Source organism: Tauraco erythrolophus, chromosome 1 (genome assembly GCF_009769465.1).
Source record: "Tauraco erythrolophus isolate bTauEry1 chromosome 1, bTauEry1.pri, whole genome shotgun sequence".
Lineage (NCBI taxonomy): Eukaryota > Metazoa > Chordata > Aves > Musophagiformes > Musophagidae > Tauraco > Tauraco erythrolophus.
The window spans coordinates 22,875,673-23,019,851 of NC_141465.1; positions in this window are offsets into that span (position 1 = coordinate 22,875,673).

The following is a 144,179-nucleotide window of genomic DNA, read 5'->3' on the forward strand; positions in this document are numbered from 1 at the left end:
TTAAAGCTTTTTAAAACCTCAGATTTTCTTCACAGCATATGTGGCCTGGCCTCTTAGGCTTAAGCCAAGTAACACAGAAAGAATATATAAAAGATTTGCGTATTCTGGGAAACATGATTTCCTCATCCTGCACATGAAACAGAAGTCCATCTCAAAAGAAGAACAAAGCTTTTTGTTCAATTTATGCAGAAGTAATCCAATTGCTACCTACAGCTTCCACTTAGCTCCAGCAAATGGGTTAAATATAAATGAATTCAGCATTTTTGATTAGATATATTTATTAAAGTCTTCACATACTAGAATTAATAGGGTTTATTACATTCATATCCTTTTCTGAACTTCTAGATTCAGTTTCAATCATTGCAAGCCTGTGTAAGCGGTTTGATACAAATAAAGTGGATGAATACATAAAGTCAGCTTTATTTCAGTCTCTACAACTACATCATGAGGGGCTTGCTTTAATTGTATTTTAACTGGACAGGAACTATATCCTAAACTATTTTTCTGTTTGCAATAGCTTTTGAGGCTGAGGGCACTGATGTTTCTTAGAACAAATTTGACAAATTCAATTTTTCTCCCAAGTTCTTGAAAGGGCCAAAGCAATCATAATATTAAGCAACTTGCCAAGTTCACCAGAAGTCATTTTCACCTGGTTTTACAGCTTGAATAAGACCTGATTGAGCAAAGCAATCTAGTTCAGGGGAAAAAAAAAGGTCTTTTGTTCACAGGTCATGTGCCTATTTGACTCTGCTAGGAAATTATTTACTGTATTTACCCAACTGAGAAGCTGAGGCATAGTCTTTGTCGCTGCTTCAGCTGACACAGGTTTCTCCCTATGCCATAAGATAACTTCATCTATTTCAGTAAGAATGCATCTCCTTGTGTTGTGTCAAGTGTATTAGGCAGACTTCTTAGGCAGGTTTAAAACTTTCTAAAATCCCCTCATTTACTAGGAAATGACTTTATATGCTTCTTTATACATCACAACCTGCACTTACAGTTTCTCTCTTTGTTTGCATCCCATTCCCTATATACTATTTGTGGGTACGTTCTCAATAAATACAAAAGTACAAATGGAGCAAGTCTGTCTAACTACCCACAATTATGATAAATTAAAGTTAGATAAGAGGAAATTGAAGTATTTAGCCCTAGAATTAGCTAGGTATATTACTAACATTGATAAAACCAACTGCAAAAAGTACATAACAAAAGTGCACTTCTGGGTAAAACTCTTTCAACTGTGCTTGTGCTGGCACTCTGCATGCTGCTCCTGGAGCTGGTGTGAAACTATCCACAGGTGGAAAATGGTCACTCCAATAAAATTAGTTAATGCAACAACTCTGCTGTAGAGTACGTAGTAGTACATCTATCACAGCTGAATATTTTCTTTTTTTCCTTTTTACTAATTTTAGGAAACCAGGAATGAAAACCAAAAGATGCTGATCTTAAAATAATCCCCTTTTCAAGGAAACAGTTAATTCCCCAAAGGCGAACACGAAAATATTTTCAGTTAATATTTACATGCAGAAACACATACACACACTACATATGAAGAAAATGCATTACGCAGTAATTTTGAGGATAATTGCAGTAATCTCAGGGACGCAATAGGGATACTGAGTTAAAACCATTTCAGAAATCTCTAGAATGCAAAAACACATACAAAATAAATACTCTGAGACAAGAAGGGGAAAGATATAACATGCTCGCAATGAGTAATGATAAAGATAATTAGCTATTAAACAAGAAAGACGTTGGATGAATTTTATGCCTCATTATACAAGACGGACAGCAAGAGAAGGAAAAGTAGATGCAATTTTAAGTGTTATTTTCCTTACGCTCACAAATATCCAAATAGAAAATATAAGAAACCCATTAACACATATGAAGCTCACACTTCAGGCATGCCAGACAGGATGTAGCAGTAGATTATACACTGTCCAAAATAAAAAAATAATTTAAGAACTGTACTTTCTCTTGGCTATTCTCTTGACTGGCCTCTTTTCCTAGCTACCTTACACAAAACACTTAATACAACCTCAATTTCTCCTTTACCAAATGGGGATAACGATTACCACTCCTCAAGAAGAGATGAGATAAATATGAGCTGAGCTACCACTCGAGCTGGGAAGAGAATTGAACCTGTGAAGGCCTTAAAGGAACCAAAAACTGTCTGCAAACAGGTCCAAGGCTTCTTACAGCTTCAGCTGAAAGCAACGGACAGAGTGAAACAGACTGAGGTGTCACGGGGCCAAGGTGCTCTTTACTTTGACAAACTTTAATTATACAATGATAAGAAATATCTAGAAGTATTTAAGAAATCCTGTTTGCAAAAAAGTCACTGACAATGGTGGCTTCAAGTCTTTGATAGTTTTTTTTAGACTCTTAACATATGTACCTCACTCATTAAAAGAGCCTTCAACTACATAAATCATAATGGAAGGGAAAAAAATAAATAAATCACCAATTATAATTTAGCTTGGCAAACAATCTAGTGATTGCTATTGTTCCCATTATCTGGGAAGGCTCTGATGTTAGAGCACTTGCCAGAAAATGAGTGTTGTTCCAGAGAGGTTGCATCTGAAGTCTGTCAAAAAATCAAACAACATGCACAGCAGGTCTGAAACATTCCTCTCATAAAGGATGCCTTTGACCTCTGCATGAGCCAGTATCTCTTGAGGAAGGGAAGTTGTTCGACTAAGTCAAACTAAGCTTAAGAGAAACAATGGGTAGCACAGGGATGGGAAAGATATGGAATTGTTAGAATTGATCCACAAACACCTTTAGAGAGGGTACTCAAGCCCTCATTAGGGATATTTGCTCCCCAGGCTTCAAAGAGGCATCTGTCACAGCTGCCACTGCTCCTGTGTGCAGTTGCAATGAGGCTGGAACCTGAACACAGACAAAAATAAAAGTTATAAGGGGGAAAAGGGAAGGAAAAGGTTCCCTCGTGATTAAGCGAACAAAGCCTGAAAATTTAAGTTGTATAGCTGGAGAAAGGAGGAGGAAGGGGATTGACATTATGATAATATTCAGTGACAGAAAACCTGGCTCTTCAACATTCTTAGACAAAGAAACTCAGTTATTGTATAACAAAACATTTTAGTTTTCAAAGTAAAATTTATATGATACACATCAGATAAATACAAAGAAAATGGTGTGAAGACATAAGGGACAAGTGACCACAGACTGGCAAGAAACCTAAGGAGGGACAAAAGAAGCCTCCCCCACGTCACTTCCATAAATAATGCTTGCCATGGAAAACTAAAAAGTAGACTGTAAGTAAAAGCTGTATTTTTAACAGTGGGTTTAACATTCTTCTGGGCCAAAAATTCTCTTAGAAATAAGAAAAACAAAAAGCCTCTCTCTGGCCTGTTTGATTACAAAAATTTTTTACATACTGATAAAATGCCAATATTATGTGTCAGTACAAAATGCTACTTCATAAACAGTGGACTACAAAATATCTTTTACATGTTGGAAGACTGATAAACACTTGAAAAATCTTTGAAGGTGCAATTTTGAGACCAGCTACTGATCTTCGTATATATTCTTGAGCATAAATGACTACACAAACAAATGGGGGAAGAATGTGAATACTTTTGTATTTTTTTTTCCTTCCTGCAACAACAAGAACAAAATATGTATATCAAAACTAGTGTTATGTAGTACTCAGCAGTTTCTCCTTTAAAGAAAGGCCAAAAAGATCTAGTCAGTAACAGCAGCTGAGCTTGTGGTAAGAAAGCTCTTGATAGGAATAATAAGTAAAAACATCTCAGTGTACAGCATTTTAGTCTAGAGCTGAGTGAGTGAAAAACCCCAATCATATCAGCTTCAGATTATATTTAGTGTGTTCCAGGTAAAATATCCATATAGTAATCCAAATATGGTCTACAGCACATATATATAATTCAACATTGATGTCTGCAAAGTTGCCACTGTAACTCCCTCATGAGCGTCACATCTCTTGGCACTTGGTGTGACTGCACGGGCATCGGATGTGCATGTGCGGAGAAGCTCTGAGAAGTGGCATGCAGAGGAAGAGGAGCTGCAACAATTCCCTTTGTGCTCACTGCACTGCCTGCCTGCCTCCTGTGTCCTTCCTGCTGGTTTCGGAGCTGTTTCTCCAAACCTCAACTCCAGATTTGACAGACATGTCAGGGTACAAGAGACCAGTCGAAGGACGACTACTCAAGGTTAAAGTCGAAGGGGTTAAGGAGCAAATTCCCACAAAATGGTATGGTCTTAGAAAAAGTTAGTTGATAAATACCTCTCAAGTTACTATATATACACATCTATTATTCTTCAAAAAATGGTAGTGAGAGAGGAGTCCAAGTGAAAATAGCAGCAACTGAATGGTATAAAAGCTATTCTGATTTGACAAAGAATAATCAGATCAACATTTAGGATGATTTTGGATGAGGATATCACACACTGTTTCCAACGGTAGCACATTCAAGGCACTGGGATTTGGAATGGTATAACAAAATAGGAAAAATGAAAAGGAAAATGATCATTTTTCAGTGCTAACTGCTTTCATTGCTTCCCTTGTGTAAGTGACTTAAGATATCTTTACACAGTTTAGCAATAAAACCATTGAGCTCGTTTGTATCTTGTCCGAAAACATGCAGTTTCACACACAAAATTACTTCCAGCCTGAATGCATAAGACTACTTTCCACTTGATCCCAGTAATGATGTTTTCCTCATCTGTAACTATTGCCTAGTAAAAGTTCATGTCTGCTTTCATGCTCTGCTAAGCCCTGAGTCCTTGTTTACTCTCATGACTGCTATTTTTTGCATGCTAGATTTTTGCCTTATATAAGATAATGACTGACATTTGCAGACAAAGTTGGGAGGGCAGTAGTTTAGGTTTGGCAATACTAGATTGAATAGGTGCACAGCCACAATGGCATTTGCTTGTAAGAGAGAGAAGACTGCTGCTGCATTTCCCTGTTGCTCGGTTTTACCAGTAAGACAAATAAATTATTTTTCTGGCCAGAGCAAAAGTCATCACTCAAAGGTGAAAAGATCTTTCGTGTAGTATCAAATACAACATCAGTTGAACAACACTGAAGGATGCATCACCCCTCAGAGACGAATGAAAGAATGAAATGACTGCACTAGTTGCACAGAGTAATGAAAGAGTTGCAGTGTCATTCCTATTGCTCATGCTAAATTTCCCAATTGTACTGGGCCACTGTTGCTCCAGTGTGTTAATAACACAATAGATTCAGACCTCAGTTTTTTTTGCTCAGTTTCTTGATTTAGATACAGATCCACATCTTATGACTAATGCCTACCTGCTTATGAATTTTATCTGAAATCTTACAAAGGAATTCTTCATAAAAGGTGTTATTGCAATAAATCTTGTTATCCAAATAAAATACTCCAAATGCTCCTGATAAAAAAAAAAAAAAACACACTTTTCTGGAGGTTACACACTCTACAGCATGATGCTGTCATTCCCTTAGCTGGTATCATCATAATTTTCAAATCTATAAGAAGGAAGGAGAGATAAAAGAGTTGATGTCCAAGGAAAGATGGTGGCCTGAGGCACTCACTGCCCTTCTGTTTAGGACTGGATAAGAAATATTTGTGAAAATAATTTACATTCTTCGCAAAAAGATCCTTGGATCAAAAGAACCTTACTCAAAATAGGCCACATTCTTTTATTTAAAAATTATTTAAGTAAAGAAAACCACATAAACCACCAAACCACAAAAAAAAAAAAAAAAAAAAATCACAAAAAAAGTGCAAGACTACCTCCCACAGAAGCCATGGGTTTATGTTTTTCATTCATCTCTTTTCATGGATTGTAACCTACCGAATGTAGGTGATACTTCCAGAAACCAACAGTGAAGAAAAATGAATCAGCCACTACGAAAAGGAGGCCAGAATCTGCCCAGAATCAAGGATTCTAGAAAACCTTGCATACAGGAGAAAATAAATAACTAAAGAGGGACAGATTCCTGGTGGACTCAAATTAAACAAAGCCTGTGTTTAAAACCCTTCCAGGAGATGGCCAATATAAACACCCCCTGCCTGAACCCAGCATACCTAGGATGGAACTTGTAAGTCCAAACGCACAACATCTGGCTTATCGAGCGAAAAGGGCTCAACTTCAGCACTAACTATCCCTTCCAAACCGCATACTGAGTCTGCCTAAAACTCTGGGAATGCAATTATTTTGTATAAGTCATTCCCACAGCTGGACATGAAACCATCTTTGAAATGATAACATTAAATGTTATTTATATCTATTCACATAACTTCAGAAAGAAATTGCCTGCACTAGTAAAAAGATGGTCTGCAAAGAAACAAAACTCAGCAAGCAACAGCCAACAGAGTTGTTGTTGTTAAGAGTAAGTTTTGTCAAAGACAATCCCTTTTCCTTTTATGACACAATAACGTGCTTTCTTTGGGGAAGAAGCAGTAAATACCATATACCTTGAGTTTAATAAAGCAGTATCTTACATGCCCATCTCAGAAACATGCTACAGAACTTGGTCTAGATGAAACCACTATGAAATAGTTACACAACATAACAAGTTTACAGTAAATGGGAACAAGACCAGCTTTCTGCTAAAGATCTACTCAAGTGATTAATTCTCAAGGTTTCACTTTAAATTAGCAAGAAATACTATCAAGCTGGGCTTCATCAGAGTCTATCCCAATCTTGTAGTGTTTGATATTTCACAGAAGATCACAATGTCAGAAGGGAAAACTGGCTTTAAATTCACATCAGGCTGCAAAGGGTTAATAAGCTCTTTGAAAAATGGGCTTAAAATTCAAGAGGATGTTTATGCTGCTTTTAAGATTAATAGAAGACAATATAAGAAGCAAAAGAGTTAAACTGAAGTGTGCTAAATTTAAGGTAGGAAAAACATTTAAGGTAGGAAAACCTTTCTAGTTGGAAGAACAGTTAAAACACTGGAATAAATTTCCCAGACAAGTTTTTAAGAATGGATTTGACAAACAGTTACGACTGTTTTGGGACAAGGAAAGGACTAGCAACCTCCTTTCTCTTGAGGTCCTATTTTCTATGTATTCTAAATATAAAAACCTAAATATTATTTCAAAATAGTCTTTCAATTATAGTGATATAAATGGTCTAAGGACAAGAAATGGAAATGCTTTCTACATCATGATACATTTGAGCTTAATTCAGATAAAAAGGAAAGAACTATGCAACTGTATTTTATTCCATTGTTTCTGAGCAGAAAACCCAATTCTTCTGAAAGTAATCTGCAAGGGTACATGGTTACTAACACAAACATATGTCATCTGCTCATAATAGCGATTTTTACTGAAGTTTCTTTGCCTATTATGCCAAGAATCATTTGATTTGCAGATTGTATAAACAACAATAAACTTGGACTGAAGTCTCTTGCACATCCTGCATTTGATTGTCAAACAATTTACTTCTCTGACAAGATGTTTATGGAGTTCAGTGCAGAGAGAAATTAAATTCTACTTGCAGATATTACATAGCATCTACTATTACCTGGAAACAAGATCTTTAAAACGTTGTCAAAAAAGGTTTCTGGGCTGAAAGTTCAGTACTTGATTCACATATCATAATCAATGCATTTCTTTGTTTTTAATGTATTCATCATTCAACCCACTTATCAGCACACATTACAGTTGTTAGCATTATATTACTCCTGCTAGGAAATGTGTATTTACTTTGTCTAGGATTGCTATGAATCAACATAGACTTAAAGCAATTCATGGAATTCTTTAGAAAAAATCCCTTTCACCAAAAATTCACAGGCAGAGGAACCAGTGAATATCCAACTCCATTTCAAGCGACAAAAGTGATAAAAAGTTTTCTGGTTTTCTCCAGCCTGCAAACAGACCACAGAACTCTGATGTAGAGACTTTGAGGCAAGATGTGGACATTTAAAAACCAGTGCTTGGGTTCCAAGTATCCGATCTGTAGTACTGATAGTACAAATGCAGAGTTTAAATCACATTACGTGCTCTAGGTTTTAAGCTGGCTTCTAATGAATACAGAAAAAGATCTAACGCATCTCACACCTGCTTGCTGTGAAGATCTCACATATTTCTCTAAACTGTCTATTACTGCCTTCTGTCAAACCCAGGGTACTAGAGGAAGTGGGCAGCAGAGCTGGCCTAGAGCGATGCTCCCAGCGCCGGCATGTGGCTGGCAGCGACGCAGCATCCGCTGGCTCTGCCCTTGGCTGGAGTTCCTGTGCAGAAGCACAGGTCCAGGAGGAGGCAATGACTGTAAATGATGAATAAACCCACAACAGTAAAAGGAAAGTTACTTAAGCCAAAAATCCTTCATCTTGGAAGTCTAAATGAAACCACCAATATTTAATAATGCAAGTTTAAACCACTAGCCTGTGGGTTTGTTTTTTTTAAAAAAAATTTTGGTTTATTTTCTTAACCTCTCTCTGCTTCAATTAAACATATGCTATCTGTAAAAGAAAGGTAAAAAAAACTAATTAGCTCACAGCACGTTTATAGAACACGATTACAACTCAAAAGGTTGACTGAAAACACATAGTAAAACCATGAAAATTATCTTCTTAGTGAACATTTAGTTTCTTAATCCTCCCCCAGTGACAAGCAGAGCTGACTTCTGACAGAAATATTTACTCCCAAACTCTGTTGCTATCTTCACCAATTTATTTGATATTTCCAAAGGACCATCCCATTTGGGTGCAGGTTGATGTCCTATACCTGTGGTCATTTCAACACCCCTTTCATATAGCCTTACAGGAAAAAAAGAAAATCTAAAGAGAGTGGAACACATTTCAAAGAAATAAACTAATGAATCTTGTTCCTTTTTCAGCATCGTGAGTACTGTAACTCAAGAGAATTGTGACAGGAGAAATCAATAATTCATCAACAGCTGAAAGTGGCACATAGTAAAAAGGGCATGTGTACATAAAAGTGGAAATTTGTGGGCTTGTAAAGTCTGAAAGGTAGATGGTTGGACTGCAGATAAAATTACTTCAGAAACAGCAGCTGAAACAGTTGCTTTTTGGTATGTGCTCTGTCACAAAGACCTTACATTCTGATTAATTTATTACTTTTCTTCCCACCCACAAATAAAACATTCAGCACCTAGATTGCTATGGATATTCAGGTCCTTTAAAGAAAGATTTATATGTGATAATTAAGGTTGATCTTGAGAGAATTGAAAATGTACAAAATAAGAGTTTGTGAAGCTTTGTGTTGTTAGAAACTAAGACTTCACAGTGAACAGAAGAGAAATTATTTTTGTATTCAGGGAGACATGACTCTAGACAAATTCACACTCCTAAAAATTCAACAAGATATTTCACAATCATCCATATGGTCTTTGTGCTAATGTCACTTCACAAGCTGGCTTATAGATCTCTTAAGATTATTAAAATGTGTTACTAAACTCCTGCAATTGTGAAGACAAAAAGATCAGTTACTGAACTTGGTGCACTATGAAGGCACATCATTTTAATTCCTTTACCCTAACTTTCTGATTCTCAACTTTGTCACGTAACTTAAGCAAGGAAAAGATACTACCTTACAAAATTTTGAAAAAATAAGCTGTGCCACATGGGAAGAGCTTTATGTGGCCTCCTTCAATAAGGAAACCAACCTTTTAAATGTTCACTGAACCGAGAAGTGACAGGAATAAGAGGAGCTGAATCAAAACCAATAGAAAAAGTGATAAAAATAGGAAAGTTAGAGAGCGCTTTCAACTGGAGAATGAAATGGAGGTTATGGAACGGCCATTCCAGTGATCTAAAACATCAGGAGGAAAATCACAAACTGGCCACAGTCCTAACGGTATCTGTGAATTTATACACTCTGAAACAACAGCATCAGTGCTCCCATCACAGGAATCCCATCTCACGGATGAGAGGCCAAGCGCGCGGGCAAGCACAGCCCTAGGGATTAATGCGGCATCCTGCAAGGTTCAAGGTGATGTGATACTTCTCTACCACTTACCTTGCAGTACGTAGCTGCTGCAAGTCACAACACACACCAACATACAGACTTTCTGTGTTGTTTAGTCCTTGCAAATATCACAAGTTTCTAATAAATTCACTGTATATTTCCTAGCTGATTAGTGCACTGAGCTATTTTAGATGGTAACCGAGCAGAGAAAAACAAAAGAAGGGTGTAGCATAAGTGATGTTACTTCTGAATTCAACTTAGAAATGCTGCTTTTAAATGGAATAAGATTTTGAGTTCCTTAACAAAATTTATTGATAAATTGCTCCAAAGCAACACTCAGATGGTGAGTCTGCCATGCATCACAGTAAAGTACCATTCATTTGCACATTCTGGGTTTCTCCAGCTTGGGGCTGTGTTTTAAGCACCAGCTTCTTGAACCATGACTAATATTAACTAATTAATACAGGATACAAGTATTCTGTATGTTCTGTAAAATAATTTTTTTTTGTACTATACAATGATCCTCACAATTGTGATGCCAATCAATCTGAAAAGACCAAAGCAAGCACAGGTCCACACAATAGCATTCAGTCTCCTAAGAGGATGTGTGGAAACGTGCAGCCATAGGGAGGACAGAAGCAGGAGGAAGGAAGAGGCAGCAAAACAGTACAGATGTCGAGCATAAGCATCCTGAAGAATATTTCCATCATCAACTCAGCCAGGTTTGTACTTTCACTGGAACAGTAACTCAGTGATCATAATCCAGAGGGGCCTATGAAGACTAGGAGAAAGCACTCTTAGCTAGCAGAAAGTAAAACTGCAGCTACATTACATATGCTCTAGTTAGAGTCTTTCCTTGTTTTCTGGGATATACATTCATTCTCCCTGTTAGCATCAGGGAATCCAGGCTCTTCTCAGTGGCATCCAATGATAGGACAAGGGGAAATGGATATAAGCTGGAACATAGGAGGTTCTGCTTAAACATGAGGAAGAACTTCTTCCCAGTAAGGGTAACAGAACACTGGAACAGGCTGCCCAGAGAGGTTGTGGAGGCTCCTTCTCTGGAGATGTTCAAAACCCGCCTGGATGCGTTCTTGTGTGATCTGATCCAGGTGGTCCTGCTCAGGCAGGGGGATTGGACTAGATGATCCTTTGAGGTCCCTTCCAATCCCTAAAATTCTGTGATTCTGTGATCACCAAGTATTGTCTCAGTGATATTTTACAGTATAATACTGTACTATATTGATAGTCCGGTTTCATGACGCTTACATCTCAAGCGACAGGTGAAGGATGAGAGATGTAGCTAAAAATACAGTCATACTACTATCCACCATTTTATAGTTTACAAAAACCTTATTTCTACTTGCTCATAAAGAAATCAACAACACAACAAAATCAAGACAATGCAAGTAAGACAGAAAGAATTTAAGAGGGAGATGAGAATGTTTCAAAAGATTTTAGACACAAGTGTTGTACAGATGTTTAGTAAATGAAACCACGAAGCCTAATCAAACAAACATTTTCAGGCACTTTATAGTCATGGGAAGAAAGTGGAAAGAGATGGGAATTCTAGCTTTGATCATGAAGCTAATATCAAGGAAACAGCTATTTTAAGTTTCACTGGATATTTGGGAAGTTCTCTTTAATAGATGTACCACCACCCTTCACTGCCTCCACCCTTTGTGCAAAGGCAGGCTTTGGTGTATTCAGAGAGCAGAGATCAGGCGGCATAAGACTCTGGGTCTCAAGACTAAGTGCTTAGTTGACTTTCATTTGAATAGTATCCTAAAAGTAAGTCTGAAAGTATGACAAACCTTCCAAAAACCCTACAGAATATCACTCATATTCATCTCCTTCCCTCCTCCTCTCCCTCCTGCTCCAAACAAACAAACAAAAAATTCAAACAGAAAAGAAAAAAAACCCACCTGTTTCACTTTATCCTCTTTCATCTTAGTTAAAATGTATACACAAAATGATCAGCTGCAGCATTGACAGCATCATCCAATCACTGCTCTTCACAAGTTTTGCTTTTAGCATCACAGAGTATTTATGTTTAATTTCTTTACATAATTTTCATCACTTACATCTGATTTTCTTTTTCATGACTGACAACCCAGAATTTTTATTGGAAATAAGTGACAGAGATTACAAGAAAAAGTTTCAAAAGCTCCTGTACATAACCTTGATCAGAAGGATTCTACTTTTGCAAAGACTTGTTCGCATGCATTTCATGTTAAGGATAAAGGTAGTAGTACTAGGTTATACCATGCATTTATGTCTTTTGTTCATTTGCTTTTAAACTTACTGATCAACATGTGATACAGATCACTGGAAGAGTAGATTCACACCCTATCTCTTTCCTCTATCTTTACCTTTTTGAGCACCCTAGCCATTCCAGTTTAATTGGAGGCCCTATCCTTCATATGGCTTCCAGGACGCAGCCATCATATTTGTAAGAAAGACAGAAAAAAATCCACGGAGGAAATCAGATGGATATTATGAATGAATATGTGACACTTGAGTACTGTCTCTGTATTAGGATTCAACATCCAAGCTAGAGGTGAAAACCTTAAACGAGCAACTCCAGAACCCTTTCAGGCCTTTAACTGCATCACACAACATACAACAGCTCTTCCTGGTATTTCAATCATATCTAAAAATTCTTCAAGATTGTATTTTTAAAGAAATCTATCTATACCTGTATACACACTGTCCCAGACCTTCTTCTTTATGATATAAGTATCTAAGGCAGGCTGAGGAAAGCTTCACAGAGGCCAAAAGGAAAGAACACTTTACTGAGATCCTCCAAGCCTTGGCTGCAGTAGTAACTTGAACTTTTGTCATGCACTGTCCCAGAAGAGTGATCTGTCTCTGCTATTTGAGTAGTCACTCTCCCTGCAGAGCAGCAGATCCACCTCCCAACTCAACCACCCGAGAGTTGTGTTCAAACTTCGGAGGATTCTAGGACAGTTTTCCATGGCTTCCATGTCCACCTATATATATATAGCACAGTAAATTGGCAAAGGTGGTAACACAGCAAGCTTGTAAGTGACAGTTTCCATCATTCATCAGAAATAGAATTTCAGAAACTTAAAAAAAAAATAATTTAAATGCCCCTTGAACATAAGTTAAGGCTAAAGACAGAACTTCAGATTTACAAATAATATTAAACTTGATTTTTTCAGAGTGGTTTCTGAACCTTAAGCTTTAAAGGCAGCATAGCTATAGAAAACACAGTTTTGGATCAAAGTTAAAAATACACCACATATCAGACTTTGAGACTAAATAAATCTCCAAATAATAATACTTTTCTGATACAGTAAAACTAATGTTTCCTCATAAAATCATGGAGGTTTTGGCTTATTTCTCCTCATCTCCAACCCAAATGAACTTATTTTAAATATCTTCCACAGTGATGTATATTCATGTCAGTTACTGACAAGAACTATGAAATACAATTCACCATTCAAAACAGATTAAAATCTTGTTTAGCATCTCCTAATTTTCAGTCTACAGAGAATAAGATGATGTGCAAGCTTAACAAAGTATAAGATTGACTCATGGCCTAATGCCACATCAGTAGGGCTATTATCCCATCCAATTATTTGCAAGATTAGAGGTCTAAAAAAAAGCAGCATATGTGAGTCCTCAGGTGATGAATGTCAAGGTACCATAGGTAGGGACATTAAACAAAGTGTTCCTTCGCCAGCCTAGGGTGACCAGAAGTCCAACAGTCCCAGCATCACTGTGGGAAACCAAAGCTCATGACTAGGAGTTTTTAAATGGTTACAAAGAGGACTGTCATCATATATTTCAGAACCTTTTCCTTTCAAAAGCCTTACATAGAGAGGCAAATTTATACACACAAGTGTTTCACTTTCATTGAATCAACATTTGTCAGTTTGTAAGCATTTGTTCTGAAGGCTTCTAACCAGCCTTAATTGATCAAAACCAGTATATTACAAGGAAAGTGAGATGTAATGTGGAATATTACATTCTTTTGCATAACATGTATGATCTTAAGTGCATATTTACATAGTATTTGTGTTAAGTTTTGAGTTGACTTTCTAAATCTGAGTTGACTTGCAAGACATTGTTAGTTATCACATCTGAGCAAACTGAAGTAACAATGAAGTTCTTGAGCTAAACATCTAAACCATCTCTAAAATACTGGAGTATTGCACTTCCATTCCCACAAAATTTTTGATATAAAATGATGCTTTTAGTTTGAAAATATATTTTTTTGAAATCAAGAGACTGCTCACACACTTCATCTAAGAATGCACATAAATTGATGCTCAGTTGGAGCCCCACAACACAATTGAAGACACTTGCACTCTACAACAACAAGAAACTCCTGTCCTTTCCTCACAGAGATCCTAAGCAGGCCTGCAATGCCAGGTGTATCATTCACCATCATAAAAGTGGGAAAAAAAATATTCATTTTGTTAACACAATTAGTTGTGGATTATAGGGAGCTAAGCAGTATATAAGTCATTTGTGCATTCAGAAGCAGTCATGCAAAAATGCCTTTTGCTATTTCCCAATAAGTAACAGGCATTTTCAAACTATCTTCTAAAAAGGTTGCACGAGATCTTTATTCTACTGATGCTATCAAGTGCAAAATCTGAGTTTCCTTTCACTTAAGATGCAATGACATTCATTTTTATTTCCTTACTCATGATGCTCAGAAAGGCAATCCTACATATGAACAAATGATATTCAAATTACTTTTTTTGCTAAAGAATACAGGCTGGAAAGTTCTACAGCAAAATTACACTTGCTCATAAAGGAGAGAACAAGTAATGGGGATTGATTTAAATATTTATAAGTTTTTGAGATTTTTTTCAATTTAGAGCAAATCCAAATTTAGTTCTGGCTTAGGAAATCTTCTATGCATATAAGTCATAACTATGCAGGTGATCAGTGAGAGAATCTGGAATGGAAAGGTGAGCAAGAGTTCACACATCAGGTTTTTGCACACTACGCAGAAATAATTTCAGAATAATATCTCTGACTTGAAGTTGTCTGCATCCCTTCTCTAACACTTTTCTTCTTAATGCTACACATGTGCAGACTTGAGATTGAAATCAGCTCTGGGACTCTAAATTGCTACTTAAAATGCTGGAAAATACTGAAAAATACTGCTTAAGCCTAAAGCGATATTTTAGTTTTCCTTCTCTAATCACCTTCTCTGGCTTCTTAGTACACATAAGTTGCTTTTTTTACTCTGATAGTTTGCAAGAATATTAACAAGAGGACAGGAATGTATGGCAGAAGCTTTTTGTAAGACTAGAAGAAATAAATTATCTTAACTTACATAGTTCGAGGAACACACGGTTGAAATGCAGCCCATATGCATGGTGATTATTTATAGGCATACAAATTATATTCAAAAAAGAGCCAGATGGCTTTAGCAACACATCTGCTGTCTTCAAGGCAGAACTTCTGAAGCAAACTTGGGACATTAACTCCTATTATAGAGCAGTCAAGAACCAGTAGGACTACATTTGCTTTGTAGTTTATAAGAGTTCTATCTTCCTACACAGAAGTTGAATTTAATCTGAAGTCAGCATCACAGACAGGCTGCAATATTTCGCGTTTTAACAGGGTTATCATGCTGTTACTAACTAAAGGCTAGGAAGGTAGGTCACCACCAAGGCAAAAACCAAAGAAAGCCAAACCTCACACGTGCTCAGGTAAGTAATGGTTACATAAATCTTTGTGCCAGCTAGCAGTTCTGCTTATTTTGCACTAATTTTCAGCAAAGTCACAATCCCTGAAAATCATTAAAAATCGCAAAGATTCACAATACATACTATTTTATATTTTTCCTTAGGACAAGGTTCTCATTTAGCAGATAATATTGAGAGGTGATTGAAAGATGTCTTAGACATTGATATCAGAGCTGAGTGAGATGTTTCACTAAATATCGGTTTATATTACTGGGGGCGAGCGGAGAGGAAGTCAGACATCTATTAACTACATGCAAAACGTGCATTTGAAAATGAGAAGAAAAACTGAGAAAGAGCATTGGGAGAATTGCTTGTTCTGCCGTGGTTTCTAATTTCTGTCTGGACAGGCATAAGTTGTCATAAGTGCTTGAGTTTGCTGTCCAGCCGCTTCACCAACTGCCTCCTGTATCACTGCGTGCTACTCTGAGTAGCACTATTGCTCATTTTTATTTATATTCAGGTTTTCAGAAACTTCTCCAGGAACAGTCTCCCCCTTTCTCCCTTCCTTATCCTTCTTGTTATAAAAAGCAGCTTTAAAACAAACAAGCAGAAAATAATAAAAAAAAAGCTGAATTTGCCTTTTCTGCAAGGATGGATTCACTCTTTAAAGTGCAGTTTTGCCCAATTTAAGATGGCATTTTTGGATCCCCTCTATTTTTCTGACAGAGAAAAGCTGGAAGGCTTGTTCTACCACCCCATGTAGAAGCCTCATGGCTGGCAGTCTCAAGCCTGTGTCTTGCTAGAAGGAGGAGGACCCACCCCTCTGATATTCCCAGCTGGAAGTTATATAGCAGATGAACGCAGCAGCAGTTGTGCAACACCTGTCAGCATGTGTTAGGTGAGATTCAACTGCATCTGCACCTCTCTCCTGGGACAGGTAACTACAGCAGGACCCTGTTTTGTTAGCCTCTTGACCAGCATACGCTCTGGGTGGTCCCACATCAGCAGGGCTGGACTACAGAGCAGAACCATGCTGGTGCTTTGCACAGGGCATGCCAAACTCCGGAAAGCAGTTTTTCAGGTAAACTCTTGTAATGGCATTTCCCACATCTCTTTTACAACTTGAAAAACAGTCAGGAGTAATTGCAGTTAAACAAGACTCAAAAGATTGTCTCAAAGACATCCCTAAACCTACCATATTTGAAGCAGAATAATCTCCATTTTTGCAAATTTAACTCTTACGAGAAATAAGTGCACTGCAAACGAAATTCTAATTTCAATTAAATTTAGTTAAAGCATGTACAGATACTTTTCCAAGTTTAAAAGATGTCCTAAAATCTGATAATAATATAGATCAACGCATTCTCTTACCTCCGTAGGTAAGGTACTACTGCTGATATTTATGAATACTTTATTCCCTAAATTTTTAGGAAAGCTTTTTGTATTATATCAAAAGAAAACATTACCTTTCTTTCCTTATATATATATATCCTTTAAGTTTGTTAGGCTACTTAATTACGTCAAGGCTCCCAATCATCCCAAATAAGTTAATAAGGACTTGCTATGAAAGGGAGTGAATTTGACCCCTTTGAAATGCTAATTGAATTCCTCATCTGCAAAACCAATATTTGTATTGTACAGCCCAATGATGGAGAAAAAAAAAATCCATAAGCCTGATGAAATGATAAAATGCATTTGTTTAACTAAGTCATTAAAATTAAACAGTGCTTAGTCTAGGTTCTTATTTCAATTCACATGAGATAAGAAAAAAACAAAACAAAACAAACGCTAGAGATCACAGGTCCCTACAAAAATTCCACAGCAATGCCCTTTCAGTTTAACGAAATCAGTCCCAAACTTAGGTGTTCCACTCCTATATGCTTAATATTCTCAATAGTGATATTGCCAGTATGGCTTGGACTATTCCAAGTGAGTTACCCTGGAAGAACTTTGCTCTTTAAATAGTATTTTCTATCAGCCTTTAACATTAAAATGCTTTATCGTGCACACACAAAGTAAGTTGTGATTCTTCCTGCTGCTGCTGGGGAGGAGAATGACATTTTTGTATCATGGATAATAGCGCTTTGAAAGTAAACGGAAGTTTCAGAACTGCTGAGGTTTCCATATACCGTTATGTCATAGAATCATAGAATCATAGAATGGTTAGGGCTGGAAGGGACCTTCAAAGGTCATCTAGTCCAACCCCCCTGCAAGGAACAGGGATATCTCCAACTAGATCAGGTTGCTCAGGGCCTCGTCCAACCTGGCCTTGAACGTCTCCAGGGATGGAGCATCCACCACCTCTCTGGGCAACCTGTTCCAGTGTTCTACAACTCTCATGGTAAAAAATTTTTTCCTAATATCCAACCTGAATCTACCTCCCTCTATTTTAAAACCATTACCCCTTGTCCTATCACAACAGGCCCTCCTGAACAGCCTCTCCCCATCTTTCCTGTAGGCCCCCTTGAGGTACTGGAAGACCGCTATAAGGTCACCCCGGAGCCTCCTCTTCTCCAGGCTGAACAGCCCCAACTCTTTCAGCCTGTCCTCATAGGAAAGGTGCTCCAGCCCTCTTATCATCTTCGTGGCCCTCCTCTGGACCCTCTCCAACTGGTCCATGTCCTTCTTATGTTGGGGGCTCCAGAACTGGACGCAGTACTCCAGGTGAGGTCTCACGAGGGCAGAGTAGAGGGGGAGAATCACCTCTCTCGACCTACTGGCCACGCTCCTCTTGATGCAGCCCAGGACGCGGTTGGCCTTCTGGGCCGCAAGAGCACATTGCCGGCTCATATTGAGCTTCTCGTCCACCAGTACTCCCAAGTCCTTCTCCTCAGGGCTGCTCTCGATCCATTCTCTGCCCAGTCTGTATTTGTGCCTGGGATTGCCACGACCCAGATGTAGGACCTTGCATTTGGCCTGGTTGAACTTCATGAGGTTGGTACGGGCCCACCTCTCCAGCCTGTCGAGGTCCCTCTGGATGGCATCCCTCCCTTCCAGCGTGTCGACGGCACCACACAGCTTGGTGTCATCGGCGAACTTGCTGAGGGTGCACTCCATGCCACTGTCCATGTCACCGACAAAGATGTTGAAGAGGGCCGGGCCCAACACGGACCCCTGAGGGACGCCACTCGTGACCGGTCTCCACTTGGACATCGAGCCGTTGACCACTACTCTCTGAGTGCAGCCATTGAGCCAATTCCTTATCCACCGAGTGGTCCATCCATCAAACCCATGCCTCTCTAGTTTAGAGAGAAGAATGTCGTGCGGGACAGTGTCAAAAGCTTTGCACAAGTCCAGGTAGATGATATCCATTGGTCGACCCTTGTCCACCGATGCTGTCACCCCATCATAAAAGGTCACCAAGTTGGTCAGGCACGATCTGCCTTTGGTGAAGCCATGTTGGCTGTCACCCACCACCTCCTTGCTCTCCATGTGCCTTAGCATGGTTCCCAGGAGAATCTGCTCCATGACCTTGCCAGGCACAGAGGTGAGGCTGACCGGCCTGTAGTTGCCCGGGTCCTCCTTGTTCCCCTTTTTAAAAATGGGGGTTATGTTCCCTCTCTTCCAGTCATCGGGGACCTCGCCAGACCGCCACGACTTCTCAAATACAATAGCCAGTGGCTTGGCAACTTCATCCGCCAGTTCCTTCAGGACCCGCAGATGGATCTCATCAGGTCCCATGGACTTGTGCACCTTCAAGTTCCTCAGATGTTCCCGAACCTGCTCTTCAAGTACAGTGGGCGGTGGTTCATCCTCACAGTCCCTGCTAGTTCTTTCCACAGCTTGGGCAGTAAGACAAGAGGCTTTATCAGTGAAAACTGAGGCGAAAAAGTCATTGAGTCAAGCCTCTTTCTCTACGGACTGGAGTAAGGGCACCACTCTGCTGTTACTGGCTGTCTGCTACAGCTTCAGCTGCATGACTGTAATTGGGGAAGGGATTAACTTTGGTTAAACATTTGACTGCATTTCCTATGGGAGACTATGGAAACATGCCAGAAAGAGTGATTCTTTGGAGTAACACTTGTGCTAATCTCTAGACCTGCCTCCATCAACTGCATGTACCAACCCTCCTCAGTCCTCCGGGAGAGAAGTTTCCATGGGGATGCTTCTCTTTTAACGTGTAAGACAGTCGTGATGGCGTTGGCTTCTCCCACTGCTCATAAAAGCAAAGATGAGAATACTGGGATTAGTTTGTCTTAAATCAATGAAAGCACATGCCAGAATTGCAGCTTTATAAGCCATTAGCAGGAGTTAGCAGTGCATACTCTATGCTTCTTAATATAACCAGTATCATAAATCACGTGCGCTCAGTCATTCCTTAACTTCCACACAACTCTATGTGGAAGAAGAAAAACTGGCATTGAAGCGCGTTCATCCTCAATGAACGTTTTCCCTTTGAAACTGCCTGCTGGAGGCAAACTTTTCCTGGTTAGAGTAAACCACTGTTCTGTGCAATTTAGGTGGCAATATACAAACTGATTGCTGTTTTACGTGCCTACAGTAAACTCCCAACGAAGCAGTTAAAAAAGTAAAAGCAATACGCTTATTAACACAACAACTACAAAAAAGGGTTATTTCCTCAGAAAATTACCAAGTGTTGTATTTGGATGACACAATACATATTTGGGGAAGAAATGAAGATCATTTGGATACTTACTAGGTTTCCTGTTCAAGAAATGCCTAATAAATCATGTGAGGGATTATTTTCCTGTGAAAATATTATATTAAATAGAACTCAGTGGAAAATCTTGCTGTTAAAGCCATCTGTTTCACTCCCTCATGCTCTCAAAAAACGTACATGCATGTGCATGCATGAAAAGAAGAGAATGGATTAGATACAGATAAGTATTCTGAACTAGAGGATTGATTGCGTTTAAATTAATTTTAGATGCAGTGAGATGGTGTCAGCCAGGACCAGATCTTCGCAAGTCTCACAGCGAACAGCACCGTGTGCTGAAGAATATAACTGCATTTTCCTCTTGACCTTTGGCTGAGGTTAGTAAACTCCTGAACAACCATTTAAATCCCTTAAAAGATTTTTGACTGATGTAAATTCTAAATACACAGGCAAATCTTGTTGTGAAGTGATTGATTATCACTACCAAACAAGGATATAGACCAGCAAAATACATACTTCAGGGTCTCTACATTAATTTTAAAGTGATTCTAAAAGTAATTGCAGAAGGCCATATTTAAGACTACTTTAAAACTAATAAGGTCTTAAACAGATGGGGAAGAATGATATATAGAGTCACCTATATGCATGCAAAGCATTCAAATACAGATTAGCAGAGACACATCTGCAGCCATGATTATGAAAAGATTAAATTATGGGATTTTTTACACATAAATGTTAATTCACTACCTAGCAATAGGTATAGAACCACATCATATTATGGGGTTTTCTTTTGAACACAAATGTATCTATTCCCTGGACAAATCAATTATATAATCATTTAATTAATAGGGTGGAAGACTAGAAATGGGGAGGGGAGAATGTTCCTGTCCAATTGTTATGATATCTGAAATTTTTTAGCACAAAGCTGTCTTGAAGTAAGAAGTAACACTGATGTTTTACTAATTAAATTATCTTGAAATCTTGTGCATCAGTCTGAGTATAGAAGAATGAATAGATGTATGTAAATAATCACATTAAAATTAAAATCCATGACAAACTCAGGATATTTCCATTTCAAATAGAGAGTCTAACCAACAGTCCTTGCTGACAAGACCCATGGAAAAAAGGAGTCTCCTCTTGTTTTAGAACAGGTGTTTGCTGAGAGCTTCTAAGCTTCAGAAATTACTCCAGGTCAGAGGAAGGTTCTCAACTCAATGTGCTCGGTTGACTCAAGTCTACAGGTGAAGTTTAGGTGTTACAAGTGTACTTATTCTCAAAGTGCTCAAAGAATTAGAATGAACCCCGGCTAGGCAAAACCACAGATATGTAACCCCACTTGACTTGAGGTCAAGTGCAATATTTTGGATGTTGGTGTAATTTGAATAAGATGGGTTACAGATATGAGAGAGTTGGTGGAAAAGCACAGAGAGGGAGGATGAAGCAAAGGCTCTTTGGTTCCCCCAGAGATGACACTGAATGCCCAAGAGAAGTTTCCTACTGCCTGCTGAACATCCACCAGTCTGCTCCTACCCTGTACAAATTGGAAAAATTGTCTTTGTACACATGGATGAATAGAATTTTCATCTATTAGCTCTATAGTGTTTAATTTCCAGAATGGGCTTAATATTTCACACTCTCTTATTACTATATATGTTCTTATCTATTGTCATGAAATTTGCTGTGCGTTTTAAAGATCACAAAATGTAGCATGTTTTTCTCAGAAAGATTTCATTAATAAAAAAATCACCAGGTTAAAACAGATACCACAGATATCACACAACTGTTACTGTCCTGAAATCTAACTTCCAGTTTTCTTTAACCTCTACAATGCTACTCAAGCTTCACAATCATATAAAATCCAATTAAATAATTCCAGAGGGGATAATATTACATGCAAAGAACTCAATCTAGGGTGCAAGAATAATAACACTGAGCATAGTTTGCTAACCCCAAAGATAAAGACCAGTAGTAACTGTTCAGTGCTAATAAACTGCAGTTGAACTCATTTACAATACAGACTTCCACTGAATACAAGGTATCATGCATAATCAGTTTACTGTCCCTTCATAAATATGTAAAGCTGATATAATGTTGTGACAGTTTTATGATTTTTTCAGTTCTCTTTAAAATGAATCCATTTAATAGCAGAAATAAAAATATATACTGATTTTAATAAGTTTTGGAGAAGGTCCAAGGAGAGAGGAAGAAAAAAGTAATGGTGAGGTTCTTGGGGAAGAAATAAAGGAATTAAATGAACTAGGTAAAAAAATCAGCCTCAAATAAAGTCAAAAGTCAGAATTCAGCTGACACTTGAAACTAATAATGAAGCTTAACAAAACTCCTGAATGCACATTGCAACACGTTTTCATACTGGAAGGCTGGTGGAATAGGAAAGTTGAATGACTACAAACTTATAAACACACCCAGTTATTCCTGCTATGAGTCCATAACCTGTGGATTTCCACATAAAGTATTTTATCTGTCCTGTAACACCCAAAACTATAAGATAGACTGACTTAGTTTGCTGTGTCAGTTGTGGAGACAAGTTTAAAGCCTCAGATCTCACTGCCTTCCAGTTTTGAAAGCTAACCATTAATACCACAGCATTGTTATTACTTCCTTCTTTTCTTTACAAAGAATCCAGGATTAACCTCTACAAATGGTTTGATAATCTCCAGCAACAGATCTGAAGCTAATAATTTACAGTGTTTTACCAAAACATTTCTATTAACAAGCAGACCACAAGACATATTTCTCATGTGCAGTTCTCCTCCAGAAGCTTTTAATTCAAAAAAAGTCCTGTGAGAGAAAAGTTATGGAAAAACCAACTGTTTAAGATCTCCTCAGGGCATAGTCACAATTTGACATATGCCAGTCTCCAGGTACTTCAGGATGCCTTCTCCTGAATATATTTTCAAGGAAGAGTATTCATCTTTTCTCTGTCATTGCTTAAATGTAGCTGAACAAACCTGGTAAAATATAACACAGTCCTGATGCACTACTGCTGTTTTCTGAGAAAATGCACTGATGTTATACAGCGTCCTTCATCCTTTAAGGTTTTATGGTGTTCTGGCCCTATCCATCTCAGTTTGTGAGAAGGAGGTTACTGGGTAAAAAAGTAATAACAATAATAATAATAAAAACAACATTCTTTGGAGGTTCCATACCAGCCCAGAAGGCTTTTGAACTTCCGTAATTACACATACGCACAAAAGTCACACACAGAGAAACAGCAGCGCTCTCAGTACATATTTGCAAAACATACTGCATGTCAGCAGGGCCCATCTTCTGAGTATCCTAAAGGGGAGAGAGAGGGAGCGTGTAGACAGAACTCAGGATTGGTCAGCGAAAAATGCAAAGGCTGAACCCTTTGTTCCTCCAGGCTGTTGATGTCCTGTACAACAGGCACAGCAAAGCTCTTCCAAAGCAGAAGTGTTTCCCCCTGCTTGTGTGATAACTGAGGCAAGAGTAGACTGATGAGATTTTCCTAAAGACTTTTTTTTCCCCACAAGCTCCTTGAATTTGTTCATTTAACTAACCAGCTAGTGAATACCAGTTTGAGGAAGATTTTCATTCAAAGATATCAAAGCTGGGCTACTATTCCATATATATTTATTAGTAAACATCAGCCCTTTGTCCATATTTCACCATCATGAAAAGAAAAGGCAATCATCCATCTGCAGCACAACTCCCTTTTGCAAAGGAAAGAGTGTCTCTAGATTTGTAAAGCAGGCAGGCAGCCCAAGCCCTAGAGCTTGGGCTCAGATAATCTTGCTTCCCAGGAAGCTCTGTGAGGGCGAAGGGAAGGGCTTGGGACAGGCTGAGAGGAGGAAGAAAAGGGACCAGTCTACACCAGAACACAGCAAAGCACCAGGGCTTATTTTAAACTGTCTCAGCTGGTTTTCAATAGCTCTTAGCTCCTTAATACTTCTCTATTGCTCTCAAATCACAAGAAATACACTGAATTGAAAATAGATTAAACTATTTCAAGCAAATATTCCCTATTTTTTCCTCTCTAAGACGGACTGAACATCATGTTAGTGTTTCTGGAGGATCTCGAGGAAGAATTACTAACATCACAAAGCATCACTAGAAAGGAACAGAGATCTGTACCTTGAATCCAAAGAGGAAAAAAAATATATCTGTAGTTCCATTGAGGAAAGGAGACTTAACATCTGTATTCCTTTTAAATCAAAGCTGACATTTTCAGTGATTGTACAAAGAACCATCAAATGAGAAAGGGGAAAAAAAGTAATCGTATATCTTGCTCAAGAAAACAAAAGAAAAAAGGAATTATTTTTGTAGTCTCAGTCACTAAGAAAAAACTCATGAACTTATATAATTTAATTGTACACAGCTGAAGTGGTAAATATCACGATAGATTTTTTTCTTATGGGTCATTACCTGTGTGGTTAAGTGATTACAAAAAGAGATATGAAGCCTGCGGTGGTATTTAGCTTTTAAATATCGACTTTCTTTGCCCCTCTAATGCAAAGTGGAAAAAGCTGATGCAGATTAGTTTTTTTGGCTTACACAACAACACAGTTAAAATACCACTTGCAGATCTTTCCCAGACATAGTTCTGCAACATGAGTATCTAATAAATATGTTTTCCTGGAGGATTTATTACCCATTGAGCATCATTTTTTCTCTTGGCTTTGCTAAACTGATTGTAAAACTCTTCTGCAAGAGGAGTGGTAGGTTATTTTGACAGCAAAGGACAAAATATAATGCTGGATACAAAAGACAACACGATAAAAAAAGGAGATATTGCTGATATTGGCAGATCTTTTGCTCTCTACAGTGACTAATTTAGTTCAAGGCTTATTGAAATCAAACTATAGTAATACTCAAACAGCCTTTATTCATCTTTAAAAGACACACATTACTAAAATCAGCATAGCTGCACAAGAGAGAAAGCATAAAAGTTCAAACTAGTAAAATAAATAAATAAGAATAATAATAACAACAACCACCTATTACTTCCTTCCATTCCTTATTTAACAGGCAAACTGACAGCAAGAGGTGAACGCACCTTCCTGAAAAATCACATGCTGCTTTGGGTGAGGAAGTTGCTTATCCTATCTTAAATAGCCAAATACCCTCAACAGTTGTTTCTACAGCAGCTGCTAGGAGTGACTTGTCATTCCCAACACCAGTTTTAGTGGAGACACTGAGCATTTATGCCTTTTGAGACACAATGCTTCCAAGAAGCATTATGAGGGTGTTACCTCATAACGTACATTGCAGCAGCAACTATAACTGAGGGAACATGGTCCTGGTCATGATGCAATAAAGGTTTACAATAAAATGTATTCCTCAGCATGCAGAGGGCCCTAGTGATTTTGCAGGAAAATGTATTTTCATAGAAAACAGTGTCATTTAGCAGAAAAATGTGGTTTTCCAGTGTTAAACCAGAACCTTGAAGTGGTAACACTGAAAAATTAACAAACTCTGCCTATAGATGGTCTACCTTTTTTTTTCTTTTTTTGAGCTACATTTTTGATTTGTTGTTGTTGTGATGCATTCATGAGTTTCTAAATGCTGTGAATCAGTGGGAAACAAACATTTATAGGAGAAAGAAGGCAGAAATCAGCTAAACTGTAACACTCATTGTTTTCCAAAGAGCTAACTTCAATTTTTTAAAATATGTTTTAATTTTGTTTTCAATTCTACATGTTCAGTTCCTCAAAACACTATGTCTAGGAGAGAAATCCTTGCATAGCAATGTAATTAAAAACCAACCAACCAAACAAAAAACCCAAAACAACTTGTCTTCTAAAAGACAATCCTTAACAAAAAGGTTTTTTATCTACTTCTAATGCTCGAGAGAGAACTGTAAAAAGTGTACCACCATACAATTTGCATGAACCCCTCAGCACCGCAAGAATTACTGCTTACAAAAAACTGGAACTTTTCCATTTTTTTTTTCTTTTAGCAGCTACAATCAATTTGTGGAATAAAGGTGAAATCTGATCTCCCATAAGAAATTATACGAGAACATCAAAGTTAGTTTGTGATGAGCATCATCCTCAGTGATTTGTTTGAACAGGCACTTCCAACTGCTGGACAAATGCTAATTCAGTCTTTTTTTTCTGACACAAGAGTGCCTGCTAGATTTGCAGCACTAAAATGAGTCTCCTAGAAACAAGTCCTCCATGACATTCTGTTTCCAGCCTCTTTTTCCAGTGTGATTTGGAAGAGTCTTATGGATATTTTACAGTGCCAATAAAGACTTCCTCTCACACTTGGTATACTCAGTCCAGTGAAAAGCTGTGCTTGTCAACCTAGTTTCTTCTTAAACCATAAGATCTAAGTAGTGTTTCTCTTCTTTAATCTGGTATTTTCTTTTCTTAGATTTTCTTCTGCGTCACTGGCATCCTCTCCTTCATGGAAGTACTTTAGTAATTGATCACAAGTTTTGTTGGGGTGTTTTTGTTTTAGTGTTTTTACTACTTGGTAGATACTTCCTGTTCTTTCGATAGCAGCTATTCTCATACATGATAACATATCTTCTTTTGTTTCAAAATCTTAGAACAGTTTTAATTTATTATAGGCTTTTTTAAACCCTCTATGAGTTGCTAATTATATTGTACCCAGTTGAAACAAAAAGACTGAGTTAAAGCAAAAGCTATTCTCTTGCTGCTGTATCACGTTCCATCATCAAGAGCATATGAAGTGTTTTATGTTCCTTGATCTTGTCAAAGCTCTTGGGTTGAGATAGAAGGTTAAAGGGAGGTGACAAGGTTAAATGATTTGACTAACATCCAAAACAAGGCTGAGGATCATTATGAGCTTGCCTCAGCTTTCTAATAACATATGTAATGAGGGAGAACTGGAAGCTTCCTACACCAACAGCTCATGCAGAAGTGATTTGTTTCTCTATATACCCTTGCCACAATAGGCACCCATATATTTCTTTTAAGAATGTTGTCATGGCCCACTAAATTACCCCTGGGCAGCGCTATCAGTGGTGTTCCACTTTGCCCCTTTATTTCTTTCTGTGACATTACTCTGCACGAGGGTTACTAGAAAGACAGATGAAGTAGGAGTAGATGGGTCTCTAAGGAGTGATCTATAGTAGGTACATAATAGAAAAAGTGAGGATGGTATTGTAACAGGAATTTTTATTTCTTTCTCCTCATTTCCAGAAGAAATTTTAGACATTGGAAATTTATCGTGCCATGGTTATCAGGTTTATTTTTCCTCAGACTCCAACTTCTTTTCAGGGAACTTGACTCCTAACGGCCCTATACTTTTTTCTCCTCCATTTTATTTTCTCTTTCACAATGTCAAATCGAAGTTTTCAGTGGAATAGAGAACTCCTGATGAATTTTCTTGTCATCATATCAGACAATATTTTTATTGAAATCAAAGTCAAACAATGAAGAACATGTCAAAAACTGAGCAAGAACATAGTTTCTGAATGTTGCAGTTTGACTAGCAACAAAACCAGCTGTTCTATCAGCAAGAACGTTGAAGGAACTTCTGTCAGCTTTTAATGTAGGTGTAAAATTTGTCATGTGAAGTTCCTTTTGACCTGATGGATTTAATAGCTCCTCAGAGCCATTATGGTCTATCACCTCTACGAGTACTAAGGGACTCCTAAATCCATGGACAGATAATTTGGCTGCCACAGTTGCACAGTAAATCCACATCCTTAAAACCTTCATTAAGTTTGCACAGTCCATTTCTTAAGTGCAATTAACTGTGCATTTCTTAAGAAAAGTAGTTAATTTGTTTCCATCTTCCATAGACCTCATTACTTTCCGTTGTCCTTGTGGAGATGAGGATAGGTCTCCAGGAACTTGTTTAAAAGCATGTTCAATCATTAAGAATTGGAAATAGTTTGTTTATAACTTTTGCACTCCATCTGTATTACTACTGAGCATCAAACAAAGGAATTTTCCATAGCTGAATACAGATCTTAGCTTAGTATAGCTGATGCATAGCAAGCTTTATGAAATACTGACTTAGTTATTGGACATATCAGTTTGTAGACAGGCTCGTCCCACTGATTTATTAAATCTTGCACTAGATTAATTTGTTTCAACTGTGACAGCATAATCAATCCACTTTATTCACTATTATTGCTCAGACAGTCAGATTAAAATGCATAAAAAACTATTAAAAACTATGGAAATCTGTGCATTTCAATTCATCACACTGTACTATCACCAAAGGTAAGCAGATCATTAAAAAATAAGTATTTTTAAAAGTTATTGAATAATCACTTGAGAAATATTACTAAATTGCTGCTTCAGCAATAAGAATTCTGAAGTAAAGCTACTCTCTCAGTTACTATCCAATAACATCTTTTCAAATGGGTTAAATCTGTACACAACATAAATTTATTATTAAAACAGCAGTAACAAGATATTCACCGCTTTATAACATAAACCAGTGTTTTCAAGAAAACATTATTTGCACAAATACTTTTCATTAAAGTGGTAGAAGCTTACATAACTTGCAATATCTAATAAAATGAACTTAGATACTCTAAATTCTCACTGCTTGGGAAACACTATGCACCTTCCAGAATCAAGTACTTACACAGCATGTACAACTATTTCATGTTGGTTTTGTGGGAGGAAGTTAATTTGACTGCATGAATAAAATAACTTACTTTCTTAATTAGACATTTTAATCAGAGATCCATTAGCTAATCAGAGCTAATCAGTGTTTCATCAAGACTGTAAATAGGCAACTTGGGATAAGATGGTCAGGACTCACAGGCTTGCATGCATAATAGGAAGCTGTGGATATTTTCTTTGAAGGTTTATCATTGAAAAAGGCCCTAAAAGATTCTAATCATTTTGATACACAGAAAAATCAAGAACAAGAGAAGTTATTCCTTCTAACCAGCAGCTCATTACAATAATTTTTGAAATGAGTGTGTGAGAGAGATTTTGGATTCCTTTCATAGTAATGCCTGGCCACCTAAAGTGAGCTCTAGAATTCAAACCAATATAGCGTTGGGAGGTTAATAACCAATATTACATCGGCGTTTATGTTTAATCTGGGATTTTTAAAGTTTCAGCCCTAATGGAATCTCTGCAAATGCCAACAGAGCATTCGCAGTATGCTTTTCAAAGTTCGGCGTCTTTCACTCAAATGGATCCTCAGCTTTCTTAGGGAGACGATTGGTAATATTCTTGAGAAATTAGTGAAATCAAAAGAAAAACTGGGCTAATAATAAAAAAAAAATATATTAGTTTGCTTCGTGGATTGCCAGAGAAATATCTACAACTACTCAAGCATCAAACGGTATCATGATGTCCAACAAACTGCAACTGTACACTTTTGAACATGAGACAACACATCCCTAAGAACACTACTGGAAAGAAGAATTAGTACAATTACTTGTAGTCACATGGTGCTGAAATAATTCTGTGCAGAATTACTCCACATAGTAGCTTTTCTATTTTTCTCAAGGAATACCTTAATAACTGTGGCCTCAGTTGTGGTAATAACTGTGTAGTTGGCTGGCAAACACAGTTCTCTACTCCTCTGATACCTTATGCTATCCAGGAACAGAAAAAAAAAAAGATACCATAAAAATTAGGTGATCAACCATATGTATGAAAAGATACACCATGACTGTTTCATATTCAACTATCACTTACAAACTGGCCTAGTATCAGGATTTCTCAATTTCTTTTTTTTCTTATTGAAATTTAAAAGATCAATTAAAACTTATGCCAGTCCAAATCAAATAGAAAAATCCCTCTACATAAATTTCCAAGAATCCGGAAATTCTTTTGAAGTGAAAGAGGAGACGGAAAGTGAGATTAATCTGCTCCTCAGTGTGGGACAAACTGGGCAAAGTTAAGACTATCCATTTTCCAGCCTATTGGGGATCAAAAAGAAGCCTTGTAATGCAGAAGGAGGAATTTTATTTTTTTCCTCTTCGTAAACATACAGTTGCATTAGAAGAAATGCTGGCATGCAAATACCGAGTTGAGTATTAAAAACTGAAAGAAACCTAGTTGTTTCAGTAAGATGCCATATGGTCTGTGCATTTGTATTGTGTCAAGTTTGAAGAGTATTTCTTTTTTTTTTTTTTTTTTAAGTTCAATGGATGACAAAAATCTAGACCAAGTAGCTCAATAACTGTTGTGCTAAAATCTTTCACAGAAATTCTGTTCATCAGAATAAATTAATGGAAAACAAAAGGAACTGCTACAGAAGTTAAAAGGAACAGTAAATGGTCGTAACAGAAAATCCTCATCAGTTAGACCTCTGACACAACGAAAATGGTCCTGTCACACTCTGGTTTGAAGTTGTCAATGAACACCAAAAGAGCTGAAATTGGTATAGAACAACAGGGCTTATCTTGCTCAGTACTCATCTTGGATGAGCTCATTCTTCTATTCCAGCATTTTGCTCACCCTTGAATTGATGGATATGGGCAACCACTGTGTGACACCGATTCCAAGCAGGTACTGGGCATTTTCATCACTGCTTTTTCGCCAACTACACAGCACAGATATACTAGAAAACCCAAAACAATAAAAAATTTCAAACCCACACCCAAATAAAAAACAGAAACTGTCTATTCTTCACCTCTTGATTCTCAGTAATTCCACCTTTAAAATTAGTATGGTAATCTCTGATAATCTTAAGGCCTTTTAACTGTGGGGTTTTTTTTTTTTTTTTAGGTTTTATTTAATGGTCTTGCCTAGGCTTTACTGAAAGGTAAAAATGCTTTATCATAAAAATGCTTATAAAATTATTTAAAAATGCTTTATCATAAAGCATTTCAACACCACAGCTTTATTTTGTACTGTTCTGGAAGACAGAAAGAATACCAAAAAATAACTCAAACAGTGATGAGGATGGAATGACAGGGAAAATTGAAGTCTGAGTTTAAAGGCTCATTGAATTTTCCTCAGCAAACAACATTAAATGTGGGGTTTTTTGGTGATATGAACAGTTTTTCTAGTAGGAACTACACAGGCTACTATTTCATTTAATCTAACAGAGTCAAAAAGAGCTTTAAGAGGATAAAATGAATCAGATTTGAACTAATGACATAGATAAATCTTAGTAATCACTGGAGCCACCTAGTTTCAGCAGTCTCATTGAGAAAAAACTGCTCACTCTCTTGTCTGAGAATCTTCCTGGACAGCTGGAAAGCATCAAGCTTTATCTGCAAGTTTCAAAAAGTGCACTGCATATTTGTATTTAAAGGACATCAGTGTTGCTGTTAATCAGACTTCGTAGCCTTGCTCTGTGAAGAAATCCCTGAAACCGCTCCTAGTATCCTTCCCTGTCATATGAAATATGTTTACTTTCTTAAAGATAAGGTGGGAAAAGATATAACACAAGGAATGGGGAAAAAAAAGTACCTATTTCTATCTATTCAGACAGACTTTGCTAATTCATCTGGAGAGTGACACAGAAGCAATATAGATTTGATAGGTTTCATAATCAAAACACATGACGCAAAAGCATACAGACAAGTCAAATTAACCACAAAATCCCATGCAAATAAATAAAATTCCTCCTCCAGAACTCCTTTCTAAAGGAGATAGATCAGTGATTTCATATCAAATTCTCTTTTTTCTCCCGGCTCAGGTATCAGCAGTACATCTTTAAATCTTTCAGCTTTCTTAGTAAATGGGGAAATGCAGTAACCAACATAAGAACCCTTTTGATCCTAAAATATGATCAGATATAGACCAGGCTAAGAGGATTTTTAAGATGGACAACATTAAATACTGCATACCTATTATCTATTGTTTTGCCACCTGCTAATGGCCAAGGGAATATATATTTCTCTAATGACTGTGGACCCAGTCAATCTAATCCGTGTACTTATCCTCTCTGTACTTGGCTACTGCATTATAACACATGAGAAGATGAAAGGAGACTTAGAAAGAGCTCGAGTTTGTTACAGCTCATTACTTAGAAGCACGCAGTCTTTCTATCCCATCACCTGGTGACACCGGATGCTATACTGCCTCCCCAATAAGCACTAAATCAATAAAGGCTCACTGGAGCTGGCCTATTCTACCCTAAAGACCATCTCTGACTGACATCCATGCTTCCTAAGATGCAATCCCCAGAAATAAAATATCAATAAATAACCCGAGATCCAGGAACAAGATGCAAAAATTCCTTGGCAGCAGGGACTGCTGCGAGCTCCGCTGGTATTTATGGTTCCAAACCCACAAAAGCCTGGGCATATTCCAGCATCCCTGCTTCAGTAGTACTCTCCTGGGCTCTGGGGGAGTGCCATTATGCAATCAATTTCATGGCTGGAATCTCAATACATATAATTTAAACAAAATAAAATTAAATTGATGGGTCACCAGGTCATTTGGAAAGAACGCTTTTCTGACAATCAGTCCAGTCTGCTCTTTCTTTGCTACTATAATCTCCACCTTATAAAGCAAAGGAGTTAAAGTCATTATCTGTGTTTGCCTTTTATTATGTATGGTCCCAAGTTAACAGTGAATTCTCTTCATAGGTTATCATAATAAAATATTACAGTGGTGTCTGGTTGTGCTGCTACAGTAAAGCGTCTTATCGTTTTCATTCCCAGTCCCTGATTTCACAGTTTTACCAGCTAAAAATAAAAATGAGCTCTAGGTTAGAAGCTAGCGAACCAAACCTGAGCCTAAGAGCAATATTTTATTTTAAGCGGAGCTGATAAAATATGATTTCCCCTTTGCATCTCCAGCCACTGAGTGTATGCATATATAGGTATGTAGATGAGATGGACCTTTTTTCCTCAGGCCCTTTTTGTCATATTATCTTTGGAAGACTGATTTGCTTTTTGAAAACAAACTAGAAGTGAGATTAGTTTAAACTATGATAGCTAGTTTCAAAAGAAAAAATAAACTAAGGCAGACTAAGGAGATATCAAGGAAGTTTTAACAAAAGTATTCTCAATATATTCTATCCAACATATCCATTTATCTGAATTCATGGCCCTTAGACTCCATATAAAAGTTTAGTGATTAAATATTTTTGTATCCAAGTCTTTTGAAGCCCTACTCGAAGACAAAAAAGATTATTTCAAAGAAAAGTTTGAGACTACACAACACTAACAAATTCCTTGTATGTTATAATGCAGCACTTAATGTTCATGTCATTGTTTTCTAAATATCACAACGCACCTTCTTGTGTTCTACACTAGCTTAATCTCATGTATTCCACGATATTTTAGCAGTAATTTTTTTGAAGCTTGCTTCCTTCACCTTTCAAAGAAACGCAACATCAGAGGATGTGTTTCAAGGAAACCATTTTAAGAAAATTCGTTGTGATTAGGTCAAACATCTCTCAGGCACAATGTAATTTAGATTAGAATTTTACATAAAAGAAGCCAAGTAATAGGTATGTGTTTGTAAGAGGTATGTATTTTTATACATCTAGTAAGTAAACATCAGATAACAAACAAGTGCCCTTCACTCTCGGTGAGATACTAATACACGTTTCTCCTGTTGTCGAGCAGTTGTTTCGAACCGTAATGACAAAGTTTAATATTACTTCCAACAAGATTTTAAATTCCCACCTGTAACTAAGGAGATAAGAGTAAATTTTGCTATTTCTCTAACTGATAGTAAAAGATCTAACAGACTGAAGCCCAAATTAAACATATGTTCAAGTAAAGAGAATGGCCTTTCAATCCAGCCCTTTCAGACCCAAGGGCTACCTGAGAGTGAGTTCAGTTCTTGTCTTCCACAGGAGCAGAGATCAATGAAATGGCAAATATACTTGGCAATGCAGCCTAACCACTAATACAGAAGTTAGAGAAATATATAAAGTAGGAAACATTCCAGATAAGCCAATACCATTAACTAGAATCTAAACCCAAATGTCTTTTCCAGCTCACTTTCATTTTTAGGAATAACCAAGACTGCAGTGCTATTGTCTTTGTGCCCGTGCAGTGGAGAGAAAATATTTGGTCTGAATTGAGAACTAATTCATACAAAATAAAGCTGATTGAATAGTGAACACACTCTAAGTTTTCCTAAATTAATTATATCCTCAAAAGACTATAAAAAAACCCCCTAACAACTATTTGCAGAAGGCTAAGTGTTGAGGACTTCTGCAGTGGTCTGTCCAAGCAGACCTGGACAAAGCACTACACATACAATAATCACTAAGAGCAGCAGTGAAATCAGCATCAGCGAAATCAGCATCAGCAGGAACTAAGAGAACAGTTTAAAATACACATTTTTATAACATGTTGTGATCTAACTATTTTAATTATTTAATAAGAATTAAAAGTGGGAAGTTAATAAAATCTATCAGTAGGTGTTCTTATCAATGAGCAGAGCTGTGAAGCCTGCATGATGATCTATCAATAAATCACAAGGGCTGAAATTTTTCATTAAATTGAAAGAAGAAATGTATATATTTCAATCCAAAATACTTGTATACAGTAGGCTAATTTCAAGGGTGAACACAGTTAAGTCTGAAAACATTACAAGTAAGAACTACTTTTCAACAGAAGCCTGTGGTGCAAAGAGAACCAAAAGTAGAAGTCAATCAGTTTTCATAGCAGATAAGAGGTGTTTTCCCAGCCTTCACTGGAGAAGGGAGCTAGATGACTTGAACAAACTGTTTTTATTGGCCCAACTGCATAGCTCCCACACAAAGGAGATTCATTTTGCAATGCATTTTACTGTCACTTACTTGTGTATGCTTACTCATTTGTTGCTCTTATAAAAATTCTTGCAATAGGATATAAGTGATATGAATGTACATATCAAGCTTGTAGATAAGCGAGTTTTAACTCACAGTGGATTCAGTGACCAAATGCATTTCAGAATAAATGCAAGATGCTCATTAAGTTACATATCTTGCTCCATGCAAGAGTGAATGTATCCTTTTTTTCTTGTCATTTGTATCTCACTGTCTCACTATTTTCTCATGGCAAATAACTGTATGTACCATTTTACAAGTGTGACTGCCACCTTACATAGAAAGTTCAAGATTCTTGTTTTTTTTTTTTTTAATAATTTTGTTTATTGTAATCTCAAATAAGAAATAAGCTCAAAGGCACAATTCAAGTGTTCAGAGTGAGGGTATATGAAAACATAGTAAAATAAAGATGCATATGCTTTTAGCCTTCAGACCTTTTGCATTACATTAATAATTCTCCATTACTGAAATATGATTTGAAGAGATGCTAAATGCTTGTGGGGAAATAAGGAAGGCATTTTACTTTGTTCTTGGGGCTCAAATGCACTAATAAACAGTGCACTGAGTCTTCTCAGAAATTATTCCTGGAAATCAGAACAGGAGAGAAATTAACTGAAAACACCCAAGAAACAAAGCTGAAGTTCGTACTATGAGAAAGAACATAAACACTCTTTATTGTTCTCTCACTCTTCTCTACCGTTTTTTTGGGGGGGGGGTTTTAGTATTGTTCATGCTTGTGCCTGCAACTAAGGGTTAACATATATGCCATGAGAGAGCTATATCAAAATATTGCATTAGGATGACATTTCGGATTGCTGTACAGCTCTTCTAAAATGATTAAAGCTAATTCTAAGAAATCAGAGTAATAGCTGCTATTAAAAACCAAACCCAACTCCCGGGCTTCCTGGAAAGTTTGACATGACAGATATCTGCAAGATATTAATAATACAGAATAGAAATTAAGAGATCTTGGACCTGTTCCTGGCTGTGATATACATTATTTGTATTCTCTTGGGAGCGGGTCTAAATTTCTGTGTATTTGGGGCAGACCTACACGGAAAGACACACACTTCTGTGAAAGCATGGGCAAGGCAAATGTCTGACCATCTCACCTTCTAAGGTAGGCATACACTAGTTCCTCACCTGTAAAAATGAGAACAGGCAGTTGCTTCCATGTAATCTGTGAAAGCTTCAAAAACCATATGCTCATGCATACATTCAGGCTCTTGAGTATATGTACTCCTGTGAATATTGTGGCAAGGTTTTCCTTCAAAGAGCTTACTGCTCTAGTCTGGGAAGATAGCCAGATATGGTGTAAATCTGCACAGTTCAGTGCTGAAACACAGCTCGTGAGAGAAGTGGAGGAGCAGCTGCCTGCAACCCTCCTTGCAGATCCACTTTGTCCACAGCTGAAAAATTGTTGATTAGCCTTCACAGATTTCACCAAGAACACAGGAATAAAGCAGGGCAGTTTCCAAAATAACACACGGATGCATGCGTTTTTCTTCTCTGCTGAAACGATTATTGCTTGCAAATTACTTTCATTCTACTTTTTCTTATTTGGAAATATTTATATAGGAGGTAAAGCCCCAGAATACTAATTTTAAGAAAGCCATTCCCTGATAAAATATAACAAAGTTTTGACAAAAGCACTAAAAAGAAATATTAAAAATCTTAATACCACCTGCTGAAATTATTTTCTTTGATTTCCCATAAGCATTGTCCTAAAATTAACATAATTTCAACAGATGCATTGGGATTGGATTAACTCCTCTAAGTCTTCTCTTCCAAGCAGCATCCCATCTTACAATAACCTGATTACTTATTTTCAGTGTGTGATTTTTGTAAACTTCTGAGCCAAGACACAGTTATAATAACAACAGAGAAACGACTTTGCAGATGGATGTTATTGGAATAATGGTTGCAGCACAAGTTTTCCGTTTTCATTATGAATGTGACTTAATTTGGGGAAAAATACTCGTTTTGCCTTCAGAAAAGATAGAAACACCAGTAATTCTTGCACCATTACTGTTACCTGATGGCTGTGAAACTGAACATCAGTTAAATTTTGTTCTAAACTTCACGCAGGAAATTCCTCCATTGTGTATTAGAAAGAGATAATGAATTTTGAGTCATTAACACACACTAACAAACCTTATACCATCTACCTACCCTGTTCCTATGCTGTTTACAAAGAGCACCCGTTCAGCACATCTTTGAAAATCTTTTAGAAGCATATCAGCAAAAAGATGCGTTATCACCCATTCCCTGACGAAGAATCAAACACATACCAAAGGTATGCAAGTTCAACAAATCACTCATCCTTATTAACCAGTCCTTCATGATCTACCATGTCGCATAGTAGTGGAACAGATTAAATCCCTAAATCCTGACTCATTCTTTCCCTGTTATCACTGGTGGGTAGAGAGAATGCAGCCTTTCTGATAGAGTGTAGGTTTTCAATCTAAAATACAAAGTTAGCAGAGATCCAACAGCTGCAAGCTGAAAAATTAGATAAGCTTAGCTTCTAAAACAGTTAAAAATCACAGTAAACAATTTCCTCGGGGCACGACAGCAACTGAAATCCCTAGAGTCATTATCTTCTTGTGGACATACTTGGACTACACAGGAAGTTATCGGCCTGATGAAAAAATTCCTCTGTGAAATTATATAGCCTCTGCATTGCAGGAAGTTGTCAACATTATCAAATTGCTCACTCTGACATGAATAATAAATCTATGATTCCACAAAAACAGTTCAGCTAAGTTGCTTATATTTTTCTGAGTTTTACGAGGAACAGATTTTCTCTTTGTGCTGTGGTGTAAAATTCTCCATTTACAAGTTCTGCTATAACAAAACCAAGAGTTTTCATTATCCTGTTGAAAGTTGTATTGTAAGCAAGGAAATCAGCCAACAGACAGATTGCACAATCTATTTCCTCAGAATGCAAGGAACGTTATCCCTGTTATTGCCATCGTTTTGGGATAAGGATTCTACATAAGCAGCTTGGCGTGTCGAAGGCGGGGCCACCCACAACACTTCCCTTAACGGGGTTTCAGTCTTTCCCATGACAAAGGAATCTGTGGGAATCCAGCATTCCACCCATTTAAAGCAAAACCCATACTGAGTTGGGAGCTGTACGGAACAGGATAATTTTATTTCAGTAATTATTCCCATAAGAACTACTTCCATAAAGTTTGTCAAGAAAGGAAACAGATTGCAAACATGAAAATTAAATCTAACAAATTTCTTTCAGGGATGACAGACAGAGGGATAATCCATCCTATGGTCCCACTACTTTCTTTTTTGAAAAATTGAAGGTAACCATATGAATTTGTAAAGTGTTTGTGATAAGAATTATTCTGCATTTGGAAGTTTCACCAATTTGGAGAAAGAGTGAGAAGAAAATAGACAGTGGGAATGATTTACGTTGCATATCTACTTCCAATCTTATAAAAAAAAAATAATTCCCTCTTCAGGGCCTGATTTTGTGTATATATGCCCTCTGAAAATACAGGATTTACATAGCAGTAAAACAGGTTTTCTGAGATTAAAGGAAGATGAGCAGTTTTCAAATTTCTCCTGAAAATGGAAATCAGGTCTAAAACCCATATTGACAAAGAAATCGGGCATTTCCCATGAACCAAGAATTTTCATTCATAGGTATTACAATTAATAACACAGGTAAGGCAGTAGGAAGGTAGTGATCACACACCAGTATGACTTTATGGGTGGTGGGAGGGCTTAAGAAAGCATCTTTAGCTGTACGGTCTTCTGCACACTTAAATTCACGCACTACCCAAACTGAAATTTTGGGGTGTGGGTTGTTTTTTTTTTTAATTTATTATTTCTACATCCTTTATTTACTTCCTGTAAATCTATTGCCAGCTTCTGACTCTCTTCCAAATTATTTCAGAATGTGGCAATCTCATTCAGAAAGTGATGTTTCATTTCAACAGCTCCACATGTGTGGAAGTTCACACAAGCTTAGTGGATCCAGATTCAAATTCATTATTTCAAAGTGAACACAAAAGGAACACGTATGGTTCATATGGAAAGTGTTTTAGGGTACAGACTTCTCAAAAATTTGGTAAGAGAAGTAACATTTTCTAAAGACTGTTGCAAGATTCTCAGAGTTGCATGACATGATATCCCCTAATCCCTCCTATTAATCATGACTAGCATCCAATACTATTTTTAAAATTATTTTGAAATACAGGTTGCTCCTGGACCATGTTCTCCTCTTCTTCCAACCATAAATTCTCTCTAAAGTCTCATGAATTTGGGATTTTGTTCAGAAAAACAGCAAATGAGCTTTTGCATCGGTCTAATTTTATCAGACCCATAGTGAACTAATTACATCTTTGTTACATACGTAAAAGAAACAGAACTAAATCTGACATTACAAGAAGAAAAAGCATATAGCGTGCTTTTGTCTATACTACATCCTGTATATGAAGAGGTCTTCCTGTTTTAGGCTATAGAGAGTATATTGCCACTAACTAATAACCAAGAGCTCCTGGGGCTGGAATTGTCTGCATTGTTTGTGCTGAATAGAATGGATTTTTTTTGTACATTAACAATCACTTAGTTTTAACTTCTGACAGGCACTTACTTATTAATCTTTGTTAATAGCCTTTATTTATGTTAAATATTTAGTTTTATCTAAGCTGGACTTCCTTTCTAACCTCTGAAGGGTAATCTGGAGTGTCATTAAGATATTAAGTGATGATACTAAATATTTGGCCCTTCTAAAAGACACACATTCATAAACAAAAGGAGCGATATTTATTTAAAAAGTGTTTAACATCAGAAATTGTCTCTGGAAATTATTGGACAAAGTGTTTTGCCACTCTTTAAGGCAAATTGCCCTCCTGTGCTTTAAAACTTCCATCAAAAAAAAAAAAATATTTTGAGGAGAAACATAATTGGTCAAAACCCTCAGGAAAACAAGTGGGGAGTCAAGGGGGCTAGGAAAGTACCATAGTCTCCAAGGTAGTCATCAATATACCTGCATATCATATGTCATCAGTTTGTAGGTTAAAGGAATAAAATGATAAACATTGTCTCAATATATCTGTCATATCACCAATGTTAACTAAGTGTACAAAACAGAAGATATCTTGCAATGTTCAGGAATATGAGGGAAAAAACCAAACATATAAACCAGCGCAAATAACTAATTTTCAGTAGTCACATGAAAGGAAACTATATTCTGTCCAAAGCAACTTATTTATTGTTCATTTTAAAAAAGAATATAAAGTTTTGAAAGAAGGAGTTATTTTGAATTTCAATTTATATCATAATACTTAATTTGAAAAATACCTTAATTAGGCTCTTGTTATTTTAGTACTCATAGTGAGGAGCTTGGTGGAAATAATCTTTATTCCCTGAACAAACTGCTCCACTTTCAAGAAAAAGAGGCACCGCATTCTATTACTGCCCTATTTTTTTGTTACTTAAAAAAGAACAACAAGAAGTAATATCTGTGTTCATCACAGTTTCGAGCTACATTCAGGAAGTGTGAGATGGCCTCTTCGGATCCCTGCATTATTTATTTTGAAGCCAAGAACAAATCACTCATCTAGCCAAGAGCAGATAATAGAGAGCAATAACGTGTTACTAAATATCCATCATGCTTTAGCACTGCTTTTAGTACCTTAGACACTGACACTTGTTGGCCCATCTTCAATATTTTAATCTCAACATGAACATACTAGAAAACGAAAGAAACCAAAATGGGCTCTTCTATTATTATATTGTCACTGAGGACGTTTAATTAACAGCTGGTCATCTTTAGGTGAGGGGCTGTTCTGTCACAGTCCTGTGATGCCAGCTATAGATTTCTCTTTCAGGAGTATGACCAGCTGGTGTTATCAAACCACCTTATATGTAATTTTTGTGATCTGAAGAAGTAATATAACAACCCCCTCAATTTTAACACGGAAGCCATTATTGACTAAAAAATAACTTCTTTTTTTAAGAAACATATCATACAACTCCAGTTAATCCTCAAAACTTCAAGCATGTTCACATTTCTCAAGTCAGTCACTTCTCTATCTCAACATCTGCTTCAAGAAAGGGAAACTGACTCAAGCACTTCTGCCTCCATGCTGTTCTTTAAAGGCTGAAGCAAGTACAGAGAGGTATTTGCAAGACATAACTGTCACCAACAGGGAAAACATGAAGCTCTTCCCAGGACTACTTCAGCCTAGCTTCCTTGAACGGATGTTAGTTGTTGGGGATATCTATTGGAATATTCTTGATATCAAGGAAGCTAATGGTCACAGAGTTCAACTCTGACTTCCTTTACAGCACCTAGTCTTAACAGTAAGACGTCACACACAATACACTCCCTCACACTCAAATGTGTTTGAAATTTAGATAATAGCTGTGTCCAAGGTGTACTAAAAAGTTTGTGAAGTCATGCTCAGGTGAAGTTTCAGCTTCAAACCTGAAATGCTGTTTCTGATGACTTCATCAAAAAGTACTTATATGCAGATCAGTATTTTAAAATTAATTGAGTTCCTATAGGGATTAAGGGCTAGAGTTATTACTTATCTCAAAAACATTTCTAATATCCTTGGTTAGCAATTATTGCACTCTGTAAGATCGTCTAAGTCAGTAGTCTTGTGATAGCAGATGGTGAATTTGAAGAGAGTTTTCAGTTCCTGTATATAATAACTAATGTGTCCCTTATAAAGTGTTATTTCGTACTCATTGAAACTAACATCCAGCAGTTAAACACACATTAGAATTCTGTTCACGTTACTCAGTCAATGCAGTTTTGTTATTTTATGCTAATGCTGCCACAAATTTCCATTAGAAGTCCCAATGCCACACTAACTTATCTTGCGTTTACTTCAAAAAAAGAATACAATTACATCTTTCCAGTTAAAGCATTTTTTTTGGTAAGGCTAGAAGATGCTTAATTACAACAGAAAAGCTGAGAGGCTCAGGCACCTGGAATAAGGAATGCGACTTTTTGAATTAAACATTTCTGTAAAATCTAGCAGCTGATGGTCAATTATCAGTCATGAAGACACACGTCTATCTAAAGTCATTCACAGTTTTAAAAAAGGATTTTTTTTTGGTTAAATAACGGGGAGAAATTTTGAATTGTATCAGATTACATTCTGAGATTGAACCGGATAGACAAATACTTAATAATTTTTTCCCCTTCTCTTCACTACATGTACTACTTTATGTTTATGCAGGCACTCTTACAGGAGTTTTGACTTCAAATTTAAAAAGAAGAAAAAAAAAAGAAAAAATAGCACTCCTCAATGTCTACACAAACAACTACTTAGAAGCTGTATTTATACTGCACAGCCACTCTTCTCAAATACTTTCACCTCTTGTACAGACTAACGTTAAACAAAAGTGTTAACCTGTAATTACCCCTTTATTCGCGGTGTTCCCTAAAACTGCCAAATCTGAAACAGGAAAACTATGCATAATATGAAAAGCATTTTTAGGTTTAACAAATTATATTTTAATATTAGACTTCCAGCCTTCTAGAACATCACAAATAGAAAATGTAATGAAAATGAAAAAAACTTGAAGAAAACTTTCATTATTAGGAGGCAAGGATGATTATTTAATTTCTTTCTGGCCTAGCCCCCTTTGAGAAAGCAAAAAACATAATACCAGCATTGAGCAATAGGTATTGTTATATCACGACAATATGTACTCTATTTGACTTAAGGATCATCAATAATTGAGTTTCTGAAGTACTGAGACCTTCAGCAAGGCTCATTGATTTTTAAATACCCTTATTGCAAAATGGTATGAGGAATCCTATATTAATATTTTTTGCTCTACCTGTTTTGTGACAGGAATCTTCAAGCTACACAGCTCTTAATCTGCAACCTTAAAAAAATTTCACTACATTCTCATAATAGAAATATTAAAGACATGCAGTTATAAATATCCTTAAGATATTTGTCCAAAGTCAGAAAATACAAAGCAAAATTTTGATAGGCTGTATAGGACCCTTAAGACATGACTAACACGCTAATTTGCCACAGCACGGATGTGGCAATTTCTGTTAGCCACCTAACAATATTATTGTATCCCCCTTTGGGGCATCGTGCAGTGGGAAGGCAGCCAGGAGAAGGGTGCTCCTCTTCTCCAGACCCCTCAAGGCTGGGCAGTGCCAGAGAGGGGAGGCAAGGGCACTTGTTCACCTCTCTCTCCCTTCATCCCACTGAAACACTCTGACACTCCTTCCTGATACTGCAGTGCAGGAAATTAATTTTGGCTGGAAAGGATGGAAAGAGAAGGGAGAGGAGAACCATCCTTCTGTGCTGCCATTTCCAAAACCCCAGGAAGAGAGACAGGTTTGTACAAAAGTAAAAACCTTAGCTGTCAAAATAGCTAGCAATGCAGAGCCAGGCTAACATTATCTTTTTGTGCCCTCTACAGCAAAATTAACATAGAAAAGAGGTACAACACCTGAGGAGGTGGGCAACCTGCTTGCTGAAGCCCAGCATTTTGAAATTCATTCCTGGATCTGGGTTTCATTCTCCAATGTCTCAATCAATGATTACTTGGGTTTGGCTGTGTTGAGCCTATAGACTACATCAAACCATCATTGAGGCTAATGTAGAATCAAATATTTGTAAGCCTTCAGCACAACTGATACAATGGCTTCTGCAGGAGGGGTCAATAACTTTCATCAACGTTATTTCTGCAAAATGTTAACGATATGGATGACATTAAGCCAAATTGATCCAAATGAAAACAAACACTTGATATTAATATATGGGCTATATTCAGTCCATGCTTTTGCTATAGCAAACAAAAAGGATCAATTCAATCATTGCCAAATAATAAACTAAGAACAACCGAAAAAAATAAATACATGTAAGACGTCCTTTACCAGCTGTTTTACTTTGGTAAAATAACATGCAGAAAGACTGTATTTATTTTTTTCAAAATTTAAGGAAAAGGTAGGTGACATTCACAGAACACATATAAGAAGACAAATTTTAAAAACCCACAACATAGTAACAAGGGGGTGAAGTTTTCCCTGTCCTGCTTTAGAAGTTTTGTGTATTACTTCCCCTAGCCTGGTTTCAGCATAAACATGATTGTTATCATATGACAACCGTTAAAGGTCCTTAAAAGATTTTGTCTCAATCTTTTTTTTCTAAAATCAACATCTAAGATGTTCTATAGGCATTTTAAGTTTTCAATATTACGGAACATTTTTTTCCATTAGACTCATTCACTCTGCAGTGCTTCGAGGTTGACTGCTTTTGCTCATCACCAAGACTTTCAGAAAGCTTACAAATATTTGAAAATGAATGCGATATGCAGATTGGTGTCTTCTGCACACTTCAAAATCTGAGCTGAGAGGTTTGCAGAGGTTCACAGTGAGAGTGTCTTGGGACCAAAAGTAGGAGTCAAGAGAAACTCCTGGTTTTGCTAAAAACAAACCTTGAGTTACAGTGATGTCTCTTGATTACTTTGCCCATAAAATTATGAAGGTAAACTGACAGATTATCTGCTTAATGTTCAAAACAAACTTCAGCATTTTCAGATAAAAAAGACCATAATGATGATAAAGTATTATCATCAGAAGGCATTATAAAATCATCATTTTTACTGCTGTAACACAAGATCTCAATAATGAAAAACAAAGACCTCATTTTATTATGCTAAAGTAAACATAGCAACAAAGTAAATGACAACTAGCATGCAATAGTACATAATTTATCCACAGTTATTTACACTGGGGTCATTATTGCATTACCCAAGAGTCTGAACAAGCACTCCCTACACACACATGAAATCTACTGTAATTCAGTCCCAATTTTATATTTAAAAATATCAGTTGAGGAGGGAGGGGAAAATGAAATTATTTTTTGAATACATAAATATTCCCAGAAAACGTGCTTTCATATACTACATCGGTTTTGCTAGGTTTATGTCTAGAATTGTGACATTACACATTCAGTATTTTAGCTGCAGAAGAAAGGTTGCAACAACATTACATTAGCATAACCAATCTTAAGTTAACCAAAAAACACAACAACCACCCAACCCCAAAACTGTTTAAAAAAAAGAAAATGGAAGGAAAGCATACCACAGGGAAAGAATATAAAGGAGAAGACATATTACTATGGTCTGAATAATGTCACATTCCATTATTGATTAAAATGATTTTACCATGACATTTCATTCATCAGATTCCATTTCTCATTACACACAAACCCTGAATATTTATCAAGCTTACATGAGGCTTTTCTTCTCATCAAGCTATGCATTTCCTCTCTCTTTTTTAAAGCTAGGTTATATTATGTTGAAGGGCCTATGCTGTCTTTGAACTCTCTCCTTCTCACACTTGACCTTACAACCATCACTTTTTATCTCATTATAATGGATGCTATTAAGTATTTATATCTAACAAGGTGATTTCAATGGTTCATCCTTTTTAAACAATCCTGTGATCATTTTCAGTTAGCAGGAAATAAAGATATTTTATTAGATCAAGATCTATCTGCCACCATTCACTATTAATATTCTTTCTAGTCAGGACATTTAAGACCTTCATCATATACAATTACAATACATTTTTGATGGTTAGGGATTGAATTCTCCAATTCTCAGACATCTAGTATTCACATTAATTTCCAAGAGTGATTTTAGATTTTTACAGAATGCAGGCTCAATACCTTCGTTAAAGAAACAGGTTAAGCCTGGAACGCATTATACTGTTATTATAGATGCCTAGTGAAAGCCAAAGGAAACTGTAGGTATGTAAGAAGTCTGCTCTAGATTAAATAAGTCTTCGTAACCACCCTTTAAAAAATCATCAAGATATACTGCATATTAATGCTTATTATTTCTGGAAAAACGTGAAACTAATTAAAAAAAGAGGTTAGCGTGGCAAAAAGTGGTGACATATAAAAGGCAATTCTGCATTCTGTACAAGTAAACCTTTCCCAAAACCTCATACAGTAAAAGTATGCACAATACAAGTAAAAGCATATGAAACCACATTTCTGATATATTGCAGCTCATGAAAAAGCTTCTATTTCTTTCTTTCTTTTTTTTCTTTTTTTTTTTTTTTTTTTACCAAATTTAATAGGATTAGCAATAATACCATTTCACTTTACGGAGGTTACCTAGAAGACAAAGTACCTCTTACTCTTAATACTAAACACAATGCTGCTTTATCTCCACGTTATTATACACATCACTAGACTTTATCACTACAAACCTGTTGTGTTTGCAGAACTTCATTAAAGCACCTTCACTTCTTTTCCCAAATAGACTGACAAGTTTATGATCCTCTCAATTTTAATACTTAAAACAATTCACAGCTCAGACATATGCCATTCAAACACAATATATTGACTGGAAGAAAATCTCTTGACAAAAAAAATAAAATCATTAAAAAAACACCCAAAGTTTGGTCTGTATTAGCTCAATGATTAACCATTCGAACTTTCAGAAACACAGTTTTCTTTTATGAACAACATTTTCTGCTTCAGAACTTAAAAATACCAAACCACAAAGTTTTTTTTTTAATATTTGTTCAGCTTTGGTAAAGAATAAAACCAAATTGAAATAAGTTTTTCAAAATTTGCATTTTACAAACTTGTGAACCTATACATTTTGCTGTGTCTGAACTTGAGAAATAAACTAACATTTGACCAATATCAGAAACTCTCATCAGAACAACTAATTTTAGAGTTTGGCCTCAGAAAAACAAGACAGTTAATATGTCTTGATCATTTTCCACATAGACAGAACCTTCAGTGCAGCTGGCTGGTTTCTAAGGTTTCGCAATGAAAAATCATAGCTAGAGTATGATGAAGTATAATACAACACAGAGACAGCACAGGACATGTAAGCACATGTAAAAGATATTGCACAAGAATTTGACACTAACAGCTACATTACTTCCACTCCCAAGAACTAAAACAATCAGTTGTAGGAAACTGGCCACAGTAAAGCAGTGGTCGATAAAAGCAATCATGCCAGCTAAATTGCAGCTGAAGTCAGTGGCACAATTATTTTTGTTTTTAAAGCAGCGACATACCAGTGAAAACATTCCACTGAAGATGAAGAGCCAGAGAAGTGTCTATAAAGCAGATCCATCTGGAAGAGCAGCTGAAACAGTGAACGGAATGAATTTCCCACTTTTAGGTGTCTTGCATAATTTCTTAACCCTTGCCCTTAGATTTCAACAGATCTCTTCAGTCTGTGGCTTTCACTATTTATCTAGCAGCCCTAGACAAATACCTTAAAAGAGGGGCCTCAGCTGAGCCTCCTTAGCATTAGACCTTCCTTAGACAAATAAAAACGAGCCATTTTCCCCACATACAGTATCTCTGTTCTGCTTAATCTTCACCTTTCTCTTGGGCTGTCTTTTGGATTTCATCTGTTGATATTGCACTTTCTGTCTTCAAAATAGAAATTATTTGTGTGTTGGTGCATATTTATGAGAAACAGCAATGTGTAAGAACTCAAGCTGTGAGGAAGTCTTTACCCTGAGATCCCTGTGGTCCCTCAAAACTCTTCTCAGCTGTTGCAAACCCACAGGAGACCTATTTGTTTATGGAAGTGTGCCAGGTGTTTCTCTTTCATAAATATTTAATTAATCAATCTTGTGAGGAAAAAAATGCAGCCTGCACAACACTCATGGTAATGAATATGTGTTAGCTGTCTCGATTTTATTCTCCTCCGAATCTGATTAGTTATGTTATTTGTAAAAGAAAGGAAATCTATTGTATTTCTAACAGGGAAACAGAGCACAGTGGTTTTAGGGGAGAAGGTTTTATAAAATAAGACACAGAAAAAAGGGACTAGTCAAAACGATAGCTGTTCTCTCAGCAGAAAGGGGATGTCACAGGACAGTGGATTTGAAAAGTTATTTATTTATTTATTTGTTTGTTTGTTTGTTTGTCATGAGGAAGAGTCAGTTCAAAGGGCTACATTTGCACAAAATCTGCTTCCCTGGGTATCAAGTCACCTCACTGAGTCCTGCAGTTATGGCCAGCCAGCCAGCCCCTACTGAGATCTGAAACCCTTCTCCCTCCTTTCACCCATGACAACCTATGAATCTAATCTCAGTAGGTGTAAGCAGAAGTAAACCTGCACTCACTTGTAAAGAAAAGAAAAGCATATCTGAGGGAATACTGAACACACTGATCTTGCAATTAGATCTAAGTAAGTATAGATTGTCAAAGATTTTAAACTGCTTCACGTTTGCTAGAAGTGCAATTCCAAGCATGCAGTTAGGAACATAAAATCTTGGTGTAGGGAGTGGGAAGACAAAGCAATCATCAGAGCATAACTTCAAGGACTTAAGCTTCAAGCCTATCTCTAGATGGTAAAAATCTTCTTACATAGCAAGAGAGAGCTCACTCTGTCGCATAGCTAACATGGTCAGGGTTTGCCTGAGGTTGTGGAGAATTAAATGGCAGAGCTGAGTAAATGTACTTGAGCTTTAACATTTGTGCGGGATTTAAAACTGAAAAAATCGAAAGGAACTTTAAAGTCTGGCCCCTGTTAAACAATACATCAAAAATAATCCAATATAAAAACACACAGTGACAATTACAAAGCAAAAGAAATCTAAAATGGTCTTGACTTTGTATTTTACAGTCATCTTCAGACTGCTTTCCTTCTGGGTAAAACACAATGGCTTTTGTCTTTAGATACGGTTACCATATGCCAAAAAAAAAAAAGGTACCTAATTTTCCTTTAAGGAAGAGTATGTAGCAGAGCTATGCCATTATTACATTTTGCCTGCATGCTCAGCTATTTCAAGACTGCTCTCCACAACATTTCTTCCTGATCTAAGCCACCTAAACAGGCATCTAATTCCTGTGGAAAACTCAGTCATTGTATAGTCAGAAGGGCAACTGTGCAGAAATACTGTCACATTTAAGTAAACCTCCCAGCACATGTCAGTGCAACACCCAAAGCACAGAGCACAGCAGGTGAAATTTCGCGTGACGTCTATACTGCTAAATGAAAGAGGGCTGGAGTTGAGGTCAAGGTCTGAGCCCCTGATTATCCACATTGGTTATTTACTAGCTTGGTTTGGGTCGCTTAAGGTTTTTCTGTCAGAAATCTTGTTTTATTTAGGAAAGCATTTTAACATTTGGCAGTGTGAATAGGAACCAGCCAGTATGTTCAGCACTGAGACCAGGGATTTGTTCCTTGTCTTCTTATTTAGCCATATACACACAGCTGCATCAGGTTTAAAACACAAAAATGACAGCTGAAACCATACTCCCAAAATCTCACTTTCAGTGGGGCCAGGCTTTCTCTTCTATAAATTGTTACTTGGGAATTAATAAAAAAAAAAAAAAAAAACAAGAAACACCCAAACTAATGTATTCTGGATTTAGAGTTAGCTCCGTTAAAATGAAAGAGAGAAGGTGGAAAAATCAACTTCAGTGACAGAATAAGTACAAACTTTATCCCTCCTGAGCAAATCAAATCGAATCTTAAATCACTAACAAAAATCTTCCCTTTATCACTTTCAGTTTCTCACTATGATTTCAGTTTAAAAGTGCAGCATTCCAACACATGATATATTTGTATATTAGTAATTAAATGAATATACTACATATGCATCCATCATGCTCACTTTGTATATAATATGTCATACCAGGCTTCCTTACTGTCCTCTGCTCCTCTGTTCTTTGAATATCACAAACCAACATTTGAACTTTAAGTCCTTGATCATTACAGGTGTGTTAAGCATGTCTTCCTTAGCTGCCTACTGTGATCTCCTACAAAATGTCTAAGAAGTATAGCTCCATATATGAATTATGATTCAGACAGCTGTGTAAGTGTACAGCTCTAAAGCATATGTGGGAGGTGACATAGCAGTGCAGGGACAGAAGAGGTTCCCAGGTCCATCGAAGCATGTCTCCTGCTGCTGCAGGCCACTTTGGCATCCATTTCCCTTGCTACCCTTCCACATATTTCATTTCTGTGCCTATTTCTGTTTTTTTTTGTCCACTGTCAAACACAGTTCCAGCTAAGATTTAATATTTTATTCAATTATTGTAATGTCTTTCTAGTTTTTAAGTCTTATTATTAAACATGTCATAATAGGAATATTATTTCTGCCTAAAATAATTAAGCCTTCATCATTTGAAAAATATTTTCTTGCAATCCTTGTTGACCTTGATAGGTATTTAATGGTATAGAAACTGGGAGCGGCATGCAAAATCATACTTATGATCACCTAACAAGGCAATATTTTTACACCGATTCCTACAGCTAAGTAAAGGTAATGATGGCAATATCCCTCTAAGCTAAGAAAGTTTTAATTACTGTATTTAGATACAGTAATTTTAGATTAGTAATTTTAGATTTAGATACTGTATTTTACTTATAAGCAGAAGATTCATATAGACGATGGTATACATTACTGAACTATGGCTCATATTATTTTAAGATCCATATTGGGGATCAAATTAGTGCTGTCTGACAAGAATACATTGCAGCTTTGCTGTACACTTTGCAGAAATGGTGCAACACAGTATTAATCTGGCTCATATTTTAGGCTATTTAGCTTGTAAAAACTTGAATCTGAGAACCTCTTGGTTTTGCTTACTCACACACAACTTACATCAATTCAGACTGAGATTTCTCCTCACAGTTCAGTTATATGAGAAAAGAAGAATGAAGCTAATATAAATTAAACCTGACAAGTCATTCTATGTCATTTAAGAGTTCAACACATCCTTACAGTAGTAGAAGTTTCAAAAATTAAGATTTGCCTATCTGTAATAATCTGAGATTCAAGAATGCACTTCTCTTGTAACTTTTACGCAAGCACCATTCCTTTTTTCTGAATTCTTTGTTTTTATACACATTGCATTTTTCCCTTTGTTTTTTTGGCACTTTATAAATTGTAAGTGAAGGCATACATATTCCTTCTCATTTTCTCTCCATTCGGAGCCCATAAACAGCAAATGAGTCAAATGTTCAAACTTGAAAAAACAATGTCAGACATTTAAAATAGGCCTAATTTTGAACAATGAAGTATGAAAATAAATTCACTATTTCATTAATTCCTTTCTGATTTATAAAAAGTTAGAGACAGTTTGATACAAAACTCTGCATTATGTATCATAGATATCTATTAAAAAGACACCTTGGCACTCTAAAGCACTCTCTTCATTAGCTGATTTCAGTGTTTCCTGAAGTGATTTTTTAAAGGACCATCAAATACAAAATGATGGTGGCAGAATAATATGAAGTAGGATGCTTACATTACATAAACTAGTGTTATCTTTAACTTGAAACACCAGACTGTACAAAATACCTTTTCACATAAAAGTTCCTTGCATCTTCATAACACAAATATAAAGGTAAAATGAAAAAATATAAAATTATCTTATTAATTACCTTTACAAGTTTTTTTTCATTTAAGAGTCTATGCTTCACATTTGCACCCACATGCTTTGTGCAAAACATAAACAAATTAAATTCATGGAGATGAACTGTATTATGAAAATTGAAGGAGAAATCATAACTGAGACATTATCTTCAAAAAACATAAAAAAAAAACCCACAAGATGAAAAATGACAATTTGTAGAGCTTTATGGCATTGATACCATCTAAACTGAAGTGCTCTGTGTAGTTTATTATGTTTCCAAGGTTTTGTAAAAGATATTGGTTGAGACATTAGTCAAGAACTGTCTTGGTAACATGAAACTTCCTTATTGTGCATGTATCCATGCTGCAAACCACCATCCTTCACTCTGTTCTTCCCCCTGCATCTCATCCAGAATATATTTGGAAGAGTGTTTAAGCTAAACAAAAAGGCTGACAGGGTTTTTCAATGGCAGACAAAGCAATATTTAGTAATGACTGAGTTCACAGACAAAAAGGGCACCTGTAGTGTTACAAACCTTATTATAAGTTGCCAGTCTTACTAGAAAAGCACGGGCATGTTTATGTTCACATCTGACCATGCTAATTTAAAGAAGTCACACAAGAATGGAAAGGTTATTTGGTGACATAGCGGATCAGTTGCCTTAATTGTTATTCCCTCTTTGACTTTATGCTTCTTGACCTTTTTCATCTATCCCAAGAGGAAACCAATGTGATCTCAAAGAAACATTCAGGCATTGGTATATCTTTACTCTGTAGCTCCACCACACAAGGATTCAGTTACCGTATTTACATGGTTGGGGTTTCTTAAGGGAACTTTTGTTACTGAAAATATCTTCAGCAGAAATTTGTCTAAAGTTAATATTGTTAACTGAAATACAGCCTGGGAATACTATATTAAAATATCAATTTCTTCTGGGAAAGGCCATTTATATCAAGCAACTTAACATAAATGTTCAGAGATAAATATCTGTCCAACATTACTTCAGCAAGAATTATCATCTCAAAGGGTGCAATTGTATTATCTAGCTCCCCAGTGGATGAACTACAAGGTCAGTCTTAGTGAGAAAATTAATCTGCTATTGAAAAATAATACAGCATTTTTTTTATGTAGTGTAATCTAGGCAAGTGAGTTTTTTTTCCATTTTTATCACTTCAGATAAAATTAAGATTTGACAAAGAAAAACATCACCACTACCAGAGATTACAAACAAGAAAAAAATATATGTAAAACAAAAGGACAGATTGGGAGGGAGGAAGATTATGAATAACAGTGATATATACAGCAATAAATCCTAAATCCTGCTTAGGCTTGTGTACCCTACACAAACAAAACAAAACAAAAAGGATTTGTCTTTTTATTATGGTGGGTATATAATGGAGTATATTGCACATCTCTCGTATATCACCTAGTAGCTCACATAGTCAGTGGCATCCCAGCTCCAGGGAGGGATGTAGCACTGTGTCATGAAAGTATCAACAAATCTGCTTTTCATAAGCAGCAGCAAAACAGTGAGACTGGTGATTCAGCGAGTCAGTCTTGGTGGTTCACCCACTTCAGCCAAGAGCTTGAAGTGATAACTTCACCTCCTTGCTTGTCCTGTCATCATTTGCTGGTACATCTTGGTGGAGCTCACTGGGACCTCTCGGTCTCTAGCTGTTACTCTCATAGAAAGGTAGAGACAATTTCATGATGGGTGAAAATGCTGGCAGAACTTGAAGTTGGATGAATGGAGAAGATCAGTTCCCTGGCAGTCATGGTTCATGATGAAATTCACCAATGTGTCACAGAGCAAGTACTCCAAGAAAAAGGTCCTCTCTCAGGCAGGGCACTCTTAATCCCTTTTTCTCCTGGTGACTAAAGAACAAACAATCCCACTATCATCCCTCTTCACTGGGGTCTGTCTTCTGCTCAGAAGCTTTCTTTGAGAACTGCATTTTTTAAGATACATTTTTGATCACACTGATTTTTATGAACACACTGAATTTCAGAACACATATTTCTTAAAAATTTTTCTCCCTCTGTCAAATTTGACTGAAATTCCAAATGTATAGGGCCTGGACACAGAAAGAAAGAGGGACAGCATTCTGATAGACAGGTTGAATAAGACTCTTTCATTGGGAAATAGGCTTAACAGTATTAAGAGAAAGGACAGGGAGGATGACTCTCAGAGTTTGGGACAGATGGGCATCCAGAAGGGGCAATGGTTTTGTGGTGGAAAACTAATGCCAGACACCACTGAGTAGCCGAAACAGATAAAGCCTTGTGTTTGCTGAAATCACAACAGAGAGAAACTGCTCAGGCATCTGTAAGCAGACTATTGTTAGCAATCTGTCGCTAAGGCAGGCTGCTTCTTAGGGTAAATTTTGCAACTTGTGCTGTGCATAATGCTACAATACAATGGGACTCATTTTAAATCTGTTTCCATGATTGTCAATACTGCATATCCTGCAATATAGTGTAAGAGTGACCCAGAAGAGAAAGCAAGAGATTCAGATTGGAAGGAAAGACAAAACCTTGGTTATCAGGATATGTACAGTAATGGACCTTATGTGTGTGGTTCCGATTCATATCAACCCATTGCTTTCTAGCCACCCTAGGCCGAATCTAACAAATAACAAATTTCTCCACAGCGAGGCAGCACAGAAAGAAGTAAAAATCCACAAAACAAAGATATGAACTTGGCTGTAAGAGTTGGGGAACTTACACATCTCCTTTATGTACCACACAACCTCTTTCTCCTCAAGGTAAGGGCTTACTCCTAAATACAGTTTTCATTCACAGAAGACTAGCTCCACTCAGTCTTGAAACAAACACGGATGAAGAAATATGATTTGAAGATTTGAGAGTCTTATCTTCTTCAAACTATTGCCTACGTTCTGTACCTGCAATGGTAAACATTAAGGAAAAGGACATTTCCTATTCTGTTTCTAGTATTAGATGTGATACATTATTCCATGGAAAAAAAATGCAAACTTGATCAGTTGCGCTTATGAACTTGTTTCTGGATGTAAGAAGTGTCCTGATATTGTTCGTGAGCTGAGTTAGACCACTACAAGCAGCAAAGTTTTAGAGTACATTCTATTTGAGAACATAGTTGTTGCAGATGGAATATAACCATACTATAACCATGTGTGTTATTATAACCATATAAATTACTCTAGAGAACATATATACTTCTTGTACAACATTAAAAAAAAAGTACTCAAGAAGTATTCTTCTGTTGTGCAATCCTTAAGAAGTATTAACTGTTTCAGTTACCCTGGTTCTTATTTAGCCTCAGTGATAGAATTATTTATTCCTTTACGTCAAAGGGCAATGTAATACGAGTTATCTTAGAGTATGTCTGTTCGGAGTTACCGTTGACAAAGGTCAGACTGAGGATGGAACTCAAGCTACCTTATTCTTCCTCTGACCATCACAAACTCTACCGAAAAGCCCCATCATACGTGAACAATTTAGTATAGAAGAACACTAATGAACTAAATACTGTAGTCTCTATTGTCACTACTCCTCATAGCTATCAAATAAACAACACTATCTTCTCAAAAGATTGATTTCAGAGTCAATTCTACCTATTTTCAACTGAGATTTTCATTGTAAATGGAACATTTAAAACTTTATTTTTTCAATTAGGAAAAGTTGATTATTTCCAGAGTTGATCAAGTGATCAGTGGTTCACTCTCCTGGCACAGTAGGAACATTAAAACAAGACTATAGTAAGAAAAGTAAAACAATGTAGCTATAGAATGGATATTTTTTGAATGTTTGTGAAAGATTAATGGTGGTTATAAAAAGCAAAGCTTACTGATCTGTTATATGACAGACAGCAGCAAATAAAAAAGCAGATTCAGGACTATTAACATGTATAATTATATTCATTCATTCCTTTTAAAATTGCTTAAAGCTCAGCTGGATTTAATATTTCCTTCAATCAACAACATGCAGGATGTGCTGAAGAATAAATTATGATTAAAATACAGACAATATGAAGCAAAGAGATGTAGACCATTAATTTAATTCATGACATTTTCAACACCACTTTTATGAAAGTCCTGGATTTTATTCAAATGGACTTTATAGAGCTTTTGAAGTAAGCAGTCTTTGAAGTTCCTTCTTTATTTGTTGTTACACTTATCATGAAATGTCAAAGAAAAATGGTTTATTACTATCAGTAGTGCTTTATTACTTATTTTAGGGGGATTATCAAAATGAGAATCTCCATCCAAGGACAGATTTATCAGGTCATAAATTTTGCACATTATTTTGATAATAAAAATTGACATTGTAATTATCCATTTTCCCCAGATACTTTCTCTGGAGGAATAAAAGCTGACAAAAATTCCACCTTTTTATGAAAGTTCGACTCAGCCTACACTAATTTTTCCTGCATGATGAGGCATATCAATTGATAAAAAAAAAAAAAGGCTTGAGATTCATATGTTCATTACCTATAAACTAGTCTCTGTTATTACAGAAGCTTGAATAAATTTACAGAAACATTTTGACTTTAAAAGAATAAGGGGTTTCCATGCTTACTGTCACTATTAAGATGGCTTTGAATTGTTTTCGTAGTATGATATTTAAAAGAGTCAATGAGGTTTGATCACAAGCAACAAAAAAACAAAACGAGGTAACTATCTGTTTAGGCAAAAAAGATCCATTTCTAGAATAGATTAGAAGAGGAAATATTGAAAGGAAAGAAGATACCACTACATCTGAAAGGATATTTTATATCTCACTTGGGCTTTAGTGTCAAAAGACAGACACACAGGATTCTATAATTTTTTGTCCAAGGTTGATATAACATTATTAGGACAGAAAAATAAGGAAGATGTGCATTAATTTTCATGGCATTCTCATTTGGGATTAAAAATTGAATTCTAAATTACATTTTACTAGCTTCTTTATAGCAAAGATATAATAATGATGTAAACATCATCAAATTTTGGGTTTGGCTTTGGACCCATACGTATGTTTTATATGCATGCATAAGCACAGAAGACAGTACATGTGTACTCTAGATGTACTCATATAAAATCATCCAGCTAATACTGCCAGTCCAATATGGTGTAGACTCTCATAGCACTAAAGGGGAGGTGGAGGGGAAGGGGGGAAAGTCCTTAGTAACCTACAAATATGTACCTTTTAAGTGCAATGTCACTTCTGAAAACAAAAAGGTAGTTAATTAAGAATTTTGAACCTTACTCAACCAGGGCACAATCTCTTTTCAAAATCAAGTATGCTGGGGACGACCCCTGAGAGCTCTGTAGTCTTTTGCTGTTCTTGGGTAGGAACTTGAGCAGGAAAGTTTCAGACATGAGAAGTATGTGCAGAGCTTAAAATTTCTTGAAAAAGTAAAGCTTTTAAGATGTGGAAACTCAGAAAGCCTGGCAAAACTTTCTCAATCCTTAGAAAAATTGGTGGGCAACAAGAAAAAATATTGTAGTCTCCCCAGTCTTTGGCAATTCAAGATTTTTGGAAAATAGCTGAAGAATGTAGAGGTAGACTCCCAAATTACATATGGAATATTTATGACTGTTACAGAGCAGATTTCATAAAGGATTGTTTGGTGCCTCATGCTGAGATCAGAATGAGAATGTGATTATGATGAGCAAAGAAACATTTAATTTCAGAATATCTCTCTGTGACACTGGCTGTAAAAACCCCTGAGCCTGAGGGTGCCGGAACTGGTGCTTGCCAGAGACAGGTCCCATCTGAGGACAGAGCTCCTCCAATACTCTCTTTCCAAAAGCTTAGCAAAAGTCATGCTCTCGCAAAGTGATGATGGATGAGTTTATTTTATCTTTTTTTAATTTTAATTTTTAACAATTAAAAAAAAGCATGACTGGTCATGCTTTTTTTTTTTAAAAAAAAGCTTTGGATCCTATGGGCTCAAGGGGTGAATGACAGCATCTGCGGTGCAAGAGGAATACCTGGTTCCTTCTTCAGTCAAAATGGGCTCAGTCCCAGCTCTCATAGAAAATCTGCAGGGATTTAGTGCTTACATCAGTGAGATACTTCATAAATATTTACCATTGGTTTCAGTTATTAAAATAAATACTGCATTGCATAAACCAGATTCAGAAAGTAGATATTCTGTTCTCCTATGCCAAATCAATGTCAGTCATTACGCACAATAGATCAGTGGCCTCTTTTGGCTCTAAATAAAAGAAACATTCTGGAGTTGTTTCTAATTAGGACAGCATAAGTTACACGTACTGCTGAAAGTCAATCCTGCAGATCTACAGAGCATACTGAGAGTGATGACAAAGGTGTAGAACAGTATGCATTACAGCAAAGACAGTCAATAGCGCTTTTTAAAAGGCAAAAAATAAAATCCTGTTGTAGAAAAATATCCTGTCTAGGCTTACCATGGGCTTGCAAATGTCCCGGTGAAATCAACAGAAATATTTCTGCTACAGGGTTCTGCACAGAAAAAAGCAGGTTGCCTTGAATTAGATGTATGAAAAACAAGCACATGGATGTGGTGAGTGAGTGTACATGTATTTGGTGTTGTACAATTCAGATCCTGATTTGGAAGGTTTTGATTTTTGAAGTTTCAGACGGCTCATTATAAAGTCATACCAAAATCTGAACAGAGATTCTCCAAACAAGACAAGATATGCAATTTGGGGCCAAATCAACATCACCCATTATATTTAGCGCTGACCTTCAGACAAACAATTCTGTATCTTTCCACCACTGCCTGAAATTTCACTGGGGACAGGCAGTATGAAGGAATCCAAATATCCTAAATGTAAAGTCACAAAGCACTCAAGAGACTTATAGTTGAAAATTTAGCAAACATATTGTTTGCAAACATTTACTTTTAGCAATATGCAAAAATATTGGGTTTTGGTATATGAATTCTGAAACTAAAAATTGACTTGAAATGTGAGTAAATGGAATTTTAAATCATGTTTGTTATCCACTAAATAATTCATTGTTCCATTTTATACATGCAGCCTTTAATTAACTTACTGACTCAGAGGCATGATACTACTAATCCATTCATTTCCCCAAGCCCATGGAAAAGTACAAAACATGTGTGGGCACAAGCAAAAGACTGGGATATTATTAAGAAGGAATTTTTAATCAGAAAACCTCAGACAGCTGGATCCTCTTCTCCCAGCTATGAAGACCAGATTGAGAAATGATTGATAACACCTGTTAACTACTGGCTTTTTCCTGAAGCTGTTGAGTCATAAGCCTGTACAACTATTTTTTCTGGAACACTAGTCACAACAGCACAAAAAAGGTAAAATAATTCTGAGTAACAGGTTTCTTTTTAATTAGCTGTATGTATCAAACACCCACTTTCTGCTTGACCGGAAAACATACTTAGGAAAATAGCCTTTAATATGAGAAGTAGAACTGGGATGATTTGCTCTAATACAATATTTATCTCTACATAGAAACGTACATCTGAAAAGAATGCACGCTTGTTCCAAATCTGTTGTGTCTTCCATATCTGCAAAAATATCCAACCTCTTCTCTTCTCTTAGACCAGCCTCATCTACTTATTTACTTATGTGCTGGTTTGCATTATAGATGTCTTTGTGCCTTCCTCTTCAGGGAAGGACAGCTTTTTTCACCAATGAGATACAGGACAAAGGGAAAATTGCCAATTTGAAACCTCATTGGCTTCCGATAGCATCAAACTACATGAAAAGGGCACATAAAAATGATACACTAAGTGAACCATTCAGAATAAAAAAAAATGAATCATTGCAATGACATTCCAGTAGCTAATAATTTTGCTTTTCTCCATTTCAGACAGGGTTTTGCTTGAAGATCTCTTTTCACCATTTTACATAGACCTAAATTTCACTTATTCCTATATTGCCTTCTTTCATCGAAGCTAGGCTTTTAATAAAAAATTATCAATAACTGCTTTCTGTGGACATACGCTAGAGGAGTTACAGACAGATGTAATTCCTCCATTTTCCCCCTTGATCCTAGTCTACATAATTAAGTATCAGCCTAGGCAATCCCTTAGGTCCACTCATTATTCCAGTCTATTTAATACCAGCATATCACTCTGGGATAGCTTACTGTGCTCTTATAGGCCTTGAAATGGTTTAGGTTAAAAGATTTACAAGGTAACTGGAGTTGTGACCTCCTTCTTGGGGGAAGAGAAGCGGCATGAAAGGAAGGATAATTCAGAGAAACGTGGCTTAAGTGCAGCACTAGAGCTGTAACCCCTGAAGTTATTTAAGCCTTTGTCTTTTACCAGGTTCCAAATAGTCCCTGCTGGGTGAAATCTCCAGTTGGCCTAAAAGACTTAATCACTTCTGGCTGGATGAGTATTAGCAGTTCATTTGCATAAGTACTTGTCATTATCATTAAGTGTGTTTGCTTTCAGATATATTTAAGTCCACATTAACTCCTTCTTGTCTGACATCAGGATCTCTCAAATTGGCAGTGGCTGCATTGTGTTTCCTCTGAACCAGCCTCCCACCTAAGACAGATTCAGGACAGCTGTGTTCTTTAAATACTCATCAAAGGGAAACAATTCCATCTACCGCACAAAAAAATTAAGACATCATTTCTGTACAAAGTCAAGATGTGGTCACACAGAAATGAAAATACAGACTCTAAAGCATAGTACACTAACAGTAAATGGGATAGAGTAACCTACTTGTCAGAACACCTCCCTAGGTCTCAGAAGACTGTAGTTGTAATCATAGTTCTACATAGTGTTGGCAGCTGCTCTTCAATAAATCAAGATTTAGGTAGCTGCAAGAAGCAAAATTTTAAGTGCTTGCAACTCAATGTAAAGTCAAATCCTAGGGTTAGGTATCCAGACACTGTATACGAGGCACAGGTTTACCAAGAAAACTCAGGAGGCTGTAACATCCTTGTAAAGTTGATTCATTACATGGACATACATTGCCCTGTAATTAACCAGAGCTGAACTGCTGAGCGCTCTCCCTTCTCTCCTTCATTGTGGTTGGCTTCATGCACCCCATCATGGACACTGTGGGGAGGCGACACCTCAGGAAGAAGAATCATAGAGCTACCAGCAGAACCACAGTGCTGCTGTCTAGGGCCAATAATCCCACACTTGCACAAATTTCGAGGAACTCTGTCCTCTTTGATAATCCTGAGCATGGACCTTATCAAGCATCTCCCTCTTTTTGTCCCAGAACATGAATGTTTTGGACTTTCTAAAACAAAGGCAACATTATTTACCTATTGGTTATGGTAAATAACCAGGAGGAAAGACCTGTCTCTAAGGCTTACTTTCTGTCTTCTATACATTTTACATTGGTGAAAACAGAAGTGATCTTGAGAGCTAGAACTGAAATCCAGAACCTCTCATGAACGTGAAATGTCTGTTAAGCTAAAGAATCACTTCCCTTTTACTTGGTCTCCTTCAGGGCATGGGACTCCTGAGCGTCCATTTTTTCTACCTTGTTTTGGAGAGCATCCATCTTGCAAAACTTATTACTCTGACTAGAGAACAATTTCAGAAGCTGGAGACAAAGGTTTTGACTGAAAGAAAAACTAAACCTTGGTCTTCATAGAAAAATAGCATAACAATTAAGCTACTGATACAGAACTTAAGGAACTTAAGGAATACTAACCGTGGCTTTACTTTAAAAATATTTAATCGTAATTTAAAAACAAAATACCTAAAATTGATTGAAAATCAATATTTTACAAGCATTTTCTAAGAAACCATTTCCATCTGACATGTTCCAGAAATGTTCAGAGTTTCAGAGTTTACATATCTAAAGCGTATTTAGATATCAATCTGTGCAGTTTCTGACTTAGATTTGCAGAAACAGACACCAGGTCAGTTCTAAACTTGCCACATAATACTTAACTTATTAACTAAAAAGGACTTTAAAGAAACTTAAAAGTGAGCTACTTAGTAAGATTAGACATCTCTAAACATTTTATGTCAACATCTGAGCAGATTTTTTGGACTGCAATTTTTGCTTCAGATGTCATATGCCCAGCTCACATTTCCGATATAACCATTTTACATTTCCTTGTTCTCCTCTGACAATGAACAGTCATGCAGAGTCTGTTCCTGTAATGTACACAAAGTAATATTTCAGAATATTTCCTCACACTTGTTTAAGTCAATGGTGAAATTATTCATTATTGATTCATGAGAATCTGGGCTACAAAAACCTGCTACAATTCTTAACTCGGGGAGTTTTCCTTTCTGTTGCAGTGACAAACAAAACATGTGGTAACGACAGCCTCAGGCTTCCCTGAGTAAAAGTTAGGCAACAAACACCTTGAAAACCTTTCTTGAATTTTCATAGCATGAGACTTTAGACAAAAAGACTAATATCATCTGTCGTTATATCAAACTAACATATTACATATTCAGGTCACATTAATAATTAATATCCTACATATGGTATAAAATACACATTTTTGCATCTATTATTTTTCTTGAGAATAATATACGTGAACTATATTTTGCACATAGCTTTGTTTATATTTTTGGTAAACTACGTATCAATACATGATTATGCACTGGGAATCGATGATTTTAATAAAAATTAACCACATTCAGGATTCTTAACTCATTGTTTCCTACAGTCTTACACTTAGAACTCTTTTAGGAATGAACAAGAGCAATCATGCCCCTTACTAATGTTTTGTTGGGGTTTTTTTGGTTTGTTTTTTTTTTTTTTTATAATATTCTTTCCTCCCTGCTGCAACAATCATCACAGAAACCAAAGTTGGAGGGCAAAGGAAAACAGACTTGTTTAGAAATCTTAAATGGGTAAAGCAAATAAAATCAATATGATTTGGTAGAAAACGATGAAGTCGAATTTTAATCTTCGGAGGAGTTTTGTCAGTGTCTGAGTTGGGTGTAATAGTGATTGGCAAGTTTTCACATACTTATTTCCAAAATGGAAGAGTAAAGTCCTCACCTCTTGCAATATTTTCCTACAAGCAGAAAGTCTGAATACATCTTCCTGCTTACGTTAATGTGCACTAGGTCATGCATGCTTTCAACAATTCATATTAAATCCAAGTTATCTCTGCATGTACTTGTGATAAGCTTGTAAATCTGTAAACAACATTCATCAGCATATTCACAGCTGAAATTCCTTTTGCACTTTTTCTACTAACCCTCTGTTTCAAGGGTCTTGTAGAAATAATTCCCTGATAACATAGAAATGTCAGTCATATTTACTGAATTTTAATGTCAGACATAGACACCTCACTTTCTGAAAATATCACAAAATAAATTTTTAAACCAAGCAGGATTTAACATTTATAAATCTGAAATGAATGCAGTGAAAAATAACACTGGGCCAGATAAATTGCCTGCACTAACCGCCTTCGGTAACTGAGGCAGCATGAATATTTCTGCCTCCTTCACTGTTCACAACACAGACATACCCCTGAAGAAAAGCCTGTGCAATACTGGCAGAAGAGCCACCGGAAGCATTTCCTACTTAGGGACTGAGAACAGTTTTTCGGTTAAATTTTTGTTTCTTAAGCTCTATCTGATGATGAAAAAGGTACAATAGCATTTCATGTCTGTCATTCTTAAAATAATCTAAACTACTCAAATGCATCAAATATAACTATCCATGTGTGATGTATAAAAGATTTCCTATTAAAATAGGTAATTTTTTATTTTAAAATACAAAAGGAAAATTTTACATTTTTCTACTGTAAATATGAAGAGCATGATCACTGATTACAGTATATCTGAAGGACAGGAATGTTTTGAAGCCATGATTTTCAGAATAGAAGGCAGTGTGTTTTTTTTTTTAATTTAATTTTATTTTATTTTATTTTACAGGTAAGACACCTGGTCACATCACTTGCACATAGCCTTCCATTTGGGAGCCAGACACTTTGTTTGTTGGAGACAAGTCTTGTTCTATTTCCTACAGGTAAGATTTGCAAAAGACAGAGCTAACATTAAAAAATACACATTACCACGCATATATATTTGCCTTGGACACAATGTCACCTCAGCCTACAGTTCACTATACCCAGGTAAACAGTCTAAAACACAAAAGAGAAGACAGTGGAAAGTTACAGTACATTTTTTGCCCAAACCCTATAGTCATTAGGCTAAGTGTCCCGGAAAGGAAAATCCTAAGCTATGAAGTGTATTAATTACCAATAGGTTTCTCCCCAGAATGCTTATGCATTTCAGTCTCTATGCACGTTAAGCACTTCAGGATAATAATTAAAAAAGCTATTTTCTAGACAACTCAAATAAAAATAAAAACAAAGCACCATTAAGTAAATGGCTTTTTTACCTAATGGCAGTTAACTCCAGTCATTAGGTAAACTATATTAATGCACATTACTCCTTATGTCAATAATTTAATATTCCCCAAAATAATTTACACAAACACAGATAAGGATTTAAGAAAATAGAAGGAGGAATTAATCTTATGTTCCCTGAGTCAATAAAGGAGTCCTGTGAAGGCCGTTCCTATTGTTACTTACAAACAGAAGAGAGATGTGCTAGGGTGGTCATGCATGGATTTCCAGAGGGAGAAGGGAGCTTTAGGTCTCCATAATTGGCATCACAAAGTGCTACAAATCATAGTGACAACTGCCAAGTTCATGAATTAGGAGCTGGAATTAAGTTGCCCAAATTTGGACCTTGCTGCCATTAAATATCAAATTTAGACTCCTAAGTACTGATGATATGTGCCATTAGATATCAAGTTTAGATTAATAAATGATAATGACACATGCGGAATAATTAATACCAGTGAAAGACCAGATCTGTAGTAAGAGAACGGACCTTTCCATGCTGTCTACATAAATTCTCAGAATAAATGAAAATTAATACTACGTTTTTGGTTTTCTGACACACAGTATGGTATGATAATAGCTTTTACTTTGTCTTAAGAGAACTGCATGCCAGTTGAGGACAGAGTGATCCTGCAGCTATAACTGTCTTTCTAAGCTAAAGTGAAAGCTGTATTACAATCTATTTTAAAAACTATGATATATTTATCAAGAGAACAATTAAGAGAAATGCTACAATTGCAGCTAGTGCAGAACTGGATAATCTTTAAGAGAAGAGACAAATCTCACACTTCCTGCAAATACCTCTTTCTCCTCTTTAGTATCATTCAGATTGCTCAAGCTTAAACTGAAACTTTGGAAGTTTTTATTAAGGGCTCCATGAGAAAAGGCATGTACTGATCAATAATCTTAGTTTGCAGATTCTGACCTTCTCATTTTGATTCATGCCAAAATGCTGCAAATGGCCACATCAGAAAAACGCTACTACAGACCTGTACTGTTTCTCTCCACTTGAAAACTTTTGCAAAGCTGTGCAATTCCTTCTGTTACTTTAATTAAAAGGCTCTATAAATCATACTAACACTATAAACCTCACTTTGCCAGACTCCTGAGTTTTAACAATTAGGTTTAATTGTTTTTCAGCAATGTCCCCTTTAGTATGTATTAGGTACAAAGAAATGTTCTTAGGCAGCAGGAACTTTTCCATTACAATGGCATTGTTTTTCTCTAATTATATAAGGTCATTTAATAGTCAATGCAAATATAAAGTCATTTCTCCTCTATTTATTTGATGTCTCTGCATTATTTATTAGTATACAATAAAGAATTAAGGTATCATGGTCCAAGCATAACCTAAATGTCTGTTTATTCATACTTTTTCTCGAAAACAACAACTTTCACTTTATCTTCCACCCTTGAACAAGTCCCAAATAAAGTGTCTTGGTAACCTCTCAAGTTCTCCACCCAGTAACTAAGTTTAGGGGTTTTAAAGTAACTGAACATGCTGTGCAGAGTCGATAGAGTGCAACAGACAGCTTTTAGCACAAAAGAGAATGGCACCATATCATAAAAGGTGGTTCTCTCATTCCATTTTACTGGGGGGGAGTGGAAATAACACAATGTTATGCTCTCTTCTAACCTACTTTTGACTTTTCCTGTGGAAGCTGTAAATTAAAGACTTAATTTCTCTGATGCAAAACAGATACTGTGAGGTTTGAATCAGAGGGACTGGAAGAATACATACAGGTGTGTATTAAAATTCAGAGAAACGTCCTTGTCCGGGAGTCTACATCTTCCACTTCCACTTTCTTAGTGCTACATCTTGCATTCAGATCTGAATGTCAGATTTTCCCCAGCACAATGACACTTCAAAGCAGCACTTGTCTCTGCACAAGCAATGTGATGGCAGTATTAAAGGGATGATCCACAATCTGGTGTAAACTAGTGCTCATTAAAAATAAGAGCATTTTCCATAATTTTAAGGTGAAAAGATATCTTTTATCAGGCTTTAAAATTTGCATTAGTTTTACAGGAAGGGAGCATCTGAGCTGTTAAGTAAGATGGTAGCTGTTTGGACATGCATGCTAACATTCTCTGACCCTGCTTCTACTAACACATGTGAGACCATGTGTACGACCGTGTCTCAGGCTCATAGCAATATTGAGAAAATCACCCCACAGAAACTGATAATTGTCACAAGAGGTGATGATATAGAACCTAAAATTTTAGACAAGGTGATTGCTTCCAACAGTAACTGGTCAAAGAAATCACAAGGGGAAATGCAAATCTTCATGTAGATCTGAACAAAGCGCCTCTGGTTCAAGATGAACTTATTGAAGAAATAGTCTGAAATACTCTAGATAACATTATCTTCAAAGAAGCAAGGAAGCAAAAAATCCACTATAATATATTAAAATTCAAAGAAGGGAAGAACATAAGAATAAGGAATCTTGTTAAAAGATAATCGAAAAGTGCCAATTAGTAAGATCCTTGTAAAGGACACAGAGCCTATCTGAAAACATCACATTATAGGTTCAGGGTATGCTGTGTATTAACTATAATGCTCAGTCTTCAAAAAACATCACAAAAAATCAAAACACAAAAGCCAACCAAAGAAAAACTTAGAATAACTAAATACAGTGCATAGTACAAATAAAAAGATATCCTTCTGAATTAAGAGTGTGGAAATCAAAAGCAAGGAAATCAGCGAATCTGTGGTAAGTGGCAAGTTAGACTTAAAATCATGGGCAGAGTAAAAAGATTTTGAGAAATAATTTGTTAAGCTCGTTAAAAATGCCTATAATACCCTGTTCTAACACATTAGGAGGAGGATTCAGGCAAGGGCCTGTAAGGTTGCGAGATGATGGAGAAAAAAGAAATTAAAATCTCTTTGTGATCATCAACACAGAAAAACAGATAAATTTGCCCAATTGCAACCTTCTTCATGTAGGAAAAAGTTGAAGAAATGGTCTCAAACGCAAGTGTTAATGGAAGTGGTTTCAGATCAAACGAACAAAGGTTGTAACTAGTCATATGGATTCAATGGTACTCATCGACCATTTCTAAGGGAACTTTAAAATGGGATTTTAAAACTCCTGTGTGCTGAATTTCATCTATTTTGAAATCACAGACTCACACAGAAGGGATGAGGCAGGAAGGCACCCCTGGAGATCATCTAGTCCAGCCTCCTGCTCAGAGCAGCGTCACCCAGATCGGGTTGCTCAGGGCCATGTCCAGTTGTGTTTTTAATATCTCCAGGATGGAGACTTCACAACTGCTCTGGGCAACCAGTTGCAGTGTTCAACCACCTTCACAGTAAAAAAGTGTTTCCTTATGTTTATGTGGAATTACCTGTATTTCAAGTCATGACCACTGCATCTCGTTCTGTCAAGAAGACCCTCGTTACGTCTTCTTTACTTCCCCCACCAGTTATTTATGCACACGAATCAGACACTCCTGAGGCTTCTCCTGCTGTAGGCTGAATGGTCCCACTCTCTCAACCTCTCCTCATACGACGGATGCTAATATCTGTCCTTTAATCACTTTTGTGGCCCTTCCCTGAACTTCCTTTGAGCATGACAGCTCAGCCAGTTTTCAGTCCACTTCACTGGCCACTTATCTAGTCCACATTTAATTAGTTTGCATATGAAGATGCTACAGGAGACTGCGTCAAAAACCTTGGTAAAGTCAAGATAAACACCCACTTTTCTGCCCTCATCCACTAAGTCAGGTACCTCACTGTAGAAAGCTATCAGGTCTATGAGGCATGATTTCCCCTTGATAAATCCATGTTGGTGGCTCCAAGTTCTTGAGCCTTAAAGAGGATCCTGTGGTCACTAAAGCCAAATCCGTGCTATCAAGATCAGCTGCCCATTAGGGGTAGCTCTAAGCACAAATTCTGCCTGCTTTCCCTTGGGTACACCTGGGCATTGAGGTTCCCCTTCTACCTGGAGTCTCAGAGAAGACCCAGTCTGTCTCCTTCTTATCGCTTCTGGCACTATGCCCTCTTTCCACAGACCCTCTGCTTAGCCTCTGTACTAGCGTCAAGAAGAATGGAGAAGAGACAGCAGAATTTGAGGAGAGCTTCAGCAACGTCTATGGAAGTGCACGTCTTACTTCCATACCAAGGAAATCAATAAAAAGCATTATAAAAGATTAGACTTACTGGATGAAAAGATAAATTTAATATATTAGGGAAGCAATAACCACCAGCTTTTATGGAAGGAAATAAATCTTAAAAAATCAACTAGAATTCTTTGGGGAAAGTAACTGTGGATAGATGACTGTGATGAGGACAATATAGAGCGCATGGATTTCCACGTCACTTTTGACAAAGTCCCCCACTAAAAATTCCTGTAGAAAATAAACTGCAAAAGAGACAAGAGATATGGCCAGGTCATGAATTCATAGAGGTTTAAACACAAGAATCAAAATAGCCAGTATTTACTGTGAGGAGAAGTTAACTACTGGAAGAGCCCTGCAGAGCTCTTACGTAAAGGCATCTTAATGTTCAGCATGTCCATAAATAATCTGGAAAGGAGAGTGGATAGGGAGATGAAAAAATTGGTACTTATTAATGATGAGTTAAACCGAAAATGGACTATCTAAAGTCACAAAATGCTCTCATGATACAGACACCTAGGTAACCAAATGGTAAATGTAATAGAAACATGCAGGAAAACCACCCCAGTTTCTACTTCCCAGAAAACAGGTTTTGAAGATCTTGTGGGTATTTGTCCATACTTATCAGTTTAATGTTCAGCTGTAGTCAGAAGGAGAATATAATATTAGGAAAGAAATAGAGAACAAATAAAGAACAAACAAAAAGGTAATTCTCTTGGACAAATCTCTTTAATATATGAATTTTGAATGCTGCATATTGGTCTGGCAACCCAATTCAAAAAAAAGGACATAGAAGTAATGCAAGAAATAGAAAGAAGGGCCAAATACAAGGATAAAGATGTTACAAAGTTTAAGTCTTTTTAACTTTTAGAGAAAGAGATAACTTCTGGGAAAAGAGCAAGAGATGTCTGGCTGTACTGGCCAAATTTCAAAGAAACTGATAAATGTATATGATGAGTAAATATGAATGATTTTCTGTTCCTTACAATACAACAACTAGGGGTAACAAGTTATCACAGAGCTGTTTGAAAAAAAGAAAGGATGGTACTTTTTCCACCGGACAGATAATTAGGCTGTGGAACCTTTTACCACAGGATGTATGGCAAGTCAGAAAATGTGTTCAAAAGCAGTTAAAGGAATTCACAGAAAAGTTTGTGAATAGTATAAAGCACAAATATGGATACCTCCACTTCAAATACAAACCTCCACTTCAGGAAAGACTGTAACTACCAAAGTCAGAAGGTTATAGCATGGGAAATATTCTGGTTTTATACTCTTTTCCTAAACATCTGCTAATAGCTACACGGAAAACAGAAGGCCAGTCTAACTGAACCTTCAGCTGGAGCCAGTACAGCTGTTCATATATTCTTTAAACTTGGAAATGAACCACTTCCCTAAAGTTTGAAATCCTGTAACATCCCAAAGTCCTCATTAAGATTGTTGATTAGGAATTAGCTTGAAGATTGCAGAGAATAAAGAATAATAACAATTCTGCGGTAACAAGCATACTTTATGTATTTTTAAGAAGAAAACAAAACCTTCAATTAGTAGCAGCAGGGTATGTTAGATGTAAATTGCAATCTTTTTTTTTTCTGAAGAACAAGTGGGAATTTAAAAAGCCAAACAATTGATTAATTATGATCTATACTTCCATTTGAAAACTATGAAACTCTTCTGGAAGTTTTCCATCCATTATTGCATTCCTAATTATCAAAGTAACATGTTATATTTGTTTTATCTACTTTTTACCTTTAAAACAGCATTTTCTCACTGGATTTCAGATAAACACAGCTGGAAACCCTAGATAAATGCATACATTTCTGATGGAGACCAAAGTGTCTCTCAGATGTTCCCTCAAATGTGCTAAAAAAGCTACAAACTGAGTCGCTTCCACAGTAATGGGATTAGAAATAGCCTGCAGGGAAGCATGTGCCAAATGGTGCCAACGAGCAAGGATTATAACAAAAAACTGTGACATTATAAAAATACCTCAGAGTGAGGCTCTGGGTAGTGGAATTGCGACTTGCCAGCTCAAAAGAATGTGCCTCATTAAATTGACGGGAGTATGCCGAAGCAGTGATTTGTGCAGAAACATGATCCTCCTGATAGCTGAGTAGCTAATCTTTTTCAAAAACCTTGTCAGTTGACCATCAAATTCATAAATGTCAATTAGGGCTGAAAGGGAGAAAAAAAAAAAGAGAGATGGTAAGAGGGCATGGTATGGAAGGGAAGGAAGGGAGGGAAAGTTGGGGAGGGATCAAGCTTTAAATGTTGGGTTTTTTAAAAACTTCAGACATAAGGAAAAAAATTGCATTTCAATAAATGGCAAACATTAAGAACAAGCAACCTTTCTAATGGTGTAGTCTATTAGCAAAAACATTTGGAGACAATACATTCAAGTCAGCTCTTAGGTTTCCATGGAATTTCAAAGGAGCTGAAAGCCCCTATCTAACGTGGACTGCAATGAGTGTTGTGGGTGCTCAGCATTTCTAAATCGTTTGTTTTGCACATGAAGCCTGAGAACACTGCTTAGGGCACTAATGCTGAAACTGCCTTACCTACAAAATAGAGCTATGTATGTGTTTGACTCCCTCTTCACACAGGTTTGTATTCTATAAAATGGCATTATTCCTACAACTCAAACCAAACACGTTGTTGAGATTTTAAAATCTGAAAACTGTCTTCAGGCATCAATTACTATCTGGAAAAGTAATTGACACAATCCTCACCTGTCGAAAGGGAAAGTTAATCAGCAGATATAGCAGCATAGCCTTTGGATGAGCAGCTACTCTTTCCACGTGGAAGAAGGCAGATTGAGTACTTATAGGAAAAGACTGTCCCTTACCAGACACACATCTACATGGAGGCACTCAGCTTTGAAATACCTGGGTCCATTCCTCCCCACCTTCGGACAGGAGAAAGGTTGAAGGGGAGGAATGTTTTAGTTTCAGCAAACTCCTTCCCTGCCTGGAAATAGGGGGGGCTGTATCCTGTTACGAGTGTAACGTAAAATGTGGAGGGGGAAAGAATAAAGGTAAATTAAAGACAATTAAGCAAGAATCCTAGCTCATTTCAGTGTCTTTGATTACTCCGGTGAGAAAATTTCTGGTTTAGGATGACCAGTGTGCTTTTCACATACTTTTCACCATAGTGTATTTCCTGAACTAAAAAAGGAACGCCACTGTCTCACTCTAGTCTCTTCAATTACAAAAATAATTTGAAACAATCATCACAGAATGATTGGATCTCTGGAGGTCATGTAGACCAACCACCCTTCTCAAGCAAGACCACCCACAACCAATTGCCTGGGACCGTGTCCAGACAGCTTTTGAATATCTCCAAGGATGGAGACTCCACAACCTCTCTGGGCAACCTGTGCCAGTGCTCTGTCACCTTCACATTAAAGCAGTGTTTCCTGATGTTCAGAGGGAACCTCCTGTGTTTCAGCTTATGCCCACTGCCTCTGGTCCTGTTACTGAGGACCACTGAAAAGAGTCTGTCTCTGTCTTCTTTGTATCCTCCCTTCAAATACTTATATATATTAATAAAGTCCCCTACGAGCTTTCTCTGCTCCAGGCTGAACAGTCCTGGCTCTATCAGCCTTTCCTCACATGGCAGATGCTCCAGTCTTAGTCATCTTTGGGGCCCTTCCCTGGACTCACTCCAGTATGTCCTTGTCTGTGCTGGGGAGGCCAGCACTGGATCCAGTGCTCCAGATGTGTCTCACCAGTGCTGAGTAGAGGGGAAGCATCACCTCCCTCCACCTGCTGGCGATACTTTTCCTAACGTATCTCTGGATAACATCAGCCTTCTTTGCAGCAAGGGCACATTGCTGCCCTACGTTCAGCTTGGTGTCCTCTGGATGGCAGCACGACCCTCCGGCATATCAGCCACTCCTCCCAGTTTTGTGTCATCAGCAAACCTGTTGAGGGTGCACTCTGCCCCATCATCCAGATGATTAATGAAGATGTTAAACAGGATATTGAGAATAAAACTCAATATTGACCCCTGAGGTACACCACTAGTTACTGGCCTCTAAGTAGATTTTGTGCCACTGATCACCACCCTCTGGGCTTGGCCTTTCAGCCAGTTTTCAATCCACATCACTGTCTGCTCATGCAGTACATATGTCAACAACACCTTGTCTAAGAGGATCTTATGGGAGGCAGCATCAAAGGCCTTCCTAAAGTCCAGGTAGACAATACCTACTGCTCTTCCCTAACCTACCAGGACAGTCATTTCATTCTAGAAGATTATCAAGTTGGTCAAGCATAAAATGTTAATGCAAAGCAAAATACGTGCATGAAAAAACATGGGGTTTTGGTCATAACGGACTTGTGAAAAATCTTGATTTAATATACTTAAGTCTTGAGTCAATAGAGAATATACTTAAGTATTTTTATTGAAGCTTCTTTTCTATCCCAAGGAAACACACTGATGTAACACTATTCAAACCAGAGGTGAATAAGAGCCTTTGACTTCTCCATGGTAGTTGGAATTATAAATGAGGATAATCTACGGTTTGAAAATATTTCAAGATGAGTTATTTGGACTTAAAATATGTTCGTATAATTTTGTTCTTTCTCTGTTGAACAGCTGAGAAGCCACTGATGATTCTTTGTTCTATATATACCATTTTTATCTGAGTACCAGGAAACCCTTTACTGAATTATTTAAGACTCACTTTTCATTTAAAGTAGCGAAATATCAGAATTAATAAGGATAAATGAAATCAAAACATATGTTTAGAAGAAATTCAATACAATTTCATTTGAGCTAGAAATGCTGATCTCCTCTGAACACTTAAAGAACTGAAAAAAAAAAAAAAATCCCCGAGATAAAAAAAAAGTAAATTGAAACAAAATCCAAACCAAAACAAACTAAAAAACTCCAGATAATGACATGTAGTAGACCAGAGTGTGAGTGACATGTTCCAAGTCTACATCACAAATTAAAATAACAAAGGTTACTGTGGACAGGACTTCAGTCTTGCACCTGAAACAGTCAACAGAACTAAATTGTTGATAATCAGAGAATACCACTGAGAGTGAAAACCGATACACAGATTAGATTGTTTCCCAAGCTGGTGTTTTGGCTCCGACTAATTTAGTTTATTAAATATTTTGCGGTTTTATCTTTTCACCTTGGTAAACATGTTCACTGTCATTCTCCATATCTGTGCTAGCATTCCCCATATCCATGGTATTATTTCTTTTTTTTTTAACATTATCTGTTCTTATCCTGTTTCACAATTAGCATCAGCAACGATATTAGGCAGTTCTGATTATTGCAATCTCTTTTGTCATGGATTCATATCAAACTTAAAATAGAAGTGAATAAATCCAGAGAGGCAAAAGGCAAACTAAGCCTATGTTTAAGATCTTTATAAGCAAAATACAATGTAGAACTGCAGCTGAGGTCAACAGGTAGCTAAGTGTGAATCATATAATTAATTTAGCATTCTTAGTATATATTTAGGACCTGACAATGCCTTCTGGTTTTGTTTTTAAATCTTTAAATTCTGGTTAACGTATGCTGCTGCATTAGCTATTTGTGATTTCTCTAAGCTTTTGGGTTTTCTTTTCCTTTAGTCAATCTTACCAGAAAAGTCAAGATCAATTAGTAGCTTTGGGAATTCCAGGGAAATAATGAGGTGCATTAATTTGTCAAGATACTACATATGTTGACATGCAGGCCATTCAACATACATTTTTTTAAAAGCTAAACGACACTCCCTTTGTATGAAAGCTGTTCAGTGTTTTTCTGCTTATTTACTTGAAAGTTTCAATTCAGTATATAATACAGAATGCTGCATATTCCATTTGCCAGCATGTAAGTGCCCCAACATTAAAATTAGATCCTGTTCCTTTATCTGCAGAAAAATATGTGATACTCCATATGCAACTGATCCCCATTGCACTGTAGCTTCTTAGAATATCCTCACACTGTATTAAAGGCAGTCAACTGCATTAGTGCACTGGTCACATTCATTTCAAAGTCATCTGTTCCTTAATTTACTTTGTCTAAATATTTTATGAAATAGATGTCAGGCATCTTAACTGGCTTTTGTTCTCCCTGTTGTTCTATGATTAAATACTTCCTCAGTAAACTCCAAGGGGAAAGAAGCCTTTAAATTTATGTTTGAGATAAAGAAATAAACTTTGAGAGTGAGTCACTTGCCACTTTTCCATTCAGGTGCTTCAAGGCATATCCTGTGCATCGTTAGGTGGAAAATTCAGGGAACAGACTGACTTGGGCAGAGATATGGCAGTTTATGCCAGCCTTCCAGGAAGGATAGCAATGAGCAATTTCACAAGCATCTCTATTTTGAAATACTCGTAATCTTTAGTTAAGGCTATCTAGACTTTTTCATTCTTAAGCTGTAAAGCATCTAAAATAATGATAAATTTGGTATCCTATTTTTACATAAATAACAGAGAGCAGTGGTTTCACGCTAAAAATAGAACATCTTTTCATTTCACTAGTGTAAAGAGGTAAGAACCTATTAAAAAGCTATGACTGTCTCTGCAGATTCAGCATGCACAAGGTGGGGAATGGATGATGGGAAGCAACCTATACCGATGCTCAGATAAAACAGTTTCCCTTATTTGCTAATTTTTTAGGTCAGCTGCTTTTCCACGTCAGAATAATGATATCTTAAAATTATTCCTTAGTTCCACCTAAGCCCTCGTCTTTCTGGCTTTTGAGTCAGCAAATCAGTTACACTGTGGTGGATCCTCTCCAAGTGCAGGAGCAAACAAGAGGAAAAGCATTCAGAGGTCAGCTGTGTCTTGTAATCATACATTTCATATCCCCGGTTCAACGTCCTAAGCCTTTCTTATCTGGCCATTCCTGTCTGAGTGTTTGTACAGCACCAAACACAGCTCATCATAACTCTTGACTGGCATCTTGGCCAGAGGCCAATACAGTCAGAACACTAATTACTAAACTTTGCCATGTGAGTAACATTTTGAAAATAATTCACACTGACCTTTTGAAACACATATCTAAACCCCTTGATGTGGCAGACAGCACCAACAAAATTACAACACAGAGCTCCTCTGAAGGCATGTATTTTAAGATTTGTACATCTTAAAAGCAAGCCTGTTTCAACTGAGTGTGCAAGCAGGTATTTCTTTCTCTGCTGAAAAAAAACCAGGGCAACTTTTATGTGTTTTGGGCCAAGCCCCAGTGAAAACCAATAACAGGGTTTAAGTTTTACCATTTCCAATTCTTCTTAGGTGTATGAAAATGGATTAATACTGTGCCATACCCTGTATTTGTTATGGCTATGAGGGTAATGAAAACTCACAAGTGTTAATTCCAGAAGTGCCAGAGCAGTATGCTAGACAATGTTATGTATGCTGTAGTCTTTGAACACGCTGTGGTTTGAGGGTCTGGCCCCATTCTTTCCTATTATGCAGGTTGCTGAACTCCTGAGAGAAGATGAGTGCTCAGGAAATTATATTACCAGAGTGCTATAAAGGTCAAGGCAATACCATATTCCATTTTTCTCTTCTCCATGCTGAATGATGAATTAAGAACTTCATTCTCTTTGTAAGTTACAGGAGAAGAAAGAACGTATGCTGCGAAAGATACTCCCTGATTTAAAAATGGCACGGCTTCAGTTGCCCACCATGAAGCTAGAGCACTATATTTCAGTTGATGAGACAATCCTGCAGATGTCATTACGAAAAAAAGGAACTAATTGTGCAAAGACTCAAATGCTGCTCGTTAGACATGGAAAACCTTTTCTTTGATGTAGAATCCCAATTCAGTTTATCAAATCTGGTTACACATATTCCATATATAAAATGTGAATAGCAGTTTTAATTATGACTGTATGAAATCTTGATTTATGGCTATTTATCAGATAAATTGTTGAACTATTATTCCTCAGCAACATTCAGAATCCCACTCATATCCAGCAAGTTGGTACATACAGCTCTAGAAAGGCACATAAAGCAAGGATGTAGTGGGCTGTAACTGTGAAATATTACTGCTTGTTTCTGCCTCACAGATTTTAGATTAGCCTTTACTGTCTAGAAGCACTGTTGAATAATATGCCACTATGAAGAACTAAGTATTGAATTCTTATTCTACAAATTTGTCCTATATGCTAAATAATATATCATCTCATCTCTCTACTCTCCTTCTGTCTTTAATCTTTCAGATATTATTTTATCTCTGCTTGCATACATATTAAAAAATATATCCGGATTCATAAATTAATTGAAGATGCAATCACTATAACATGAAATGAATAAAAATTTCTTTGTGACTTTCAGGACCTATGAACACAATAGTTCCTCTGGCACGGCTAACTTCTACAGCTACAAATGAAAAAAAAAAGATTGAAAACACTGTTTCTATGATTCATTGGCTAGAAACGTTCTTAAGGCACAGCCCAAGCCCTGAGTTTTGGGAAAGCTGGAACCTCAGCTGGGCTTTTCTACGAATACAGAGGACACATTTAGCTCCTGTAAAACAATACTGGCTTCTTCGCACCGTACTGCTCGACTCCAGTTTGAAGATTCTCTCCTGCTTTCCCCAGCTAACCCTATGGTGGCAACAATACAGTCAGAATTAGCATAATCTCTGGTATAACCCCTGCTCAAAGCCCGAGTGCCCTTTCTCTGCTCTAAACACCTTTTAGATAGGGAGTCAGGCCAGAGATCAGAGAATATCCTTGGGGAAAACAAGCATGTATCATCTTGTCCCCAGCAAAGTGAGAAGGTTATTCAGCTGTTATTGCAGTCCTGAATCTGCTAAACAGCTCTTGGCGTATGGAAGCACATGAAGTTCATTCAGTCTGAAAGATTTCGCAGATAATGGAGAGATCAACTCAATTTTAAAAAGGGGAAACTCTAATCATATTTGAAACTGAGAAATGAACATATCTAAATTTCAGTCACTGGATACAAACACACCACTTTCTCTCCCTCACAGACCTGGGACTTTGCAGTTTAAAAAAAAAGCATAAATTTAAAACAATCTCAGTGATGAAGTATTTAATGTCTAGCTGAAACTGTTTATCCGAACTGTTAAAAGCTCCTGTCATGAGTACCCAGCCCCAGGATAAAGCTGGCAAATCCTGCAGTCTTTATTTTCTTCTTGTGTATAGAGCACTAAGGGAAAAATTATTCTAGATTTTAGGGTTTCATTTTAAACTTACTGTGGCCTATTAGCAAGCAGTAGTCCAGCATCATGAGGGAATCAAAACTGTAAATGAATGTAATCACAAGCACGTTACCAAAGCAAGTGGGTGCTCACGCCTCTTTGGTATAGTCTATCTTTCATAACTTCTTTGTATTGTCTGGCAAAATGCCTTTATGTCCCCCCACCCTAATGCCTTGCCTTCTCTCCAGAGAAGAATAAGGCTTCTCTGTTTGAGCAAAGGGAGCGGGAGGAGAAGTTGAAAGCAGACCCGTATCCTGCTGTTCCTCCCTGTCCTTTTCTATGTGTCTCCATAAAGCAGCGCTGCTCTCTGTCTGTGCCTGCGTCAGCATGACTATGGGCACTTAGCAGTCTTAAGGGGGTAGTGGAGACAGAAGGAGGTACCCCAATTCTTGTCTGCTTTGCACAGCAGCTCCTGTCCTGAGGGCAGTTTCACACCCGGGATGGGAAGAGCATGGCAGAGATGGGAGGTTTTGGAGACACTGTCATTCACAGCCTCTCCACTGGCCCCTAACAAACTTGTCCACAAAGTTTAGACTTAAAATACTTTTTCATATTATGTTAGGAAGGCTTCAAATGTTTTTGCCTATTGCCTTCATGGTCCTGACCATGTAAATAAACTTGATATGAGAATCCATGTATATATACAGATAAAATGGCCCTGATGAAGTTACTGATTTTGCATACCATGTCTATGCAAATTGAAGATTTACCTAACAATTATTGTAATCTATAAATTGGAACAGATTCCTCTGTATTCGGAAACTAGTACTTTTTTACTTTCAGGATGAAGTCACGTAAAAGTCTTTTGAATGTCAAGTTCTTTTTTCTTGTCAATAATTGAAAAAAACCTCATCATTTCCAAAATCTGTGTCTTGAGATTTTAAAAATGGTGCTTTAAAAATGGTCGTTTAAAAAGGACAATCTCTCTTGTTGTCCAGAAAACAAACCAGTAAAGTATATATTCTTGCAGGTCAGAAGAAAACATATTCTTTATCTGGTCATTGATACCTATTAACTCTGCAACAGTTTTAAAGCATCTCAGGAAATGACATGAAAAAGAAGTATCATTCATACACCTTGTGAGACATTTATATTCACTCCGCAAGAAAAAATACTATGTACATACTTAATGTAAGACAATGCATATCAAGATTAAAAAAAAAATCCAGCAACAAATTTTCCTGTGTAAAACTTTGTTTGTGTAGTCCTGTCAAAGCCTGGATACTACATAATAAACAGAAATCCATGCTGAGGGATTGGAGTTTCTCCTTTTCTGTCACATATTTATAGCATATAACCCAGTTTAACATTACATGGTAAATTTCAGCCTGCTTAAACCTGGATTATGCAAAAGTAACACAATGGATTCCTCTAAGTGAAAAGGTCACTAAACTACACAGGTATGTTTGTTTTCCTTAAAATTAGTGTCATAGTCTTCTTTCTAACCAAAGCACTTTTTAAAGGAAAAACCAAACCAAATCAAACCCAAGACATACGACTTTTTTATAGAAGACAAGACACAACTTTGTTGTGTTTAAGAAAACCCCAACAACACAAATAACAAATTTTTTTTTTTCCTCTTTTCTTCAAGCCCTGTGTTACACAAGCAAGGCAAAACTACATACCTCCAGTGGTTCCTGGTTGCTTTACTTATCCTTTTACTACCCTTACTGGCTTCTCTGTGGGTACTCTGGCAATGCACACATTCATGTGAGATTTTCTGTTTCAGTAAACTAAAAACCAGATTTATAACATGCTAAGTCTGCATTATGAAATTTCTGACATTGTATACAGCAATGCCATTGTTGAATTGCAGCAAAAGTCTTGTCAAAAAGTCATTAAAAACACTGCTCATGCACTACAAATAACACTAAAGAACTCCTGCTCTAGTTTCATCACAAACATGCACTTCTAGCCTCTTAAATTGTCACTTGATAACTAATCATATTCTGACCTGAGGACTGTATTTAATTAGAGGACAGCGACACAAGAACATTTGCAATATATGCATCTAGGCATCGTGTCAGTAGCCATTTTTCCTATGTTACAACTTTCACAACCCTGACAACATCACTTCCTAATGTGCTAATTAGAGCAGGGTAACTAGGGAAATACTATATGTCTAGTCTTGTGAACAAAATAATTTAAGAAACTCATTGAATAGTCAATATATTTTTGAAAAATAAACTACAATGAAGCTGTGTGTATAGCAGAAGATAATGGAAAATCTGTCAAACAATTTATTTAAAAATATAAATAGAGTGAAAATTATCTAGCTAGATAGTTTGATTATATGGTTTCTTCTTTCTGAACGTTTCTTCATTTTGAAAAAATAGCAATAATTGTAGAGTATTAGAGAGACCTGGGAAACTGAATGTTTCTGCTTTTTCTGCACTTTTCATTATTTGGGTCAGTACTCTGTGGAAGAAAAAGATCTATTTACATCAGCTGAGAATATGTTCCATAAGATAAAAATTTGCATCTAGGAGTCTGTCTGGCATGATGAATTATCTGACAACATCCGTTCAGCATTTGTACCTTTCTAAATTGAACTGTATACATATCTATATGAGTATATATGTAATACAGAGTCAGCAGAGCAGCTCAGAGTTCCTGAAGTATTATGGAATATGAGATTTTACTTCATATCTATCATCCTGACTCAATGGCTATTTAATTCTAATATGGTTCAATGTATCTCCATATTAAGTGCCAGTCCTGCTAGAGATACTCAGAAGTCATTGGGAATCTGCACTAATGAATACTCATCTTCAGAGATCCTCCTGCAAGGAGTCCCAATGCTTTATAATTTAAATTCTACTGTGATAAGCACTAACAGGTACCCTGCTCAGCTAAATGGTCTTACCAAAATACTTTTACCATCACTGAAATACTGTGGCAAATGGAAGACAGCTCACTGATTCAAACAGGAAAAGTTTAACTTAGTTCCATAAGACGGAAGCCTAATAATAGCTTTTATTTTTTAGGGAACTGACTTTTAGGATATGAATATGAGCGAGGGAAGGAGAAAACAATTTCTGGCAAAAAGGGCAGCCTGATCACTGCTCCAGCTAAGAAGCAAGCTACGGTTACTTTTATATGCCCAGGACAGTTACTGAGGTTATGAGATCATTGCCTTGACTTTCATTCAGCTTTGTCAGGAACTCGTATTTTCTTTTCTCAAAGCCAGGCAGGCTCCTTTGGAGGGTGTGGCTGTTTGGAGTGTGATGATGGGGCGCATCTCCTCCAGCGTGGCGGGTCAGTGGGCAGCAGCGGCAGCGAACGGTGCAGCGGCTGCCACCTGGATTCCCGCTGCTTCACTGGTGGCACAAGGGATGGGCTCCTAAACCAGAGCCTGCCCTTACAACGTTGCTTCAAAAGTGTATCAGATGGTATGCCTTTTGCTCACCAGAGAGAGGCTTTGATTAGCTTACTTCGTAATCCCTCGATTTTATTTCTGATTAAATCTTCATTGTTGGTGGGTATTACTAACCTTAATATGCTTGATTTACCTTCAGTGCAGAAGTCATGGCTTCCTTAAATGGTAATTTGCAGGATTTTACTTCAACTGGTAGAAGATCCAGAAAGGAATCCATCATCTTTTTATTGGCTGCATAAATATGGATTTCAAAGGAGACGGCTTTGGTATTTGAATTAAATTTCTGCACAAAGTAAAAATTGCTGTTTCTAGCGACCACCCATTGAAGAAATAATTCTTCCACTTGCCTTTTTTTCAAAGGCAAAACAGTATTGCACAGTTTTTTGCATAAAGCACCTTCAAAGGTATATTAAAAAAATGCTTCTTCCAAATAAATCCCCTTAGAAAAATGAAAGGCAGATCTTGCTGGGTTACTGCAAGACAGAAATTAATATCAGCACCCATGTTTTACTCTTCTTATCATCAATCATGTTCTTAAATGCAGGCGGAGAATAAAGGAAAGCCCAAACCAGTAAAAAAAAAAAAACCACAAAGTTCCGCATGATAAACTTTACTTAAAGTTTTTGAAAACAAGATTTCCTATCTGAAATTCATGCTCGTAACTTACACTATGATAGCTAAAGTACTCTCAGAGATTGGCTTCAAAAATAGACTGAAGACAGCAAAACAGCAAGTACTATGCTAATCAAATGAAGATGATATTTAACAGTAAATAATGGAAAAAAGACTTAATCAGATTCAGGAATGGTGAGCATTTAAAAGATTAATAGACAGCAAAGACAGCTCAATGCACATGAATGTATTATTATGATGACTCCGTTGAGCTGGTATCACACAGCTCTGTATATCATAAAATATAAGAAATATAAAAGAGCAGGGAAATCAAGATTTACCTGCATGCACCACTTATGATTAATGATGAGCACTAAGATGAAAGAAACATTGAAACACATTTGATGAGTGTTTTCTTCACTGTCAATGGACTTTATGGAATATTAGGAAAGAGAAAGCGCTGCCAAAGGGTCAAAAGAGAAAATAATGAGGAAGTATTATCTTATGGAATCTTAATCATTAGGGGACTGCCGGGACAAAGAAAGGAAGAAACGAATTAGCATCCTGTACTGAGAAGCATACAATGAATTCAAAAAAATTAAACTTTGATGTGATGATTCAAATTTTTCTGCTTCTTGTCCTTGGTCTCAAAATCAAAATTAAAAAGTGGAAAGTGAATCTCACCTTGAAAAACAGAAAATAAGCCCCCTAGTTTTACAAACCACAAAGTCTGTAGAGTCGTGTGGTCACAACAAATCCTAATACAATTTAAAAACTTCATGCAAGTGCAAGAAGCCAGTCACATACTCCAGAGCTGGGGGTCTCGAGCTGGGGGTCTCAACCTCAGAGTTTTATATTTGTCTTCATATAACATGTCTTCATGTCTACATTTGTTCGCACATTAAATGAAAGACAGTTTCTCTGAAGTTAGGAAATACTTAGATTTTAATTCACCTCTATATACACATAGCTTTTTTATTACAATCAAGTACTATATTTTCTTGTCACTGGGTAGATTGGATACCCTGGGCATAAAATAGGAATATCTAGCTGTGGCATTCCTCACCAAAAGTGGTCTTACTCAGTAACTTCTGGAAAAGCTGGGAGATGATATAAAATATGAAGAAGAAATCTGTGTTGGAAATGCAAACATGAATTTTGTGCACAGAATAAGAAAACACCTGTAATATTCCTCATTTGGAATGATGACTTAGTTTGAGTGGCATAGGTCAATTTTTTTTTTCTCCTAAAAACATGGAAAATAGGCAAGATCTAGGCAATCTTGTACTTTAGCGCCGGGCAGTGGGGGGAAGAGTTACAGAAAATTAGGCAGAGCTGAAATTTCAAAAAGAAACTGGGGTCATAGTAGTGCTTTTTTTGTGTGTGTGACGCCAAGAGCAATCCAGCATGAAGGACCAAGATGTAACATCGCAATTTTAAGGAGAAGCAAGCTACTCCTGGTAAGGCAGCTTTGCCTCAGTACTCTATCTCTGCCAAAGTGAATGGATGAGGAAGGAAGAGAGTGGGTGAATAAACGAATTTTTAGCAGCCAGCTTGAGCATTTTTTGCATCAGAAATTTTATCCAGAAAAGATCCATTTCCTGAGTCCTCTGAATATCGTACTCCTTTGTAGACCCATAGAAGAGTGGCCAAGGGCCACTGAAGTGCAGCCAGGTATTTGTCATGTTTTTGATATGAACTGTGGGTTCTAGCACAGGGTTCCTGATGAAAAATAAAGGGACATACAACTTTTTCAGATGATATTTCAAACAAAAACTGGATTGACAAAACTGAGAAGATAATTACAGGAGGTTGGGCTGAAGACATGACATGGAGGAATGTTTATCTCAAGGAAGACATTCCTTATTGTGATGATAAATTGCACAGAAACAAGGAAAACTACAAAAACTGTCATTTTATCTAGGCAGAAGGCGTAAGGTAATCTCTCTCAGGCTGCTGCTTCCTCCTCCTCCAGATTTTCTGAATGAAGGTATGGAAAGGACAGCAGAAATATTCTCCTTACTCAGTTTATTTACACATGTGCCACCTCAGTCTGCAGCACCAGCTCCAAAGAGTGCTCTGGATAACCTGCCCAAACCTTTGGTCCAGATCATGCTCAGCACAAAAGACACCTGTATTAAATGCGTGTATCTTTATATGACACATCCCCTAAACTTTAGTTCTTAATGAGTTTCTGCTGAGCCTATCCAAACCAACATTGTTGAAACTTCTGCTTGTCAAAGGCAGCTGTTATTCTCCCCATAGCACAAACCAGGATAACACAACAGTGATATATTTGCAATCAGAGCCAACCCTCAAGCAGCCTTCAGCCGCGTGTTTCACAGCATGTATCACAGTTGCATCATTGCATAAGTTGTGAAATTTTAGTTTTCTAATTATTTAAGTACGCTTGCATGAATTCCACCAAACAAATTGCCCGAGGCAGATCTTTAGGAAAGCTTAGTCTGGGCATTTAAGCTTTAGATATGTAAATGCGATTAAAAACATGAGGAGAGAATGTCTCCATTCGTTCCATAGGATGAACACGAGTGTGAAAATGTGCCCCCCCTATCCCAGCTGATAATCGTCATCGGTTTCCAGTAACTGTCAAATTTGTTTGTACTGTAATAGACTGACTTTAAAATCACAGACTCACATAGAATGGCTAAGGCAGAAGGCACCTCTGGAGATGAGCTACAGCAGGTTGCCCAGGGACATGTCCAGTTAGGTTTTGAACATCCCCACGGGTGGAGACTCCACAGCCTCTGTGGGCCATATAGTCCAGTATTAAATCACACTCACAGTAAAAAAGTATTTTTTCAAATTTTAATGGAATTTCCTGTTTTTCAGTTTGTACTCATTGCCTCTTGTCCTGTCACTAGGCACCACTGAGAAGAGACTGGCTCTATCTTCTCTACTCCCTGACATTAAGTGACTATACACATGGAGCCACTGTGCCCAGCAACAGGAAAAGAAGCAGCAGACTCAAGTTGAAGCAAGGGAAGTTCCAATTAGATACTATAGAAAATAAATATTCACAATGATGGTGGAAGACACCGGGACCAATGTCCAAAGCAGCTGAGGAGATTCTGTTCATCCATGAAGGTAGTGACACGGCCTTGAGCAACCTGGCCTTGGTCTGCTTTGAGCAGGGTTTGGACTAAATGACCTCCAGAGGTCCTGTCCATTCTCATTTATTCTGTGATTCTCAATCTATTTTAAGCATAGAAAGTATGAGTTTAGAACATATGCATGAAATATGCCAAGTGAACAAGACCAAAATGAACATTTACTTTCTAACCTTTCATTCAAGTACCTGAGTTAGCATTTTCTGCTGTTTCTGGATTATCACGTTAAAATTTGGATTACGCTATTTCGAAAATGTGTCCTAGCTGTCCAGGCTTTTTTTCCTTATAGATTTGGGGACTACCTTAAAGCCACATGAGCCACTTGTTTATCGTGTCTTCTCAGTTTTTCTTTTTTTCTCCTCTTTCTTTCTCTTTTTAAAAAAAATAATAACGGCGGCAATGCTTTTGATGATAAGTTCCTGAAGGTACATTGATTCCCCAGGTTGTCATTTCCAACATGCAAAGAATTTAAACTAGACTAATTTATCACAGGATAACATAATATCTCATCCTGTGTTCCTCAATGTGTGTGACCGGGATTCTCTTCTAAAGCTGTTTATCAGGCGCAAAGTAGATAATTGTTTCAGTGAATCAGAACTGTCTGTATTTTGATGTTTTGACAAGCTATTTTAATGTTACTGTCATACACGTCTTGTAGAATTACAAAATCTTTTCAAAGCAAAGATATTTATGTATTGATTATTTCAATCTTGTGTGCTACTGTCAATTTCTGTAATTTACTGTGGCAGGTATGTTTCTATTACTCACTTATATGGACTTCAAACTACCTGGGGGTAGGCAAAATATTGTAACTTTTTTGTGTAAATAATATTCTGGTTTTATTACAACTCATTATCCTTATTCCATGCAACTCCACAATGGTACAATACTCTCTTTTAGAGCTTAAGGAGAATATCCAAGAATAGCTCATTGACTAAAATGTGGCAGCAAAGAACCACAGTCATCAAATCTGAATATAAAATATTAACTTCTGTGTCTCTAAGGAAAAAATTTTAAAAATAATCCTGAAAAGCAGAACTCTGCACTATGTACAGACATGAACCAACTCAGACCACTACTGTGTCTGAATTCCCATCATCATTTTATCCACTTGTTGCATTTAATCTATCAAGTCCTGGCCAGGAGGAAATGCAGCAAGTTCTGCAATTCCATGGAGAACAGGGAAGAAATGGCAGATGTGGAAGGAACCCTCATTGCTGTCTCACAAATCTGCAGATGTTTCTATATTGTAACAGCCACTAACTAGGACGAGGCTTTGCTTTAGACAAGCTCACTAGCCTGACTCTGCATGTGATTACTCCTAGCTCTTCAAGCTGCCAACCGAAACAGATCATGAGGCACCTTGCATGGCTAGTTACTCAAAAAATGACAGTAAAGTTCATGATCCACTGCACACCATTGTATTTGCCGGGGTAAGTAAAGCAAACTAGCATGAACCTTTTATTCTTTACTAAATATTTTTGCCTACTTTCCTATCAGCAAACAAGATATGTGTACCTTCTCTCTATCTCAAAATCACCTGTCCATCTGACTCTGTTAGCCAAATTTGAGAGAGAAACAGGAATTTCAGGAGACAGCCATTAAAATTAGCAGCTAGTTAAGAGGGACTATCAAAAAAAGGCAAGGAGATCTCGGCCCTCATGTATTCCCTTTGTTTTTAAAAAAGACATTTCACATTATTGGAAAAATAACCATGACAGCACCCAGAGACGGTAGGGCAGTGTTCATAATTCATGATGAGGTGAGAATGCTGGATAATATTAGTAACCTCTAATACCCACCACTCATGATGAGCAGCCTATGGCTATGAATTTTATCTGAATATTTTAGGCCAATTCTATGTACTGTTCGGAAAGATTTTCTCTAATATATCTGCTTTTGACTAATGTGAAATAGGGATAGAGAATAAGTTTAAGAATCTAAGAAGAAGTCCATGTTTAGAATAGAACATTCTTAGTCTTATTCTCCTATTCAAATTCCACAGAATTTGCACATGAATGGGAGAGAAGAGAGTATTTTGGTAATAGTTTGTATGGTAAATAATAACATACATTTTCTAACACAAATGTCTCTGAGGATCCTAAAGTAATTTAAAAGCATCTTCAGACTTGACCTATTGCTATACAAAAAGAACTAGACATTATGTTGACCCACTGACATCCTGCTGCTCTCTCTTAGTTTCTTAATCTTGTTTTTCCTCATAGTAGCATTACACTTCATTATCCAGTGTAGTTCAGTGTTTTATTCCTTAAACTGGTATAAGGCCTCCTCAGTTTAGTAATACTGAATCTGAGATACATAAACTAGGAAATAAGTTATTCTGATCTGATTGAAGATCAACAGACTTCTGTGGGATTTGCTAAACTAGGAATTTGTTCTGGAAGAAACCGATCAGAGGCAGATGTGGGTGAGTCCCCAGGTAGACATTCAGCATGGTGTCAGGAAAACCTGGTATAACAAATTCAGAAACAGTCAAACAACTATTCTGAAACAAACAGTATGAAGAGCATTAGGACCACATGTGTGTCTGCCAGAGATGGAAGGGAAGTGGTGGTGAATGAAATCAGCACACTTGAAAAAGGCGATGTTCTGAAAAAATCCAAGAAGACTAACTTTCTCAGCTCTGTGTATGTGTGTGTAAAAGTCAAATTGGTTGCAGCTAATTCTGAAGACCTGTACTGAAAAAAAAACATCAACAAATTAATGCAAATGTCTAAAAACTGGTCTGTGTCTGTAAGCCTGAGCTTGAGAACTGTGTGTTGAAGTATCAATACGAATTTGTAACTTTATTGTGAATAGAAGATAGGAGAAAATTGGATTACTTTTTTAAAACATATTGAAGTACAAGGAATCACATCTCATACATTCTGAGACACACTCTTTGGTTACCTCATTTATTCATTCTTGCTAGTTGACAACATTCCCCCTCCTGCTTAGCTATCTGGGGACCTGTACAGATTTCACATTGAAGGATCAATTCACACAGCAATGAAATACCACTGCCTCTTGGGGGGAGGATGACATCTGTTAAATAGCACCCAGCAACACTACACAACAGTTTATAGCATCAAATGCTGAACAATTATGAATTTAATTAGAATTAGAGTGGGATTTTAATGAGAAAGAATGCAATTATGCATGATGAAAATTTAGGGCTGGATTCCTTTATACTCACCCTGAGTTCTCTTACTACATAAGTATTTCCAAGATTTTTAGTACCAGCAAGGGGGTATAACCTGCCCCTGAACAGTTAAGGACCCGGTCTCTCATTTACCAGTAAAGAACTGTGTCCTCAGCTTCTTTGTGCTACCAGTGGGTTACAGAGATAGTTCATTAACAAGCTGCAAACTCAAACACCATCAGCTGAACTGATCTTTCACATTTATTTTTATCTAATCCTGAAAATACCTATTCTTCACATGTTTAGATGAACAGGCTACATCTCATCAGCAAATTGGCACGTGGGATATATGACTTTGGCCTGGAATGTAACTAATAACCTAAAATGTGGTAGATCGGCAAGATCTCTAAGCGCCTGTGTCACAGGTCTAGAGAAGAGAGAGATTTAATGCTTGTACAGAGAGAAATAATAACTTTCTGGAAGAAAGGGGGATAAATTAATTGTTATTTTCTTCTATAGTGCTGTAGGAGATAGCCTGCTTAACTGCTTGTGAATAACTATAAATTGCTGTACTATTCTGAGAGTTGTTCTTAAAGTTGATAATAGAGAAATTACAGTATTTTCATATTCATCATTATTATTTTTTTATTGCACCTTGGCATTAAAATCTAATTGGAAACTGTGTGAACCAAACGATAGGATGGATTTTTGTGTGAGACCGAAACACTTTTGTATTAGGCGCTGTACAAGTACATAAAAGAGAAAAAGTCCATCATATTTCAATGGCATTTTTCTCACAGAGAGAAGGTCTCTGTCCTACCAGATGCTAAGTAACCCTGAGTTACTTTCTCCTTCAGAAATGCGCCTGCAACATGTAGGATCTACTTAGTAGAATAAACCTCCCAGTGTGAAGAGTAGTAGTAGGAAAATATAATATATTGAACTTGGATAAACTCTGTAAAGCCAATTATATTTTAAAAAATTATTAAGGTCAAAGCTAAGTAACAAAGCTAGAAAAATTCTGCTGTGCTACAGCAGCCATTTTGCCTCCTTCATGTTTTTTGAGGCCCAAACTTAGAATAACCAACATGTTTCCATGTAGAAAAAAGAGTAAGGCTGTAAGGCTGTGAAACTGTATTGGTATTCATTTCCCAGAAGCTGAGAGGCAACTGCCTCACCATTCCCTCTAGCTGCAGGAACATTTGTCAACTACAAAAGAGAAATGATCATTACTACTCATCCTCACCCTTGGAAAAAGGATAGACAAGCCAAAGAGCAATAATAGGAATATTTTTAAGCGCTACGCAACACTTTCCCACACCCATGATTTAATCTGTAGTACTCAAACACTCCAATGTACACCCTAAAATATCATTTTATGGCAGTGGAAATGGCTAAATGCACTTTAATGCATATTTTTTCAGAGTTGTCATGGATTCAGTGTTAAAATTCATCCTGGGTATTTGGAAAAAAATCATAAACTATAAAAAAATGAACACAGACAACTGTTCATCACTGTAATATTTGCCTGTCACTGAGCAAAAGTGAAATGTGCATAATGATATCCACAGTTTTCTCTATGATGTTAAGCTTTTCAGTTTTTCTTTCTCAGGCTATAGGAAGCTTTGCCTGGTTTTTCTTGGTTCTTTTTCCTTGGTTTTTCTTAAATTCATTCTGGCTATGCTCAAGGGGCAAATTGAATATTTTCACCATCTCATACACACTTGTTGCGATAGTTCATGTAAAAATGTTAAACAATAAAAAGGACAATAAAGAATGTCAGCGTTTTCAACTACTGGTTGTTTTCATCCTTATTGTGATAATGAAAATATATAAACAAATGTAGATTGTCTTTTCACATTTCAACAAATGGTTGCAGAGTTATTTCATCACGTTCCAGGAATCTGATCATGCTTGGCTAAGTCCTCTGGAATTAAGTCAAATTTTCTATTTAGTATCATGTAAAAATAGATACATGTCCAAACAATCTGATGATAAGATATACATGTTTGATAAAAAAGTGAATAAAATGTGCAAGGCAGTCTCTTTTAGCTCTAAGGTAAAGCTGGACTGTACAGTATGATTTTTGTTGCTTTGCTGGTATACTTGCCACCTTAAATTTTTTTCTGTCTGATGTTTCCCAAAATAGTATCTCTTACAGCATATTATCTAGCTTCTTTAACTAAGAGATTGAGAATACTCGTATTAATTTACAGAAAAGCTAGTAATGCCATAACCCAATCTAGTGTAAGCAGAAATACAATGTATAGATATCTGATATTGAGCAATACAGACTTTATCTAGTTGCTGTGTTTTTCTTTTTTTTTTTCACAGAACACTAATAAAAATACACATGCATTCTTACTGAGTTATTAATACTTTTTCTAGATCACTGAATGTAACATGGCAAAAAGAAACCCGCAAACCTACATGCCTTTTATCTGGAAGGAGAAAAAACCCAACATTCTAAAGAACTTAGCACCAAGTAGTTTCTGGCGAAAGACGAATTAATGTTAGATCAGTTTGGCAGACAGCAGACATTAATTGTCTGTGATAACTTATCCACATGGCTTCAGTTTTTGTCCTGCCTATGTGTAAGCTGGGGTGGGTAAAATAAGATCATTCACCTCATTCAAATCACTCCTCATTTTATACATATCAGAAAGCAAAAGACTATAGTTTTTGTTGAGATTCAGTCTAAATTCTTCTAGCCCTACACTGTTCCTTTGAATTTTAGGGTAGTCATCAGGGTCTGGAAGATATAATGCAATATTTACTCTGCTTCTTTCCCAAAAGAGACTAGGAGAAACACCTCCAGAATGCTCACACCTAAATGTCACCTCCTGAGATTTGCAGGACAATTTTACAGAATCAGTGAATTCGGAAAGTAGTGCTGACTGACGACCTCGGGTATACACAAGCTTTCAGGCTTTCAAGGTTCATTCATCACTGGTCTCAAAGGATCCTTGCCTGGAGAGAGCACAGGCAAGGCAGTCAACCTTAAAAACTAAGGGAGAGCAAGGGAGAATTATTTGCAATACTGAAGAAATACTCTTCGGTTTATGCTAGTGAAGCAACCAATAGATTATGACAGTGAGTTGAGGGTGATGAAAAAGACGGATAAAATATCTTTAGAGAAGAAAATAACTACAGTGATTCCAAACATGTAAAATATTTCCTTTGGTTATTAAGGAAAAAATAATAAAAGACACTGCATACTGTATGTTGGCAAGCACCCTAAAATCACTAGCTTCTGAACATTCAATCACTTTGCTTATTCCTAATACCAGATAGCACTCATCTAAAAATAAAGACTAGGGGAAAACAAAAGGAAAGAATTTTGGCACTAAGACGCTCTCCAAGTGTGAGAATTGCGGCTAATAAAATGGAGCACTCGGATTAAGTTTTTTCACTAAGGCCTCTGTCATTGCTTTTGAATGTGAGGTGAAATCAAAGCCAGAAGATTTGTTATGGGTCAGCAAGAAGGAAGGAAAGGAGGTGGCAGTAGGGCTAAATGCCAAGAACATCTTTAATTGCATGTTCCTCTTTCTAAGAACATGGGTTATTAACAAAAGAGAAAGAAAGGCATGGCTTAAACAACATAACGTTCTTAGAGGAAATCCTACAAACACAGATAATTATACATCTAATTTAGTTCTCCAAGCTGCAATTCTAGTAGCTTATTCTTCTAAAGCACAATACATCATCAGATACTTTCCACATTATAGTCATTTAACATTTCCAAATTATAGTCTGCAAGACAGAATTGGGAATTTGGTCTAAGTAACAGAGTGGTAACTGCAGGAAATGTTGTGATGGATGTCAAGTGTTATAAGGTTCACTTTGCTACACTAGACCGCACAAAGAGAGATGTTGTTACAGTTCTGAAACTTTAATCTGTCCACCTCCTACTGCTTGGATGTGAACAACCCTTTGAATTTTATGATAATAATAGGATTGACTCTTTTTCTTCCTTTGCTTTCCTCCCTTCCTCTAGCACTCTCTTTTTTCTTTAACAAAGCTTGAGTACCAGCTGGCTGGCAGTTTACTTTCTCAGAATGAAGAGGAATTGGACAAAGATTCAATAAAGACCTGGTGGGATGCTTTAATTAGCTGAGCTTGGGTCTCCAGTTACCTTATAGACTCCTTAGGCTCAAAGACGACTAGAGGTGTAAGATAAGGAATTGCTCTTGATATTGTCAGTGAAGTCATGGTAAGCACCTAGGTCTTTGCCAGTGAACAAAGAGGTTCTAAAAGAAAGGGTTAAATCCTTGCTGGCTTCAGTCTGCAAGTCAATGGGGCTTATGTGGGAGAAAATTTAGCTCCAAACATTTTTCTTTACTAAAGAGAAAAGTTCTCAGCTTCACTGGAAATTCAAGCAAAAATAAGGCTCAGAAGTTATAGGATGTCTAGGAAAACTGAAGAAAAACAAAAACCTTTTTAACAGAGGACATAATATTTCTGATTGCTATTATAGCTCAATGGCCTTTATTAGCAATTTCTTACTAAGTCGCACTAGTCTTGAAGTTAATATTTGGCTGCAGGTTGAATCAAGCCTCATCTCAAAGTTTCCCTAAATAATGCCATGTACTATCAACCCTGAAACGTAACCGTGTCTATAAGAGGAGAGGGGAAGACACAGGATTGCTTGACAGAGAACAAGTTGCCTTTGATGACGGCCAAGGACAGAGACATGAGATACTGCATGCTCACCTACGAAGTAACAAGATCTTCAGAGAAAAGATAATGAACTAGTGTGACTTCTCTCACACAAGAGAAATTTCTTACACAGAAACAGTAAATGAGCACAAATACAAAAGAAGAAAGAGTTTCTCCAAAAACATGTCATGGCTTCTGCTAACAAAAACATCCTGGCCAGAGGCAGGAGGCTGCAATTGCTGATCAGGAGATTTCTACAAACCTACAAGGACTTAGATGTTGTGCTTCTCTTCCCCCTCTTTCATAAAAATTGGGCATAAAGGTAAAAGATTTCTAATCTAAATGCAGAAACAGTATTCTTCCATATACCCCCTGCCTATAAACTGTTGAATCCAGCAAAGTGGCAGTTAAACAAAGAAGATGTTGAATGAGAAACCTGGAAAGGGAAGATCAAGAAAACTGCCCAGGAGATAGAAAGAATCCCAGTGCTTACATACTGAGTAGAGACAAACAGCTGGAGTCCCTTCTGCTCAGTGCAGTAGGAATGTTACACCAGGTACTAATGACTCCTTTACAGTACAAGAGAATGTCTCCGGGATCTGACATTTCAAGTGTCGACTACAGCGCCGCAGACATCTGGGCTTTGCCCTCAAAATACAACATTGCTCGTACAAGTACTGTGTTTGAAATGTTCCCTCTGAAGCAAAACGGAAGGTAAACATTTATATTTGTAACGTTTCACCAGTTAATATCCCATCATATAATTTCCTTTCTCAACATTGGCCTGAAAAGGTATGAATTGATTTCAATGTTACCAGTGGAAGGTTGAGAATAAGATCAGAGACAGATCCAGAGCCTCATGGGCACGTCAGACTAGGAAAGGTGAAGAATATAAAATTCTGTAGCAGCTTCTCACAAGGGAAATATATTAGGTGTACTTGTCAAGGTTTTGGCAGCAAGGAGGCTGCAGAGGTGGCTTCTGTGAGAAGAGGTGAGGGGCTGCCCCACGGCAGACCCACAGGGCATAACTGAGACATAAGCAATGCTGGTAAACTTCCTTAGGAAAGGGCAGAGAAAGTGGAGGAGGGAACAGAGGCACTGACAGATGGAATGAGGGAATAGCAAGGTAGAGGATCAGGAGGTGCATCATATCCCTGAAGGGACTGTGGCCCATGAAGTCATGTTGAAGTAGCTGCTTCCTTGTAGGGACTGTGACCTGTGGATGAGATCATGCTGGAACAGGCACACCCCACAGGGACTGCAGCTTGTGGAGGACTCATACTAGATCACAGGAAAAGAGTGGGAAACAAGGAGCAGTAGAGAGAAATCACTGCACACTGACCCAGACCTCCTGGACTGCTTGTGGCCTCACTGGAGAGACTGAGAGTAATTCGCTGCATTAACAAGGTGAGAGGAGAGGTTCTTAGGGTAAAGTGGAGACTAGAAAGGAAGAAGGAAAGGCATCTGGAGTGAAGTTGAGCCTGTGAAAGTGGGAGGAAAGGTGTTTCAATGTTTGTCAGATTTGTTTCGCAATGAATCAATAATTAAACATTTATGTTAATCAGAGAAAAAAAAACAAAACACAAGTTAAATTCCCCAAGTCAAGTCTGTTTTGCCCGCTGCAGTCCTTTGTTGGTGATTTCGCAGTCTTTACATTGAACCATGAGTTTTCTTGCTCTCATTCCTCCTATTTTCTCCCATGTCCCACTGGGAGGGGGAAGTAAGTGACTGGTTGTGTGGCTGCGTAGCTACTAGCTGGGGCAAACCCACCACAGGAATCAGCAACGTGGCTGTGCCGCAGCCCAAAATACCAGCTGGCTAACTCATCCTTTAGTCAAGTTAAACTGACTTCACTGCTCTTGTAACAAGGCACCTTAACTGCTCGAGTAACTTGCACTTACAGGAGGAGAAAGCAGCTACATATTTAAGAGTAAGGGAGTTTTTCACAAAGTCGCAGTAAGTCTTTGCTGTGACCTATTAATTCAGTGTCATTAATTTCAACAATCCTCTTATACTCCAAATGGAAATCCCAGCTAGCTCGCTTTATCCTTTTGCTGTCATTGTGAGAGATTGTGTTTGAATAACATGGCTTTTTCATTACAGTCGAGCGTTTCATTTGGTGTCATCCTGCTGAAAAGCTAAACTCCTGTGTTTCTGACATCTATCTGGCCATTAAAATGACTGCTGCAGATTCAGCACTTTGAGACTGTGAAGTGGAACTCAAGCAGAGATAAACAGGAAGATGAGGAGCAAGTGCTGTTCAAACCATAGCCACCTTCAAAAGCTAGTAAATATAGGGACAAAAACTATATCAGTAACTTCCAACCTAGTTTGAAAGTCTGTAAGATTTAGAAAGGAGTATGTAAGAAGGAAAGAGTCATGTCTCAGTGAGCTGAACAAAGCAATCAAAGTAATAACAACTGATTTTATTCTCGGGGGTGGGTATTACTGATGGGTCTTTCAAATTCTTTGCCAGAGTCTACAAACTCCCAAGGCAGGCAGTCTCCTGGCAAAAAGCATCTTCAAATCTTCCTCTTGTATTGTGGAGTGGAAACTCTGAGTAAACACACTCATTCATTTTTTAAAAACAGTACTTTGTTCAATGAAAACAAGAGAAATGACAACAGTCATTTTGAGAATATCTGACACATTCCGACAGATCAAGCTATGCAGAAAAATATTATGCTCTACTTAAATATTTTGTGGAATTTCTGACCTCGTTACAGACATCAAACTAATTCACCAATCACACTGAATTTTTTCTGTGTTAAAGTCATAGTCTTTTGATTTTAGTATATATTCAAACCGCATAGGCTCTAGTAATAACATTTTTTTAAAATTCTTCTTATTTGGTGTTATATCACAAGTTCTGCTCTTAGGACAACAAATAATCTTATTATGCATAGTTTTTTGACATAAAATGGAGTCAGTTTCACTGGGTTCATAGACAGCAGTAATTCAGTGAAAATACCTTACATCTCTTCAGTTACGAACCCAACCCCAGAGTACTCAGAACAAAGAAGGTAAATAATGATGATCCAAACAGCTTATGACTGCCCATTTCAATTTTTTTTTATCCACAAGTAGGAGAGATCAGCAGACAGTCTGTCCATATGTGGGGGAAATACAAAAATGCCAGGTAGACTGCAGAAGCACAGAGACTCCCCATCCTGTGCTGTGCTTGGGGTTTCTGGACACCTCTGCATGTAGCTGATTGTGGGTAGCCTCACTGCTGGGGGTGAGGGTTGTTCATGGGTTGTAATGTATGTAAGAGAATAAAAAATCAGACTATTTTTAATCAAATTAGGCTTAATAGACTACAAAAATGACTGCAGCCGAGAAAACAGCAAAAAAAGAGGGAAAAGTCAATAGGGGCCTGTAATGTGATGAAATACCCTTTCTTAATCAACATTTTGTGGTCTAATGTCCCAATAGAACTACATCTGCATCCTAATCCTTTTATTTGCCATGTTCTCTTACCTGAGAAAGTAGAGGTAACAAATACCTAGCCCTCAACACTCAGTCTGCTATGTTCCACAGAGCAGAATCAAATGAAATTTGCAAAAATGAAAGAAAGAGGAAAAGTAAAGAGCTGTCTTGGACCAGTTATACCACACAGCTGGAGGAGCATTCCTAAACTTTTGGAGGACTGCGTGGGAAGCTGCTTTTAAAACAAGTTCAAGAATGTCTACGTTCACAAGAAGTAAACTGATTTCTTTTGCAGCTTTAGTGCTGTTAAGAGCTTGTTGTTATACATTTGAGTGAGATCTGAATTGTCCAACCTAAAAGTGAAAAGATCAATATCCCAACGCTAATCTCTTGGGCTATGCAGACTAAGAGCTCAATTTTTTTGACGCAGCAGCGAAAATAATCATCAAACCAGCTCAGATTACAGTCTATCAAGTTTTCTAAACCAAGAAACTGCATTTGTCCTGCATTACCAATCACATCTACTTTTATTAATCCTGAAATCCTGTAGGCACTGGAGGCAGTGGTATATGAAGTTTTAAAATCTTCTCAAAGATTCTGACTCTTATCTGAGGAAGCAACATTCAAAAAACCAAGGAATTTTAAATTAAAGAATGCAATAATAATTTTACTCTAACTGAACATAGCTTAGATATCAATCCTTGATTTTATATACAAAAATCATGCTACTAAGTTCCACATTTTTCATTTCCAAGGATAAAAAATTAGAAAAATACATGAACTTAGAACTAAAATCATATTTTGACAAAATTTCTCATTATTTTTTTTTGAAAACTGAAAGGAAATTCAACTGGGATTCCACAGATATCTGTCCTAGATGCAACTCTATTATATGTTTTCCTTTACAATTGAGAGATTTCTGGCTATCCCTAGGTCACAAGCACTCTGGATAACTGAAATCAATAAGGTGGAATTCAATAATAGCAAATGCATCAAGTATTACTCTTAGGAAAGACAAAGTTAAATGCACAAATACAAAAGGAATAGAATGGAGCAGGGAGCATTGTTGCAGAAAAAAAAAAAGCTGGACAAATGGCAGATCCATTAGGAACTCACAATGTAATGTTTTGGAAAAAAAAAAGGCAGATCTTATGTTAGGACATATCGATAGGAACGGTTTTGGGAAGATGCATAGGTAGCGATACCATCGGCGAGACCTCAGCAAGAGAACTGTGTTTAGTTTCCAGCATTACCCTAGGCAAATTGGAGATAGTCCAGAGAAGAGCAATAAAAATGATAAAATATTTAGAAAACATGACACACAAAAAGGCTGAAAGATTGAGTTTGTTTAGTCTAGGAAACAGTATACTCGGAGGGAAAACATAACAGGACAGAAACAACTAAAATTATTTTCCACATTCACAAGGAGGAAGACAGGAAGCAATCTACAATATAAGTAAGAAAACTCTGTATTCTTAGAGTCCAGAAAAGAAGTGTCAAGGAAGGACGTCTGGAATCTTGTAGGAGTTTAGGAAGAAAAGTCAGTGTCAATATCAACATACGAGATACGAGCACTGCCACTGACGGGCCTCACTGACCACTGACTCATTGATGTCTGAATGTCAAGAGTTGCTTTCCCTTCATTCTCTAACGGACAGCTCTCTTTGCACTGGTCTCACTCAGTTTTTTGCTGAGGGGAGAAAAGGATGACTCAATTACCAGGAATAGGTATATCTGAATGCTGGCTTTTGAATCTACATTGCATTTGAAGAGGATGGAGCTCCTTCTTCAGCATCCAGCCCCGAGCTTTTTTACACAGCAAAAACACAAAGCTATTCCACTGTACTGCTTACAGCTGCAAGCAAGACCAAAATTCAGCCCTCGTAATGCTAAGTAATTAGCTGTGAACTCAAATGAGGAAGTGGCTTGTTCACAAGGGTCTGGTTCTGGCAAAACCACCTTCCTGCTTCTCCAGAATTTTCTTTTTCTTTTTTTTTTTTTTTCTGGGGGAAATTCATGCAAAACACTGAAATATTTAAAGGCCTCCTGGAAATGTTTAACTAAAAATCATAAAACCCAAAATAGAAAAAAAAAAAAAAAGGAAAAAAATCAACAAAATATGAAGCATGTGCTGGGACTCAGGTGTGATTTTCTTTCTTCAGAAACATAAAAATGTTGTTGGCACGTGCGTGTACAAATCATAGGTAAATCGCTGTTAATAACTAAATGCTCTGCAAAAGTACAATGGTTCCAGTAAATGTCAGAACACATCTGCTCTATTTAAAAATTAACCAGATCATTAAAGTTATATTACTAGTTAATTTCTGAAAATGTTTAATTATTAGAGAGTTATCTTTCCAGCTTCCAGGGAAGAATTAAAAATATTGAGCTTCTGTGTTTAAATCTTCCTCTGCCAAGTGCTTTAAAGTTTTAAGAGGCATATATTTGAAGTTATTTGGGAGATATAAATAGAATAGCCTTGATTATCACACTATAAAGTCAACGAACCTTGTTTCATGGCAGATTTTACCCAATCTTGTGAAATGTCTTGAAACACACTCTTTCCCCCCACCACTTTCTAAGGGAGCTGAAACTAAGGGAAAGCTGCCACTTGTGACAGCAGCAAATCTGGCCCAGAGTGTTTCTTGAGAAAACTCTTGTGTTCGGTTTCATCCTCCTCCACATCATGTGTCTCTCTAGCTCTGGCATCAGCTGAGTGTAACAGGCAACTTAGAAGTTAGAAATGCTTAACACAGCCAGCCTAACCTGACTTGAGCCTTATTGCCTGTTCTTAAATGCCTGCAGATTGCAGTTACATGAAGCTCCAGTTTGTTAGAGCTGCCTGTAGTTTAATTTGAGCAATTCTCAATCTATAGTGACCAAAGCCAGAAGCATTAGAGGCAAGAACTTACGGGGCTTTCTACAAGCTTTGCTTTATGATTTCCCATAAACATTCCTCTAATAGCTCTCCAATCCCCAAACCCCTTTTTTTTCCAAGAGACTTGCGTATCAGCAGATGCAGGATGATGGTTATATAGAGTCGGAGCAACTTTAATCCAAGTAAATCAAGCCCTTTTAGAGCCAGCCAGGTATTATAATAAAATTTTACTTGGCTATCTGTACAAATACATTCAAACAGTTAATTGCCTAATTTAATGCACGTAGTAAACAGACATTACTCGCAACTGACAGCACCAGGTGGACTGAACATTTCTCATTCAAAGCAGACACACAGCATGGAACTGAAATGCAGAAATAAATGTAAGAGAAGAGATAGTGCGGAGAAAAAAAAAACGTTTCTCAATTATGCGGTGTCCACTTTCTGTAACAGATTGTCCTCCCAACTCACCCTAGCTCAGTCAACCTGCCAGCTTGCTTTGGAAACAAATCAGCAGCTGTGCACCCAGAGTGCTGCTTATCTGGTGTACGGGTGTCCTTGTTTGCATATTTTAGTTATCCAGTGGTTCACTCTGGTGTCAGATGGTGCGCACTGGAGGAATATAAAAAGTCCTCATTGCACAGAAAGAAAATATTCTGTCTGTTTTCAAGAATGACTGCAGCTTCAGGTCAAAGAAACAGAGGTTGTTTTAAACTATTCACCGTTAGCTTTATGAATTCATGAAGTGACCTTAGTGACAAGTTCCTGAAAGCATCCAACCCAGTTATGCAGCTGGTACTACGCTGGCTGGGATGTTGCATTTTGAGGTACGATGAAATAAGACAATCAGGCTTTATGACTATGTTTGGAGAAGAAGGTAACAGACCCTTCCGGGCATCATCGAAATGTGCAGTAAAGTAGTAACTGCAAGAAAACCATAGCTAAGATAAAAAGGATAATTTCTAGCTAAGCAGAAGAGCGGTAACTATTTATCATAAATGCTATAGAAATAAATCCTACCTGGAAATGCAGCTAAATTTTCATGAGATGAAAGATTTTGAATAACTTAGAACCTCAGTTGACCACAGCGGGGCATTAGCCCAACCCACAGAAACAGCTCAGCAAAAAGTTCAGGATGGCAATTGCACTACAGATGTAAATCTCATATATCCATTAGAGAAGAAAACAAAGGGTTGATTAACTTGAGATAATAATCTTACATTTACCAGAATTCTTACCTCAAGATTAGTGACTTAGGTTGTCTTTTGAGATATAGCTGGAAAACAAACTTACATTTCATCTTGTTAAAAGTGAGTAGCATGTTTTGTCAGAGTTCCTATGAAGATGTTTTGGTTTAGCGTACAATGGACATGGTTTAATGAGACCTATTCTCCTTTATTTGTCCTAGCTATGTTTTGAAAGACATGGTTGTCTTTCTTTTCAGTCCAATAAAATTATCAGTAATTGAAGAACAAAAAATTAACTCCTTTTCAAAAATAATTATCATAAAATAAAAAATTCTTATTAAAAATCAATGATAAAATATTCCTTGAAGTATTACATTCAGTTAAATTCATAGATTTTTAAAGTCATAAAATTAAAGGTTCATAATATGATAATCATTCATAAAACTAGTTGACAGAGGTTTCTAATTTAATTCAGATAAATCTGCTGGAGTGGGTCCAGAGGAAAGCCAAGAAGATGGTCAGAGCGCTGTAGATCCTCTCCTATGAAGACAGCTAAGAGAGTTGGGGCTGTTCAGCCTGGAGAAGAGAAGGCTCCGGGGTGATCTTATTGCAGCCTTCCAGTACCTAAAGGGGGCCTACCAGAAAGCTGGAGCGGGACATTTGACAAGGGCCTGTAGTGATAGGACAAGGGGCAATGGTTTTAAACTGAAAGAGGGTAGATTTAGATTAGATATAAGGCAGAAATTTTTTACAATGAGGGTGGTAAAACACTGGAACAGGTTGCCCAGAGGAGTTGTGGATACCCAGTCTCTGGAGGTGTTCAAGACCAGGTTGGATGAGGCTTTGAGCAACCTGATCTAGTGGAAGGTATTTCTGCCCATGGCAGGGGGTTTTGGAACTAGATATTTGAGATCTCTTCCAACCCAATCCATTCTATAATTCTATGATTCTATAAACAACAGTTTAGAAGAAAGTCTCTTACATTTTCGAGTTCATAATAAATAAAAATTCTAACAGAAGATACTCTGATACTTAGGTCTACGTTTTCAGAACTTAATTGCACGCTCTGCTAGAGCAAAAGCAATTTGAGTTGGCTGAACTGGCTGTTCAAACCACAGCCTACTGAACTGGTTGTTAATGTGCCACTAATCTCCCATACTCCTAGTCACGCTTCCAGCCTTCTCCAGAAGTATCTCAGTACAGGCAAAGGTTGGGGCTGCTCTGCTCCTTCCCAGCCATAATCTTATAATGAGCAGCAGCTGTCTACACCAGGAGGGTATTGAGATGCACAGGCACTTTCTGGACAATCTTGAGTAGGAAAAATTTTTGTGTTTAGTCCAAATGTTTTCCGTACATTCAGTAGGGCATTGGCATTAAAAAACAGGCAAGAGAGGGTGGAATTTGAATGTAAGGGTTTTGAATGGTAAGGATTTTTCTTTTTTTATGTGCTTGCTTGAATGAGCCGTTCCAAGTAGGAGTGGGACTCTACACTTCTAAAATATAGATAAAATAATAACATGGACACTTTGAAAACAACGAAAATCAATAAATCATCTTCTTCAACTTTTCAGGTGGCTCAGATGGTTGCCCTTACTGCTGGATTCAGGCAGCCAATATTTTGCCCAGAAAGTCTCTACGTGCCTGTTGCCTGTCCACATCCTGTGGTCCTTGGATTGGGAGCCATCTCTTATGGTAGCGCGCTGCTTAAATAAGTACAGTTACTGCCCTATGCAAGAGCTTCCCTTATTTCTTGCTGAATGAGGTCCCTGGGGACTGAATTAAAAAGCTTTACTGAAGATCTACTTGAATGACATAGGTTAGCCATGCAACATAAATTGAGGGTATAGAGATGGGTATCGCTAAGAAGAATACGGCGGGGTGAACAATTTCCCTTCAAGAAGTAACATATTTCTAAAATTGCAAAAGAGTAGCAGAAATGAATTGCAATAGGAAATTGAAGGGAAAGCAAAGGGAAAGAAGAAGGGCAGGACAAGATGGATTTTTCAACTATTTTGGAGACTAATAGAGACAAATATCAAACCAGCTTAAATCGTACAAAGCTGAAGTCCTGGAAAGATGTAATCCTTCATCTAGATGAGGACTTCTGATATAAATCAGAATATTTAAGTTTGAACAGCATAGCAGAGAATGAGGTCAGCTTGGCATGTTTAGTAGCAATCTGTCTCGTAGGCAGAGACTGCAGTTTGGAAAAAGCTACTCTGAACCCACTTTAGTTTAAGACTCAACTTTAATCCACTTGTTTCTAAGACAAGAGCCAAACTGCCTTACTTCATTTCTAATCCAAGCTACAGAGCTGTTCAGCCACTATAAAGAGAGCTAGGAAAAGTCTAATTTATATTCAGGTTTTCCTGCATACCTGCCAATGTGGTTATAAAATATTCACATGCGCATACACACATGTACAGATATCTACTGTTTATACACAGGCATATGGTCTCTGTGTCTGTGCAGCTGTGCACACATATACACATCTCTCAGGGATACTGTATGTGTCTAACAATAGCTGTGCAGTTTGGCTCTTTAGTTTCTTAGTTACATTGAAAGCTATTTCTTACTTATTTGAAATTATACTTCACGATAAAAATATATTACTTCACAATATTATATATATTACTTCACGATAAAAAGTGAAGTGTTATTATTAAGTGATCATTTGGGATTTTTTCTTTGTGTTTTCATGTCATTTTTTCCTTGTACTATTTGATTAACTTGCAATTTTGTTTAACTTGAAATTAAATATTTGCCTAAATCTGAAAAACATCTTATTTTATAATTTAAGCTCTTCTAGTACACATCCTGTACATTTTATTCACAAATGCAGTGACTTGCTGGGAACTACTAGCTTAAAAGGGATCCCATATCTGGCCAAAACTAGAGCAGAGGTTGATGTCTGTTATGGTTGATAGCTGAGGTTTGGGTTCTGGAGGTTAAATATTTCTTGGCAGTCCCTTGGTGGGAAGGAAGGTGCAAACAGGCAGAGCAAAACTGTTCCCTTCTATTTATTCAGTTTATACAGTATTGAATTTTCAGACTGGAAACTACAGAGAAAAAGAGTGTTTTTACTGCATATATGATTTAATTGTAGGCAAGGGAATGCAGCAAACCACTGATTTTTAAGTCTTTTCTTTTTTTTGGGTAATAGGGCAAAGTGCTATTGAAACACAACCAATATGCTAAAGATGGCTTTCACCCTTTCAGAGTGCATAACCAAGCCCACAGATCTTACCCTCTCACTAGCTGGGATGAGCTTAAGAGAAAATCTAAGTACCTTTCTAGTTAAAACCAATCCCTTCTCTGTAAATATAGATTTGTTTTAACAAAGGCTTCTTTCAATACTATAAATAATGATAAAAATAATGGAGTCACCAATGTTGACTTGGTTCAATATCTGGGACAAGTATCCCCTCAGGTAAAGCCGGTAAGCCTTCTGAAGTCGGCTATTACATTATTAATCTCATCACTCATAAAATGCTTTATTCCATTTATTACCTATGTCAGCATGCAGCCCACCTTCACACCTCAAACTGGTGATCTAGCATCAAGTGTTCTCTAACAGTGTTTAAGTGCAAGGGATTTAGTTTGCTTTAGTTTACTTAGCCTGTCGGAGTCTTCTACGTGATTTCCCATCCTCAGCTGTGTACACGGATTGAAAACCCTTCCATATGGCTTGGAGAATAAACTGTTATCTTTGTACTTCCCAATATGCCACTTGAGAATATCTTGTTTTAAAGTTGTAGTTTCTGAAGATATTTTTAAAGAAAACTGACTTCTATAAAGGCTCTCATTTTCTGGGGCAACACCCCTCCTCGCTGTGCTGAGGATATAGCATCAAACCGATGCTGAATGTGGCCTGGGAAAGGGTGATTTGTTCCTAAAGTTTCTATCTAGTTAGCTTTTTCTGATACAGCCCTAGAGACGTTTCTTCTCTAAACCTTACGGAAGACACGTGTTTCGCATTGAGCATGAGTTCAAGTAGGGCTCTGTGAATCTGTCTAGTTAGTAACCAACAGAAACACATCCATTCCTTTAGCGGGAGATTTAGAAGGTGAGCCACCTCACGGAGCATCTGCTCCCCGTCTCATGGCAGAAGAAACATTGCTTGATTCAACTCTGTTCAGCTCTGTTCCTGGGAGACAGGGCAAGTGCATCAGGTCAGTAAGATTATCAGTAATCTCCTTCCTTGTGATAATATTGATGAATGACTATCTAACAGTTTTGGTGGGGTTTATAAAGGAGTTTTTATGACAGGGAATCACTGGCAGCAGAAGGGGCCATGAGTGCATCCGCTCTCTTCCTTTGTTCTGCTTGACTCCAGGCTCGCCGCATGATGTATTTCAGAAAGAGTACTTCAATGGGAAACACAAATGGGCGGCAACTGACAGCAATTATTTTGTGGTACTCATTAAATTCTTAGCCATAAAGGAAGTGGTGATACATTGAGATGCTTTCAAAGAAAGCATGTGAATGTACAGCCCTGCAAAACCCATGGAAAGAAATGTTGAGCCCAAAAATTACTTCGGTCTAGTAAACTCATATACGATTTGCAGGCAAAGCTTTTGCTTTCTCAATCTGCAAGAACCGAATTTCTACAGACGCTATCTTGCTTCAACAAATGAAAGGTTTAAGAAAATGCCAGCAGGAAATGTGCTTATCTTAGTCTTTTTTTTTGTGGAAAGTTAGTATCCCTAATATGCATCCTGTGCAGGTTTGAAGCAGAGAATAAATTTGTTTAAAATGAGATTTTCTCAAATCTGTGATAGTGGCAAAGACAATGAAATTAAAATGGGTTTGCAAGTATTTCAGTCAGCACTCAAAGCAGAATATTTTATTACAATTTCAATTATGTTTCAAAATTTAAAAGACTGTTGAAATATGCTAATTGAGATGCTCAGAATGATAAAATTTTCAATTGTGAAATCTCCTCTTTCTCTGAAAACTACTTAGAGTAAAGCAATATTTGGTTTCTCCTGATGTAGGTTTAGATAGCTAAAATCAAATGCTAAATTAAACGTCAATAATCATTAAGGAGCCTATCTTAGTCACACTTTTTTAATCTAGGTTTTCCATATGATTTAAGGTCCATTTGTTCCCAGTATATAATGAGAATTGTATATCTCATGCATTTCCAGGCAGAGTTCATTATAGGAGTCTCATTCATGCTTATTCAAGCTATATTTTAAATGTTTCATATGAAGATTTTGGTTCCAAGAAAGTGTATAGAAGAAATAAGAGACAGTGTAAGCTAAAGGATTTTCAGTTGTAGCTTTCAGAAAAACAAAGAAACAAACAAAACCTCATCAAAAAAAAAAACCCTACGAGCTAAAAAGCAATCAACAGTACATGTTTTTAAATATTTTCTAGGAAAATGGCAGAAAGCCAAATTCAGGTTTTATCATGTAAAACGTGAATCAGTTAATGATCAATGTTTTAAGCAGAATATCCCTATTGGATGATGATTCATTAGTGTTATCTCAGGGAAGGAGGTTATTGATAATTTGATACTGCACATCTACTATCCTAATCATTATTGTCAGAAAGTCTATTAAAGATCATAAGTCATGGATCTAAAATTAAGTATGCCATAAAAAAAAATGAGCAAGAGGCAAGGACATTCTTATAGATTAAGAGTCTTACTGAAATGCATTGTATCAATTAATTTTGCTAAGAAATTATTTGATAAAATAAAGCTACAATCTTCAGTGAAACATTTCTCTTTTAAAATGAACTGGAGGTGGAAGCCGCAGTATTAAAACCCTCACAACTCTGACTGTTTTTTGTTCTGCTATATATGACTTTGCCTTCAAAATGTATTTCTCCTATAGATTATGCTGGAGTACTCCACAAGGTTATAAGAGACACTATATTTTTTCTCTTTTGGTCTTGTAGCACTCTAGTTTTCAGAAAACTCCACTCGCTTTTCTCAATATTATGGCAAATGAGAAGTTGAGAACTGCATGGCTAAATGGCATTTCAGAGCCATCACCATGAATAGAGATGCTGCTGTCAGTGCAAGGGAAGGGACTGTACACGACGTTCCAGGCTGCGTGAAGGAGAGCTTCACCCTAAGGATCAGCTAGCTGTACCAGATTTTAGCTCGGCTGTTACAAGTGCAAGTCAAATCACACTGTCATTTCATGCAGTAACTTTAGCCTGGATCACTGGACTGTCAGCAGGAATGCAACGCTCCTAGAAGCATCTTGGCAGGAGCTAATCCAAAAAATCTACTGATATTGAGCACATGTAACGTATATATGCCTTTCTTCTAGCTTTCAAAACTGGACTATAAAATTCTATAGAAGTACACCATTTGCTTTTAGATATTCTGAAGAAAGGTATCGGGATGTTGGGCATTGCTCCAATGCTCCCCTAAATTCCTTTGTAAGGGTCACCACCATGCCTACATACCTTGCTTAATCTAAAACACTTATGCTTAACACAAACTAGGTTTAAAGCAAAACCAAAAATAATGTGTTATTGTTTTCTTTTAAACAAAATAAAATATAGAAACAATACAATTATGATGTCTTCTGATGTCTATTAAGACAGAGATGACAAAGGAAAGAAAACCTTGCTTAAGTCCAGCCTAAAACCCAGAAGATGACTCTCTTCATCTTTATTTCCAGCCGTTAGCCCGTATCACTTATTTAACCCACTTAGTACAGGACTCAAACTTATAGCATATCCTTTTCCACAAGCTGAACTCACAACGGACAACATGTTCTACCAACGCTTCTATGACAGCTGTTGTACACCCTTTCTTCTTGGAACTCCCCATGGTTTCCTCTCAGGTCCAAGCCTCCTCACATCCCTCCTCTCCACTATTCCTCTATTTCCTGATCTCTCTCCTTTAACCTTCAGGAGTAGGTCTGAGCTCTCCTCTCACCTCACCAGTGGCTGGCTCTTTTGGAAAAGCGTGGATGCCAGGTGGTCATCCAGGCCTAGAGAGAAGGAGGAACTGGATGCTAAGCCAGGCTTGGCCAGACTGTGACCAGCTTGCCCATTCTGAGGCTGAAGGACCAGTTGAAGAGGTGATGCAGCACTGATGTTTCTGAACCAGGCATTTTCACATCATGGCCCTGAGCTTCTACATAAGCATATACAGATTACAGATGTTACACAGTCGCATGGCTGGCATTAAAGGCAGCAGCTGTTGTCTGAGTGCAGAAGAGGTGGTGAAAGAGGCGCTTTGCGTATTAATGTGCTTGAGCATGAACTAATTCAGTCTTTGAAGGGAACTATGACAAGTTTCAACCAGAGGAGAAGCTTAACCACAAAAATTCAAATAAGACCTAGTGCATTGCATCATACAATGTTGTCAAAAGTGTGTTACGGCACCCGGGTTTCTTCTGTTTGGTGAGATAAAGTAGCTCCAGTGTCTGTCAAAAGGCAGCAGCAAAGGTAATGGGAGTTGTGGGTGCAGGGCCAGAAGAAACACAGGGAGACTCAAGCACACGCTGAAGGAAGAGCTGGAGAGGTAAAAGTAATGGGGAAACCAGCACTTTTTCTTTTAGTAGCAGCAAGCTATGAAATCAAGCCTAGGTGACTGCGATCACATTGTAGGGGCTGACAGGACATACTGGCTTGTATGACTGTCCGTCCTGGAGTCATCAGATGTTACTGTTTGGGCAACCGTTATTACCATCCTTTTGGCTAAGAAGGTTAGGACATTATGAGGAAATTTCCATTTGAGTCAGTTTTGCAGGGGTCTATGTGCTATTAGGCAGTGGTGACAGGAGCTAAGCTGAATCCCACAGACGCTATGGATCTGGGGGCTTGTTACAAGCCCACAGAGCATCATGTTCAGCTGAGGCTGGACCTAGATGTGCAAATCATGCAGCATTAAAAAGTTTTTTTCTCCTAATAATGTGTTTTAGAAGCACTTTGGAAACTAGGCTGCGGTCCCTGCTGCTGGTTTCTCCCACTTCAGTGTCATGAAGGTTATTGTTCTTCAACAGGATGGCTGCCTCCAGCACTAAACTCGGGAATGCCAACTGTAATTAAAGACTTGGAAAAAACAATGCATTTAATGGCTTATTCAGGGTGACAAGTGTTGCCTTACCTTGGGAATGTCTATGAGCCTAATAGGTGTAGCTTTCCATTCCGCTTTCCCTTGCTGCATCATTTGATATTAGCTTTCTTTTGCAGGTTTTTGAGACCAACGTTTAAGATATGCACTTGGTAATCTTGTGTTGAAATGGTAATAAAATGTCACACTAATTTATTCTCTGGAAGTATTTTGCTAGCTGCTTGTATTAATTCCCCTCAAAGCTAATTTAGATGGTTGTTGACTGTGTATTCCACATCTGTCTGTATTAATAATTGTGCAAGTGTCTGAACAAATTAAGACATTTTACAGCATTTAAACATCCCAAAGATCTTACATTTTCTGTGAAAGTGGAGAGGTTGTACTATAATTTATGGATGTTTTCCCATTAATCTCTGAATTGTTTTGGCAGTTAATGCCTAAAAGCAGCAGCTACCTGGCAAGGACAGAATATCTGTCAGACCATGAAGGGTGCCTGCATTCACTGGAGAGATAAATGGGAACACTGAAATAGAGTTAAGCCCAGAGAAGGAAGCTCATCCTCAGACAGACTTGCCAAGCTCGTTTCATCATAGCTTATAACTTTCATTGTGGCTTAGTGAATGCTGTTAAATATTCTGTCAAAATAAACTTACTTTTCCAGACAAGCAGCACTGCGAAACCCTAATGTGCCACTGCTAATACTTGAACTTGTTTACTGTTTTTTCACGTAAAAAATACAGGCACTATAATAAAAAGTTCAAGTTTTCTTAAAATATATTTTCTAATCTAAAACATCTAGGAGCTTTTTTAATTTGTACCTTTTTTGTCCAGCCATAAAGAAAATACAGATTATTTCTTAAGGTGTGTCATTTATAAAGCAGTTTATAAAGCAGTTTGTTTTTTTTTTCATGTATTTTGAGGGCAGAAAATTATGGGTCTTTCAAGTTCTATGGACTTGTATATAAGAACCTATGGTTCTGATAATGTTACTCTACAAAATCATAATTCATACTCATCACTGGGGCACATATCCTGGAAGGTCTTCCTGCAACCAAAATGACAACTTTTCTAATTTCTAGAACAAAGAATTACAGTGTCTAAGTTTCTTTGAGATGAAAAACTGAAAATCAAAATCAGAAGACTGTCTTAAAAATATAATTTCAAATTTTTGTATCTATTTATTTAAAATGTATTCTTTTCGTTTCTTACCTATTTACTTCAAGTATATCCTATTAGTTAAATAACTCTTGTTCAAGACAGAAGACTGAATCAAGTTTACAACATAATTAAAAAAAAAGTGATTGGTTGAAATAAAGATGGTTAAAACTTAAAGGAATTTGTAACACATTTTCTTACAGAGAAAGAAGAAAAATGAAAATAGAAACCATGACAGAGTTTTAAATTGTGTACTTTTTTGCTTTTTTAACAAACAAATTATTAAAATTTAACATTGAAAAAGGAAACCTTTCATCTCTGCCTATTACACTTGTGATGAAAACTGACTTAAATACCTCTAATTCTACAGAAGACAACATAACATTTCCAAAGCTTCAAGATGTCTGCATGCAAGATTTTGTATCATGCTGGATAGAGTTATTTTGGTTGAACTTTATTCAACTACTAAATGGAAGTAAGGAAGCATGTTTTCTGTTTCCACTGTTATTTTTCTCTGATCGTATAATAATGAGTTATACTTGAGTGAAAATAAGACCACAGGTTCTGCTCACATGCGAATGCCACTGTGCACATTTGCAATCATATTTTTCAATCATAGTTAACTGGGCTTTAGATGTAATACAATGGACTGAGAACATCTGCCTTAAGAGATTCCCTTCTCATACTCATGCATTTTCAATCCATACGCTTAATTGGATTTCATTGAACAACTGTATTAATGGACTAAACATTTGTGGATTATGTAACTGTTATTTCATTATATGCTAAATGAAGCTTAGTTGCAAACCTCACCTCTTTAATCCAAGATCAAATCTTCCAGGTCCACAGAGGTGCTATTTGTATTATTTCCTGTTAGGATCAACCTGAGATCTGCCTACAGACCTAAGAGTCCTTTGCCTTTAATTATTCTCCCTCTTCATTTGCAAGGGACTTCAGATGTTTTTTTTTGTTCACCACAAGTCAGCGAAAGTTTTATTGCTCACCACACATTCACCAGCAAAATCTAATAGGCAAGTCCAGCATTGCCTTTTCCTTAACACAGATTTGCAACAGTGAAGTGGCCTTTCGAACTGATGAATAGGCATAATAAAATCACCAACAGAGAATGAACTAGTTGACCTAAGAGATCTTTTTCTCTCTCTCTCTAATTTCTATGGGAAAAAAATACAAAAAGTACATTAACCTAATCTACAATGTTCTCTGTCAAATAATGATCCTGTTATAAGGTCATTACAGAAAATATTGAGATACATTGCAATACTGCTTGCAAAACTATGTAATAAGCTCTTTGCATTTGCAAGTTATTGAATAATACACTGTATGGAAGTATTTGTATTTAAACAGTTCACTCAAGAAGGCTCTGTGAACATACTAAGTGCTTTAAAAGCCATTACAAAAATCACTCTCATTACATACCATGTAGAAACCTCAGACCTATCAAAAACAAGCATAGGCTTTTTCCCAAAGCAACTGTAAACAAAAGTACAGAATAGTGCTGAAGCTTATTTTAGTCAATATTTCTGGGATAAAAAAAAAGACCCTTATATGGATCAAATGATGGTCCTTAAAAGAAAAATAAAAAAGCAATCATTGAATTGCATCCTGTGAGAGGAAATTAGGCCAAAATTGATCTGGATAGTCAAATTTATTATTACATGTAGTGAATGTAGAATGAGATGTGATTAGAGCAAGTGTGCCATCAGTCCCTTTTGCAAGATCAAGCACAGAACAGTGCAGCCTTGATGAAAGGAATCGATAGCATTGAAAGCAAAATTGGAGGGCTGTCAAATCATCTTAATTCCTATTTTCTGAATGAGTGGAGTGGGATCGCTTCACGCCCATGCTAATAACCAAATTAGTGTGCTTTTGACTCACTACAGAATCAAGATTCTATAAAACTTAAATAATATTGCTAAAGAGAAGAAAAAAACCAAACAAAACACACAAAGCAGAGATACCACAAAACACATTTCACTTTGAATTCTTAATTAACAGAGCTGTATTTCTCTTAATTTTGGAGATGTTAGGTTATGTAAGCTACAATTTCATCTCTCTTAATAGTCATGTTGATTGGCAATCTTTGTTCTCCCATGACTGAAAAGATTATCTACTCAACAGGTACACACACAAATATGCAAAATGCACATAGCCAGAAACAAACCTGAGTCTCTTTGAAATCCATCACTCGGAGGCATATAGTAAAGATTTCCTGTGAGAGATTTCTTACAAAATTTCCTCAGAAAGGGTTGAGGGTGGTGTCAGGGTCAGCTTAAGCCAACTTAAAACTGAATTGCCCTCAAGTCCTGCCTGCCTCCCTCCTCCTCATGTTTCCTCTCAACCTTCCTCATGCACAGCAAGTCAGCTGTCCATGTGGCCAGAAACTGTGGACACAAGGTGATGAGGGGATAAAAGTTCAGTGGCTACGTCACCCACCACACCTAGAGAAAAATCCAAGACAGACTGATAAATCTATATATTCTTCAGCAGTCACCTGAGTTCTGCTTTGATTATATTTGTGTTGCTTTTAGTAGCTTTGCAGTGCCTCCCCTAGCAGATGCTCAGCTTTGTACGGTGTGAATGCAAGACGCTCCTGAAGGTCAGCATTGGGAAACTCAGAGGAAGAGAGTGTCTCAGCAGCTACAGGTTAATTGGAATTAGAACTTCCATCTGACATTTTTTAAAAGGTGTACTTGAAATAACATAGATCCCTTTCCAGCTCTGACTAGTGTTGTATTTTCACAAGTACAAGCTTTGAGAAATGTATTCTTTACGTATAAAAAATCAGCTGTGATTGCAGTACAGAAGAGTGTCAGGGCAAAACCAAAGAAAGAGCATCTTGGCAGGAGAGTCTCTCTGCTTCTCTGTTTGCCTCAGAACATGAGCACCAGAACTGCCACCCAGGACTGATACTGCATTATCCCCCGCCTTCAAACAAACAAACAAACAAATAAATGACACTGTTACAGGGCACAGCAGTAAAGGGTGCTTCATACACACTCTATTTATATAATTAGTAAGAAGGCAGCAAGTAAACTAATAGTTCAGGAAAATTAAATCATACTAAAGCCTAATCTAGCACTTTCATAACAGCTAGATCTAGGAGGATGATGGATCCAGCAACATCATGCTCTATTCTCAAGCCACATGTTGAAGAATGTGAAGCCAAAAGGAATTATAACTCTATCATAGCTAACTAATCAAGAAGAAAGCTCACATTGCCCTTGGTAAGTAGGTTCGAAACAGGAGGCTTTTTATAATAGTCCACAAGGTAGCAAAAGGACCTTGTATGTACAGCTGCAGGAAACAATATGGACTCCTGATACACCTTTTTGAAAAATTACAGGTTTCGTTTTATCCTCACACAGGAGTTGCATTCAAATTTAAGGTCTTGGTTAACTCCGTGTGTTTTATATTTCTGCTATTTCTTTTATGGCTTGTTAATATAAGCTTGTGGGTAACATACTGATGAATTTACACACACAAAATTTCTCTTCATCAGAGCTTCTGTAGAATTGAAAAAAAATTCCTAAATGCTATTTCTACCTATTTGATAGAGGAAGGAAGGTATCAGAGCACTAAGCATAACAGTCCAGCACAAGTGGACGAGGCTGTCAATGCTAAGCTTTTCTCATGCTGCATCCAGTAAATGGACAGACTGTATTGCAATTTATAAGACAATGTTGCTGTACTGCAAACCTGGGAAGTTATAAAAAACATATGGAGCACCTTAAGCTTTTACATAGTCTCGGCCACCAGCATGATGTCCTTGATGTTTACCATGAGTCAAGTACTTGTTTTTAATTTGTGGTTCCTCTGTAATAATAGATTGCTGGGTATGGTTAAAGATATATGGCATTAGCCTAAAAGTCTGTTAGCTGACTGAACACTGTGTTTGGATTTTTAGGCTGCCAGGAAGCAAAGTGATTTCTTTATTTATTTTTAAATAAGATACAGAAGGAAGCAGCCTCACATTTGTTGCACTTAAAGCACAGCAGTGCACTTGTGACCTGTTCAGCTGCCTTCCCGTGGGCGTCCAGTGAGAATACTAACTTGTCAACTACCATCCTTTCAGAGTGTACTTTGTACTCATTTTCTTACTTAAAAGAAAATTATCCTCTATAGCATTAGACATTTGCATTCCCACTTGTCCAAGTCCTTCCATAATAGTGTTATCAAATAGTGGTGATACATATACAAACCCACACCAAAAAGTTCTCCATTCCACTTGCAGTTTGTACAGAAGCTATTACTGCTTTTTCTCATAGTTTCAGGAGGTGTGCTTGATGCCAATACAGTGCAAATTGCTTCTCCAAAGACTTGGGTGATAGTACTCCAAACCTGAGCTATTAATAACCACCATTGATAACACAGGGTCCATGAGTATATGGGAAAGCTCTAACCAGCTTCCAAACTAGCAGCATCTGGGATTTCACAGTCTCCTCATGGATGAAATAATTCAATCCAGAAGTTACACAGATTATGCTTAGCTAGGAAAACATTTTCTGCACCAAGATGAGAAAAAAAACCCTGCATAATTCTAAAAATTCCTTGGGTAAACATTTTTGGTAACTGAACTGACCTAGTGGATCAGACCTTAAGCCTGCTAGAAAGCTCACACAATGAGAAAATATCTTTCCTGCTTCTCCTGGCCATATCAAATATACCTGGTGAGCTATCTAAAACACAGCATCACTTTCTGGATAACCTCTGGTTACTGAAGAACTATAGACACCGCTCTTCCAAAACAACATGGGCATGATTGCCTATAGCACACCTTCAAGTGTAAGAGCTTATCATGATCGTTAACTGACATCTGTTAGGCTTCTGTGTCCCTTATTAATATCAATTTTAATTTAATGTGTCTATTATCAGTAGAAAAAGCTTTATTAGCATAAAGTTCTACAAATATTTAGACATGTGAGCAGATAGCTTTTTAACTGTGTGATGTTCTTCTGCTCCCTTAAGTTCACTTAAAAATTACTTTTGTCAGTATTGTCATTACTTGTAGTAGACCCCTGAAGTAATTCAGTAACTTCACTAATTTAATTATAAACTACTTCTCTAAACTCTAGTTTTAAAGCATTTCACAATGAAAGTGATGGGTGGAGTAATTTCTGTTGTACAAAGTCAAATATCAATCTTGTGGTCAAACCTTTTTACTGAATCGAATAGTTCCTTGATTGCATCTCTTGCAATAGCTGAAATGTAGTGCACGCTTTAAGAATACGGATGCTTATTGTAGCAGACTGATTCTGATGCCTGCAGAAGCAGCGGTATTCACAATACAGATCTCAACACATAGGCAAGATAATCATATTCGTGTTTGTATATAGGCAATGACAAATACAAATTTTTCCTCTAATTAGCTCACTAGATGTAACTCGGGCTCAGTAAAAGGAAAATCTCTAAAAGATTGAAAATCAACACATACAGGCATCACAGAGGTTGTAGAACCCCTGTCCAATTTAATGGTATTTGGCTGTTCTGCTGAAACTGTTGAAATAGTATCACTATTTGCAAGCTCACTGTGTTCGCGTCTGCAGGCAAAATGAGCTGCTCTGGGAAAGCAACTTCAGGTCCCAGCTATTTACACGAAGCATTGCTAGAGCCCTGGGGAAAAGGTTCATTTTCCTCAGCGAGCTTGCAAAAGAATCTCAGTGAAGTCTGCAGTAATTTGCATCATGCCATGTCCTCTGATGGCCGAGTTTCAGTCTGACCTCATGGCCTTGAGTTTGCAACATTACAGCTTTTCTGTGGTTGTGATCCAAACCACGTTTGTGCTTACATGGCTCCAGCAATGCCCCGAGTACTCTGATTTATATATATATGTGGGGTTTTTCCTGCATTGCTGACTCCTGCCAGTCTGACTAGCTGTGGAGATAACCTTATATTATACTACACCTGACTGAAGCAGTAAACCCTCTCCAAGTATGGATGAAAACTGAGTTCTGCTAGCTAATAATTTCTTCTGCTGTATTTTCAAGCTTATATGAGACAACTGATTCTTTTAAAGCAGCTACCTATTATTTTGTTAATTCACAGTTTTTGTAGTCAGTTCACCAGTTTTGCCATACAGGTGAAACTGGTGACATTCAGTTACAACATTTATCTAAGGCCCTCAAAAGTTCTTCTAAGATGGGAACAAAGCACCGTATCGCATATCAGCATGGGGAACAATACCAAACTCATGCTAGTGTTCAGTTACAGAGTCTTTCCTCTCCTCATAAAACTCAGTAATTACGGGCATAGACTTTTGAAAAATATTTATTCCCAAAGTTAAATAAGAGACCTTATGCTCACTCAAGGTTTGGAAAATGGTGCAGACTCCAGCCTTAGAAGAAACACTCTCGTTGCCAGTCAAGTGCAGAGATAGGAACTGAGCATTTGGAACTCCTAAGGACAGAGGAGCAGGAAGGGCAGAGGACGGCAACAGCTGCAGACTCAGCAAACGCAACTCCTAGATCAGGATTTCTGATTTCCTCTTTCTTTCAGAGCATCCAAGCAGCACTTTTCAGTATCAATAATAGACCATAGTGCTTGTTGGGTCAAGAAAAAAAATAATCCACGTCAAGCCTTTTAAACATCTCCACTGACTTGGACACATGTTGCATAAGCTGTGATACTACTCCTTTGCCTTGGTTTTTATGTATGGCTGATAACTGCATGTTATTGAAGTATCATTACCCTACTTGTTATATAAGGAAAGCAATGGAAGGTGCTTCAAGTGACTCGTTCAGAAACAACTAGTGGCAGAAGTGAGAATACTGTTTATTCATGTCTTCATCCTCTTAGTTCTCAATTCAGTACTTTACTCACTAAAACCACAGTTTCATTAACTGAACACACTGCCACCTTAATGTCTCCTATCATGACTTGTGCTCTGAGGCCAAGAACAGGCTTCTTTGTCCCATCTGCATTATTGCAAAACCTACTGAGTATTCAGAAATTGATGTGAGGTATCCAACCTACAACTTTTACTAAAACATGAGACTGTTGGAAACAGTTGCAAAAACCATAAGCCAGAATATCATTATGAAACAAGTCACAGTGGATGCCTTTAAGGTTTTAACATTTCAAAAGGAAGAACTGGTAATCAAAACCACACAAATTCAAGTATTTATGCAAGAAAATACAGAAACGCAGAATTTTGAAAGATTTATGGGTCAGAATTTTTTTGCTATTTCATTTCCTATTATTTAGCTGAGCCTCAAATCACTTCCTTTTTTTTTTCCCCACAGAAAAAGCTTTATGAAGTGTCACTTGTCTGTTCTAAACAAACCTGGCCACCTATCTATGCAATGAAATAAGCATGTATTAACAAAAACTGGCTTACCTTGGTAAAATTGTCAATCTAAATGATCCATGGAACTCTCAACAAGAAGAGAAAAAATCTCAAATGTGCACACATTCTGCATTCTTTCAGTCAATATACTGAATTGCTTTAATTACCACAAGTGTCTAATGTCTCGCCAAGCTTTTCTCCATTGCTGCATTTTATTGTGACACAAATTTTGTGTAGGCATTACAGGGACAACACCCAAGGTTAAAACGGCCACTTACGTTGTCATTCTAAGAGAGAGCTAATAATATGGTGTTCTGATAAAAATGGCAGTTTGTGGTTAAAAGGCCCGTACCTCAAATAAACAAGACACTATTCTGATTTTCTTTTGTACTCATTCTTCAGTAGCACACTCCTGAAAGAATATAACTCTTTAAATGAGACCACTGGTAATGCATACATCTGTGAATATCATCATTCTCTGAGCTTCCTTTGCTTCATTGACAGGACAAAGATCCAGGATCAGCCTGATTGCTCTTCCTTGGTAATTTTCCTAAAGATTTGAATTACACAAAGTGCACTGGCAGAAGAAAACTAATTTGAAGCAACTAAAGAAATGGACTTGGCTTTCATAGTTAAGTAAAGATGTAACTTCATGAAATGAGAGCACTAAAAATATCATGCCATGGTTTTCATTCTTGCAGTGGTTTAAGGCAGATATTATGGAAATCTTGACAGACATTGTAATTTCATTATCTACAGTCTCATGTGTGTGAGCCAGCCATCTTGCTATTTAGGTTAAGCTGACGTAACTGAGAAAGCAGCTATTCACATATAATAATATTTATTTCCACTGTTCTTTTTTTTGTTTTTATCATAATATTATTTTTCTTTCCTGCCTGCTCTTAGCCTCACTGGCTGCACTTAGGATTAGAAAGTAGGGGGTGCCTTAGGACAGTGACTGAGTTTATATCTATCGAGTTTGGGCAATACTAAGTCCTACAGCTTAATAACACTGTAATGCAGTTTCGGTAGATCTTTTCTTTGGTTTTCCTGTTATTATCCAAGTCAAGCTAAGATTAGATGTTCTTCACAAAAACGAGGAGTCTTTGTCTCCACTAGTACCCTCATCTAAAGTAGCTGATAACTTAATGCTACTGTTAATTGGTGAACATTCTAAAATATGTCATGACAAGTTTAAATAGGGGGCATTAATCGGGATTTGTCCCATATGGGAGTCGTCTTGGGCCTGCACCAACAAAGAGACAAATGAAAAAGCTTCTCTCCCGTTCAAAACGTGACCTCTCTGGGCTTATTTGGGCTCTTGATATAACAGGCACTGAACTAGCTAATTAGCTTGGCACCGTTTCAGACAGCTGGATTAGAGTCAGTGATAAAGTGCAGCAGAAGGCACCTCTTGGCACAGGTCCCTGTAACTCATCCTGCCAGACTGGAAATCCAGTGGAGGAGAGGGGTCCGCCAGGCTGGGGCTGGAGACTCCTTCCCAGTCCAGAGGAACTGTGCCATTTGTCAAAGCCACATTTAACCACATGTGATTATACGTCGAGCGCAGAGCAATATATCTAACAGAAATAAGTCACAAGACGGGGCCAAGCTACTGTAAGTTACTCCCCTGTGAGCAAATACTCTGTCACTCTCTGCAGAAAAGAGAAAGTTTCACAACCCGAAAGCCACGTTATAATCCACAGACATCGCTGCAACTCATACCCTTTTAGCTAGGGCTCTCACCAGCTACGCTTACTTTACACCACAGAGCATGAGTTTCATATGGATGTGCTTTAAACCACCCGGGAAATACGCTTAACAGTTTACGCTGCTGAAGTGACATGGGCAGCCAGCATTACAGCGAAATGTTTCAAAACAAGGGGAATACAGTACTGAGGTAACACACCAGCACGAGATGTCTCTACATCAGATAAGAATAAATAATAGCAATGCTCAGAAAATGGTTTGGTGATTCAAAGAAATAAAATTTTCCACCGCCATAATCTCCTTGCTGACTTCATTGTAGTGTGTTACCTCGCAGGGACAAAATTTGAGAGAGCATTTTTAAACAGTGGTTTAAATTTAACTACTGAAAGCCCATCAGCTAAAGCAGTGGTTCCACGCAGTATCCTTGTGTGTTTTACAAGATTTTTATTAATTTAAAATAGTTATGAATGTTATTGGAGAAATACGATCACCGTTTCAACAGAATAGGAAGGAGCTTATTTAGTTGTTTCATGAGACTGAGTGTACTTTGACATTCTCATGTTCATACATTCTTTCTAATAAACCCTGAGCAGCTTCGTATTGCCTTTTTCTCTTTCACACTCCTCCCACTCTATCCCCTCCTTTGAAAAATGATATTAGTATGAGAGAGTGTATTTGCAGATTTTGTGCATACAATAGCAAGAACATTGATGAGTGTATTCCTACATCAGGGAACACGGTTTTTAACCTAACTTTGCTATTATATGGTCCCTGAAATATATCAAGAGATTTAAAACATTCATCTTGGAATACAACTGTGGCAGGCTTGCATCGTTTCCCATCCACATTACATTCTGCATGATGTGAAGGGATTCACGGAGCTTTCTTTTCTGCTCTCATTACAGTCTTTGTCACTAAGAATGAAGTATCCAAATTTTAATGCCTCATATATTTTGTCAGCTGTAGTGGTGTGCTATACTACTTTGACCTTTTTGATTGGCTTGCCATTTCAGTTCTTCCTATTTACAGCTTCATTAACCTGTGGGGGAGAGGTGGACCAGCTACCCAATCAACGGATGGTGTATTGAAAAGGTCAACGTAGTCCAACGTATTTACAATCCCTTCACAAACCACATGCAAGTGGAAGATGTAGAGTTCCCCGTTTAGGATGGCAAAGTTACAGCCATAGGAAAAATTAAGTGACATGAATTCACTCTGAATCCCAGACATTAGGAAAATGAAAGGATGCAGAAAAAAACCTCCAACTCCATTTCAAAGAGATACTGCATCTGTCAACTTGCAGTTCTTAGCACAAAACATTTGATCTTGACTAGATGACGCTACCCAGATAAGTGAAATCTACAATTATTACTATTTTGAATTAGTCTTGAAGTGAACTCTGAAAAACATTTCATCGCCTGTTTAATATAATCCTGGGAAGAAAGAATGAAAACTGAAAGAGCTCTTTTGCACAGAGAGCTTTTTAAACAGGAAATATCTGTAGTTTGCCAACATTCTTTTCTATAGACTTCATTAAACATCATCTTCCATATGAGAAAACATTAGTAAAAGTTATGTAATTAGTGCCATTGTAAGATAAATAATTCAAAACTGGTTCATAAAACAAACCTCTATTTAAACCACAAAGAGATAGGACAGAATTTAGACTAAACATGGAGTTTGATAGCAGAGGACACTGTGCTACAGGAGGCTCCGTCTTTCAGATAAGAAGAAAAACTAAACTAATGGCCACTTATGATCACTGAGGTTGTTTAGGCATGTTAATCTGAGTGACCTGGCCATACGCCAGCTTCTCTAATTACAGGTCTCTTGGCATACCTAATTTTCGCTAAACCTAATTGTTTCAGGGTGGCAGTGGGGTGGGTCTCCCTTGCTAAGTACCTGAGTGCTTTTACGTGAAGCAGAACAGCATTTCTGTGGTGAAAAGACACGGAAATCATTTCACATGAAGAAGTTGGAACACGGCTTGTGAAACTACTTGGGAAAGTAAAATACAGTGGAAAAAATTTTAAAAAGCAAACCTTCCCCTACATTCTTATCAATGAATAAATAATGCCAGCTCCAACTAGTATTTTGTCAGTCTTTCTTGCAAGAGACTACATCTCTCTCCAGAACTAGAAAAAAAAATTTATTCCTTAAAGAAACGGATGAAATAAGAAATAATGCATTCAGCTGTTCAAGGTTGCTATTGTGTATGGTTTTGTTTTGCCTATCTGTTTTAAACCTTTTGGCACACCTTCGTCAGTCTTCTCAGCTTCCCACAGTCATGACTGGTACATGTCCAGTGGCTGCTGTAATTTATGTATTTATTTATTCCTCTTTATTTAAATTGAAGCAGCATTTAGGAAACAACTAATTTCACAGCCATGTTATGCATGCATTTAATGAAAGATTGTTAAGGTCTAAGGAGCAGAGACATAAAGATAGACACGTTTATCACCAAAGCAAATTGACTGAAAGACCTTCTTAGAGTGACATAAGATGCTTATGGCAACGCAGAAAATAGCATAGGCCTCCTGAATGCCTATGCAGAATGATTAAAATAGCAGTATTAGCCATGATAGCCCAGCTAATGATTCAATTGCTAAACAAGATGAAATTAAAAAAAAAAAAAAGCACAAATAAAATTGGAATGGAAAAATGACAGAGCAGTAAGTACAAATAAAGCATGAGCTAAGTCAAACATTTACTGCAACATGAAAGGTTAAACACTTGCTCCACTGCATTTAGTAGCTACACTTGGAACATATACATGTGATCTGATGCACCTGAAGAACTCAGTGAGAGAATCAAATGCTTGTATTTCTCTTTCTGTTTAACATATCAAGACTATTAAATTCTAACCCATTTTGACAGTTTAATATACTTCTGAGGTGATTACCTCCTCTTTTTCTCAGAGAAACCAATCCACCCTTTCATAAGAAAGCTTCACATTTGTTGACTGCAAAAGACCACGCATGATGTGAAGAAGCAAAGCACAATAAAAATTGACTAATTTAAGCAGAGTGAGACTATCAATGCAAACTGTAAGTAAACAAAATCTTAGCTTGTATTGGCATATCCCCTAGAAATATACATACCAGGATTTGAACAAAATTCTTGTCATTGCATGACTTCTCTTTGATGTGTTAGTCACACAAAATGGTTTTAAGAAGTGTTATACTAAGTGGTCATTTTCACTTTATCTACCACAAAATGAAACCACAAAATTAATTAGATTCTATTGCTAATCAGAGGGATCTGCTCCAAAGAAATACTCTGACATATTGGTAACTTGGTAACGTGTTAAATTTCTGTAGGCCAGTAATTTTTCTTGGCTTCCTCTACATAAACATCTAATAGTAAAAAAAGTAAATCAACACAGTTTTATTGAAGTCTGTGTTGATTTAAACCATCTGAAGTTCTGGCTCAGTACTGAGAAGAGATTATTTGTTATTGCAAGCAAAGCATACGTAAAATCTAGGATATTTTATCTTTAGAGGCTTGGCTGGAAATGTTGTTCTTGGGTGCATGAAGAAAACTGAAGACGAACTTTTTGAACATGAAAAAAATTTCCTCAGATTTTATGACCTCTGAAGAAAAATACCGATTGATTTATATAACTTAATTCTATACCCATGGTTTTATTTGTGTTGTTGCTTATCAAACATACTCTTTCCATTATAAACTAAGCCAAATGTTTGCTCAATTAATTTCTCTAATGTATTAGCTGATGCCATCATTAATTAAGATTTTTTTAATTCCCTTGATCATTAGAAATGTCTTGGATTGATCAGAAACTCCTGAACCTACCCAGCTGTCTGAACTTCAAATAGTAGCTAGTAACAGTGCACTCACAGGAAAAAAAAAAAAAGCAAAACAAATCAAACTAGCAGGAATTCTAGTTGTTAATAAAGACAAATTTCTGCTTGTCTCAGCAAAAGGGAGGTAGCCAATAGCAAGGGACACCACAGTGACCTTTGGTTCTTTATTCTTACTGCTGCAGTCCTGAATCCTTTGACTAGCCATACACATGTTCAATATTTTTGCAGGATAAAGGGCAAGTTAAAAAGAAAAAAACAAAATATTTCTAGGAATATAAATTGAATGGATACTACAAACAAGCATCTAGGAATGCCACTCTGTTCTGGTACCTTTTACCCATTGATACAAGAACAGACTTTAGAAAGAATAAAATTAGTTTTCTTTTTTATTGTTATGTAACACATATATATAAGAAAAGGGAGTCAAATATTTTTTTCGCCATGCTATTACTTTTATAATAATAAAGATAGTCAAAGTAGCTCTTGATTTAAATTAATATTGCAACAGCTACTGCTGGCAAAACCCCTGTTCTGACTGTATCAACAACGATGTTGCGATCTGACAGCAGCACTAGCGTAACTTTACACCCACAGTAACTTGTGGAGTCTGAGGAACACTGTGCCACAAAGTAAAATTCTGTAGAGATTCTTTTATCACAGCCTGAGTTGAAAGTGGAACTTGTTCCCATTCACATACTCCCATCCCTCAGCCAGGGAAGGGTAAGCACTATAGTTTATGGGACAGTGTTTTCTTAGAACTCACTTGTTGACACTTACATTACCAGGAAGATAGGCTGGAAATTATATTTCCAGACAGGTACAGGTACAGTTAATATTTTTATACATGCATATAGTTATTTATGTATTTTATATTTGTATATAGTTAACTATATATGTCTGTGTAAATAAATGAATGTATATACAGGCACGCACTTCATCTGAAGTTACTCTAGATAGAATTATTTCACTTACTTTGATATAACTTCTTTTTTTTTCAGGAACTTTCAGTTTACTAGGTAGGATCTTCAGGTCTAAGATGTCCTTTAGAATAAAAATAATAAAAATACTGCCACTGCTGTTCCTCCTTTCTTTCCATTCCCCAGTTCCAGAAATGTCCAGTAAGGCCTGAGATCTATAGAATCATAGAATCATTTGGAAGGGACCTTAAAGATCATCTAGTTCCAACCCCCCTGCCATGGGCAGAGAAATCCTTCACTACACCAGGTTGCCCAAAGCCTCATCTAACCTGGCCTTGAACACTTCCAGGGATGGGGCATCCACAACTTCTCTGGGCAACCTGTTCCAGTGCCTTACCACCCTCAATGTAAAAAATTTCTTTCTTATATCTAATCTAAATCTGCCCTCTTTCAGTTTAAATCCATTGCCCCTTGTCCTATCACTACACGCTCTCGTAAAAAGTCCCTCTCCAGCTTTCCTGTAGGCCCCCTTTAAGTACTGGAAAGCTGCTAGAAGATCACCCTGGAGCCTTCTCTTTTCCAGGCTGAACAGCCCCAACTCTCTCAGCCTGTCAAATAATGGGAGTCAAATAATTTAAAATATTTACCTGATAAGCCACACATGTAGGAAACGAAAATTTAAGCTCCCTCACTGCCTTTTTCTTGATGGCATCTCTCTCCATCACAGAGCTAGAGTCAGTAAGTTTATTCCACTTTGCCATCGACCAGAAAAGGCCCAACACAGCCTCACAGCCTATAGCCTGCTGCTGATGGATTCCTCTAATCTGAAATACTGAAGATGAGGTTCACGTTCATACTTCAAGTTAGGTACACACAAGGACCTGAACATGACTTAACCAACACAGGCACCTGACGACTCCTTTCTTCTCCATCATCTTCTTCCCTACAACATCCCTTGGAGTTGTCAAGACAAAATTAATGCTAAATACCACTGTGTATGTGTGATGTTTGCCACCACTTGCAGTGCACCTGAGAACATCAGGAAGCATATGAGAGCTGGAGGTACTCAGGTACCTCAAAAAACAATTTTGCTGTCACTTGTTTATTCTGATGAAATATCACTTCTATCTGAAGACAATTTCTAGTATTTCGGAAGAAATGAAAATAGTCTACAAACAGCCAGTTACTTACTAGGGATAAAAAGATTTCTTCTTGGCCCATGTAGGGGACTGAACGAAGTTGTGAAGTGTGAGTTCCATTAAACCATTACACTGGTTTAAAATGAAGCTTCCTTCATGTTTTATGAGCATCCCAAAAGAAAGGCCAGGAATACTGTTCGCTTAGTGGACCATGAATAATGCAAATAAACACGGACATTCAGATTTCAAAGTTGGGGAGAACACCATACAGAAACCATTACCACATAAATGGATTTTTTTCTATACTTACAAAGCCAACCGTATCCTGGGCTGTATCAAAAAAAGTGTGGCCAGCAGGTCGAGGGAGGTGATTCTGCCCCTCTACTCTGCTCTCATGAGACCCCATCTGGAATACTGCGTTCAGCTCTGGAGTCCCCACCAACACAAGAAGGACATGGAGCTGCTGGAGCGAGTCCAGAGGAAAGCCACGAAGATGGTCAGAGCGCTGTAGATCCTCTCCTATGAAGACAGCTAAGAGAGTTGGGGCTGTTCAGTCTGGAGAAGAGAAGGCTCCGGGGTGATCTTATTGCAGCCTTCCAGTACTTAAAGGGAAAGCTGGAGAGGGACTTTTTCCAAGGGTATGTAGTGATAAGACAAGGGGCAATGGATTTAAACTGAAAGAGGGCTGATTTAGATTGGATATAAGTAAGAAATTTTTCACTCAGAGGGTGGTGAAACACTGGAGCAGGTTGCCCAGAGCAGTTGTAGATGCCCCATCCCAGGAAGTGTTCAAAGCCAGGTTGGATGAGGCTTTGGGCAACCTGGTGTGGTGGAGAGTTTCCCTGCCCATCGCAGGGGGGTTGGAACTAGATGATCTTTGAGTCCCTTCCAACTCTAACCATTCTATGATTCTACATGCATGGACACAAGAGAGTAATTAAAAAATGCACTATTAAAGCTGACTTTGTAAGAAGCAGCCATTTGACCATTTGAATCAGGCCAAATTTTAAAAGCCATTTCATTTGCTTAATTATAAAGTTCTCCATTCCTGATACATTTTAAAAAAAAGAACAGAAACTATACCAGTACTTTTGCGAAATCATAGGCTTCATTCTGCTTGCAAATGCCTATAGATAGTTTCATAACTCTTGTGACATCAACATGAATGTTTTCTTGTTGGGACGAATAAAGCAAAGTTTACTAAAGCAATCAATTGAATATCAAACAAAAATGAGCTTTCAGAGTGAAAAAATCTATTTAAGTTCAGGTAAAAAAAACACCTTACCTATTAAAAGAGAAAAGGTTTCCTTTAGGTACACCTATACATTGCCAAGGCAATGTTAATAGTTCTGGAGATTTTGCTAAAATAAAAATTTCTTTCATAGAGAAGCACCAGAAACTAACTGCGTTTACCACTTTTGTCTCTCCCATTGCCAACTGTGCCATCTCTCTTTCTGCACTCTACATTTTGGCAGAGTTTTGCTATCCAAGAGCTAAAATCTCCTCTCCTCTTAGGAAGGGTAGATATGAATTGAGATTCTGGAAGATGCCAACAGAAAGAGTATATTGCACTCACGAACTGCGAAAGAAAATGTGTGTGTATGATCGCCTACTAGTAAGGTACACTACAAAGTAGCTATGGAATAACTTAATGAAAAGAAGGTAAATCCGAAACCAGTAAAAATTAGGTATAAAAAATATACAGAGCAACTGGGGAGATGAAGGCTGTGATAGATCTCATGACATAAGCCATGCGTACCATGGCAAGCAGGGAGGTCGGCAGTAAAGAATTTGTACAACAAAGAAGTTGTTGCTAAGGCCCCAAAGCACACACCGTAAGCGTTTCAGGGCATTTTACAAAGATGAGCTCTAGTCTGGTCCTGTGGACCTTCTGGGACTCCTGAAAGGAGCCCAGCTGATGTGCTCCAAGACTGCTTTGCAAAACAAGATGAAAGACAGTAGGCAAACAGCGACAGCCTCTGCTGTGAACTAAAATGCTACTGCAGGCACACAGTACAGTATTCTGGATTGGATATGGAAAAGAAATAGCAGATGCTCATCGCTCTTCCACAATGATGATGGAGTTAGTTAACAGGTTTCTCAAACAGTCATTGCCACATTCTTTCCATTTTAATCATTTATATTTAGTTGATATAATGCTTACAAAACGCAATTTAGACGTACCTTTTCATAGAATACTAAACTATTGCTTTTTCCTTTGGTGAAGAGTTGAGTGCAACCTGAGCAGTGGTTCAGAAGGTGAGCTTTCAGAGAGGCAACAGGAGTAGAACGCACTAGTATCAATTAGAAAAACATTAGGTGTTTTGGGGCCATGTTAATGCAATCCACAGCAAAATAAAATGCTGTGTGAGTTTTTCTTAACTGAAACATTTTGCCAGTTCATTTCTTGGAAAAGGATTTCATTTGAAGGAATGAAACTTAACCACCGCTTAAACGGTTTGTCTCTAGGCCAAGGAACAATCTCTGCGCTGAGTGGGCACAGCTCTTTACATAGTTGATGATTATGTTATAATGGCAGCATTTCAACAGAAGCAACGCTGGCTGCTTACAGCAAAATCTATAAGTCATGTGAGAGAAGTGGAGATCATGCTGGATCATGCTAGGGATTCCAGAAAGATGAAAAGCATTTTGCTCATATTTCCTCTCCATCACAGAGATGAAGTGAGAGATCACTTAGCCTCTCTGCCTTCCTACTTTTATGTTATTTTTTTCCTGCGTCTCCCATTGATTTTGCTGTTTCTTACTCTCTCTTTTTATATGCATCTCCTGGAAAGGGCAGATGTTATTTGGGACTTGTCAAAAGGTAGATGTTCCCAGCATTAATAACAGCATGCCTGAAGCAGCCAAGTTATCGTTGAAAGTATTTTTACTTCAAAATATTATAAAAAGTGCACCTCTGGAGGATTTCACTGGGACATCACATGATAGTTGCAGTTTCTATTGTATTTCACTTTACATTTGTATGTCTGTTTGAACCTGAAAATCAAATCACGTTTTAGAGAAGCAGAGGAATAAATATCTGCATGAAACTGCACAAATGCTGCACACGAAAGGCAGCGTGAATTTGCATCACTTCCATTTGCAAGTAAATTCTTGCAAGTTCTGTACCACGCAGAGGACAGGATGGTGGTCATAACAACAAAAATTATAAGAAAAAAATCATGTCATAACTTTCATACAAAAAGTGGATTTCATTTCCTTTAAGAACTTTTTTCAGGTTTAAAAACCAGTATTTTTCTGGATAATGCTCCACAGCAAAAACTTCAAGCTGAGGCTATCCACTAAATAATAGATATTTACAAAAAAATTTGGGAAGACAGCAGCAAAGACTGTGGAAAAACCTCTCCACAGTTCTATCACTCTCTAAGGAGAGAAAGTCTAATTGAGAGCCATTTGCCACCGCTTCCTTCACAGTCAGCAAAACTTGTCTCTCGAGCAAAGAAGTAAACCCAGGAGTCAGCAGCAGAACTCACTTTCATATTCATATTAACAGTGTCTTGGAATAAATTCAATTGCAACATCAAATTTCTCTCCTTTGCTGTTTGCTAGCTGAATAAAAACATGCTGAGATATAGGCTTCATACAAAACTTTATGAAAGGCAAAGAAATAAAGATAATCATCTGAGAATTAATAGACGTCCCCAGTGATGCCTTACAAAGGCAAATAATGACTAAACCACTTATTTATGTGCAGTTTGTGATTTTACAATGCAAACAAATGTGAACTTACAGAAGAAAGGATCATGATGGAGCAATAAACTGACAAGGAGATTTTTTCCAGCGTAATCATGCTGTACACAACAGGCAGATATTATACACCCAGATTACATAGTTATTTCTAGTGCCTCCTGCCCCACCAAGTGGACTAATAGTGTTATTTTTTATCATAAATTTGTATATTCTTTTTTTTTTCAGGTCGAAATGAAGTATATGTTCCCATAGCAACAAAAGCTAATTCTTTCCAAATTTAGGTCTCAGCCTTTAGCACTGAATTCCATGGAAGCTTACTTTCATATGAATCTTTGAAATGTGCTATTATACAGGCAGTTTTAATCTGCAAAGCTCAAAGATGGAGAGGGAAAAAAACAGTAATCTACAAATGGCATAATATGCACATCCATAAATGTACCATAAACTTAAATTTCTTAATCTTTTATATCCTCTGTAAAATCTGTTTAACGTGTCTGCTGCTGTTTTTTTCAAAACTTTCGTCCCAGAAAATAACTGTGGTTGTTAGACAGTTCACAGTATTCTAACAGAGCGCCTTGAAAAATGTAATATACGGTGAGTTCCAGCCTTCTAACAACAAGCACAGATATTAGGAATATTTGATTTAGATGAGCAATTAAATACTGTTTCATGACATGAAATTAACAGGACTAGAGAAGACTTTCGAGCAACAAGACTAAAACAAATGCCAACTCACGCTCCAGAAGCTTACGGAAAAACTTACTACGATAGGGAGAGTTCCAGGTATAGAAAAACTGCTATCAATTCAATTCTATCCATCAAGATCTTTAACCATTAATTCATGTTCCCTTTCTAAAAACGTACAATCCACATCACCTCTACCCCCCTGTCCCCAAGTGAGTCAGATTTCTTTCCCTTGTAGGTGAAGTTGTCCCTTCACTCTTCTCATAGAAAGGCCATCTCAGGGTTTGTCCTTTCCCACCCGTGTTTTCATTCCAAGTTTTCAAAGAGTAAGTTACCTCTTTAATAGAAGTTACTGAATGCTTAGCTGCATTTATACTGTTCTATTATAAAATTTTAAAATAGCTCAGAAACAGGCTAAAGAATATGCTCAAAAGTAACCTTAATTTAGAACTACACAAGTCAGAACAATTTATCTTTGTAGAAGCTGAAAGGAAGCTTAAACCATACTAAGTCCCAATGTTTTGGCTACAGGAGGTCTCATTAATTTTCCATAGCCAAGCAATTTTCACTGCATTCGTAACAGATAAAGCCCTCCCATCTCCCTCTGGTATTAGAGTGAGTTTTACAATACATCAGTATAACAGAGCATTTATATTAAAGTTTCATGATTTCTCGGAAAAGCATCTCCTACATACCATTTAGATTGAAATGCCCATCCTTTCCAGAGACACTCAAAATCACTACACTTCTATCTAATGACCTCTGTTCATTGATATTTGAAATATTATTGACACTACAAAGCACCAAAATATTTCAAAAATTACACATTCAAGCATATATTCAAATAGAAGATGAAAGTATCTGCTAAATATTCTGGTCAGTGCAATTATGCCTCAAAGTAACTGGCCATTAACACATGAATAATAATTAATTGCTTTATTATACTTTTATTGAGACTTTGCTCTGATTTTGCAAAGTTTGGCCCAATCGAGGAAGCAACAGGTCTGGTAACAACACAAAAACTGCTGAACAGCAATAGATACAGTGACAGATGTAGCTTCATGCAATCAGAAAAAGACAAAATAGCACAATCCACAGGAGACAACCACTAACATTGGGCTGCTTCAAGTAATTCTCTGAAAACACAAAAATATTTTTTTTCTTTATTATGAGGAAGAGTAGGAGCATAGCCTAGTCAGCATAAAATACGGCGCAGGATTCCCATTGTGATGCATTCTGTCTACAAAGATGGTATTTTTCCAGCAAAGCGTAATATCTAAGCAAATTTACTGAACTGCAGTACAAATGGTCAGGGTTCTTTATGAGATTCTGAGACTTTCCACAGCCACAGAAAAAGACTGTAACACAAACTGTGTTTATTGCAGTTCTGTAGAAGCAAAACATATCCCTTTAAGATGTTTGTATATTACATATCTCATATCCAAAAAAGAACATACTGACTGAAGGCTCACTCTATTAAAAATAATTACTGAGATGTTCAGAAAAGCAACTTTAGGTTACAAAAATACCGATTTAATTTTTTGTTATTCCTTCCTGCTCTTTCTCGAGATACAGGAGTTTGCATCTTCCTCATCATAAAAGTGCTGCATTCAAGTGACAGCTGCTAAAAATGTACATCATTCATGCCCTCACAGTCTGAAGCATTAGGAATGATGGGCCCAGTTCTGGTCTCAAACATCTAGATAAATCCCACCATTAATCACATAGCAAGGCTCCAATGTTTTTTTACAAGGTATTTGTCAATACATGCTTTCATCTCAAAGACTGATATGGGCATATATGCAATATAAGCTTGGAAGACATCCATTTTGTTATTTGATTTTTTAAAAGTCATCACTAGGTCAGGCTCACGGAATTATGCAATAACACCAGGAACGGCCATTGCAAAGCATCAGCTGCTTTAGCTCATGCTACTATAATCTCTCTCACATATCACAAGGCAGCAAATCCTGAAATATGGGCTGTTTTATACTGGAAGCATTTTTGAAGAGTTGGCAATTTTTTAAGACCTAAAAATCAGTATAATCCAAACTATTTCCCTGGTTACATTTCAGCTTCTCTGTGCCGATTAAACCTTCCAGACAAACCATATAGAATTGCAGAGATATACTGCTGAAGCCTTTTCCATTTGCACTCCTTTTTCAACATTCGGTCCTGAATTATGCATTTAATGTGAACTCAGAAACTCTTCAAATATCTCACCATCTTTTATTTAGAGATAGCTTAACACGAAAAGTCCTGTTAGGAGGATTTGTTTTACATTTTTAAAGAGCAATATTTCCTTTACAGCCAAGCCTGAAGTGGTCTTACTTAAAAGCAGTCTTAGCTTCTTTCAGATTTTAGTGGATTTGCACTAGTGCTAGTAAAAGCTATATCTAAATGTCTAAATCAGTAGCAATGCGTTTCGTTCATCTGTGTTTGCCCCAATGTTAGTAATTCTTCAAGATGAAGAAAAAAAAAAAAGAAAAGAAACCCCCCATAACCCTAACAACACACATAAACATTTATTTCTATGGATTTCTCTTCCTTTCAATATAAAATGTTTCCAGAGATGATCAATATGGCAATTTCCTGCCAACCCAGAAGGCTAATTACCACTCATTTTCAGAGACTGTCAAGGCAGAAGTATTAAAGTGTTGTGAAAATAAGTCACAGAGACTCATTAAAAGGCCCTAGAATAGGTTTTTTTTGCCTTTTCCTTGGGAAAATAGGCATATCATTATGGTTTACATAAAGAAGTTGGGTGGTAGCACCAGTGAAACTCAAGTAGCTGTGGTGCAAAGGCAGCGACTCTAGTATTGGGCTAAAAGAGATATCACATCATAGTGAATATATTTTGCTTTGTGACTAATTTCTCTGAGCTTGGACTGAGTAGCTCTGCAGTGGATTTCTGTGGCAGGGCAGATTTCCCTCCAATGCATGTATTCAGGATATTCCTTCCCACACTACTTGTTAAGAGTTAAAGAGTTTAAGAGTTTACCTATGGGACTACCTCTTAATGCCTCACAAGCATGAATAAAAATAGAACTGTTCATCCCTTCTGCAGTAAAATCATATTGAGTGCACATGTTCATCACATCATCCTCTCAAATCAGATGGTCTGTGATAATCTGTGGATTTTTAAAAGAAATCTCTGCCACCTGTGCAAGCCTGTATGCGCTAGAAACACTCTTCACGGCTGGGGTAGCATCCAACAGCAGATTTTTCTGCCCTTCAATGTTGCAGTATTCTTAAGAGAAAGGGTTGTCCTCTGACAGCAGCTGCTTAGCATTTAGTTAAATGTGTATTGGTTATCTCATCCTTGAAAGAAAAAGGTGGGTGGTCTAATGGAAGAAAGAAGATGTTTTACAGAGGGATTTGGCAAAGAACAGGTGAGGAGGAGGTTATTAAGGCAGAAGAAAGAAAAAAAAAGTCAATGTTTGGGGAGGAAAGAAGTAAAAGCTTTTAATATGCCAATAAAAAAAAAAAAAGAAAAAGAAAAAACCACCCTGTATTATTGAATCCATGATTTTTTGGCATTGAGTTGCAAATTTCCAAGAAAGAAGTTTTTTAGGTTTTCCTTGAGGATCACAAACGAGAGATAAGAGATGAATTAGCAGAGATGCTCACTACTGGCAGCTGTGCACATTAGTGAATCTTGTAGAGCTGCTTCTGGCACACGAGTTTTCTTTGTGTCATGTGTGCAGTCATTCAGGCACACGATCTGCTGGATTAAGTATATTACAGGCTCTTACAGTACCCCCACAGATGCCAATTGCTCTGTTGTAGGGGATATTTGCTGCAGCACTACAGGAGAGATGTTGGTGGGTTTAGACAGTGCTCAGGCACAGCCTAAATCCACTGGGTATATTTTAGGAATCAAATTAGAAATAACACTTCCAGAAAAAAGTATAATGTCCAATGTCAGAAATCTTCCATAGCTTTCCTACAGAACTCCCGTATATTGCTCAGATGTGTAGCCCAATACAAAACAGCAAAATGAAAGGAAAGGTTTGCAAGTTAAGTGAGGTGGGAGGTCTCTGCTTCGAGATAAGCACTTTGTGTCTTTCAGAGAAACTATTTGACAAATTGGCAGGAGAAAAGTTTGAAGGAAGAGTCGTGGGGGCTAATGAGGAAGAACACTATTACAGATTTTCTCATAAGAATATTCCAACAAATTTTCCATTTCCATCTTGGTCTAGTCCAGCATAGATCCTTTTTCTATCTGACATTTCAGAGGTTCCTCAATGTGGAGGGAACAGCCCACATAAATAAGATGGAAGTTTCATGTAACATTAACAATATAAGACAGTATTACTGCTTTCAAAACATGTATTTATTAGAAATGGGAAAGTGGAAAGGAAATCCTTCTATTCTCATTTTATCCATCTCATAATTTCTAATTAAATGGAGCTTGTATCTCAATTGCTCTGCCTTTTGGAATTAAAGAACTGCAGCTCCTATGATAAGCTCTTCCCTCATCTCAAAATCCCAACCATTTAATTTGCTTAATATACTTAAGTTTATAATACTTAAAATTGCAATTTAAAAATAGCAACACAGCCTTTTTTTAATAACGTGATCTGAAAATAAACATATACCACATTAGTTAATTTTTTTTTTCTAAACTGCTTGAAGCTTTCAATATCAGTTTTATTGTATATAATTTCAAAAGTCCATGAGGATATATAGCAAAAGTGGCTAGATTTGTTGTGTGGTATAACTGGTTTTTAAATCATAGGGTAGATTTTACTGAGAAATAAAGGCTGCTCTTTGAATAACACTGTATTTTAAATACTTAGAGATAGCTGAGGAGAACAGTGAGAGATCAGCAGGTATTATGGAGAAATTCTTCCGCTCTGATATCAAAGCAATGCCACGCTTCACATCTTCACGTCAAGCAGGTCAAAAAGCAAATATCTGAAAATAGCTCCAGCCTCGCCAACTGACCCCAAATCACCTTCAAACAGAATTTTTTTGTAAGATTACCATAAGATACTCTTCCTGAAGAGCTTTTAAAAATATAGTCTCAGCAACTTCAACAGCTTCCTTTGAAAGACCAGCCTACATACAGCACTGGATTCCAAAGGATTTGCAGTTACATTTATATTTAGCAGAGCTCAATGGAATATGCCTAGTCCAACGTATAACAGGATTTTACTTCATTGTTTTTATTGAAAAATCTTCATGAAAAAAGCAGAGCTGATATTTCTAGGAAATGTTACGATTTTCAAGCATGCTAATATCTTTGAAAGCAAAACAAGAAAGTCTTCTATAATGAGACTTTTAAAATCACTACATAAATGTAAACTTATCGTATGATAATGGAACAAGGTGAAATACTGACTATTCTGAGTGACAGCATTCTTATTAAGGAGCAAATATGACACCTCCATTAAACGCCAACATATCAAACTGAGTATCCAGTACTTAAAAGAAATTTGAGGGTTTCTGAAGTATTCACCTGGTGACAGCTTGCCTGAAGAAAAAAGAAATAAAATGTACGTAAACTTACATTATAATTGTTTTAGAATAATTTTTGTCTGTTGTAAAAGAATATGTCCAATGTTGAGCAACAATTTTTCTGGAAAAGAGCTGAATTTGAATTAAAAGTCTCAAATTCTATGAAAAAATAAATCACCACGTGAGAGTCCCAGCACAAGGAAAATCCTGGGTTTATACTAAATAGAAGTTTAACAGTTTTGTGTTTTTCAGTGAGGCACGTTAAACCTGTTTACAGCAAAGGCCCTCCTAAAGATCTCCATCAAGAAGAGCTCCAGTCCCTGCACTCCTCTGGGTCACTACTGTTTTGCTGTCCTTTGCAGCTTTAGGGTCACAGTCTAATGAGTATTTAGAACCTGCTTAGCATGTACTTTTATATGTTGAGAAAAATTTAAAATTACAAAGTGTGCCAACAATGCCAATTACCTCCACAAAGACACAAGACAAAGCTGAATCGATCTTTGAATCAAACCACCTTGCACATCCATTTGCAAGTACAGAGCATAAAGTACTTAGTAAATATAAAAAGTACAGAGCAGGGGAAGAATTACTGGGATACACTGTGCCTGTAACATTGGCACAGATGTCAACAGCCTGATGAACAACCTGTTCAATCAGAAGCACACAGTTTAAGGTGTAAGGTTGACAGCAGTAGGACCTTCCAAATTCTTACAGTAATAACCTTTGGGGAACAGGAGATATTTCACTATGTAATTATACATACATGGAGCACTTTTTCTGTGTTCGTTTGCTTGTTTTGTGAGTGAAAGTTGGTTCAGTACACACCACAGACCTCAGCTAGCCTACCTGAGTTTGGATACAGTGAACCACTTCTCAGCGGTACCAAATACACTGAGAGTACTTTAACATACCCCTCCGAAGCTACTGCTCTTCAGGTCGGAGGGAAATGGGGAACATGGCTAGAACCGACATCTACTGAACCCTGGTGACCTTGTCACATTGTGCTTGCTGGAAAACAACCTGTTCCAAAGATGAAACCATGTTCAACTGGTTTGAGAAACGTTTTTTAAAAAGATAGGAAAAAAAAACCCCTAACTTAAAAAGAGAGCAATCCATGGCATGGTTCTCCAGTAATTTGAAGGGAAAAAAAATATATTCCAATGTGTACGTTAGTGAGTATAAAGTATAAATATATGAGTCAATAATATCTGTGGAAAGGTAAAACTTAGCACCAGTACTAACCATCACAACAAATCTTGAGACTATGAATTTCTGTTCAGAGCAAGTCAGCTAGCCTAATCTGAGCCCCATGTGGTCAGGATGACAGGATTTTAGGTTAAAGTTATTCCCATTTGGCACCTGAGCATCTGCTGTGGATAAGGTAGCCCTGTGAACGGCTGCTGGAGAGAGTCTGCACGTCGCTGCTCCTCGACCACCAGCCCCACAGATGCCGTGTTGCCTGACCATCGTAGTGATCCCAGTCAAGCAGTAAGGATCTCCCCACGCTCAGTTAGCAAGGTTTATGTAATTCTGAAATGCGAAGCCTCCATAAATTAATTAATTCTAAAATGAAATTTGGTAGCTTGAAACACTTTTCTACATTTTCCCAGTCTTCCCCAGTTGCCGGGAGGGGGGTGGGGGCGGGTGGGGGGGGTAGGAAGGAAGGAAAAAGAAAGTGTTAAAGAAACATTCTGCCACCTTGTCCATTTTTTGTGCGTAAGAAGGTTCCCAAAAGCAAGGCTATGAAATGTGAAATATTTCATGGTTGTTTTCTTCATGTTGAAAAATATTGGTTTTGGATTCAAAATGCAACAGTTAAATTTGAAGTCAATTGATTTTTTTTTTTTTGTGCTGTGCAGTAGAATTTGCCATTTCCCATAAATTACAACACATATTTTTACAGTAGAAAGAAAAAACCCAGTAAAATATTTACTGTCAGTAAAAGTCTAGTGGCAAATTAGCATTATCAGTTTATTCTTGTTAATTTAGCACAACAAAATAATTCACTTTAGTAGCAATAAAGTAAAAAAAAAGGCATTATTTTAAACCATACATTTTAAACATGTAACACACTTCTGGCAAGCATATGGGCTCTGATTGTCAAACATATGCCATAAATTCATAGGCAGAGTAAGGGCAAATCATTTGACCTTCTTGTGGCTCAGACAATCCAGCTGTAAAATTAGATGAAAGCAGAACTGAAAAACAGATGCTGCTGCATCCAATTTGAGCTTTCCTGAATAAACAACATCTTAAAAGCGCAGAATTAATATCTTGTATGAACTGCAATATTTTATTTGATGCTTATTGGCACAATCTGTAAATTAAAATAAAAAATGGAAAAATTCTGCAAGCCTGCTGCAGGTATTATATTCAATTTCCCAATTTGCGAATTCCTTACACATTTCCAAAGACAGGCAGTAGCTACCTGGAGAACCGAGCCTAGAGGCCTTTGGCAAGGAAGGTTTGCCCTGAGTGAGTTGGGTACCACAGTCTAAACCATCTGTCACATCCACTCCGTACTCTCAAGAGCTTAGAGGGGCATCCAGAGAGAGGGCCAGGCCAAAGCACACGACATATGCACTGACTTAGCTCCATTCTAGGCAGTCAGCCACCCCAGAAGCTCTAGCTGGAATTTGAAATTCCTCTTTCCTCTCACCAAAGCATAGAGGAATCTACTTTTCACTCGTATCTGGGTTGCCAGCTTCTGCTGGGCTCCAGCGTGTTGGCAGTTGATAATAGTTGTGCGATGTCCTATCCAGCGGGCTGTGCCTTCCCTGCCAGGAGGAACCAGTCACACCTACGGTACCACGGGTGTGCATTGCTTGTACTGCATCTGTGCAACCACAGGTGGGGGCGCCCTTAAAAACTTCAAACCCAGAGTTTGCTCTCAGGCAGGAGGCGGAATGTGAGCAGCAGCAGTTGCCGACATCCACGTGGGAATACGAGTTTCCACGTTGCTGGGTTTGGACTTGCTAAGAAGTTTATATTGGGAAAGTATTTAAAAATCCTGAAGGCAATTTAAAAAAGAAAAAAAAAAAAAACAACGCAGCAGCAGAATGCACACCCACAACTCAAGTCTGCTTACTTCTGCTTGAACTTGGGAGTATACGCTACTCCTAACAGTACAGCACTGAAGATTTTATTTCCGTGGCGAATGAGGCAAACATATCTGAATTTGCACCTTTTCTGTCGACCTTACTTTTTGGAGGCAGGGAAATTGTATTTTGATTATTTTCAAGACCATAATTTGGAACAAGCAAATAAACAAAAAACCTTGAGAAATTTCATCTAGGGAAGAGTGAAATTAAGGGTGTTGCATGTCTTTTTCTACCTTATTCCATCTATTGATTACATAAAGTACTCAATGAATTCAGCCAGAGCTGGAAGCCCTGTTTGCCTCGCTCACCTTTCCAAACCAGAAACTATTCTGTTTAGTAAACTAATTGCCTTCTCCTGCCCCAGAGGTGGAGGGTGCTTGCTTAAGCCAAGCAACCATAAAACAGGTTCTAATATTGTTGTAGATATTTTAGAGCAGTAAGTACAGCAGTATAGGGTCCTCACTGATGACTCTGGGTCTAGGACATATTATAATTAAACACAACAGAGCCAGAACACTAAAGCAAGTTTCAACTTTTTTTTTTTTTTTTATAATACTGTCTGACTGTGCTGAACGGTGTAGTTCTCATTGCAATAATAAGGATTATTATGCTAGTGATTAGTGTACTATATTTTTGATGGCAGCAAAGAAAATAAATTCTTCCCAAATATATTAACCCTGTTTTTGCCCTACAGGACTAAAGCTGATGGAAATACATTTCTCTTATAAACACCTCCTTATACCTTTGGAGCTGTTTATGAGAAAGGAGTTATTATATTAATTATCCTGTCATTATGAAATTTAATTCATGTAGCAATATCCAATATCATGTCCTAAGGGCACATTATATTTTCAGATAAAGATTTTTTTATTATTATTTCAAAAAAGCCCCTTTATTTTTAACAAATTTGCATGAGTTCTTGTCATTTTATCTGATTTGGTTCTTTCATAGAACTAATCCATCACTTGGTTACTAAGATAGCTTTGACAACTGAACACTGCTTTGCCTGGGAATGTACGCATATTTTGTATCTTCTTGAAAATGGAGTGTAAAGAATAATGTCAATTCCCTAGAAAGCAAGATGTAGAGAGATGAAGCCAAATTCTTCGTTAATAAATGTCCCAGTTTGATCAAAAAATAAAATAAAATAAAGGGAGGAAAATTGCAAACTATATAACAGTAACACTAGAAGGGCAAAGAACACATCATTACATTTCACTGATGAGACAAAATACTATGCGTTTGTTCTTGCCTGTTTGGATTATATATACTCTCACAAACCATCTTTATCTACACCAGTGTATGACATTACAAAATCAGTTTTGATAAAATAGGATCTAACACTAGATGTACAAAGATACTTTTTAGAGAACGAACAAACAAGAAGATAGCATTACTTATTTTGCAGAGAAAGAAGACTGCAGGAGGTTCAAATAGGATTAAATCAAGCCTTAATTCCCTAACACTTTGAGCACTGTGGATAGTTGATATTTGCATGTTTCTAGCTATCTGTGAATTTTGATTAAACACAAATGTTTCTGTTAAATGGAGTAGAACTTCATCCGATATTCCAACACAATCCTAAACTCTGAAACATCGGGTTAAATTTCTCAAGTAGTTCAAGGATTCTCTAAGTAGAGAACAATAGAACTTCATTTCTTTGTAGCAGTATCTTAGTAGTGGGGACAGATATTTATCTGGACATTTAGCTTGTTTGTGTAAGAGTCATTTCTGAGACAATATTTAAAGCCCTTCCCAAAAGCTTTACCATTCTCATCAAAACTGTTTAAGGTTCAAAAGAGGTCACACAGTTAAGTCATCTTTTCGGAGGGCCACGAAACAGTTTGTAGCTGAGAAACTGCCTAAAAAGAGGTCTGCCATGACAAAAAATGGATGAGCTTCACAGAGCATGTGGCTGTAAGGAACCAAGTGGAGAGTTTGCCGACACATTTCTCCCCACGAGACGTTACGAAATAGCTTACGGAGGGAGGCAGGGAACGCCCCTTGCACTTGTGTCTTCTGGGGTAGAGTAGAAGACAGGGTAAAACCAAATTAAGTCAATAAAGAGCAACATCCTTGTAAAAGTTTTAGCCTTTTTCTTCCTCTAAGGTTAAGATCTGTTTTGTGGGTGAGGCCTTACACCTAGATGAATGACAACGCCTGTGGAGCTAATGTAGAGCAGCCCAGGGCCATCAGCTTCAACTGCATCTCGGCTGTTGGTTTATCCACAAGAACAACAAACTTCATATGCGAAAAAAGCTATTTGAGGAAAGAAGTTACAAGTCTAAGGCTGCCACACTGAATGAGTACTGAATAACGCTCATTAGGAAGTGGTGGTTGTCTATATAGAACATGTCCAGGTACTGTTTTCTGCCAGAGAAAGCAGAAAGGGCCTACATAGCACTTCGATACTGGCAAAGCTGTGGGTTTGCAGCCAGATGGGTGTGGGTATCCTGTGTCACATGGAAGAGAACCAGGAAATTTTTTTTCTGTCAGCACTATTTCACTGTAAAATACGAAGCTGTGGTTAATGCATTTCTTATGCCTGAAAAAGTTAGCCAATAAGCATACAAAAAAAAAAAAAAAAATAGAAATCCCTCAAATCAGGAATATGTCCAAGAATGTAAATGGCTTAAGAATGCAAGTTACTGATTTCATAGTCTAAGGCGGGGTCCTTCAGCAGGCATTGTATGTCCATATGGGAGAGAAGAACGTACAGGAAAAGGTGGAGAGGAAGGAAAACTTCACAAGAATCAGTTTTTATATCATGTGCAAGGTTCCTTTAGGAGCCTCTAGAAAACTTCCAGCTGAGGGGCAGAGAAAATTCAAACTCTTTAGTTTCATATAACCAAGCTGTGCTTTTGCACATCCCTAGCTCTTTGGTCTCCCTGCTAACTTTTTAGGGAACTTGTGGATTACTATTAATTAGGAAAGTTACTCTCAGAATATGTTAGTGTACTATATTACAATCATTTTTCCAGAATATGTTAGTGTACAATATTCTAATCATTTTTCAGCCATCAAATCGAAAGAAAAAAAAAAGCAGCAGACTGACTTTAATGGCTAACTGTTCATATTGCTTTAGTTAACCTTCTACACAAAAATGAAAATGTGGCAAAAAAAATACAAAGTTCAAAAATCTTTAATTCAAGCTTATGGTTGATTTCCAATTATATGAATAATTAATAAAATAATTTTAAAACCCCCATATCAGTTTATAAAGTAACTGCAGATCAAAGCCATCCTACATTAATAAAATATTGAGCTACATAGTACCCCTGAACTGAGCATTTTTTTGTTGAGAAGATAAGTTAATTGGTATTCTGACCTTTCACTTTTAGTGCTGACTTGAGGCTAACAGGAAAGACGGTCGTTCTTGAAGTAAGTGTGCGACAAGATCTTAAAATTTTTATTGTCTCAAACACTCTACATTCTTAGTCAAACAGCCTGCAACAGAATTAAGTTGTGTGGCTGTGGCTACCTAGCGCACTGAGGCAATGTCAAGGGCTTCTTTTATTATTTATATTTTTTTGTTCAATTTGGCTGATGTTTGTTTTGCTGAGACCTGGCTGATCTCACTGGAAACTGTTCCATTTATCCAGATACGACAAAGTTCAAAGACCGTACACACTCGAAGGGTGGCCATCAGTCAGCGGAGGAGAGTTTTCTGCCCAATCGATACCCCTGGCCTTGTCCAGTACGCACCGACAAGCAGGATAAGCGTCACCTCCCCTTCCCCCATTCCCCATTAAATGTACTTGCAAAATGTCACATACTGCACACTCCAGAGATGGAAATGTTATCACAGCACAGGTCAGTAAACTATTGATGGGACTAAGCTAAGTCTAGTGATGTTCAGGGAAAGACGTGTGGCAGTTTGATCTAGCAAAGGGGCTATTTTGTATGCCAAACACAACTCTCTTCTCTCTGTGTCTTTTTGGTTCACTTTACAATGCTTCAATGTCAAAGCTTCAGCAAACATAGGATCATACTGTAGAGATGTCTGCAGCATATTTAAAAAAAAAAAAAAAAAAGAGAGAGGAAAAGAGAATGTTTTTTTGTATGTTACAATGCCCTAAAAAATTAACTTGTAGTTTGTCACTCCTTAAAGTGTCAGAGCCTTCATACTGCTATAACTTCATCACGTATGCAAACGATGACTTGCAATGACTAGATAGCCAAGTTTACTGATGTTCTAATTATGTCACTGCAAATTAAATGTGTAGTAGTTTAAATTGCTTTGATAATGCCTGTAGGGTGACTTCTAGCAATAAGAGCAATATCAGGTCAGACATTTGGGTCACAGTGTGTCAACCTTTCCTAACAAAGTTGGACTTCCTTCATCTGATTTTTCGCTTTGTCATAACATAAGTTTTAGATCACAAGTTTGATTTGTTTAGGGAGAGGGGAAATATCAAAATCATTGAGACCAACCATGTAGTATAGCATAATATACTGTATAATGTAATAATATTTTTTCCCTCTCTACATATGTCTGATTCTTTTTGCATATGTTCAGTGTACTGCTCAGCTACGGATAGAAACCACTTGAAACTGCAGACTTAGAGAGCCCACCCCACAATCGCAAGATAAGATAGGATTGCAAGAAGACCTCTTTATGGATGGGCCAAGGGCTAGTTAAAATGGAAGCTAATGTTCTTGCTCATGTTGCTTTGACAGAGAATGCAAAAATCATTCTGACGTATTTCTGAGAAATGAGTCAACACTGAATATCTCCTGCACGCAAATGAATAATGCAATATGGGTAGTCATAGGACAATCTATATTATCCTTGTAGATATTACAAAGCCCACCCACCATATGCCACAAGGCATTCTGTTTGTTCCAAAACCCTCTCTCTCTTCAGGACAAAGCGATTTCACGACTTTCCTCATCAAATAACTTTTCTGCAAACGGTACAGTCTGGACTTCTAAAATATATACAATCTACAGCATACATATCTTACCATTATTCACATATGTGTTTGTAAGCACATGTGCATGCATATGCATATACGTGTAGTCACACTGTATGCAAGCATTTTTTGCTATATACTTGTGATAAAAACTAAAGTAAAAAATCACTCTATTACTTTATGGCATGTTTCCATACTAGTGACATGTTAGTGAAACAGCGCCTCCAAGGCTCATTCACCTGTGCTGGCACCAAATTCATCAGGCACTCCAAAAAGAGGGTTTTGGGGTGAGGATTTTGCTCTGTGTAAAACCACACATGGCTATTGTTACTAGATCTGCTAACGAAAAGATAGCAGCAGATGGTATCCTCCGGGCAGATGCAAGAGAGCTATGCCTCCTCAGCTAATAGGACATAAGCCAACTTGAAACCAGAAGTTCCGTGAAATTATAAGTGCAATCCTGAGCTTGAAATAATAAGCCTTCTGGATATTCAGAGTATATCAATTTTGGCTGCACTGGGATTGCCACACAGCTTTTATAGTGTCCTGCCACTTCATCTGTGTCTAGAGCTGAGTTTGCATCTACTTGCAGTCTCCCATATGGATATAGATCATAAAACTGTTCAGCTACACCCATGATAGCAGATCAAACAGGCCAGAACTAGGACGTGATGATACACATTGCTGGAACTCTCCTGACATGCGTTTGGCCTGTATCGGCTAGTTTCATCCAGAAAATACTCAGGGATTATCTGGTGGAATATCACAGATCAAGAACCACTCTCGGCAGGCATAAGAGACCAAGGCACTCTGTTTTGGGAGGAAGGGGGCAAGAGAGGAAGGAGGGAAATTAACCATATGGAAAAAGCTGTTCCATGCCTTTTATCTGCGGGGCCCGATGAGAGAATTTTCTCCATCTCTTTGCTATAGTAGACATAGCTTCTGAGGTCTACCTTCCAGAGTCTGACAGAGCTCTTACAATGAAAGTACGAAGAATATGATAATTCAGCAGTACAACAATCTGCTTCCTTATAAATTCAATATTTGAAACAGTTACTCGAGTACTCATATAACTACACCAAAGGAAATAAATAAGAAGCGGATAAGTGAGAAAGATATAGGGTCCAGCCATTATTTTGCTCCTGGGTCCCAACTGTACCTTTTTTTGATGCTCTGGTTCTGAAGCTCAGATGTCTCAGCTGCTATCCTGCATAAGGCGAGGCTTACAAAATGGCCCATTGAAAAAGAAACAATCGAGTTGGTTTATTGAATTTGAACAGATGGCTAAAAGGGACATCATGAAAACATTTAAATGCTCAAAAGGATATTGATTAAATGCAAACCAGATACTTTTGAAGTGTTCAGATGGCCCAAGCTCATATTTTAGGGAACTTAGAGAAAATAAACTCAATCAGAATCTGTATCTCATGGAAAGAGCGGGAAACATTAAACTAAATTAAACCCCTCCTGCCCATGGCAGGGGGGTTGGAACTAGGTGATCTTTGAGGTCCCTTCCAACCCTAACCATTCTATGATTCTATGAAATTCAAGTAGAAGTAGGCAGAAATAACCTACATTATATGGAAAATCTGCTGACTCAATGGAATTTAATTATAGTAACTTTGCCTACTGCCAGACACCACCCTCTGAAATCTAGTGCTCTGATCCAGAACATAAATTCTTCTGTGTGTGCAGTCAAATGGCAACGGTAAGAAGGCTAAACAATGTGAAGAAAATTGTATAGATGTACTTTTGCAAAGGAAAGCTGAGAATTATGTTGGCAAGCAGAGAAGTGGCCTTTTCTGTGGTTCAGAAGAATTTCTGTTCTCAACCTTTTTTCCCCTATCTACTTCATCGGACTGTGTAAATGTCCTCTTCTATGCGAATGCCTCATATATCTGGCCAGCTTACATTTTGGAATACGTATATGTCTTTCCCTCAGCATAACTGCAAATTCTTCCTCAAATTTACTATTTCTTTGTTTAATATTTATTTTCATAAAAAAAAAATGCGAAAGAGCATAGAATCATAGAATGGTTAGGGTTGGAAGGGACCTTAAAGATCATCTAGTTCCAACCCCCCTGCCATGGGCAGAGAAATCCTCCACTACACCAGGTTGCCCAAAGCCTCATCTAACCTGGCCTTGAACACTTCCAGGGATGAGGCATCCACAACTTCTCTGGGAAACCTGTTCCAGTGCCTTACCACCCTCAATGTAAAAAACTTCTTCCTTATATCTAATTGAAATCTGCCCTCTTTCAGTTTAAATCCATTGCCCCTTGTCCTATCACTACACGCCCTTGTAAAAAGTCCCTCTCCAGCTTTCCTGTAGGCCCCCTTTAGGTACTGGAAAGCTGCTAGAAGATCACCCCGGAGCCTTCTCTTCTCCAGGCTGAACAGCCCCAACTCTCTCAGCCTGTCTTCATAGCAGAGGTGCTCCAGCTCTCTGATCATCTTTGTGGCCCTCCTCTGGACTCGCTTCAGTAGATGCATGTCCTTCTTGTGTTGGGGACTCCAGAGCTGAATACAGTAATCTAGGTGGGGAAATTTTGAGGTTTAATGCCATTTTATATAATTATAAATAAATCAGTAACCTTGGAAAGGAAAGGAGGAGTACTTTGATGAGGAGCAGTGTTCTTTGTAGAACAAAAAGACAGACTGAAAGTGGTATAAAGGGAATGGCTGGTAGAAGTCAGCACACTGCAAGTAGAGGCTGTAGCTCTGTAGAACGTGGATTGTGACAGCCAGGTCAGATCCAAACACTGCAAAACTCATACCCTGGGTCTGACTCTCAAAGCTCTCAGTGAAGGCAATGTTTTAAGTAATTTTAATATTCACTCTAAAGTAGAAACGTGGCACTGTCCTACAAACATCCACAAAAGATAAACTTGAAATAAGCTAACTTCTAAATATACTTTGGTTGTAGATGTATTTGAAATGCTTAGTGTTTCTGCTGAGACTGATATCTACTGAAAGATAATG